The 144,179-nt window shown below is 44.5% G+C and overlaps 1 protein-coding gene across 1 annotated transcript; it reads left to right on the top strand.

The window, feature by feature from the left end:
- The first annotated feature begins 6,007 nt into the window (after positions 1-6,007).
- On the top strand, positions 6,008-96,315 carry TNR (tenascin R). The gene is made up of 21 exons (XM_055418808.2): positions 6,008-6,506; positions 8,981-9,457; positions 15,990-16,253; positions 19,745-19,860; positions 22,123-22,273; positions 28,092-28,361; positions 34,614-34,799; positions 51,650-51,739; positions 52,777-53,040; positions 53,891-54,160; positions 55,322-55,441; positions 56,343-56,489; positions 59,207-59,326; positions 62,207-62,350; positions 63,007-63,137; positions 64,009-64,141; positions 83,719-83,870; positions 85,337-85,433; positions 90,651-90,812; positions 95,063-95,226; positions 96,196-96,315. The coding sequence occupies exons 1-21, from the start codon at positions 6,008-6,010 to the stop codon at positions 96,313-96,315; spliced, it is 4,077 nt and encodes a 1,358-aa protein (XP_055274783.2).
- Positions 96,316-144,179: the final 47,864 nt, after the last annotated feature.

Consider the following 144,179-nt stretch of genomic DNA (forward strand, 5'->3'; position numbering starts at 1 on the left):
TCATGGGTAGACTCCTCAAAGGATACATAAGACCATGAATTCATAAAACATCAGGAAACAGAAGTCTTTAACGTTCATTTTAGTCCAATCTCTCGTGTGATGCTTGAAAGCTCATCTTCAGCATTCTCACTGAGCAGTCTTGGGGCTTGTATTTGAACACCTCCAGTGACCAGGGACTCACTCCCTCTTCTGACAACCCAATAGCTCCAAGAATTAGAAAAATTGTTCTTTACATGGAGTCCAAATCTGTTTCCTTGTAGATTCTCCCATCTGGGGGAAATTACCTCCCTTGGACCTTTTGCTTTGTAAAAGCCCAATGCTGACGTTTTTAACAGCCCTTCAAATATTTGCGTTCCTTGAATAAGGCATATTTGTGCACATATCACTTTCAGCAAATGTCATTTCTTTTGTCTATAATGAATTTCTGTCTTCCCTACCTAAAGAGTCAGCTATTTAATTCCAGTTCCATATTATCATCTGATAGACCAAGTTATGCTGTAGGGAAAAGTCACACCAAAATCTGTGCTTCAAAAACCAAAGGTTTATTTCACTCTTGTGCACTGAACATCCACTGTACCCAGCCAGGACACCCTTTATCATAGTCATTCAGACTGAGAAAGCAGTCACCATCTTGAACATTGCCAGTCCCCATCAATGCAAAGAAGAAAGCTCTAGAGGGTAATGCTCAGTCACTAAATCATGTCCAACTCGTTGCGATGATCCCATGGACTATAGCTGATCTGGCTCCTCTGTTCATGTGATTTCCCAGGCAAGAATACTGGAGGGGGTTGTCATTTCCTTCTCCAGGGGATCTTCATGACCCAGGGATTGAACCCAAGCTTCTTGTGTCTCCTGCACTGACAGGTGGATTCTTTACCACAGAGCCACCTGGGAAGCCACCGGTCAGCGATTAATGACCCCCTGCCAAAGAAGTGATCCCCATGAGTTCCTCTCACAACCAGTACTAGTGACATGGCCTCACCTTGCCAACAGCGGGTGGGAAAACACAGTCCTGGAAGGTGTAGTCCTACCACGTGTCTGGAAAGGCAGCCCAGAAATACTTGGCAACTGTCACTGCCTGTTACCCACCACCCTCTGCTCAGCTTCCCCCTGTGCCCCAGGCAAAGTTGCTGTGTCACCTCCAGCCTTCTCAGGGGCATTTTGTGTGTTTGTTGGTCATGATAATGATCACACTGCCTTGGCATTATATTTTCTTCTCTTTCCATCTGTTTCATGAGGCCAGTTATTTCTCAAAGATAGGGACTAGGTCATCAGAAACACTTGGTAAGCAGATGCATTTGACAGCAACAACCACATATATGCCCACAGTAAGAGCCCAGGTGCTCACGATGGTTCACAAGGCCTTCTCTGATCTGGCCCCCAATCCTTCTCTGACCTCACCCCCACAGCTGCACCTTCATTCACTGGCCTCCAGTTTGGCTGTCACTCAAACTCACCAGGCCGGCTCCTGCATCAGAGCCCTCCTCCTTGATGTTCCCTGTGCCTGGAACGCTCTTCCTCAGCCGTCTGGTAAGTTCGTTACTCACTTCCTTCAGGTCTCTGCTGAGCGGTCACCTCCTGGGACCAGCCTTCCCTGGCCAGGCTCTATGAGATATCCATGTGACTCTATCTCCCTGGTACCTCCTCTGCTCCCTTCTCCCTTCTTTTCCTCCACTGCAGTTAGCACTTGCTGACACAGCACACACGAATGAATGTTACATCATCACGTATTAAAATCTATAATATGTGCTATATCATATATTACACATGAAATACAATATAATTGTGGGTATTTACGTGTTGTTTGCCCTCCCCCTGCCACCCACTCCCCCTACACACACACTTAAATATAACTTCTGTGAATAAAGAACCAGTGCAACAGTAGGTACTCAATAAATATCTGTCAAAGGAATAAATGATAAAATAACGGTATCTCCAGAGCAATCACTTCCCTGGACAAGAATGCTAAAGTCCTCCCTCTCCTATGACAGGAATTTGAGTACCTTCAGCAACCTCACCACCCAGAAGTCATCAACAGTGAGTACAGGACAGAGCAGAGCAGCCCCCTGCTCGGCCTAGTCTGGGCTTCCCAGGAGGCTAAGTAGTAAAGAATCTACCTGCCAAGCAGGAGATGCAAGCTCGATCCCTGGGTTGGTAAGATCCCCTGGAGAAGGAAATGGCAACCCACTCCAGTATTCTTACCTGGAAAATCCCATGAACAAAGGACCCTGGCAGGCTACAGTCCATAGAGTGGCGAAGGAGTCAGACACAACTTAGTGACTAAACAGCAACAACAGCCTAGTCTATCTGTGCTCAGTCACTGAGTCACATTGGACTCTTTGCAACCCTTTGGACTGCAGCCTGCCAGGCTCCTCTGTCCTTGGGATTTTTCAGGCAAGAATACCAGAGTGGGTTGCCATTTTCCTCCTCCAGGGGATCTTCCCGACCCAGGGATAGAATCCTGTTCTCGTGTCTCCTGTGTCTCCTGCACTGCAAGCGAATTCTTTACCCACTTAGGTATCAAGGAAGTCCCATAGTCTGTATTGCAGTTAATGAAGCCTGACTCTGTAAATCAACTATACCTCACTAAATAAGTAAGTAAATATATACACAAGTAAATAAATAAATAAAGCCTGAGTCTAAATAAGGTTTTGGAAGTAACCGAAAATCACACTGTTGACTAATTCATAGTCTGCTTATTGACGAAAGTCTTGTGTTTTTCACAGTTAAAGCTATACTTTTCTCTCTACGTATAATTTTGTAGTTGTTGCTTTAGACTTAGGTGTGACACCTCACGTTTTTCCCTTTTAATTTTCCTGTCACCAATCTTCCTTTTCATTTCTTTCACTTACTTATTGCATGTCTGCTCTGTGCAAAAAGCTATGTTAAGTGCTATGGGTGTTACATGATAATCTTACAATTCCTAAGAAAAAAAGCTGTTCAGCAATATCAACATGGATCAGACAGTCCAACTCTAGTTTAGCAAATGAGGTAGCTAAGACTCTTATCCTTAAGTGTAAATGTAAGTGTAAATTACTTGTATCAGAAGCTTTCAATGATATAAGGGCAGAGGCCACTCCAAGGATGCAATGCCTAGAGCATCTGAAAATGGGAAGCCGAGTAACGCCTCACATAGAAGTGCTTGGAAAGAGCTTTGAGTCATGAGGGCAGTTTGGTTCAGACATGTCACTCCATCTATCCTTTAGGTTAACTCACCTCATCTGATATAGCCAGGGGATAGCCACCTCTGCCATCATTCCAGGAACCTCACACTTCTTTGAACCAGGGCATGGTAAGGTTGGACTTTTTGCTGTCAAATGATGGAGGGGACTTTTCACATGTTCCAGTGATCTCAAGGGAGTCCTTGGATAGGGGAAGAACCAGGCAGTCTGGATATAGAGTCTGGAATTGTAATAGCTCTACTCTGCTCTGCTTCCTCTTCATATTGGAAATGACAATTTTAGTCTAATACGTAACATAGAAAATGTAATACTGGAAATGGTTTTCATAATAGTCACTAATACAGATTACTCTTAATAAAATCAACCCTCAGAAATTGTCCAGTTGAACTGAAATTGAAGAGAATAGTGAATAAAAGACGCTTACTCCTTGGAAGGAAAGTTATGACCAACCTAGAGAGCATATTCAAAAGCAGAGACATTACTTTGCCAACAAAGGTCCATCTAGTCAAAGCTATAGTTTTTCCAGTGGTCATGTATGGATGTGAGAGTTGGACTGTGAAGAAAGCTGATCGCTGAAGAATTGATGCTTTTGAACTGTGGTGTTGGAGAAGACTCTTGAGAGTCCCTTGGACTGCAAGGAGATCCAACCAGTCCATTCTAAAGGAGATCAGTCCTGGGTGTTCATTGGAAGGACTGATGCTAAAGCTGAAACTCCAATACTTTGGCCACCTCATGCGACGAGTTGACTTACTGGAAAAGACTAGGAAGGATTGGGGGCAGGAGGAGAAGGGGACAACAGAGAATGAGATGACTGGATGGTATTACCGACTTGATGGACATGAGTTTTAGTGAACTCCAGGAGTTGGTGATGGACAGGGAGGCCTGGCGTACTGTGATTCATGGGGTCACAAAGAGTCGGCTGAGCAACTGAACTGAACTGAATGCAAAGATATCAAATGAGTTGGAGAATGATTCAGCCTTTTGCTCACCGGGCGTTTACTCACTAATTCACCTGTTTATCCATCCTTCCATGTATCCACCCACTTATTCATTCAACAACCCTGGCATTAAGCACTTTTTCTGTCCTACACACATATTAAATACTGTGGATAAAATGTGCGTTGCGTGCTCACTCAGTCATGTGACCCCATGGACTGCAGCCTGCCAGGCTCCTCTGTCCATGGGCTTCTCCAGGCAAGAGTACTGGAGTGGATTGCCATTTCCTTCTCCAGGGGATCTTCCTGACCCAGGGATCAAATCACGTCTCCTGTGTCTCCTGCACTGGCAGATGGATTGTTTGTCCACTGAGTCACCTGGGAAGCCTGTGGATAAGATGTGATCTGACTTAAATTGACTCAGTAGTTTGGGTCCAGTGGGGGGACGTAGGAGGTGGGGGTAGCAGGGGCAGAAGCAAAGGAAACTCATGGTCTAGTGTGGCAAATGCTCTCAGAGAGGGTTTATAAGGAGTCGGGGATGAACTTAGCCAGTGCTGGGGATGCTCCTTAGCCTCCTGAGGGAACAGGAATAAAAAGGTGAGAGCAGAATGCTTCGTGGAGGAAGAAACACTGGCTCTAGTCCTAGCAAAACTTTCTAATCTCAATATTCTCAGGAAGATCCCAGAACTAACACAATTTCCGTCAGAGACTAGAGAAAACTGAACATTCTTTTCAGGAAAAGCACTGGAGCATAGCCATTAAGAACACAGGTTTTGGAGTCAGATCTGCATTCAAATCTTAAGATTTCTAGGCAGAATTCACTCCATTACAAGATGGGGATGATTATAACATTCAATCATAAGATTGTTCTGAGGGTCAAGTAAGATCCCATGTGAGGTGCACAGCGCAGCCTGTATGCAGTACACGTTCAGTTGATGTTAGCTGTCATTCATTGTCTTCTTCCGAAACTCATATATATACTTTCACTCTGCTCCTCTGTCCTTAATCTTCTTAGCTCTAACGTTACCTTTAGAACCAAAGTCTGTAAGCCTCTTTTCTCTGTTACACAGGGAGTACAAAAGAAATATAATTTCTGTAAAACTGATTTGCATCATAGTAAATTTATCATGCTTCCTGGTTCTTGGTGACTAGGTAACCAGCAGAGGAGCTAATTCATTATTTTAACAATTCAAACAGGACCTCGGAAGAAAGGCACCCTGCGGTCACAAAGTACTGGGACTGTACTAATGAGAAGATTAAAAGAAAGTTCAGCTTACACAGTTCCAGATAATCACAAATGTACCCAAGGATTATTAACAACCACAATTACCTGGAACTATATTATCTGCCTGCTTGGTTATTCTAAAGTCAACTTGTATTTGAGTTTATAAGTTATTTTGAAGTGGCTGGCGGGGCCCCATCCTAATACACATCTGGGGAAATATGAAGCTATGCCTAAGTCTTCACGGTACCCAGCATCCTAATTCTCACCCAGAAGTGAAATGAAGCTCTGAGTTCTCCTATCCACAGAGCCCCTGTCCTGAGTCCTTGCGGGTCCTCTTTGTTGGAACCAGCTGCCCGATGAGGGGCCAGACTCATGCATTCTAGATAAACATTTTGGAAAATCAAAATGCCTTTCTGCAGAAGCAGTGTCCATTCTCAGGGATTTCACTAGAGGACAAAAAGCCCTGGGCTTTCATGACTCTGGTAGTCACTTCCCAAATATCCCCTTAAAAATCTTCACTGCTATCCTTTAGTTTTGTAGGACTATACACTGCACTGTGCCCAGGTGCAGGTCTCAGAGGCCATCTCGTTCATCCCCTGGTTTCTCTTGCATATTCCATGCTTTCTGCTGCAGGCTAGTCTTGAACCCGGAGCTCTACTGAGAGGATGGGGGCAGACGGGGAGACAGTGATCTTGAAGAACGTGCTCATTGGCGTCAACCTGATCCTTCTGGGCTCCTTGCTCAAGCCCTCAGAGTGTCAGCTGGAGGTCACCATGGAAAGGGTCCAGAGACCAGCGGTGGAGGAAGAAGGAGGCACTGCCAGCTACAATGCATCCGGCAAGGAGCAGCCGGTGGTCTTCAACCATGTGTATAACATCAACGTGCCCCTGGACAGCCTCTGTTCCTCAGGGCTGGAGGCCTCAGCCGAGCATGAGGTGAGCCCCGAAGACGAGGTGCTGACAGAGTACACGGGCCAGACCTCGGATCACGAGAGCCAGGTCACCTTCACGCACAGGATCAACCTCCCCAAGAAGGCCTGCCCGTGTGCCAGCTCGGCCCAGGTGCTACAGGAGCTGCTGAGCCGGATTGAGATGCTGGAGAGGGAGGTGTCAGTGCTGCGGGACCAATGCACCAGCAACTGCTGCCCAGAGAGTGCAGCCACAGGTAGAGTTCTGGAGCTTACAGCCAGTCTCCGGAGGAGAGGGAGGGTGCTGAGCAGATGGGGAGCGGGAATCTGGGTGATGACACCAGTGCCTGAGAAATCTGGCACTTCTTCACACAGAGGGGGAAAAAAGTGCCCTCGTCTGTAGCTCTCTGTTAATACGCCTCTAAGTGTGGTCCTTTCCCAGGGGTTTTGGCACTGGGACTCTACAGCGCTTAGCCAGTCTGAAATACATTAACCTAATTTGGGGGGGATGAGTCAGGGAATGGTACATCGGTTCAGCACAGCAACTGCTGTGGCGAGCAGGGAATTTGATGTCTGTCTTCATTCATCTTTGGTTTTCACAGGCTGTTGAATTGATATCTATCCGTGTTAACCAGAGGTACTAGAGAATGCAGGCGCTCTGTTCACTCCATCTCAGCCTTTCTCCCGTCTGAGAAAATTACAGTCATTAAAGCCTCAGAGGACCTGGCCCCATCTTCTCTGGCAAGCTGGAAGTTTCAGCCCCTGCCCCCCCAACCAAAACACGTGGCTGTGCATACATATGCGTGCACACCCACCCACAGAGCTTATTACAACCCTCTCCCAACCAAAGGCTGAGTATCCGGAACTGGGATATCTAGCCTCACCCACATCCTAACTACTAACACTTATGAATGACTCTTTTGACCTCTCTGGGAGGAGTCAGCTCATCTTCAGGGCCAGACTTCCTGACTTCATGTCCTGTCTCTGCTATTTGCTAGCCTGTGACTTGAACAGGTTGCTTAACCCATGCGTTCCTTTCCCCCTCGACAGACTAGAAACAACAAGGAGTTATTAAATATAAAAACCTCTACTCAGATGAAAGCCCGGCCTCTAGTAGGCACTTCACACTCAGTAGCTATTATCAGCAGATCCCCAGTGAGCAGAAAGTGTGTCCCCTTTGTGTCCAGCTTCTCTCACCCAAAACAGTACCTTCTACCCATTTGATTCCGTCTGTAATGAGAAAAGGACTGTGTCTTACTATCTTGGGTTCAAGCTTTTACCTCTCTAGGGTCTAAAATCTCAAGCCTTGCCCAAGGATGAAAGAGGTGTCAGGAATGGCATTTTAACAGGGAGAAATGGCCCACATGTCCAGAGAGATGTCCAACACATTCATTCTGAGACACCAAGACTGGGGTTAGTCTTTAAGAACAGAAATATCTCTTGGGTTTTCTCACCTCTTCCTCCTTATAACCAAAACTATAAACAATCTGAAACCGAGAGGAAAAAGTCCAGGTGTTCAGACTCTCAGTGAGTTCACCTTTTCAGTAGAGTTGGGAAATACAGGGAAAATGCAGATGTCCATGGACATGGGTTTTTGATGCCTGGGAAGCTGGTAGCTTCTATAAGTGGGATTTTTTTTGTTTTTTAAACCAGCTTCCCACTGGGTTCCCTGGAAGATGTGAAACGATCTATAAGGAAGATTTATATTAACCAATGTCAGTATGGTATCCTTTCGGGCCATGGGAGGAGGGGGTGAATGAAGTGGCAAAATTAAACAAGGACATAACTTACTTGACTTCCTATCCCCAAGGCCAAGTGTCGAAAAGGATGCCAAGCAGGTACTGCTATGGTGCTCATTTAATAAGTTTGTCTGATTCATGCTGGACAGATAAATTAACCACTCCAGCTATTGCATGATAAAGGCTGGGGCAGGAGATACGCATAGAATCCTAAAAAGATCACAGCAAACAGTCACAGATGAGACAGGTTCTGGGAAACCTTTGAAGTGACCCTGGAGCCGAGCGGTGAAGGACGAGCAGTTAGTTAGATGGCGGGAAGGAGAGGGATAGGATGCATCTGCAACACATGTGGCCTTGACCTGCCTCACAGGCCTGATACTCAGCCTCCATCCCCTTGGCCCCCTTCAGTCCCCTTCAGTCCCCAGCGCCAGCACCTGGGTGTGTTGGTCAGGGACTGCCCCCAGGCTCTGAGGACCTCTTTGACCTGCCCCAGGTAGAGGACAGACGAGCCTGAGAATTGACACCCTCCAGGGACAACCTTCATCCCAGTTGAGGTGTGGCTTGCCCTGTGGCCAGAAGATCCCCTGCAGGACTGAACCCAAGTCACCCTCCCTGGGACTTTGCCTGATAATATGCTTGGTTTGGGCTCCTCCCTCCCTGGTCTCCCCTTCTCTCCAACCAGTATTTTCCTGGGAGCACCTCCCAATTAGTCACTAGGGAACCCAAGTCAAGACACACTGCAGGTGAGCTCCTAAAGGACAAGGAACCCAATCTCACTCGTCCTCACCCTCAACACTATGCCAGACACACACAAACCACATTAGGTAAAAGATTCATGAAGCTGTTGACGTGCCAAGCTAGCTTGAGCTTCCCTCTCAGACACACAAATCTGGTCAGTGAGCAAGCCGAGGTCTCAGCCTGTCCCCCCTCCCCGTACCCCACTGCCAGGAAGTTCCACAGCTGCCCTTTGACCTTCTCCTTGGCCATTCCAGGACAACTGGACTATATCCCTCACTGCAGTGGCCATGGCAACTTTAGCCTCGAGTCCTGTGGCTGCGTCTGCGATCAAGGCTGGTTTGGCAAGAACTGCTCGGAGCCCTACTGCCCCCTGGGCTGCTCCAGTCGGGGTGTGTGTGTGGACGGCCAGTGCATCTGTGACAGCGAGTACAGCGGGGATGACTGCTCGGAGCTCCGGTGCCCGATGGACTGCAGCTCCCGGGGGCTGTGCGTGGACGGGGAGTGCGTCTGCGAAGAGGCCTACACGGGCGAGGACTGCAGCGAGCTGCGGTGCCCCGGGGACTGTTCGGGGAAGGGGACCTGTGCCAACGGCACCTGCCTGTGCCAGGAGGGCTACGTCGGTGAGGACTGCGGCCAGCGGCGGTGTCCGAACGCCTGCAGCGGCCGAGGACACTGCCAGGAGGGGCTGTGCCTCTGTGAAGAGGGCTACCAGGGCCCTGACTGCTCGGCAGGTAGGGAGGCGGGCTCCGCGGGGCCGTTGGCAAGGGCGGTCCAGCCAGCTAACCAGAGGTGGGAAGAGAGATGGGAGGGAAAATGAATTTAGGCCAAAGAATTTTCAAATGGGTCCTGCTCCTCTGCTTTCCGAGAGAGGTGATGTCTTGAGTCGATCACAATTGACAACACGGGTTTAAGGGGAGAAGAGTGGAAACCAGAAAAGGTCAAGTTTGGGATGAAAGTTGAATCTTACCCCAAGGCTGGAACAAAGTCAATGGTAATAATGGAGACAGCATTTCACTGTCCTTGAGATGGAAGAAAGCAGAGAGTCAAGGGACCCCTTAGGCAAGGGACCCCTCTCTAACTCAGCGGACTTCCCAGAGCCCCACCCGCTCTGAAATATTCCCCTTTCCTGTTGCCATATTCTGAGGACACTCCTTTCACAATGCTAGGGCATGAGATGGGGCATTGTCTGTGATAATCAGATTCACTGGGCACTCTGCTTGTTTTGGGAGCTTCCATATGGCAAAGTGTTATTAATTTATGAAATGATCTAGAATCCACATGGATAAAAGTATTTATAGGCAAGGAATTACATGTAAAACAGAAATAAATTACTAAAGACCTCCATTAAGCAAGAACTCACAGTCTAACTAAAAGGCTATGACTCAGTTTGTTCCAGAGGACATGTGGAATCAACCCCACATGTGTCTACATCATGAAAACCAACACAAGGGTGATGTCCCGAAAGGAGGCCCCGAGTCAATCAGTGAGAACATACCAATATCTCCTTGGAGATCATTTTCTTTTGCCTAAAATCAGATTATTTTCATTATCTCATTGTGACTGCTCATCATCTTCTAAATGAGGGACTGTCACTGATAAATTTGTATTTTAAACAACACAGATTGAGTGATTGATCTTCACCCCTCTCATTCATAATATAATCTGTAACAGTCGGCTCAGAGGGCTCATTGGGAAGATTTAAAATAAAAACTAACAAGAAACAGACATTATTAAATCTTCTGATGAGTTGATTCTAGGAATTTTTCTGATCAGATTTCTGACCTCAGTTTAAGGGGGAGATTCTGGGAGGCCAGACTTTTATTCTTGAGCATCAGCAGTGATTCCCACCTACATACCAGAGCAGTCAGACAAGTCTTCTGCACCTGCAACTTAAATTTCTTCTGAAAGACGAATGCAACAAGGTAAAGAAAAAACAACAGTTCACTGCTTAGGAAAAAAATGTTTCTCCATATTTTCCATAGTCAGTGCTTTCATGTAGCCTCCTACTTTTGTTTACTGAATATCTTTCTGAAAATATAGTCATTATACCAATTGTTCAGAAGGAAAATTCAAGCAGAAACTAAGCTGCATCATTTACAAACCCAAGGTCACTAAGTAATTGCTGCAAAGGGGAAGTTGAAGCATGATCCCAGTTCTCACTCACAGGACAAGGCTCTATGAGGCCCCATCAGAGGATGCTAAGGGTTCTTTTGGGCCCTTCTCTATGTGTGGCTACTGTATAGTTCACATTCTTCTTAATAAAATTGATCACTGTTGGGTTGTGCATACCTGTCATGTTCTTCCTGACCCCCCTTTTCCACAGGGTGGGTTCATTTACAAATAGAACCTTAATCTGATCCAGGGTACAAACGGAGCTGGAGATGACCCTTCTGGTCATGTGGGGAAGACTCAGCAGCTGCTAGAGTAACTACAACTAGGCTGAACTCAATGCATGAGCCACATATTACCTCCAACATGTTACCTCTGTGCTGTTTGATTGAGGAAGACTTTTGGACAACCAGATAAATTACTTTATAGGCTCCCAAAGCACGTGAGGAGGGACAGTTGCATAATTTCCATCTGTTTCCATAGCAACCATAGAGCGACCACTCATTGCTGGAGGTGCTGCTCTCAATGCTTGTCTTTTAAACCAAATGCCATGGGTCTCTTCCAGAGAAGTATCTAGGTCATTACCTAAAGTGCTACTTCGCCTGCTCTTGGCGAGAAGGCTCCAGGAGAGGGGCTGTTTACCCACTGTTTGACATTTCTGGCCAGATGCACACACTCCAGCATTACTATTCGTCTCACCAACAGCAGGAAGGAGAGGAGAGAGGAGAGTGGGGAAGGTGAAACCGAGGAGAGCCACAACACACACCCTGACTTTCCTTTCTCGCTGTCAAGGGCATGGAGAATGGAGGCCCATTCTGTGGATTTCATTCTGAGGTCCCTTAGGCTGCTAGAGCTTGAATGCAATTGAATAGAGTTGACAAGACCACTCTATCTGACTCCCAGCCTTGATCTTTCTCACAGTGGGCCATGAGACCAGATCTCAACCTTTCTGCCTCTATTCTCTGGCCGGATAAAGACAATAGAACAATAACAACAAAAAGAATATGAACACTTAAACCAGGCCTTAGAAAGAAGCTACTCGGGGCTTCTCATTTTACAAACTGAAAAAGCAGCAGCCCTGGGAGACAGGAAGATTTTTCCAGAGCCAGACAGCTAATTAATGGCAGAACAAGAATAAGAACCCTGGTCTCCTACCAACTTCTAGCACTCTTTAATCCTCCCTAGGACGCTAACTAGAGTGGAATTAGAAAATAAAAATGGTAAAAGCCACAAGCATAAAGAAATAGTCTTTTGATATGAAAGCTGAGCTCTGTCAGGTGATAAAAAAATATTAAGTGTTGGAGACAGGATAGGGGTGCTCGTTCAACCATTTGTCCACATGTGCCCCCAGTGAAGGAGGTTAGTGTGGGAGGTGGCCAGTGAACTGGTCACAAGTCCCTGTGAAGAAGCAGGGTGAAAGAACCATCGGAGTTGGGGCTTGAAACAATCCAGAAAGCCATTCCTTGGACTTCGGTCAGACGAGCAGAGATTCATCACCATCAGCCTCTATGTCGGCCAGCACTGCAGCCAGTCCGAACTTTGGCACTCGACCTCACTCGCTCCTCTGAGCAAGACACTTCATGGAACTAATTCCAACTGCTCTCATTGCATATATGCAAAATTGATGCCAGATCTAAAAACTAAACAGCATGGCATCTTTGCAGATAAGCAACTCCAGTTCCTCAAGCTACAGTTAATTCTTTTTAACTGCCTGCTCATCCACAAGTTTCCAAGATGGAGCCCCAAAGAAAGCAAGACTAAGAATGCTTTGTGTGGTTTCCCTTGTGGTCCAGTGGTTAAGAATCTGCTTGCCAATGCAGGGGATACGGGTGTGATCCCTGTTCTGGGAAGATTCCATATGCCGTGGGGCAACTAAGCCAGTGTGCCACAATTACTGAAGCCCATGTGCCTAGAGCCCGTGCTCTGCAACAAGGGAGGCCATCGCAATGAGAAGCCTGCACACTGCAACAAAGAGTAGCGCCCGTTCACAGCAACTAGAGAAAGCCTTCATGCAGCAAAGAAGACCGAATGCAGCCAAAAATAAATAAATAAAAGAATACTTTGCATCAGCCCCACTAAATTCCTTGAATCAAGGCATACGGCTCTTTTATAGTTTGCTTTCTAGTTCAATATCATTTAATTTTATAAGAATTATTGACACCCAGTGTATACAGCGTCTGCTAAATTATAGGGTGAGTGGTCTCTTCTGCTGAGACACTGCTCTCAAGAATGCTTCTTCCACCGTGGACATTATTGCTTCTTTCTCATCAGACATGAAAGTTGTTTTTCCCACCACCCAGGCTCAGGTCTCAAGATAAAAAATTTGCCAAGCTAAGTTGTCAAGATGAGAAAATCCTTCTGCAGTCTTTTTAACTTTAAAATCCCCAAATTGCTGTTTGGATCATTCTCTATTGTCATAATTAGTTTTATTTTCTGGAGAAAGGAACAAAAAATGAATTCACCAACTTGTTCCGAAGGCCCTAAGAATTGTTGGTGATGAAATTTGGAATGGCCATTTCTGTCACCATGACAGGAGGAGTCCCACACTGGAAACTTGGATTTAATGTGTTGAATCACAAAAGGCAGGCACTGGAGAATCCTTCTTAAAAGAAGTTTCTGACCACGAGGATAAGCACCAGTCTGAAATTTCCATCCTAAAAGACAGTCTGAATTATTTGCTGATGTACTTTATTTTTGAGGCTCTGTACAAATGAAAGCAAGCATCTGGCATAATCCATAACCCATCCTACAAATTGTAGGGGGAAGAACATCCAGGGTAAAAGAGTGTAGACCAAGTGTAGAAGACCTCCGCTTGATGATCGGTTCAGCTATGACCCAACTCCCTTACTTTTGGCAAGTCCTTCTGCCCGGGTCTGTTTCTCCATTTGTAAAGTTGGAATAATTATATCTTCCCAATATGCCTCATAGAGCTGCTATTAAATAATTTTTTTTAATTCTAGTTAGATGGTGTTTTATAGACCGAGATGCTGTGCAAATGTAAGTTGTATCGCACACTGGCTTAGAATTTCTAAAATCATCACACCTGGGTTCAAATCCTAGCTTCTGTATTCGCTGATTGTGTGACCCAGTTTTCTTCTCTGTAAAACAGGGGTAAAAATAATACTGATCCCATAGTGTTGGTGAGAGGATGAGATGAGAAAATCCATGTCAGAATGTTTAGCCTAGTGCTTGGCGCATCATGAGTAATTAATATAATCATGCAAAATACTGTTGGTTCTATATATCAACTGTTCCTTCTTTGGTCCAAGAGTCATTCGGAATGCATTATACAGACTAACCCAAAGATCTTAGTGGAATTCAAAGCTCTAATCATGTCAGGAGAAGGGTACGACAGAGAATGAGATGGCTGGATGGCATCACCGACTTGATGGACATGAGTTTGAGTGAACTCCAGGAGTTGGTGATGGACAGGGAGGCCTGGCGTGCTGTGATTCATGGGGATGCAAAGAGTCGGACACGACTGAGTGACTGAACTGAACTGAATCATGTCAGAGTTAGAAACGATACAAGCTTACAAGTTATTTGAAGCTTTATTTAAATTTCATTTACATAAATCTAGCTATATAAATTGTTAATTTTGTTTGTTTGTTTTGGTCAACATATGACTTCTTTAATCACAAGAAGTTCTGCTATCTAGACTGTTTCAAACCATGAATAGTTCCTGAAGCAAATGCCCAATACTGCAAATATATGCTCCTAATGCCCATCATATGAGTCTTCATTTCTGCCTCTGATGAGGATTTGAGGTTGAGTACCATAGAGAGAGCAGGCACTTCCCACTACATGGCCCCATGACTAGCAGTCCTCAGTCCTCTGCTCATGTAAAGGGGAAAGAATGAGAATTCTCAGAAAACTCAACACCAGTGACAACACTTAAGCTAACCAAAGCCTCCACTACACATAAATTTATAAGTTAATTATGACTATTTAAATACTGGCCTGATCTTTGATTTCATCTACGCGCAGGTCCAATTACAGGCACACTGGTATTAACTTCCTAATTGGTCTTAAAGTTTCAATTATTTAATACCCCCACTACCACTGAATCTTCACTTCCCAAGGGACCCATACATGAAAGGCTACTGAATACTCTGAGAAGTAGAACAGGAATGCTCCTTTGTCATCATCCCCTATATCAAGGTTAATAAAAATTTGTGTAACACAAGTTACATTTCCAGAGTAATCTGATAACAATAATTTATTAAACCACCAAAAATATTAGCCAACGTATGCTGTTAAATATCTAACAACTAGCTTTCTGAGGGAAAAAGTAACAAGCCCCACTTTGTAGCATTTGCCAGCTCCCATGGTATAAATACTCCCTCTATGGCTAGTTTCAAACTACCAGCGTGAAGTCACTAAACATTGAGTTGGAAACAGCTATGCACTAGAACACAATCAAATAGTACTGGGTTGGCCAAAAAAATTCATTTGGGTTTTCCATCCATTTTATGGAAAACCCGAACAAACTTTGTGGCCAAATATTTCTTCCCCAGTGGCTCAGTGGTAAAGAACCCGCCTGTAATGCAGGAGACATGGGTTCAATCCCTGGGTTAGGAAGATCTCTTGGAGGAGGAAATAGCAACCTGCTCCAGTACTGTTGCCTGGAAGTCCCATGGGCAGAGGAGCCTGCTTGGCTACAGTCTGTGGGATCGCAAAGAGTTGGACACAACTTAGCATCTGAGCATGCATGCACTATTTCTACCAAAGAGATACAACACAGGTAAATTGCCTTAAGGGCACAGATAATAGCAAAATGTAGTGAAATCATTTGCCAGTGATGAGTCTGGAGTATTTATTACTTTTGTTCTTAAGATAATTATCTAAGTTTAGAGAATTTAATCTTTCACAATGACTATTTTAAAATGTCTTGCAAAATTTGACAACTAACTTTTCCAAGCCAGTAGGAGCAGGATCCAGCCCACCGCTAACTCAGGGCCCTCTAGAGATGAGAGTACTGAGCACAGAAAAGACAAGAACCTGCCTGCCAAGGGACTTACCGATCACTCCAAGTCAGTGAGCTGAGAACGTACAGACAGGGCATGTGGGGTGAGAGGTGAGGAAGGAAGTTGAGTCCAGCGTGGGGAAGGCAGACCTCTGAGCTCATGCTATCTGTGTATTGCCTCCTGGTAGTTGCCCCTCCAGAGGACTTGCGAGTGGCTGGTATCAGCGACAGGTCCATTGAACTGGAATGGGACGGGCCGATGGCAGTGACGGAATATGTGATCTCTTACCAGCCGATGGCCCTGGGGGGCCTCCAGCTCCAGCAGCGGGTGCCTGGAGATTGGAGTGGCGTCACCATCTCAGAGCTGGAGCCAGGTCTCACCTACAACATCAGCGTCTATGCTGTCATTAGCAACATCCTCAGCCTTCCCATCACTGCCAAGGTGGCCACCCGTACGTACCATTTTCCCCTCCTGCTTCATCTTTCTTTTCCCCTACATGAGATCATGGGCATTCATGATGGTAGTATCTTTTCTTAATTCTTCAGGGATGCCTGCAGTTATCATTGCTCTCAAGGGGAAGGGCTTCTGATGTGACCCACTTAGGAAAGGGCACATCATTAAAAAGACACTTCCAAAAGAGCAGAGTTTCCACATCCCAGACAGCCCCTATCTATTATAGAGCCAAAAGGACAAAAAGTACTTTAATTGTTGAGTTTTGACTTGTTATAAGCTTGAGTCTGATTAGAAGTCAAGGAAAGTATAAGACTTACACAGACTTTGAATCTAGTTAGAGATTCAAAACCAGCAGATATGAAATAGGACATATAATAAGCAAGTGCTAAATGGTATATCACAGATGGCAAGTGTATAGCACAGTGGGAAAAAAATCTTATTTAAAACCACAACTGAAAACACCCACTTCTCCTCAGAGAGAGGTGGCATTATGTCTTCGTAATCTTTTGTTTAGTAAAATACCCTGATGGTCCATTTCGATTATAAACACTGAATCTCTAAAGCATCATTTAGGAAGATTCAGCGGGCAAAAGAGAAACAGAGAGTATGCTAAACCCTTTTCTATGAGAAATGGAAGTTTCTCTTTTTTATTTATAACAGAGAAACTACTATAGGTATGTATCTATACTTTGTATGCCTGTTTAAGAACAGAAGCATTTTAAAAGATTGCATACCAACTATTAACATTAATTACATCAAAGAGCAGAATAAGAAAGAGATGGGGAGGGGCTGTTATTTAGTTTTCTTTATATACCTCGGAATTCTTCAACTGTCTTTCCAACCCCACTTCTCCAGCTCTCAAGTGCCAGCTGGGCATTGTACAATTCAATTGAACTCAGTATCTATCCACCTGGAGTTAGCATCAGATTTGACAAGCTAAAAACCTCAGTCTCTCAGAGCTGCTTCCACATCGGTTTTCAGCCACAAGTCCCAGTTTGTCACGGGTCTTCTCAATAGGCAACTCTACATTTAAGGGGTTCCCACAACCCCTCCTTAATTTTGGTGATTCCTTAGAACTCACAGAGCTCAAGAAAGCACTTTGCTCTTTATAACCACTTTCTTAGAAAGGATGCAAGTCAAGAACAGCCAAATGGAAGATACACATAGGGCAAAGTATGTTGTGTAGGGTTTCCATGTACTCTCTGCACAGTAACTCTCAGTAACTCCATGTGTTCACCAACCCAGAAGCTCTCGGAACCCCATTGCTTAGGGCCTTTATAGAGGTTTCATTATGCAGGCATGATTGGTAAAACCCCTAGCCATTGGTTATTAACTCAAGTCAGCCCTTTCCCCTCACTGGAGGTTGGGGGCAGGAGTTCCAACCCTCTCTCTAAGTCACTCCTGGGTTTTTCTTCAAACCAGCTATCTAGGAGGCCCAGGCTACCAGTTATCTCATAATCACACAAACGATACTCTTTTCCCTCTGGGGATTCCTAGGGTTTTAGGAGCTGTTGTGTCAGGACAAAGACCAGATACTTACTTTTTTTTTATTGCATCACACAGAGATTTTAGTAGTGGCGGGAAACCAGAACAAAATGTGACCGTGAAATATCAGCCCCTGGGTTGGTAAATGAGACTTATCACCAAATATGGGATGAGCAATCCAAGCCCATTTGGTGTAAGTCTCAAATGACAAGATGGTATTTGGGTAACAAATGCCAAGAAAGTTCAGAATAAGAAGAGGTTGAAGTAGGAAGGTTGTGCTGATGGTTAAGAACTCACCTATCAATGCAGGAGACATAAGAGATGGGGGCTGGAACCCTGGGTCAGGAAGATCCCCTGGAGGAGCTCATGGCAACCCACTCCAGTATTCTTGCCTGGAAAATTCCATGGAGGGCTACAGTCCATAGGATCAAAGAGTCAGACACAACTGAAGCAACTGAGCACAACGCACAAAGTAGAAAGTTGGCTTGGAAGGCTTTGTGGAGGCCAAGGTCTTGAGTTGTGCTGCAAGCATAGGGCAAGCAGAGGGGAAAGGATTTAAGAAGTCATTTTGTTCCCTTGCTTCTCAGGTGACAAAGATCCTATTAGAATATTGGACTCCCACCTCTGAATGCTGACTTTTTTTTAATATGCCTATAATTATCTCTGTTTATATCTGACCTTTTTTTTTCTTTCTTCAATTCCTCTGGTGCCTGAGAACCAGTTTAAAATATCTGCAGTGATCGCGTAGAGAGGCAGGTCACCATCTGCTGCTTTCCCCACCTTGCTCTGGGATGAGTCACCACAGCGAGAGCCTGGCCGGACTCCCAGGCCTCTCTGCTCTGATCCACGTGCATCACGCACCGTGGTGAGGTTTCCATCTCCCGTGGCGTTTATTCTGCCAATTCAGGGCATCCCCTCAGGCAAGCTCCCAGGTGACAAGGACAGAATCATGTAAACTCACCTGACACACCTTCAAATGGGTCCAGGAGCCGCCCTGCCTTTCACCAAGAAGCCTGAGGAAGCTTCCCAACAGGAAGGATGAGAATCTGTCAGTCTTCCAATGGGAAAGTCCCAGGAGAGGCGCAGCTAAAATGGGATCAGGCTCCCTGGAGAAGTGAGAAAAGTCGTGCTGTCGTATTTCAGGGCTGGTAATTGGAACTCCATTAGGACCAGCCTACTTCCACCTGTGTGTGCATGTGTGTGTTTGGGGGCGGGAGGGCTGGAAGGGTGTGGGGAGTGGAAAACCAGGGAATTCGGAGAGGAACTAAAAACGAGATTGAGGTGAAGGTGAGTGAGGGAGAGAGGGAAGAGAGAACCAAGCAACAGCTGGAGAAAGAAAAGCAGGAACTCGTGGAGTGAAAGCAGAAACCCCAGTATCTGTTACCGTCCCTTATTTACACCCTTGCTTGGCTTGGCTACACATTTTGCGATACAAAATGGAAATTTCAGGCCATCCTAGAGGTGGTGATTTGAGCTAAACAAGATATTCTTAGTGCACATCACATGATGGAGAAAAGCGTTCCAGTGTCTATTCTGAAGTCGGCTTGCTCCACGCCTTTCACTAATTCTGTCTGCACCCCCTTCTCCTGGGTGTGAGAAGGAACAGTGACATTAACCTTCACACCACCTCTCGGAAACTCAAAGCCTCCAAAGACGGCGTTTGGTTTCTCTGAAAAAGGCATTATGTTAAATGCCAAGACTCAACACCTTAGTAAGGAAAGGGAAATGTGACTTTTGGATGTTAACATCAACCTATCATGGAATAGAAAGCATAAAAAGTATTCATTAGGTGTTCGTTAGGTTTACTCCTCTATTTGCTCACACTGAACGCCAACACCACAGTGGCCTGGGACTACCCCTTGCCTGGAACCCAGCGCGTCTGTAATGAGGTTGGGATAGCCCATCACACGCCACGGCACCCATGGCATGGAGGGAGCCCGGGTAATGCTCTCTTCCCCTGCCAGGGCTAGCCATGACACCGTCACCCACATTGCTGTGTTCCAGATCTCTCCACGCCTCAAGGGCTCCGATTCAAGACGGTCACAGAGACCACCGTGGAGGTGCAGTGGGAGCCCTTCTCATTCTCCTTCGATGGGTGGGAGATCAGCTTCATTCCAAAGGTAACCCCCACCTGTCAGATGGCCAAACAGCCTGATGTGGCATACCCACACCCTCGACTTAGGATTGGGGCAGCAAAAATCCAACCCCCCACACACAATCTCTGTCTCTCTCCATGCCATTAAGGACACAAAGGGGCACTTGGCTGGCTACAGAACATTTCTTTCACAAAGGTGTGGTAATGACTGATTAACAAGAATGGCCCCAAGCCTGGTACCCAGGCCTTGGATGACAGGAGCATGAGGGAGCAGCCATGGCCCAACTCTCTGCTCAAAATCTTTAGGTTTTAGCAAGCTGCAACTTCAGTGAGTCTGAAAACCTAGACTTCCAAAAAGCTGGGGCTTCTCCTTAGGACACAAGAAAAGCTAAAGCCAATCAGTCCCATAGTCAATCCACAGCTTCATTCTGTGCAGGCAGAGGCCCCAAAAGTCGGCCTATGTGGTTTCAGCCTCTCAAAGTCAGAGATGTAACACAAAAATACCATGCATAATCTACCCCTTGAGAAAATTTTCCTTAAACATTTTGAGCTGAAAGGGATCTTAAGATTTCTTTCCATTCATCAAAGTGGTATTTTATTTTATTAATCCGAAAATTAACTTTTCCAAGTTGCCAGAGGTGCCTGACTAGTTCTAATTTTCTAGGAGTTATTAATGCCACTGATCCCTAACTATATCACTCATGAGGGCACATATATATACATACATACATATACATAAAACGTTTAATCACATTCCTTTCCTTTGTCTTCATCTTTCAATACCAAAGAGCGTTTTTTCAAATCATTCATCAGACTTAATGACAGATGACACATCCTTGGCTAATAAGACTATGATTTTACCATTCTTTTTACTTCAAAATTCTTAGAGGCATGGGTTGTTGGAACTACAAAAGACTTTCAGATTCACAGAGAATGACCCTTCATTTTACATCTAGTTTGTTTAGTTTATAGAGAATAAGACTCAGTGAACTTAAACGATATCAGACAGCTGGTTGGTGGCAGGCTTAAAACAAGAACCTGGTCTCCACTTCTTATTCCAGAGCTCTGTCCCCTGAACTGGACAGGATACCTCCTTCTCTTGTGGGGATATAGTCATGACATGCCAAGCTAACTACATCTAAGTAGATATTCTATATATGCAGTTTCTTATATGTTTTATCTGCATTAAAATGGTCAAAGAAGTATGGTGGGAGATTGGATTCATAATAGAGCAGAGAGAATCATGCCACTTTGCTGCTCAGACAAGACAAAACAATGCCAGGATTGCCTGTTTTACATCCAATATGTAAATTCCAAATGAGAGTGGGACTAGCCAGGGCGTAGCTAGGTCAAATATACAGCCACATACAATAACTGTATGATCTGCAGGTTAAGGCTAGTGGGAGGCACTTGTCACATTGATTTATAAGAGTATGGAAATGAAATACATCCTATAGGTCACTCCAGGTGACATGAACAGAGACCAAAGATTATAAAAAAAGGACTGTGCCACAAAAAATAGCCCTCTTGTCACCTCCACTTCCAGAGACACAAAGAGAAAATGTATAAGAATAGGCCAACAGACAGACAGGTGGGCAGAGAGACACTAAACCCTGGACCCAACGTCATGTTGATCTTTTTCACTTCCTGTTTCACCAGTGTGTCTCTTTCTTCTCTCCTTAGTATTATTCTTTGTTCCACCCTTTTCCTCTTCTTTGTACTCCATGGTTGTGTCACTGGATAAAAGGGAAACAAGACAATGACAGACTTGCAGCCAGTGTAACACTATGAGAAACTCCAGACACAGCAAAATAATAGCTCCAGCTCATTAAAAAACTGGGAACATCTTAGTTTGAAATATGTTGTCATGTACATAAAAATGTTTACACACATACACACAACTAGACTCTTCTAAATAGCCGAAGGCATGCTCACCATGATAAATGCCAAAAAAAATATCTGATAGATGGTAAGCATCAAACATTTCATTTTTGGCAAAAATGTCTACATCACCTCATGACTAATTTTTATTGGCAAACTCAGTAGAAGCATGGGAAGCCAAAGAAATGTTCTTGAAAATTGGTTTTCCCTTTGCCAAATCCTCATAGAGTGGTGGCATTCTTCTCGAGCCTGCTGGGAGCCATTCCTGGCCCCAGACACTTAGCTGTCAGCCTGGAGGGCAGAGAAGCGTTCCTCATCTTTAACTCACAATCAGGGTCCCATTCTTTCCCCTCCTATTGATTTCCTCTTCTGGTTTCTCTGCTTCTTCCTTCCTTCCACCCACCAGAACAATGAAGGAGGGGTGATTGCCCAGCTCCCCAGTGATGTCACATCCTTCAACCAGACGGGACTAAAGCCTGGGGAGGAATACATTGTCAATGTGGTGGCTTTGAAAGAGCAAGCCCGGAGCCCCCCTACCTCGGCCAGCGTCTCCACTGGTGAGTGCCTCCAACCTTTCTCCCTCTGACTACCCAAGGTTCACTTAGGAAGAACTGCAGACTCAATCAAGAGAGACAAAGGGGTGCTAGGACTTCTCCCACAGCTGAAATTAATTTTGGTGCCTGGAGATGGAGCTTACTCCACCAGATGCTTAGGTGAACATCTTCCTTATTCTTGCAAACCCAGAAACCCAGGAGAGTATTCTATGAAAAATTCTTTGGTCAGATCTCCAGTGTGTCTGTATTCTGATCTTACTCATTAAGAGACTTCATTTGTCAGCCCCTAATATCTTGAGCTTTGGAACCAGCAAGAGCTAATACACTCTTGCTTATTGTGAGGCGTGCAGAAAGTCCTAAGACCCTTCCCAAACCTCGATCCATTTGACAAGGATGAACGATAATACCTTCTTCAAAGAAATGACATGAGGATTAAATCAGATAAAGCACACAAAGTGATTAGCACTGAGTTGATGACAGTGTGTATACATACACTCAGAGAACACCTTTCAAAGTGACAGAGCAGGAGGAAACACATCATTCCAAACCAGTAAGTGTGGGTTGGGTCACTGTTCAAGGTGACAACTTAAGTAGATTATTATTTCATCTCCACAATTCCTCTCATGCAAGATCATTATATTTCTATGTTTGAGTCATTAACTGTATCACATTTTGCTTTATTGTTTCCTTAGCTAACAAAGGATGTTCAACCTCAAAGCTGTAAATTAACAAATATAATGCGAGTGTGCGCCCTCAACCAAGGATTTCTCAAAAGTTATAAATAGTTTCTGGTATCACTTTTGGTTCTCATTATATTGATGGAGGAGCTGAGACTCAAAGGTTAAGCAACACTCCCTGTAACAGAGGCTGAGTTAGACGAATATTGGGAGAGCTTTATTTTTTTATAAACAGAAGCTGACACCTAAGAAAACCAGTCATGAGTCCAGGGCGAAGGCCAGGTTGGCCAGAAAAGGGAACCACAACACTATATAATGAGCCCATGTTTATGGATTAGTGATTCATACTTTGTTAACTGGATCCAAACTAAACAGCCTCAGGTGCTGAGGTTTGTGCTCAGTCAAGAAAACATTGGTTTAAAACTATTGTGGCACCAGATTATGCTTCATTAGAGCCCCAGGGTTCCATGACAGCTCCTCAAGGCAAGGAGGAAGTAGAGATCCCGGCCTCTTATTACTCCCACTCCCATGTCCCTCCCACCTTCCCACCAAGGCAGTTCCACTTTCATCTGTTTTATATTTTGCACAATCTTGTAAGATTTTCTTCTTTTATAAAAAGAATATGACCCCCCCTCCTCCCAAAAAGGCTTTAAAACCACTGTACTAATCCAAATATGTTTTAGAAGGAACTATGCCATAATGCTAAACATGCTCTGTAGGAATCTCTCCAGTGGCCAGAGTTTTTCCCCAGTTTTGCTTCCCAAGGCTATGCTAGACCCTGAAGAGTTGGTTAGGTAATTGTTCATTCTCCTCTTCCGATTTGGAATGTTTCAGGGTCCCTAAATCACTTCTGAGATTTGATACCAAGAAAATATTAGCAGAAAACAAAAAGCTAGAAGATGATGGTACATAAGAGTATAGAGAAGAACATTACAGATGTATGGTGCTTTTCTTCCAAAACACTGACACGCTTAGAAAAGACAGACTCTGCTTTAGGCTTCTACTTACACCACATTTTGACAAAATTGGCAGTATTTTTTTAAAATTTGGAATTTTCTGAAGATTAAAATGAAAAGCTCCTGATCTTGTCATCTGTGGTAAAGCCAGGCCAAAATTTTTTTAAAACTAGGAAAAAATGTCCTAGTTCATATTTTGGGATTGTGTACAGAATCACAAAGAAATGGAAAGAAAAATATTTATTCCAGTTTACCTTTTGAGGAGGATGTGTGTTTGTTTAAAAATTAGGGCCTAAATTGAAAGCAAGCTGATACCTCCTTGACTGGAATGGGACACGGCTACCCAGTGGCCAACTGAAGGGCTGAATCCAAGGGTGGCTGCAGAAAAGATGGTTGGCTCCCAGCCCCGTCTGCTGTTTTTAAGAAACCATTGTTTAATTATTTCCTTCTGCTAATATCTGATCCACACCAACCCTCTCCTGCAAAGCTCTGAGTCCTTGTCAGGCATGCAAGCTGGCTTATTACAGTCGGGCCATTTTGGGAATTCAAATTACAAGACCTCCTGCAGCCAGAGGCCTTGGTGCTTCACAATGACACTCTAATATGAGCAATCATTATGACTAGGATTGGGGGGTTTAAAGAGCTGATGGAAAAAGCCTGACATGGTCATTAGAGTTTTTGTGACATTTTTTATTTTTTTCAAGAAGCTCCAGTTCATTGAAATGCTTCCTTCTCTTTCTTATGACTGTTGAGAACCATCTCTTTATTTCATTTACTCAGCACCCATGTACTGAGAGTCTACTATGTTCCAGGTATTATGCTTATTCAGCTGCTCAGAGAACATCTCCCACATCTCCTTATTAAATTAAATGAAATAGAAAAGCCAAAGTTATCTAAAACCATGAAATACAGCGTGCAAGAAAAAAAACATCTGGATGTGTTCTTTTAGATCTCATTATTACTCCAAATATGAAAAACAGAACATTTTAACTCCAAACCAGGTGGCACCAAAACCAAATAGTCTGGTAATTTTTATTTTGGCTGGTGCCAGACCCCAAATCCCAAGCTGTTTAATAGAGAGCAGGACTGCGCTAGACCCACAAAGAGGGTGGGGTGCCCAGGGAAAGGCCCAACTCAGAAAGACTGAGAGGCTGAGACAGTCCTGAGGGGGACACTCCATCCTGGAGACAATCGAGATTGTGATCTGGTGCGGATTGTTTAAAACAAAAAAGTCTTAGTCAAGACACTCTGGTAATATGGAAGAAAAATGGTCATAAAGTAGCTGAAGCAAAAAAGAGAATTTACTGGAAGGACACAGAGTGTCATGGAACCCCAGGGCCTGAAATGCATCTGAGTCTCACAGAAGACTTGAACCAGGAAATGGAAAGTCAAGAATCAAGTTATTCTCTATATCTTTCTAGAAGTGCCACACGGTCACTCATTTCTGCTTCTCTCTCACGTTTGCTCCTAAAATTCTGCACCCAGTTCCAGAGTGTGTGTGTTTGGGGGAGGGGTCTCCCACACCAAGCAATTCTCTGTTTACCAGCTATGTATCCTACCATTCAACTCAGTTCTGACAGCATCTACCATCTGAGAGCATCAGACTCCACAGGTTGAAGGCTCAGTCCTTTATGACCATCCTCCACGTCAGATGCCAATCACAAACCCAGGTGTTGTCACCTGTCCTTCTGACTGACCGGCTACAGATTAGAGGTTCTACAACCCCCTCTCTGGGTTTCATCAGTTTGCTGGAGCAGCTCACTGAACTCAGGAAACCCATGTTCTCACCAAATTACTGGTTTATCACAAAGGATATTTAGGGACACAAATCAACAGCCATATGAAGAGATACACAGGAGAGGTCCTGAACAAAGGAGCTTTTGCCCCCAAGGAATTGTGGGGTCCTGTCACAGCGGCACATGGAAGCATTCTGGTTCCCTAAACTGGGAGCTCTCCAAAGCCAATCCTTTTGGGGTTTTATGGAAGCTTCATTACTTGAGCACGATTGATGGACTGACCAGACGTCAGGAGTGAGACTGAAAGTTCCAACCCTCTAATCACCTAGATGGGTCCCTTGACAACATGCTTCCAACCTCGATTCATTAACATAACAAGAGACAGACAACTTTTTTTTTTAACAGACAGGAAAAGGAAATTGTTTTTGTTTTTTTTTTTTAATGGGGAAAGCTTGATCATGTTTCTTTTTTTTTAATTGGAGGATAATTGCTTTATAATGTAGTGCTGGTTTCTGCCATACAAAAATGGGAATCAGTCATAACTATATATATATATGCCCTCCCTCTTGAGCCTCCCTCCTAGCTCCTTTAGGCCATCACAGAGCACCAGCCTGGGTTCCCTGTGTGACACAGCAGCTTCCCACCAGCTCTCTGTTTTACACATGGCAGTGTATATGTGTCAACGCTACTCTCTCAATTCGTCCCACCCTCTCATCCCCCGCTGTGTCCACAAGCCCATTCAACAAGAGACAAGTTTACCAGTTTGATCACTTAGAAAATATCAAGGGTTTTAGGAGCTCTGTGCCAAGAAGGGCAGAGAAGGCAATGGCACCCCACTCCAGTACTCTTGCCTGGAGAATCCCATGGATGGAGGAGCCTGGTGGGCTGCAGTCCATGGGGTCGCGAAGAGTCGGACACGACTGAGCGCCTTCACTTTCACTTTTCACTCTCATGCATTGGAGAAGGAAATGGCAACCCACTCCCGTGTTCTTGCCTGGAGAATCCCAGGGACGGGGGAGTCTGGTGGGCTTCCGTCTATGGGGTCACACAGAGTCGGACACGACTGAAGCGACTTAGCAGCAGCAGCCAAGAAGGGAAGACCAAATATGTATTTACCATAAATCACATGTTCCCCTTTGCCCTCTTCCCTCCCGCTTCCTCTCTGTCTCTCCTTCCCTCCCTTTCCCCTTTTTCTGTCTCTCTCTTTCCCTCTCTCTCCCTCCCTGCTCCATCCAGATCAGATGTTTTTTATTTATGTGTGAGGATGGTAGAGAATGGCCACACTAGTCCTGGCTCACCAACTAATCAGAGAGCCAGAGCCTGTGATTCCAGTTCCTAATCCTTGAAGAATATTAATATTAACATTAATCAGCCCCAGCTAGAATGGTGTCATCCGTAATAAAACATGGGAGCCTAGTCAGCTCTTTCTAGAAGATAATGAGTAATTAAAAGAGGGCATATTAGCCATGTAGACAAGCCATGAGGAATTGAGAACACCATTTTCTACTCTACTCACTAAGCCCTTTCTAGTTCCCTTCTACATTCTCTCACCTTGCCCCACCTCCACCATCATTTAATTCAATATGAACAGAACCCTAAGTGATATCAGAACCATGGATGGTGGGCCCCCTAGGAAATCAACCAGTTTTTTCTAGATAAGGCCATCGCACAGTGGTTTCCCCTGGCTGCTCAGTGCTGGGGCCAGGACTCGTGAGGGACATGTGCTGAATATCTGGAAGGACTAGGTGTGATGCAGCACTCTCTGGCTCAGGAATATGCAAGAACCAGTGGGGAAAAAATAGCCCACAAGAGGCTGTTCCAAGATTGATATCTTTTTTTGTTTAACAGAAAAGCAAGTTTCCCCAGAAGGCATAATTCATACACACAAATATAAATGTCTGTTGGGTTTTTGAGCATCTTAGCAACTGGTTGACTGAGCTGCTGGTATGGTTGAGCAGGGACATCTTTTGGATATTCATGATGCCCTCACTGGCAACCAAGTTGGAAGTCTCAGATGTTTAGACAGGACTGCTAATTCATAGATCTTTCCTTGGAGTTTAAAGAAGGTGAAGGCTGGATAGCTGGGCACACACAAGAAGCTCGGTTCACTGTCCTTTGTGCCATAAACTCCTGACAGAGCAGGGCTGGCCCTCTCAAGCCAGTAAGTGCCCTTCCTCCACCCAAACTGGGATGTGCCAGCCCTGAAAATAATCACAGGCTCAGGGGACCTGAGATCCAGTGTCCATTCACCCATTGCCAAATCATGTGTCCTCAGGAAAGAGATTCCATCTCACTGTCTCATTATCCCCATCTGTAAAATGGGATAACAATACCCATCCTCTCTCTAACAGACCAGGCTAATGTAAGGAGGAAAGGAAAGGAAAGAGCTTACTAAAGTCAAAGGCTCACTCCTCAACCTTTTTTTTTTTTCTATCGGCTCTTCCTCATTTAGTCATTGATGGGCCCACGCATATCCTAGTTCGAGATGTCTCCGACACCGTGGCCTTCGTGGAGTGGACCCCACCTCGAGCCAAAGTCGATTTCATTCTGTTGAAGTACGGCCTGGTGGGCGGGGAAGGTGGAAAGACCACCTTCCGGCTGCAGCCACCCCTGAGCCAGTACTCGGTGCAGGCCCTCCGGCCGGGCTCCCGATATGAGGTGTGGGTCAGCGCAGTCCGCGGAGCCAACGAGAGCGAGGCCGCTACCACCCAATTCACAACCGGTGAGGCTACGAGTGGGGCGGAGCCTGGGGCGGGGAGAGGGCGCTGCGCCAGCGGGTATCGTTGGGGCAGGGGGGCGTCCAGGAAGGGAGATGATGTGTGCGCCTGCATCCACATATATCACGTGCACTGCAAAGAGGGAAGCTAGAGGTTTCCGGGCATCCCACGAAGGTTGCATCAGAGGACGGAGGCCGCCGGCCACCTGTGGATGGGAGAGCTGGGTTCCCGTCTTGTTCTGCTACCAGCCAGGTCTGTGACCTGACATAACTCTTCCCCTCGGGTCTCACGTCTCTCCTTTATAAAATGAAACGTTTGTCCTGAAGTCACTGACGCATCCCCATTGCTAACCCAAAGGGCAGTTTTGTGAGAGTTCAGTGACCCTTCCTGGCGACACTTTACTGCTATTTGCTGGGAACAGTAGTAATGATTCCATAGATCCACAGTGACTACGCCAGCACCATGGCGCACCTTGGAGTTGTGCAAAGCCCATCCGTGCCGAAGCAGGCCTTCTGCCTAAGAATGTTTTACTCATCCTTGTGAGCGCTCGCATGAGGGCTAGCGTAGACCTGGCTCCCGCAGAGGGCAGGCTGAGTGAAGCCCATGTCAGTGCCTCCTGCCCAGCTGGGATGACCGGCCACCCACTTCCCAAGGCTGTCAGGACGTTTAAAGAGCCTTGGGAAAGGCCAGACCTCATGACCTGCTCCCTGGCTCTCTTGGAGCCCATCCGGCCGGCCAACTAGTGGACAAGTAGGTCAGGCACATGCAGATGCAGGCTCGCCAGTGCTCTCCCTGGGTCAGCGGGGGCTGAGATCCAAGAGTGAGTCACTCCATGTCTCGGCCTATCTGCCCTCAGGAGGTCACAGGTCAAGGAATGTCTCTGCCAGCTCCCAAGGTGGCACAGCGATCAAAGGGAACTGCAGGCATCTGTAAAATCTAAGAACCAGCATCTTCTGAAAGAATGAAGTAGGAGAATCACTAATTCAAGCATTCCACATTAAGTGGTGGCCTAAGAGCCTATTGCAGGATGAGGCAAGTCAGCCAAGGGGCATCAGGGAGGCTCCATTACCCTCTGCTTGTGTTTAAAATTGACTGATAAATACAGCAAAGAGTAAGACAGATGGAGGCCAAAATATCCCCTAGATTAGAACAGGTAGCTTAGTGTTAGAGTCAAATGGGCTTGCCAACTGATGGCCCCTGTGAGTCTGGGCAAGACCCCCATGTGGCAGAAGTTGGGGGCTACTGAGGTTAGGGCTTACAGCACAGAGGAGCAGCAGAGGCTGATCCCTGTGGGCAGAGGGCTCCCTTGAGAGGGGAACCGGAAGGGTCTTGCCCAGTCTCACTACAAAACTCACCACTGAGGCGAGTCCATCTTCCCCATGGAAGAAAAAGGCTGGGAATCTCGTAGCAGCTTTCCCTCCACCCCACAGGAAACACCGGGTTAGGGAGAAGATTTCCCTATTGAAGAGACCAAGTGTGGACACTGAGGAAACGGAGAAGACAGTTAATTCTGAAAGAGACCCTTTTAGGCTTTCTCTCCCGCCCCTGTGCTGGACTCCACCCCAGCCAGGGGTCCCTGGCCCGATTTTCTACTGAACACATGTTGGGTTCCCCAGTGATGTGTATTTTTAGAACAAAGGAACTACATTCTGCCCATTTCTCTTGCCTTCTTTTCCCTCACTCAGCCAAAGCTGCTCGGAGGCTCACACAATGTCCCTTCCTGGTGAATTCAAGGTCAGTCCTGCCCACCCCCAACCTTAGCACCCCCACAGCAAGGCCTACTCAGGTGGTGGGACCTCCTGAGAGCCACAAGTCCTGCATTCTTTTTCAATTTCAAGATAGTTTTTGTGTGAAAAGTGGTTTCTTTGTGGCTGTGCTCAGATAAGGAGTTTGAAGAGGCTGAAAAGGAGACGAGAGCTTTCAGGCGGAAGCACGAAAAGGGAATTCTTGATGTTTAGGTTGACGAGATGGAAGCAGGACTGGCTGGTGGCCCAGGAAAATTTCAATCAAGACAATTACATTCTGCCTCCTAGAAGCCCCCACTCCCCACCATGAGTTTCCGTTCTTGGCGTGATTCTCTGTTTCTGGTTGCTTGGTGGATGGGCAGCTGTTAGGTGCCTGCTTTCTGCACTCAGCAGCAGCCTATACCTGCAACCTGCCCTGCTCTGCTCGAGGGGGTGGGGGGTGAGGGGGCCATGGGGGCGGGGAGCTGTGGACAGGTTTGCTCACCAGCTCTCAAGGCCCGGAGTTGACAGGTGCTGTGTTGAATGATGAAAGGGTGCCTGGACCCTCACAGCAGGGCCCTCAGTCATTTTAGAACGCCGCTTAAATTCAAATTAGCCAAAGTGCTTTTCCAGGTGATGGCTTCGACACTAGGAGCGCACTAATTGCACAGGCAATTAAAACAGAGATTTGCTTCCCGAGTGGTGAGCAGGGTATCTGCCTGGGTCTTATTGCCGCTCGGAAAAAGGAAGGCACTGATGGAAGCCCACCAAAGCCAGTGGTTAGAGAGAAGGGGTCCAGGGAGACCCGGAGGCCAGTCTCACGAACTTCCCCACTCTCCGTACGTAGCTCTGGTGGCAGTTGCCCTCACAGGACTCTCCTGGTGAATTTTTTTTTTAAGTGAACCATTTTAAAATTTTTATTGAATTCCCAGATGGCTCAGCGGATAAAGGATCTGCCTGCAACACAAGAGACACAGATTTGATCCCTGGGTCAGGAAGATCCCCTGGAGAAGGAAATGGCAACCCACTCCAGTATTCTTGCCTGGGAAACCCCATGGGCAGAGGAGGCTGGCAGGCTACAGTCCAAAGGGTCTTAAAGAGTCAGACACGACTAAGTAAGAAGGCGCATTACAATATTGCTTCTGTTTTGGTGTTTTGGCCATAAGACATGTACTTAGCTTCCAGATCAGGGATCGAACCCCACACCCCCTGTATTGGAAGGGGAAGTCTTAACCCCTGGACCACCAGGGAAGCTCCTCTTCTGGTGGATTCTTCCTCACAGCTCTCAGATTCTCCCTCACAGCCCTCAGAAGGTAGCCAGCACCTTGATCTCACACTTCCAGTTTGTGAGACAATATGTTTCTGTTGTGTAAGCCCAACCAGTCTGTGGCCCTTGGTTGCAGCAGTCCTGGAAACTCCTTCAAAGGCCCCACAACAGTTGGAGCTCCCACCTGCTGGGCAGGGAGTATGCTCTGGGATTCCCCAGGAAATGCCTCCGCAAGTTCAACCCTGATGGTGCTTGTCAACCAGCCAGGACCAGCTGCCCTCAGTCAAAGCTGTTGTTCTTCCTGCACCCCCTCACCCCGAGCATCCTCACAGTCCCCAGCCAGAATATTTAACCAGACTTTCTCAATGGTTTTGAAGGATCAGACAAGACAGAGAATGGACAGTATTTGTTTCACATGTGTTTAAAGAACACGAAGGAGTTGGTGGTGGACAGGGAGGCCTGGCGTGCTGTGATTCATGGGGTCGCGGAGAGTCGGACACGACTGAGCGACTGAACTGAACTGAACTGACTGAGAGGTGCCAAGCACTGTCCTAGGCAGTAAGACTGCAGAATAAACAAGATAGACAAGATCCCAGTTCATGTGAGTTATATTCCAGCAAGGGGAACTGGACAAGGAAACAAAAAAGGAACATATGAATATATGGGATCGTCTCAATTACGAGGACCATGCTAAAAAATGAAATTAATGATACAGAGGGAGTAGTCAGAAAGGTCTTTCTGGGGGGCTGGGGTTTGAATCAAGACCTAAGTGACCTCATGGGGGCTTCCCAGGTGGCTCGGTGGTAAAGAATCTGCCTGACAATGCAGGTTTAATCCCCTGGAGGAGGAAATGGCAACCCACTCCAGCATTCTTGCCTGGGCAACCCCATGGACAGAGGAGCCTGGTGGGTTACAGTCCATGGGGTTGCCAAAGAGTGAGACACAAGTTAGTGACTAAACACCAGCAGCAAAGTGGCCTCAGCCATGAGAGGGTCTGGGAAGAGCATCTCTGCAAAGGAATCAGTCAGTGCAGAGCCCAGAGGTGAGAATAAGCTTGAATGAGTCAGGAGTAGGAGAAAGGCAGTGCAGCTGGAGCACAACGAATAAGGGAAGAATGCCCCAAGGTGCCACCTGAGAAGCAGGCAGGGCCAGACCACGCCGAGCCCTGTGGGCCACCTTGAAGTTCAGTTCAGTCACTCAGTCATGTCCAACTCTTTGCGACCCCACAGACTGCATCTTGCCAGGCGTCCCTGTCCATCACCAACTAATGGTGGGCCACCATTAGGAGCTTGTAATAGGAAGCAATGGAAAATTTTCAGCCAACGTGCTTGATCTAATTTATGTTTCAAATTGAGAGTCCATAGTCCCAGCCCCTCCCCAGGGCCTCCACTGGGCATCTGATTTTGCCTTACCCCTGGCTTGCTGGTGTGTTATAGAGACCAGCCCAGCTCCCACTTGCCAGGGGGCCCTTCAGCTGGCCCTCCTGGAGGTCAGGCTCCAAGACCTGGGGGAGCAAACCATTTCACTCCACCCTAGTCCTAAGACACCCCCCTTCTCCAGTTCTCATTCCCAGGATTGATCTCTTTGGGGATCACTGACATTAGAAACGTCCAGTCCCTTCAGAAGAAACACTGCTGCCTATACACAGGGCATAGACCCTAAGGCCCCAAAATGCAGAAAGGAAAACCATAGTTTACCATTTCCAAAAAACTGTAGTCTACCATTTCCAAGGTCTTTAGTTGTGAAGAGCAGTAGGTAAATACGAGACTCAACTTGGACCCTAAGTGAATTTTTTTTGCTCCAGTTCCATTCAGACCACACGCCCAAGCCCCACCCAGTCCTTTGCCAGCCTCTCTTCCCCCACACCCCTCCCCACCTCCAGAAAGATTGAGGGATGTGAGATTTAGGGACCTGCAGTCCAGAGCATTCCTCCCACGTGCCCCTCTACTCAAGCGCCTCTCTCCGTACAATTGCTAGAGAAATTACACACACAGCACGTGCAGAATGCACGGTTTCCCGCATGCTAAACCCACACTGAGTAAGGAAACATTTCTCAGAAAAATAAGCTGCAGAGGCATAAATCTGCTAAGAGATTCACCCAATTTACATCCCTAAACAGAATACTTCTCACTCTGCAGCAGCTGCGCTCAGACTGATTCACAACGTCCCATCTTCCGAAAGAACAATCGGTGGAGACTTGCCTGGCATTTACAAAGTAGAACAGTCCACTTGAGGTTTTCCCAGAACAAATGGCTGGTCCACTCCAAAGTTAAATTCAAGTCTCAAAGTCAAGCCCTATTTAGAACTTTTTAAGTGGCAGTTTGTCAAGACAGCACCTTCTTACCCTGTAAGTTGTTTTATGTTGTTTCTGCCCAAATAAGCCTGCCAGAATGACCAGTCCTGGGAGAACCAGCCCCCCACAGCTGAGGGAGAGACCCCAATACCAGAGGTCTTTTCATTACTGTGGAGTTCTTGGAACTCCAGGGAGCAGGCATGGGGATGCCAGGTTGTTAGAACTCAGGGAGAATTGCGGAAGCACCAGTAAGTCAGCCCAGGGCTTGGACACCTAATTTTGTACCAGTCCCCAAACTGCACACTTCCACATGCATTGTCTCATCTTTACAACTAGAAAAGCAGTATTGTTAGCCCATCTTACAGATGTGACCATCAAGGCCCAGCCAGATGAAGACTTACCTATGGTCCCATTACATTTAGAATTAGAAGTGGAGATCAAACTGAGACCTGACTCCAAAGCGGACTAATTTCTACTATATCACATCCCCTCTCTCTGTGCAAACCTTTCAGCATGTCTATGCAAGTAAATCCAAGGGAAGACATCTTATACTCCAAAACCTTGCAACCAATCCTCTGTTTTGTTGCTTGGTGATCAAATTTGAAATTACACTCTTTCATCTCAGTTGGGTGTCATCTCTGATTTCCTCCTTCCAGGAATTCCCTTAGCCTCAGGGAATGATACTAACTAGTTCATTTTTCAATTTCTCGAACACCACTAGAACTCTTGAATGGGAATGGAGGATGTGTAAAGTGTATTGATGTCTAACTACCAAATAAAACTCTCCAGCCTGCCCATGGAATCTGCCATGGCCAACCTGGCAGACCAAAAGCTACGGGGCAACCCCTGTGGTTCACTCAAACAAAAGGCAGAGGGTGAAATGTGGGCTCTAACTGCAGAGCCTATTCAAGTTCAAGATGCATGGTAAGTGCACATTATCCTGTGTGATGTCGGTGATGTCTTTTTTTTTAAGAGATTGATGCCCCCAAGAACCTGCGGGTTGGTTCCCGCACAGCAACCAGCCTTGACCTCGAGTGGGACAACAGTGAAGCAGAGGTTCAGGAGTACAAGGTTGAGTACAGCACCTTGGCGGGCGAGCAGTACCATGAGCTACTGGTCCCCAAAAGCATTGGACCAACCAGCAGAGCCATGCTCACCGGTGAGTAAGCCCTGGCCCCTGGGGACATGGCAGTTCCTGAGCTCCTCCCAGCCCTCTCCCCAGCCCTGCAAGCCCACATCCAACCATTGCCAAGTCCTCTGACATAATCCACCAAGTACCTGTAGCATGTATCCACTGTTCTCCATTGCACTGCCATCCCCTGGTCTAAGCTGCTATCACATCCTGTCTCCACCACTGAAATAACGCCCCATTCTCTCCTGGCCCCTCCACTGTCCCCTTCACTCCATCAGTGATCTTTTCAAAGTACATTTCTAACTATGCCATCCTACTGTGTATCCATTTCAAGGACTTCAATTGCTTTTGTGATAAACTCCAAACCCTCCCATGGCCTTGGTTTCCCTACCATCTTCTCCATCTCCCATATCTCCTGGTGCTCCCGGTGTTCCAGGCCCACAGGCCTACATTTTTTAGTTCCTCAAACACCAGGGCTTGGCACATGCCATTCCTTCTGCTTATCAGGCTCTCTCCCCAAACAACTCTCTTCACCTCATGATGGCAGCTTCCCTTCCAGCTCTCAGTTCACGTGTCACTTCTCTGGAACCCTAGCTGGTTCCCAGGTGAGGTCAGGTCATCCTGCCTGGCAGTGTCATCTTGCTGGTGACCCCTCACCTCACAGCACTTCTCAAGTTATCCTTGTGCGCTTGTGGGTATGATTATTGGGTTGTTAATCTCCAGCTTGGACTGAAGCTCTGTGAAAAGGGGACCATGTCTGGTTTTGATCACCATGATTCCCCAGCATCTAGCACAACATCTAGCACTTACTAGGTCCTGGATAAGTGGTGAATGAATGGATAAATGCTTGCATGCATGAATGAGAGCAACTGCACACAGGCTACAAGAAGCCAGTGAGTGATAAGCTGATAAATTAAGAGCCTGGTCATGCCTTCTGCACCCTGTAAAGAGTGTGAGTGAGGAGTTATTGAAAGGTCTTAAATAGGTGATGCAATGCAGATTTGTACAGCTACAGTGGAGAACAGACAGGAGGAGGGCAAGGTCAGGGGCAGACAGTGGTCAGGAGGCTGTTTGGAGTCAAAGGGAGAGATAATGGTGGTGTGAACTAACACGATGCCCCAGGTCACCATGATGCTTGGCTGGGGAGCATTCCGTGTCCCCATGGGGATGTGGAGCCCAACTAGTGCTCTTCCTGGGCCTTAGGCACACCCATCCAGGAAAACCTATCTGCTAGGCTTTGCTGAAAGGTAGATGGCTGGAAATGGGGGCACCGTTTTTAGATGGAGACTGTGCAAAACAGTCATGGACCAGAGGCCAGTGGTGTGCTCACAGAGACTTTGTTTATCCTGTCTTGGCTTCTTGCAAAAGCATTTGTCATCTCGGTAGACCAGGGATTCACAGCAAAGAGTGCGTAGAGTAAACAAGGGCAGGATAATCAAAGCTGTTTTCCTCCTGAACTGAAATCCCATGCCTTGCCAAATGAGGCTAGTTAAAGTAAATATAATAAATGCTTTTTCCAGACAGACGCACTCCTGAAAACACAGAAAGGAGATGGAAAGATATGCTGACCAAGCAGGTTAATGGAGGTGAATTAAACATAGCAGAAACAGACCAGCTGGCATAGGGCCTTTCCAGAGAGCTGGAGACATTCACAAAAATTAAGTTAAACAAAAAAACCTGCAATGATACAAGAGGGAACTGGTTCTAGGCACAGCGTATCCCTGCCCAGAGCCGCAGGCTGCTTTGGCAATTAGCAGCTTTACAAAGATGATGGCATGATGTTCGGATGGAGGATACACTATAAAATCAAGGGATATAGAGAAGAACTCACTCACATCCTAGTTATTATTTCCCATTACCAGATAAAAAGAAGATTCTACATTCGTTAGTCATCTGTTATTCCAGGGACCTTCACATAGTTTTAGCTTATTTCATCTTCACAACAACAAGACACATGAGAGACATGAGAACGAAAATATTGCCTGCCATATCAGTCAACTAAGGTGCCACAGACATCAGCCATCACATTACAGCCACCCCAGTCATCATCCCCATTTTACAGATAAGGAAACTGAGGCTCAGAGAGTTTGGAAACTTGCCCGTGTTCCCAAAACTAGCCAAGGGAACCATGAAAGGCAGTTGTGAAGCCTAGTCAAAAGCTCCCATCTATTTGCACAGCTGTTTTTACTAAAGAAACAACAGCGAAGGAAGGGTCAAAATTTAAATGTTGCAGACTTCCAAGGAATGGGAAGATTATTATCGAGGAGTGAGCTCAGAGATGTTGGTTTTTTTATTTGAGTTGGGCTTATGAAATAAAACTATAAATATATATTACATATAATTATCCCAGGGAGCTCACTGCTGGGAAGATTTATAAAGGCAAATAGCCTTATGTGATTTAAAAAGGGATTATAGGCATGCAAGGAAATCAAGTATGTCTGTACTTGCTGAGATGCCGATTACAAGGATCACTGGCGCTCTTACTGTGGTGTCTAGGGGAAGAGAAGGAAGGACCCTGCTGGAGGCAAGGCAAAAAGAGAGAGAAGTTTGATCCCAGCTCTTAATAGTTGCGTTTTCTCCCTCACTGTCCTACCTGGATGCTAAAAAGGAGAGTTTTTCAGCTCCAAAGACTTGTTTTGGGATTTTTTGTTGTTGGTGTTGTTCAATTTGTTTGTTTTTGGTTCCCAGCAAGTTATTTGCTTGTATATATAAAACAGGACTCTAGGCTCATTGGGAAGGACAATTCCAGGCTCATCTGAAGCAATTCCTCCCTGGCCAGAAAGTGCAGGAAGGACTAGACTTCAGCTCTGCCTATCCCCACCCTCCCTATCCCTTAGTCAAAAACAGCTGCAACCATAACAGGAGGTACCATCTCTCCTGCCCCATTTTATTTGAATGCTCAGTTCCGTGGGACACATTAAGAGCCGAGACTCTAAACTCTGTGCGTGTGTTAGTTGCACAGTCGTCTCCAACTCTTTGTGACCCCATGGACTGTAGCCCGTCAGGCTCCTCTGTCCATGGGATTCTCCAGCCGAGAATATTGGAGTGGGTAGCCATTCCCTTCTCCAGGGGATCTTCCCAACCCAGGGATTGAATCCAGGTCTCCTACATTGCAGGCAGATTCTTTACCATCTAAGCCACCAGGGAATTCCTAAGACCCTATGTTTAGGCTCAACTACATCCTGTGTGGTTTGGAGCCATTGACCTGAGCTTTCTAAGCCTCTGTTTCATCATATGTAAAAGGGGAATGTTGCCACCTGCATCACAGCATTTGATGGGGCTTTAATGAGATCATGAACTTAATGAGTTTAAGGCCATTCTTCTAACATAGCAAAGTACTCAATACTCAGATGATGATAATGATGATGATGAATATGGAGGCAGAGGAGGAGGTCTATGAGCTAAGAGATGGTTTGGACTGACACCCTATTAAAGTATGGCACAGAGCAGCTTCCCAGCTTCTCAAAGTGGGGTGTGTGGGGAGACCTGTGGCAATGGCATCACCTTGGGAGATGTCAGAGCCCTCTCCACCTCGATCTATAGAATCAGAGTCTGCGTTTTAAAAGCTCCTTTTGGATCTGTGTGCACATTAATGGGCAAGAAGCACCCAGTTTGAGCATGGCTTCTTTTTTAGATTACCAAGTTTTCATCATTGCCTTTTTATGTTTTATTAATTTTTATTGGAGTATAGTTGCTTTACAATGTTGTGTTAGTTTCTACTGTATAGCAAAGTTAACCAGCTTTATGTAAAGGAATGGATAAAGAACGTGTGGTGCATATAACAATGGACTATTACTCAGCCATAAAAAGGAATACCTAGAGTGTGGCTTTTGAAATCTCCCACTTAGGCTTGAGACCAACTTCACTGATGTGTGTCTTTGGCAGATTGCTTCAATTTCCATGTTTCTGCTTCCTGGCCCAAAGGACATCAGGTCTACCTCACAGGTTGTTTTGGGGATTCAATGAAATCATATTTATTTATGTATCTGAGCACTGGCACATAACAAACATTCAGTAGCCATTCAACCTTTTATCGTTTTTAATCCCTCCAAAGCTCAGCCTGGGTCCCTTGCAACCTGGCCTCTCCCAGGCACAAGTTCACACGCCCTTTATTCTCAGAGTTAGGTGACTCCAAGTCCCTCAAGTTCTGTGGCATCTGTACTGGATATTCTTTGCAGAAGCCCTTGTCTCTGCAGCCACCGCTTACCCCTTTACTGTGGAACATAGGCCCTTCCTGACTCCTCAGAGTCACACAGAGAGCTCACAGCACCTCCCCACCCCACCTCCCCCATCATAAACCTCCCCCTTCGCAATGCAGAGGCCAGGCTGGGGCACAGAATACCAAACCTTTCTTCTCCATTTTTCTCTCTAGGCAATACCCAGCAAATTCCCTCTGGAGTATGGATTTGTTTCCCAACAACAGACTCCATGTCTACAATGATTTTTCTCTCTGCTCTGGTAGCTTCTATGTCTGTAATGATAAGTCTTTTTTGTAGGCTCAGCCTCTCAGCCTGGGGGGCTTTCCAGGTGGCACTAGAGATAAAGAACCCGCCTACCAATGCAGGAGACATAAGAAATGGGGGTTCGATCCCTGGGTTGGGAAGATCCTCTGGAGGAGGGCATGGCAATCCACTCTAGTATTCTTGCCTAGAGAATCCCATGGACAGAGAAGCCTGGCAGGCTACAGTCCATGGGGTCGCAAAGAGTCGAACACAACTGAGGCTACTTAGCACTCACGCACTCAGCCTGGACCATGTCTGCTTGGCCTGTGTTCCATACCTGGAGTCCCAAAGGGGTCCCCAAGTGTTATATTACAGGCTCACCACTCACTGACTTCCCTCTAGGTTAGAACTGGCAGCACGTACCAGGAACTGGCACCACCACTGTTTTCTGAATAGCAGTGACAAACCATAAACCATACAGAAAACCCCTAGTGGAGGGAGAGTAGGAGGAAGCGAGGAGGTAGGGTGGGGGAGGGAAGGAGATCCTCATTGTTTGACTGGACTTTGGTTAAAAAAACTAAACCGCAACAATAAAACCCTGCCTGAGATTGATGCAGATTATAAACACTGCTCTGGCCTGTGTCTGAGGGGACTCTGCCCTCTGAAGAGCCTGTGGCTGCAGTGTTCTGTGAACAGGGGAAGGGGGTGTCTTCAGCCATGAAGTGTTTTGCCTGGTCCCCCTTCAGGACCAGGAGCCCACATTTGAGGACCCCTGTGGTCAGAAGGGCAAAAGGAGCTGGCCTGTAGGGCCATGTGAGCCCTAGGCTGTAACCCAACTCCGGGGCCCTGGCTATCACCTCATCTCCATGGGGCAGCCCCTGAATACCTCTTGATGACACCTCCTCACCAGCTGCCTCTGCATGGCGACCACCTGGATCTCCAGTCCACAAGCTGCTAATCAGAAAAATCATCCACAGGGTTAGGAAACCCAGGGGCTTGGAGATTCCTACAGACCTCATGGTGTAACACGGGTCCGCAAGAAAACAAAGACCTGCAGCCAGCCACACACGACATCCACACACACTCACACACACACACAAACACGCTAGTACAAGGCTGATGTCTGCAAGGATGCCCCAGTCAGGCCCTGCGAGTTGCCGCCCTCCAGGCTTCTGGTTGCTGGGGAAAGGAAAACGAGGCCTCGGCCAAAGCCCGCTTTGTTTCCTTGGGGTCCCAATGGAGGTCTCGTGGTGAGAAGAGGGGCTCCTAGAGGTGCTTGTCCACAGGAGGACTTTCCACGGAGAAACCCGAGACCCCCTTAAAGGAGTCCAGCTGGCAAATCGGTGCCAATGGAGGCACCTGATGTTCACTTCATCCTGTCGGCACTCCCTGACATGCCAGGGCACAAGCCCCAGACCCAGCGCCAGACCTTCAACACCCTGCAGGCTCTTCTGAGGAGGAGGAGCCGGGCAATGGGCCTGGGGCCTGGGCCAGATGGTGCTCAACCTGCTTTGGGCGAAGTCACAGTGACCCCAAGTGGTCACTTTGGTAAGGCACCCTCTGGGCATGGCACCACCTCCCAGGGGCTGCAGAGACCCAGAGAGAAGAAAGGACAGAAAGAGCAGAGGCTTCCACACCATCCTCCTCACAGCTGGCACCTACGGGCCTCTGCTCCCTAATTTGCACTAAAGGACTGATACAAGGGAACCATAAGTCAATCCAGGTGGGAATTTTTCTGTTTCTGCTTTGACTTCTTCAACAGGGAATGCTTCTTTACAGTAAAGACCCACAGGTGGGAGGTTCCTGTAGGACAGAGGGTGATGACCCATGTTCCTCATTAATCCCACTGGCAACAAAAAAGCTGTATATGAGAACAGTCCTTGGTAATGATTTTCTGTTTTAAACATAAGTTTGTAGGACCAGTCCCTTCCTTAAAGTCAGCATGGTGGAGTATTCTCTTGATGTTTGAACATCATCCACACCCTTATATCAGGGAGGTATCCTCCAAAGCCTTTCTCATTCAGGGAAACCTGGAGAAGCATCTACCATTCCCCTCAACAAGATCAGAAGGGGGAAGCCTGAGAGGTTAGACCCAGAACAGCAAAAAGTAGATTGTTGCCTACCTGGCATGATTTCAGGGGTTCCCACAAGCTCCTCTGTCTCCAAATATCCCCCCATCCATGAAACCATCACCATCTATGAAATTCCCTGCTGGAGATTTCCCTGTGAGAAGCCCTATATTGGGTCCCTGGTTTTCATGAATTCTTTTACCAGATACACATTTGCCTATGTTATTCCCTCAGCCTGCAATGCCCTTTCCCCAACCAAATATCCCCTGATCATTCAAACTCAGCTCAGATATTCTCTCATAGAAGTCTTCCCACCATCACCATTGCCCCTGCCATGCTGCTTCTATGCATTATACATTTTTTTCACTATACTATATACTGAATTAAAATATAAAAAAAATCAAGTCGCTTAACCCAAAGACCTAAGGATATAGTGAGGAGACCAAGAGAACTAACAATAACAACATAAATAGCACGGTTGCTAGGAAAACTAAGAGAGTAACTGCAAACTCCCTGGGGACAGGGTCCCTGGTTTGCCCCTCCCTTTAAAGGCAGACATCTTTCTTTTCCTTTAAAGTTTTTGATTTTTAACATTTATTTATTTTTTACTGTACTGAGTCTTTGTTGCTGTGTGCGGGCTTTCTCTCGTTGCAGTGAGGGGGGCTGCTCTCTAGTTGCAGAGCGCAGGCTTCCCACTGTGGTGGCTTCTCTTGTTGCGGAGCACTGGCTCGAGATGCGTGGGCTTCAGTAGTTGTGGTACCTGGGGCATGTTGGATCTTCCTGGGTCAGGGATCAAACCCACATCCCCTGTATTGGCAGGTGGATTCCTAACCACTGGACCACCAGGAAAGTCCAAAGGCAGACATCTTTTAAGTGCACTCAGTTCAGTCCCTCAGTCAGGTCAGACTCTTTGTGACCTCATGGACTACAGCATACCAGGCTACCCTGTCCATCACCAACTCCGAGAGCTTACTCCGACTCATGTCTGTCCATAGAGTCTGTGATGCCATCCAACCATCTCATCCTTTGTCGTCCCCTTCTCCTGACTTCAATCTTTCCCAGCATCAGGGTCTTTTCAAATAAGTCAGTTCTTCACATCAAGTGGCCAAAGTATTGCAGTTTCAACTTCAGCATCAGTCCTTCCAATGAATATTCAGGACTGATTTCCTTTAAGATGGATTGGTTGGATCTCCTTGCAGTGCAAAGGCGCTCAAGAGTCTTCTCCAACACCACAGTTCAAAAGCATCAATTCTTAGGCACTCAGCTTCCTTTGTAGTCCAACTCTCACATCCATACATGACTACTGGAAAAACCATAGCTTTGACTAGACAGGCCTTTGTTGGCAAAGTAATGTCTCTGCTTTTGAATATGCTGTCTAGGTTGGTGATAGCTTTTCCTCCAAGGAGCAAGCATCTTTTAATTTCATGGTTGCAGTCACCATCTGCAGTGATTTTGGAGCCCCCCCAAAATAAAGTTTCTCACTCTTTCCATTGTTTCCCCATCTATTTGCCATGAACTCATGGGACCAGATGCCATGATCTTAGTTTTCTGAATGTTGAATTTTAAGCCAAGTTTTTCACTCTCCTCTTTCACTTTCATCAAGAGGCTCTTTAGTTCTTCACTTTCTGCCATAAAGGGTGGTATGCATCTGCATATCTGAGGTTATTGATATTTCTCCTGGCAATCTTGATTCCAGCTTGTGCTTCATCCAGCCCAGCATTTCTCATGATGTACTCTGCATATAAATTAAATAAGCAGAGTGACAATATACAGCCTTGATGTACTCCTTTCCCGATTTGGAACCAGTCTGTTGTTTCATGTCCAGTTCTAACTGTTGCTTCTTGACCTACATACAGATTTCTCAGGAGGCAGGTCAGGTGGTCTAGTATTCCCATCTCTTTAAGAATTTTCCATAATTTGTTGTGACCCACACAGTCAAAGGCTTTAGTATAGTCAATAAAGCAGAAATAGATGTTTTTCTGGAATTCTCTTGCTTTTTCGATGATCCAACTGATGTTGGCAATTTGATCTTTGGTTCCTCTGCCTTTTCTAAATCCAGTTTAAACATCTGGAAGTTCACAGTTCATGTACTGTTGAAGCCTGGCTTGGAGAATATTGAGCATTACTTTGCTAGCGTGTGAGATGAGTGCAATTGTGAGGTAGTTTGAACATTCTTTGGTGTCGCCTTTCTTTAGGATTGGAATGAAAACTGACCTTTTCTAGTCCTGTGGCCACTGCTGAGTTTTCCAAATTTGCTGGCATATTGAGTGCAGTACTTTCACAGCATCATCTTTTAGGATTTGAAATAGCTCAACTGGAATTCCATCACCTCCACTAGCTTTGTTTGTAGTGATGCTTCAGCGAACCAAATCCCCAACCCCAGTTTGGTAGGCTTGAACTTCACAGATATTCTGGAGATGAACCCAGGGCTTTAGAGATGGAAAGGTTCCATATTTCTGAATGCCCATGTGAACCTAACCAAGCCTACAGATCCCAGGTGTCTTATTCATGCTTTTGCTGGCAAGACACAGCCTTCTCAGTTTCTCGGGCCTCCTTCTCCCACTACTTTCCTGCCAGCAGCAGGAAGCATGAAGAAGAGGCCTCCTAGACAGAGGGAAGTGAGTCATCTTGCCTTTATCACCCACCCACGGTCCTTGCAGTGCAGGTGAGAATCTGCTCATTGAGCTAGTTGGGCTCATTGAGCTCATAGAGCTCATAATTAGAGTTAGTTGCTCTCTAGCTCTGATTGATCTCTTCCTGTTCACCATGCCCTATCCTGCCCACTGGAGAATTCCATATCTCCGCCCCTCAACCTTTCCTAATCTTGGCTAGCTTTCAAGGTTCAATTCGAGTTCCTTCTCTAGAAAGTCTTCTCTGGCTACTCCAGCCCAGCCCATGCTGATTTCATCCCCACTCTGAAATCGTTCTTAGTTAGCTTCCCATGGAGTGGTACAAAATCACCTTCAAATTCCAGTTTGCATACTCTATTTCTCTCTCCTAGCCTATCAGACTCGTAGGGACCATGCTGTGACGTATCAGAAAGAACAATGAACCTGGATTCCAAACCCTGTTTCCTTGTGTACTAGCACTGTGACCTTGCTTTGAGAAATGGACTTTTCCAGTCCTCTGTTTACCCATAAGTAATGCCCTCCCGGCATAGTGGAAAACAAGATAACATGTATGAATCTCTAAGAAATTATTCAATCAGCAATGGACCTCTTGGCCACCAGGCACTCAAAGTTCTCTTCTGATTTTTATCCCTCTTTTATTCCCTCTCTTTCATTTTTATTATTCTTGTAGATTACCCAGTGCCTGCAGCTCAGTGCTTGGTATATTCTTGTTATTCAGTCACTAAGTCATATCTGACTCTTTGAGACCCCATGGACTGCAGTGCACCAGGCTTCTATGTCCTTCACTATCTCCCGGAATTTGCTTAAACTCGTGTCTATTGAGTCAGTGATGCCATCCAACCATCTCATCCTCTGTCCTCCCCTTCTCCTCTCCTTCAACCTTTCCCAGCATCAGGGTCTTTTCCAATGAGTCAGCTCTTTGCATCAGGTGGCCAAAGTATTGGAGCTTCAGCTTCAGCATCAGTCCTTCCAGTGAATATTCAAGGTATATATGGGTGCTCAATAAGTAATGCATTTCCTTTTCAGTACAGATTTCTTTTTATCACTTTAAGGACAAGGATGATTCCATTCAGCTCACCCTTGTATCAAGGACACAACCCTGTGCCCAGCACAAAGGAAACCTTCAGTCATGTTTGTTGAGGGCATGAACTGTGTGCTTAGAGTGTTCAAAGAAGAATGGATATGCAGGGAAAGAGTTGAGAGAAGTGTCATCCTCTGAGTTGAACCAATGAAGTTCTATAAGGAATGGAGTGTGGTGGTTTCCCATGGGATGAATTTCCTGAAAGGGTAGTCACTCAGTCGTGTCTGACTCTTTGCGACCCTATGGACTGTGTAGCCCACCAGGCTCCTCTGTCCATGGGATTCTCCAGGCCTGAATACTAGAGTGGGTTGCCATTTCCTTCTCCAGCATTACAGGCAGATGCTTTACCCTCTGAGCCACCAGGGAAGCTAAATAGCAGAGCCATTCATATGCTACTACTTGCAGGAGTTGGACAGAAAGATAAAGGGAGCATTGATAGAGAGCAATAGGGTCTTTAAAGAGTGAGAAATCCCTAGGAGTCTTCCAAGTGCTGATATATAAGTGTACCCGCTATGCCTTGGGTACGCATTTCCTTTTCCAGCAGAAAGTGTATTTTACCTGCTGGCAAAGAGCAACAATTCACTTGTAGCACAGGAAGAAAGCTGCTGAAAATCAAAGAAAAGCAGCAGGCAGGAACCTATAAGCGAGTCCCACTTCCCCATCCCCTAGACAGAAAGCTTGGAAAGAGAGCACTTTAAATTCTACTCTGCACTTTTCTGGGAGAAGATGATTCCGTTGTAAATTATTGAACATTTCATTTAAGCTTCATAAATAAGAAACTCAGATGAAAATGGTACATGCTGGATCCGTTTGGCAACATATAATTTCTGTCTTCCTCCCTCAATCTGTCACCCTTCATCTACGTCGGAAAATTTCTACTTCATTATAGGCAATTGAAGGTCTCAATCAGTTGTCTGAGAGTAGTTTATGTCCCAAAGGTAATCTAATTTCTCCAGTCAAGTATGTACCTGGGACTTGCCGAACATACTGGTGGAGATAAATATGTGCTTTGAATGGATCTGGGGGTGTTGCAATAGCCCAGCTCAATCCAGTGACAGATACCAGCCCAGCCAGGGGCCAGCTTCTTGCTGACACCTGGACTCCCTATATCCCTGGTTTCATCAGAGTCAGTGGGCTAAGCTTCAGCAAACTGACAACAGGTGTGCCGAGGACCAACCTGTACCTGTCTGGGGCTCACCAAAAAATGACTCAAAATTCTGGAACAGTTCTCTGAGCAAGGTAATAATGCTATGGGCTACTCTTACAATGGGTCAGGTACTGTTCTTGCTCTACATTGGCTCATTTAATCCCCAGGACCCTCTGAGATAGACACTATTACTCTTATCATTCTACAGACAATAAAGCTCAAAGATGTGAAGAAATCAGAGTTACACAAGTATGTTTGGTCGGTGCAAAAATATTGAGGTTTTGCATTGTTGGACTTTGCCATTCAACATTGGAATACGTTCTTAAATAAATGTGGTTATGTTATACATCATTTTAATGCATATTTCTCACTTTAGGTTTTTTGCTAATGACATTACTTGCTGTGTATTTTATGTTTTTTTCTTTTTTAAATTTTATTTATTTATTTCTTTTAATTGGAGGCTAATTACTTTACAATATTGTATTGGTTTGGCCATATGTTGACATGAATCTGCCCTGGGTGTACACGTGTTCCCCATCCTGAACCCCCCTCCCACCTCCCTCCCCATCCCATCCCTCTGGGTCATCCCAGTGCACCAGCCCTGAGCATCCTGTATCATGCATCGAACCTGGACTGGCAATTCACTTCACATATGATAATATACATGTTTCAATGCCATTCTCCCAAATATTCCCACCTTCTCCCTCTCCCACAGAGTCCAAAAGACTGTTCTATACATCTGTGTCTCTTTTGCTGTCTTGCATACAGGGTTATTGTTACCATCTTTCTAAATTCCATATATATGCATTAGTATACTGTATTGGTGTTTTTCTTTCTGGCTTACTTCACTCTGTATAATAGGCTCCAGTTTCATCCACCTCATTAGAACTGATTCAAATGTATTCTTTTTCATGGCTGAGTAATACTCCATTATGTATATGTATTTTAGACTATGGAAGTGATATTAGACAAAAATCAAATTTGAGTAATTTTCTTATTTGAGTTCAAAACGGGTTGTAAAGCAGCAGAGATAACTTCCAACATCAACAACCCATTTGGCTCACGAACTGCTAATTAATGTACAGTGCACTGGTGGTTCAAGAAGTTTTGCAAAGAGGATGAGAGCCTTGAAGATGAGGAGCACAGTGGCTGGCCATCAGAAGTTGACAACAATTGAGAGCAATCATCAAAGCTGACCCTCTTACAACTACATGAGAAGTTGCCGGAGAACTCAACGTCGACCATTCTATGGTCGTTCAGCATTTGAAACAAATTGAAAAGGTGAAAAAGTTCAATAAGTGGATGCCTCATGAGCTAACCAAAAAAAAAAAAAAATGTCATTTGGAAGTGTCATCTTCTCTTATTCTGTGCAACAAGGTACCATTACTTGATCGGATTGTGATGTATGATGAAAAGTGGATTTTATATGACAACTGACAATGACCAACTCAGTGGTTGGACTAAGCAGTTCTAAAGCACTTCTCAGAGCAAAACTTGCACCAATAAAAGGTCATGGTCACTGTTTGGCAGTCTACTGCCCGTTTGATCCACTTCAACTTTCTGAATCCTAGTAAGACCATTACATCTGAGAAGTTTGCTCAGCACATCGATGAGGTGCACTGAAAACTGCAACACCTGCAGCTGGCATTGGTCAACAGAAAGGGCCCAGTTCTTCTCCACAACAACGCCCAACCACAGGTCACACAACCAATGCTTCAAAAGTTGAACGAATTGGGCCACAAAGTTTTGCCTCATCCACCATATTCACATCACCACTCGCCCACCAACTACCACTTCTTCAAGCATCTGGACAACTTTTTTCAGGGAAAGCACTTCCACAACCACCAGGAGACAGAAAATGCTTTCCAAGAATTTGTTAAATCCTGAAGCCTGGATTTTTACACTATAGGAATAAACAAGCTTATTTCTCATTGGCAAAATTGTGTTAATTGTAATGGTTCCTATTTTGATTAATAAAGATGTGTTTGAAATGAGTTACAGTGATTTAAAATTCAGTCCCAAACCACCACAATTACATTTGAACCAACCTAATAGAAAGTGGCAGAACCTGAATATTAATGTCCAGCAGACCTCAAAGTTCACCTCCACCAGTGTTGACACTTTATTTTTTTAAATATTTGCTTATTTTTTGTTTATGTTTGACTGTGCCAGGTCTTACTTGTAGCATGCAGGATCCCTGCTGCTTCACGTGGCATCTTCTGTTGGCGGTGCACAGGCTTCTGCCTAGCTGTGGTGCCCGGGCTCTGGAGTGCGTGGGCTCAGCAGTTGTGACTCTCAGGCTTAGCTCCCCATTGGCATGTGGGATCTTAGTTCCCCAACCAGGATTCGAACCCACATCCCCTCCATTGGAAGGCAATTTTTAACCAATGGACCACTAAGGAAGTCCCAATGTTGACACTATAGAGAAAGAAAAACTAAAGGTAAGGAACTGACTGGAGCCGGCTTAAGAAGAGGAAAAAAGGGCTGATTCTAACACATTCTGACCTGAGAGCCTGGTCAGTAAGGCCTGGCAGGTTCTGCCTTACCCGGGCATGGGGGGCTCACTGCACAGGCTGTTCTAAAACCACACTGAGGCGGGAGTGCAGAACCCTCTGGCTCCCACACCACATTCGCCTGCCTGAAACCAAACCCTTAAGGAAGGGTTGCTCAATGCATTTTCTGTTAAAATCGTCTCTCTTCCTTCAAGGCTGCTGGGAGGTCACAACTGCTCTGGGGAGGGGAGGAACTGAAGGGAAGGGTAAGGCATTCAGTCCTAAAAGCCCTGACCCCTGGGGCCAGAAGCCAAGGGTCATCTCCAGCTGGTCACAGACTTACTCTTTGCCTTGTGTGTGTGCTTAGTTGTGTCCGACTCTTTTGTGACCCTATGGACTGTAGCCCGCCAGGCTCCTCTGACCATGGGGATTCTCCAGCCAAGAAGACTGGAGTGAGTTGCTATGGCCTCTTCCAGGGGATCTTCCCAACCCAGGGATTGACCCCAGGTCTTCCACATTGCAGGCAGATTCTTTCCCCCCTGAGCCACCAGGGAAGTCTGAAATGTTTGTGTCCCCCCCACAATTCATCTATTGTAATCCTCATTCCAGTGTGATGGTTCAGAAGATGGAGCCTTTGAGAGATGACTAGGTCATGAGGGTAGAGTCCTCATGAATGGGACTAGTGATCTCATAAAAGAGACCTCAGAGAGTTTTCTTGCTTTTTTTCTGTATGAGAACACAGCGAGAAGATGGTCTATGAACCAGGAAGCAGGAGCTCACCAGACATCAAATCTGCTGGTGCTTTGATCTTCTTAGCCTCCAGAACTGTGAGAAACACATGTTTATTGTTTAAGTCACCAGCCCATAGCAGCCTAAACAGACAAAGACACCATGGGCCAGCAGAGGTGGAAACTGGAGTCATGCAGCTGGAAGCCAAGGCATACCACCAAAGATTCCCAGCAGCTACTGGAAGCTAGGAAGAGCCAAGAATATTCCCTGTTTAAAGCCTTTGGAAGGAGCATGGGTCTACCAACCCTTGATTTTGGCCCTCTAGACACCAGAACTGGGAGAGAATACATTTCTGTTGTTTTAAGCCACCAAGTTTGTGATCCTTTGTCATGGCAGCCACCCAGGTTTCCCACATTGCAGGTGGATTCTTTACTGACTGAGCCACCAGGGAAGCCCAAAATTTTTGTGTCCCTCCAAAATTCATCTATTGTAATCCTCATTCCAGTGTGATGATATTAGGAGATGGAGCCTTTGAGAGATGACTAGGTCATGAGGGAAACTCACATTCCTCATAAAGCTGTGGTAATGGTCAAAACACAGTCAGATCACCAGAGCACTGAGGAACCTAAGTGGGAAGGAAATCCAAAAAAGATGGAATATATGTATATGTATACATAAAGCTGATTCACTTTGCTGTACACAGAAACTAACACAACACTAAAGCAACTGTATTCCTATAAAAAATTTTTTTCAAAAAACAGGTAGTTTGAAAAGAACAAGTGTTATTATATAAATGCAGAACAGCATGATCGTCAATCTTGGTTCTAGTTGAGCCTACACAAAGAGATACCCAAAAGGATTCAGACTGACAGCAAGGGACCCACAGATGATGATTTGATCTTGTTGTATTTTTTTTTTTTACAATTTCAGTCTTAATAAATGAGGGTGAGTTTGATGCTAGTTTGGTGCTAGAATAAAGGCCCCCAAAGATGTCCACATTGTAATCCCTGGAATGTGTGACTATGTCATCTTACACTGAAGAAAGGAAGTTATAGATGTAATTAGGTTAACGATCTTAAGATGGGGAGACTATCCCGTGCTAATCAAGACCAGTGTAATCTCAAGGATCATTTTTAAAAGGATGCAGAGAGATCAGAGTAGAAGATGGAATCATGGAAGAAGAGCTCAGAGAAAAAAACAGATTTGAAAAAATGTTATACCTCTGACTTTCAAGATGGATTATGAGACCACAAGCCAAGGGATGCAGGAAATTCTTTCCTAGAGTCTCCAGAAAGAATACTGCCCTGCCAAACTCCTGAACTGTAAAATAATAGATGTATTGTTTTGAACCACTAGACTGTGGTAATTTGCTGCAACATAAATAGGAAATTAATATATCCATCAAACTGGTTATACTGAAAATGAATGTGGGTAAGAGAATAGGGAGATACCCCAGATAATTCTAGATATTCTGGGAAATCCCCAGTGAGTCTTTGTATGGAACCCTAAAGAATTTCCCTCTGTAGTTGGGAAGTTTTTTTTCCATTTTCTCCAGCTCCCTAGGGTCCCCCAGAAGTCATCCTCACATTGAAGTACCCTTGGTACCTACTACAGGGCACTACATGCCCTTACATTAAAGACCCAACAGCCTTGTGCTCAGCAAGACAGTCCATCTACAGTTGCTCCCCAGAAAGGATGCAGACATCCCCATATGGCCTCAGTCCCTGTCTATAATAGCTGCAGCTTGTTCTTCATCCACAACATTCAACAAATGCTTTACAAGCTTATGTCCATACAGTCCTCAATTACACACTCCCCCAATTCAGTGTAAGCAAGAAATCCTCTCACCAGTTGTAGCCAACCTGAGACTCTAAATGCCTCGAGACGACTTCTACAGCAGAGCACAGTTCTGAAGGTCACTGACCAGGACAGCCCCACTGCCTCCCAAGGAGACCGGCAGCAAAAAGGAAGTTCTGCACTGACCAGTTCATCCCCTTGACTTGGTGTGGATTTCCTACGTGGTGAAATTAGAATTTCCTAATAGATAAAATGAGGAAATGGTAACCCACTCCAGTATTCTTGCCTGGAAAATCGCATGGACAGAGGATCCTGGCAAGCTAAGTCCATGGGGTCACAAGGAGTCAGACATGACTGTGTATACAAGCAATGCAAATGGATAAAATTAGGAGGGAATTAAACACAAGATCTGAACAGGAGCCTAAGGTCATTTGCTCCACCCCATCCCTGACATACATGGGATAACATCTGTTTCTGCATCTACCAACAGATCTGGTGCCTGGCACTGAGTATGGAATTGGAATATCCGCCATCATGAACTCACAGCAAAGCGTACCAGCCACCATGAATGCCAGGACTGGTGAGTAGGAAGACTGGTATGGAAAGAGACCAGGACACTCTGTGACCTGAGGGCCATCGAGGACTGATCAGATGGCAATTCCCCCTAGCGAACAGGTCCCTGGTGAGGATTATTGGCCTTGGAACACCATCTACCTGTAGCTATTTGATTCCCTGTGCCTATCCTCTGACATCTGACATGCAGGATGGAGTCCCACCCTCTCCTCACACTTGGTACCCAATGGTCTGAAGGGCTGCCCACTGCTGTGCAGAGCAGAGGTGTAAAACCCCACAAAAGCCAGTGTTGCAACAAGTCATATTTCCTTCTAGATCATCTCAGAGCAGAAAGAATGTGGTACTTCTCACCCCATAGGACAGAACCTTCAGAAAGGTCACAGGCTGAAGGTCTAGACTTGGAAACAACCCATTTGAGCTTGGAGAATGAAGTCCACTGAGACTCTTGCTATTCTGGATCCAACAATTTTGGTTTCAAATCCCAGGCAAATTCCAAAGTCACTTTAGTAACTGGAAGTGGGCTGGGCTGGGAATTCTGAACCAATCTGTGCCCCAAGGTTGTCGAGCATAGACAACCTCTCTAGAGAACCTCAAGACATGGGTACCCAGGAGTCCTCAGATCTTGTTGCCTACACACCTGTGGCCAGGTCAGTCAGAATGGCACCAGGAACAGAGGTAGTTATGGTTGCCAGGAACAGCATATCCGTACTTGATGGTGGCACCTGTTTTGCCCTGATTGGCTTACTGAGAAAGGCTGGGAGAAAATGGAGAGCTTAAAAATTAGCAGCCAGTTTTGTCCCACAGGTGGGTGTCTTGAGTTACTAATGCCTTCCTGCAGATTATTCATCTATATGCCAAGCCCCTGGCCATCTTTCAAAGGGAAGGTGCTTAACAAAGTGTGAGATTAGTGTCAGCAATGACAAGCCAATCTTCATGGTCAGCAGACCCGCTGATAGCTTAGAAATCCACCAGGGGCCTAATTCCAATAAATACTGGCCCTCATGTGGAATTTACATAAAATAGGCTGCTTATTTTGATCCACAGAACTCGACAGTCCTCGAGACCTCATGGTGACAGCCTCCTCGGAAACCTCCATCTCCCTCATCTGGACCAAGGCCAGTGGCCCCATTGACCACTACCGAATCACCTTTACCCCATCTTCTGGGATCGCTTCTGAAGTCACTGTGCCCAAGGACAGGTCCTCGTATACACTGACAGATCTAGAGCCCGGGGCAGAGTACATCATTTCAATCATAGCTGAGAGGGGCCGGCAGCAGAGCCTGGAGTCCACTGTGGATGCCTTCACAGGTACCCGGGCAGCAGAAATCTCAGCTGGGTTCAGGGATCAGTGGATCTTAGCATGAGAAGATCATCTAGGCAACCCACTCTTCCAACACCCCATTGCCTCTAGAGAAAGGAAGAATTCTAGGGAAAAGTAGAAAAAGAAGAGATAGAGAAGAAATTAATAAATACCTCAAGAAAGAATGTGTATGTGTGTGCTCAGTCACTCAGTTGTGTCTGACTCTTTACAACCCCATGAACTGTAGCCCAGCAGGCTCCTCTCTTCATGAAATTTTACAGGCAAGAATACTGAAGTTGGTCGCCATTTCCTACCCTAGGGGATCTTTCCAACCCAGGGACTGAACCTGTATCTCCTGTGTGTCTCCTGCATTGGAAGGCAGACTCTTTACCACTGAGTCATCTGGGAAGCCTAAGAGAGAATGGCTGGAGGTGAAGGGGAGAGATGAACAAGGCTACCTGCATGCCTGAAATTATGTCTGGTTTCCTATAGGCTGGTCAGGGTAGTTAATTCTGTTCATTTTCTGCCTGCAGTAAGTCAGTGGGCATACAGAGGATCCATGGGATCGTGTTCAATTCCTTCCAGGATAGAAGTTTTAAATCCTCCATCAGTATTATGAACAATTCACAGAGGTGATGCTGTTTTTATACTGCTGAGGGCATTCATTTTTCAGTGTCTGGCTTGGAGAAAGGAGAGTGGATGAGATAGGAGAGTGAGGATGTGGACGCTCTGGTTACAAGTGCAGGTATAGTCCTTATCAGCAGGGAAAGCAGACCTCTTTGGTCAGATATCTCCTCTACCCCAGTGGCCCCACCACTCTACGTGGATTTCAGAACTATTCATTTCCTCTGTTTTCAGGCTTCCGCCCCATCTCCCATTTGCACTTTTCTCACGTGACCTCCTCCAGCGTGAACATCACCTGGAGTGACCCATCCCCTCCGGCAGACAGACTCATTCTCAACTACAGCCCCCGGGATGAAGAGGAAGAAATGATGGAGGTCTCCCTGGATGCCACCAAGAGGCATGCTGTCCTGATGGGCCTGCAGCCAGCTACCGAGTACATTGTGAATCTGGTGGCAGTCCATGGCACAGTGACCTCTGAGCCCATCGTGGGCTCCATCACCACAGGTGGGGCTGGAGGACTTGACAGCAGGTGATAACAGGGATTCCCATGGTAACCTTTATGAAATTTACAAAGAGAAACACCCAAGGAGTAGGGGACCACCTTGTTTATCCAGAGAGGGTCTATGCGTTGTTAACAGTCACCTCTTCCAGGGCTGCACAAAATGTATAAGATGGGAAGCTTCCACTTAGAAGATAGGATGGACTTAATGTCTTAAGGAGGCCAGGGCTTTAATGCATTGATCCAGAGGTCCTCCTTCTATCAACTTAGAAGAAAACTCTGGAGAGAGCTTGTCTCCAAGAGGACAGCCTTCTACAGGGAGGAGACATCTGTTCCTCTTCTGGAGAGCCATCTCTTGATTGCCCAGTCAGTTCAATTTGTGAGTGATGTTTCCCCAGAATCATATGAGTCTAGCATGCAACCATATAGGGACCTGGTACTCTGAGAATGGGGTTGATCTGCATGTTGTCTGAAAAACACAGGTCCTCTGAGATGCACTGAATCCCTTGCATCTCATCCTTCTTACATACAGTCACAAATATGAGTGTGATGTGGGTGAGGACATGTGTGTTTGGGTGATTTCTTATATACTTACAAGAATTGAACAAGTGGATTAAACACTCAGATGGTTTTGGCCCTGTAACCTGCCAGTAGTAAAAACAAACAAACAAAACAAAACAAAAAAACCAGAGCATACAGTATAAATAAAAAAACAGTTTAGGAAAGTGGATTTGTTCTGGACTTGTACTCTGAAATCCCTGTACAGTCAATAGCAATTTTTCCAAATTGACCAAAGGTGGTTGATACAAAAAAAAAGAGAGAGAGTTGGGTTTGTTCAAAAGAAGCTGCCCCAAAGAAAATGACCATTACTCCTAGTTCAAAACAAAGCAACAAACTTGAAGGATATTTTCCAGTTGGCCTTCAGATAGGTAAGAGTCACTACAGAGGCATAGACCTTGACAGCTTGATTTCATGTTGTTAAAATACTCTCTAGGTGCATGGCTCTGGCCGTATCTATGAGGTTTCAAGTGAGACTTCAGCCTGAAGTAAGGTATTGTCTGCCTCTGGGACACCATTAGTCTTGGTCCACATAAAACCCAAAATAGGAAGTTGTTTCTCATATTATGCTTTCTGTCTTTCCCCCACGACCACCTGGATCCTTGTAGGAATTGATCCTCCCAAAGACATCACAATTAGCAATGTGACCAAGGACTCAGTTACGGTCTCCTGGAGCCCTCCTGTTGCATCTTTTGATTACTACCGAGTATCCTATCGGCCAACACAAGGTAATAAAGTTACTTGATTTCTCAAAGATGAATAGAATTTGGAACTGGATGAAGACTATTATGGTAGAACTAGCATATCCCAGGGGATATCACCCCCCTGCCTGTCATTTCCCCCTCTCTGTAGCACGCTCCATCAGAATGTCAGTGGGTAATGAGGAATAGCCAAGGAACCCAGAACATACCAGCTCCTCTCACAAAAGGCTTGATTATATTCACACAGGAAGCAGGCCCTTTACAGGTAGAGTGAACCATGGTAATCAGTCACCACTATCCAGACAGTGTAGTGAGAAACAAAGAACTCTAAAAGAATCTGCCAAGAGCCAGGGTCACATGCACTTTTCCGAGAGAATTAAAGTCCCAGACTAAAACCCCTGGGGGATGCCTGAAGATACCACAGTCATATGGAGGGAACTACAGCGATGGTGGTTCTGTTAATGCTGCTCCATCCAAGTTATGAGTCAGAAGAAACAGGGCCAGACCTCGCTTGTATCCTGCCAGTGCTTGCTGGTGCATGTGGAATTATTAAGGAAGTAGAGGGTACACTCACTTCCAGTGAGTTGGGGGCATAATTTTCCAGACTGCCAGATCTCTGGGCTTCATGGGCCAGTCTGCAGCCATGCTTTCTATACTACTTGAAGACCAACTCGTTAGAAAACCACCTAATAAATAGTTCCCCGCCCCCACCTTTGTTCTTGGGATCCTATACAATATGGGGGTGGGATCAGCATGCAAGTTATCTTCAAAGTCCAACATTCCCAGCCCCCTCTCTCCCAACTGGGTGCTGACCTTTGTGCTCATCTATCGGGGCTGTGTGACAAAGTTTCCCTGGGAGATCCTGTATCATGAGCTGCATTGATGTGAGATCCATGGAACTTGACCTGTGGCTTCTGCTCTTTCTTAGTGGGACGACTGGACAGCTCAGTGGTGCCCAACACAGTGACAGAATTCAGCATCACCAAGCTGTACCCAGCTACGGAATACGAAATCAGCCTCAACAGCGTGCGGGGCAGGGAGGAGAGTGAGCGGATCTGCACTCTTGTGCACACAGGTGGGCACGTCTTCCCGTGGGGGGCCAAGGTGGAACCCCAGCTGAGAACCTGGGACCAACAGAAGTTATCCTGGCTAACACAGAGGACACTGGTTCTGGGTTGGGGATGGGAGGTTGCCCTCCAGGGTGTTCCTTGGGCTCACATTGTTATGTGAAGCAATTTGCAAAGTTCCTCCCTTGGAGCTCCGCTGTAACACTGGGAGTTTAGAGAGTCACCCTTTAAGAGTCTTACTGGTTTAGGTCAGACATTTTCATGGCATTTCCAATATGAAAAGTAACCCTCCAAAGACTCATGACAGAAGTGAATTCCAGAACAGACTTGTGATTCATCCCATCTAATTTTTTAAAAGACTCTGACAGGGAAACTTTGCCTTACAGAAGAAACAAAAGGGGTCTTTTATTCCAGTAACAACACTTGGAATCATGAAACCCCTCATTCTCCATGACCAGAACCACCAAGTAACTGCTTTATCATCCAGGGAGGAGGAAAAAAAGATGGGCTTAAGAACAGGGCTTGGACAGCCCCTACCCTGCCCTTCTTTTCCGACTTCTCAACCAGCTCATCATGCAGAACTAGGACAGGTTTTCCACAGAAAACATGAGAAGGAACAGTGCAAGTTTTCATTTCCAACCCCAGACACAACTCTCAGTGATGATATAGTTCCTGTATATTGAAGCATATATTCAGTAGTGCACTGACCCAGCACATAGGAAGACATCCAGCTTGCCTCATTAAGAGAACACCTGGATGTCCTGAGGCTGTTTACTTCCCTCAGGGAATGAATGAGAACAACTTGGAATTCCTCACTGCTCCTGTCGATAGGCTCACTAGCCCAGAAGGAGCATCTCTAAGGCCATGGCCAAAGAAATATTCTTTCAGAAACTCAAAAATTTATTCACCTGAAGACATCACAGGATGTTCTCATCTTCCCTACTGTCCTTCCATGCCTGTGACTACATATAGCACAGCCATGTTTTTGGTTCAGTCTTATCCTTCCTATCAAGATATCTATGACCATTAAAGTATCGACACATGTTGACCTGAAGGGATGCCCAGTGAGTATAAAGAAGCCCTCCTCGTCCACTCCTCTAAGTCTCAGAAATTCACATTAAAGAAATTAGGGTTTTTCTCAGTGAGGAAAATAAAATGGACTTCACGAGGCTCCAAACCCAAAAGTATAAGAGAACTTAGGTCAAAAACTCACTCCTTGGGTTCTTGGTCATAAGCAAGTATCTCTAAAGCATATATTCAATAGTGCACGGACCCAGTTTCCCTCCTTCAAGTTCAGGCAGAGCTATTTTGGCAACTCCCAACAACTAGATTACTTACAGAAATGTTTTATTTTGTTCTTTTGCTATTGCTTTAGTGTGAGGTCTATGATTTTATAACTTTTGGCAATGATTACTCCTCAAGGTCTCGTGGTAGGTCTCAGAGAGGTCAAGCTAAATGTAGTCTCTTAAGATTTTTCTTCTTTGTTTCTTTTTGGAAGGTTGCATTTAAAGACCTTGTTCAAGGCATAGATTATGGACAAAATTCAGATGTTAAGTTTTTAAATGGTTGTTTCTTTGAAATAAAGGACATAGACAAGCAATAAGAACCTTCAGTTAGAGAAGAGGGAGAGATCAATAGTAAATCTGGGTCCCCAAAATTAAATTACATGACACATAGGTTGAGCTGATACCTAAACTACTGTAATAACCTGCATTTCTAAGATAAATCCCAACTCTATGAAAGAGAGGTGCAGTAAGGAAATGAGGCAGGGAACAGGAGCAGTAAAGAATCCCCCTGCAATGTAGGAGATGAGGGTTCAATCCCTGGGTCGGAAAGGTCCCTTGGAGAAGGAAATGGCCACCCATTCCAGTATTCTTGCCTGGAGAATCCCATGGACAGAGGAGTCTGGTGGGCTACAGTCCATAGTGTCACAAAGAATCAGACATGACTGAAGCAACTAAACCACATGTGCAAGTGGGAATAAGAATATGGTGCTATGATGAACAAACTGTTCCTCAACAGGCATTCCTGGCTTTAAGCCTGGACCAAGTCCCTTGACCCTCTATACCACAAAAAGAGTCCAGGACTCAGTTCAGAGTCAGCCTTGTGAGTAGCAAAGCAAGAATTCAATGAGCAGATATGACTTTAAAGGCAACCTGAGTCCCATTCTTCATTCCACAAGTATTTACTGAACAACATCTAAGTTCTAGGTGCTGGGGTTACTCCCTGACTTCATGGAACTCCCACCACACTTCCTGCAGTTCATCAACAGAGACTGTTTCACATAGCATGCTCCTTCTATCAATATTTATGCAAGTAAAAAGAGCTTGGGAAGCATATTAGCTCATCAGCTATAAAAATATAACAGTTTTGATATGTTCTTAGTTTCTCTATGTTTAAATGTCTGAAGCACAAGAGTCATACCTTGAACTCCCCCATAACACCCGACTGCTCTGCACATAAGAAGTTAATGAATCAATTAAAAAAAAAGATCTGAGAGTAATTAAGGGAGTGCTGGGTGCTTGAGAAGAAGAAGAAATGGGAGAAGGGGAAGGGGCTGATGGAATCAGAAGGGAAGAAAGGAAACAGGTCTTCACTCACTTCATTATTTTGTGTCACACAGCAGCAGACATGCATTCTAGGTGAAACTACAGGAGACAGTTCTCTCTTCTTCCATCCTGCATTTCCTCTTATTTCTACCTGATATTTTCCTATGTTGTTTCAGCCATGGACAATCCTGTGGATCTGACTGCTACCAACATCACCCCAACTGAAGCCCTGCTGCAGTGGAAGGCCCCCGTGAGTGACGTAGAAAGCTACATCATTGTTCTCACACACTTGGCAGGTGGGTGTCTGTGGGTCAATGCAGGTGGGAATGGTGGGGATTGGGGCTGAAGACCAGTATGAAGATTTTTCTTTAATCTTTTTAATCTGAAAGAAAATTGGAAATTTCCCTGCTTTAATTTCACCATAAAGCCCTCAAGATAGCCCCCAAACTCTGTGATCTGTATCAGCTATGGGAATTGAGAAAGTTAAATCTAAAAAGTACAAAAAGGGCATGTAACCAATATAGAAACAGAAGTAGCACTTGAACTCAGAACTTGCCCCAGAATGCTATGGGCAAGAAAGCTGACTTTTCTAGATATTTTACGGAGTGAGGAAAACACTAAAGGACCATCCATGATAACAGGTGACACAGGATTCAGAACTACTAAATTCTTCTGTCGCTTTGATCTTCTCTACCCATATCCAACCCCAAAGGTTGAGCCAACGTGAGATCTTGAGTTTTCATGTCTTCTTTGCCATCCTTACTCACGTTAACGCTATTTGAAGTTGAATAGAGAAGCCCAAAGCAGAATGCTATTGAGTAGTTCAAGTGTCTAGGCCTGGGAAATTATTTCTCTGCCTAAATTATACATGTGCTCACAGAATATTGTGGGTTATAGGCAGGAATCCAGAGAACAAAGATACCAGAAGACAGAAGGCAGGCAGATGTCTTGATTTTCAAAAATGACAGATTAAGTCAATTCTGTAAACTGCAAAGTAAACTGATTGTCAAAGCTTGGGAAAATAGAAACCAAAACAGACTATTAAATAAGTTGGGAAGGAATTAATGATTACTACATACCAGTACAAGTTTGCAAAGCATGAGTTTTGCCCAAACCAATGTTTGTCCGCCTTTTTTTCACGGGCAAATCCACTAGCACATCAGTATCTAAGCAAGGCATTAGAAAGGCCCACCTCCCATTTAGATGGAAAACTACGTGGTGGATCACATTTGGAGTTATGTAGCTGATTGAATGACTGACTCTCCCCAGAGAATGAACATCATTACTGTGGATACATCCTAACCCTGCTGTGTGCATGCACAAGCCACGTCAACCCTACCACCCCTCCCTGCACATTATGACCCTGCATTTTTAAATGCTCACCTGCCTTCTCAAGCCAGCATGCATTTGCACATGTTCTTTCCTCTACCAGGAAACTCTTTCCCCACTTATCTACCTACTAAACTCATCCTGTAAGTCTCAGTTCCAACACAATCTCCTAGATCAAAGCTCTCATTATTCCCTTAAGGCAGTCAGATGCACCTGCTCACAGATATGAAGCACAGAGTTCCATCATAGCAATTTCCATTCATTCAACAACTGTTTTTGCTTTTCCTTCAAAGTGCCATGCACTCTCTGAGACTACAGTGATTCAAAGCAAAACATGAGTTCTTATCTTCGAAGAATTCACTTCTAGTAAGGATGCAGACAGTAAAGAGTTACAACCCAGTGTGGGCAGTGTCATGAGGTGGGCAAGTACAAAACACCAGTCTGCCACACCTTATGGGCCACTATGATTTGGAGTGAGGGTGTGGAGGGGAAGAAAGAAGGCAGATCTTAGATCTGAGAAAAAGAAAAAGAGAATAGGAGAAAGATGTGAATTCCAAGAAAAAGAGCAGCCTGTGGTGCATTTAGAGAGAAAGGTCGGAGAGTCTCAGGAACTAACATAGTTGATGTGGCTGGAGCACTGACTGTTGGCACCATGTTGCAAAGGAGGATATTAAAAAGATAGAGCCATTATATGAGCTCTTTCAAAGGGCTTGTTTAGATTTTAACTTGTTTGCATGCTTTTCTATGTCATTAGACCACAAAAAATTGAAACTTCAGTCCTGCCATTGTTTGGAGAAGTGCCCAGTAAACTCTATTAAATGCTGAATGACTCAGAAGTATTCTCAAGACACAATAAGAGGCTTGGCCTTGATCTAATGAACAGTTTTATCAACAGCTTGAATGAATATAGAAAAGATATGAATATGAAATTTATGTTTCATACAAAACTGTGATCGTTAGAATCCAAATTCAGATATATTTTAGTAAACTGAAATGGTAGCCACATATTCAGTCAACAGGAAAAATGCAGTAGAAATGAATGCAAATCCCTTCCCATGGATGCAAAAAATCAACTATACAAGGTAAGGTTGGGAGGGGGTTATAAACATGATCTTTGATGATTTTTAATCTCAGCCTATGATAACAATATCCTAGGACCAGGATTAATATACATACTTGGCACAAATAAAAGCAGAGTCTTAACCTGTTTCTTTCGTTGTCAGCTCATCTCAATTATTATTCTCAATTCTCTTCTGAGTTTTGCATTTCAGCAGGGACACTAATAAACAGTTCCTTGTTTAGAGAAAGGTGGCCAGGAATGTGACAGTTTTAGAATCATCTCATAAGATCTTCTGGAGAAGGAAATGGCAACCGACTCTAGTATTCTTGCCTGGAAAATCCCATGGATGAAGGAGCCTAGCAGGCTACAGTCATGGGGTTGCAAAGAGTCAGACATGACCAAGTGACTTCACTTTATTTCATGTTCATACATGTAATGGTGTTTGAACTGAATGCTGTTAGTCTAGGGGAGAGAAAACCTGATTAGGAAAAGTGAAGGGCAAGAAGGGGTCATGAAACAAGAGATTTGGTTTATTCTAACTCCAGAGACCCAAGCAGATGTTATATGAAAGACTATTTGGCCTCCAAATAATTTCTCAATTATGATGAAAAACAAGATGAGAGGGGAGCTTTGTATGGAATATAATGCCAAGGTAAATAACTTCTAAAGGATTTTTTTCCAAAATACTCTAATAGTGCATTTTTTTAAGGAGTATCTTTGGATTGGATAAGTCTTTCCTAAGTTGAATAGTCTTATTCAATCCTTATCCGTATCCATCTGATTTTAGTTGCTGGAGAGACCATCCTGGTTGATGGAGACAGTGAGGAATTCCAGCTTGTTGATCTGCTTCCTCGGACCCACTACACTGTCACCATGTATGCCACCAGTGGGCCTCTCACCAGTGGTACTGTCAGTACCAACTTCTCTACCCGTGAGTACTCCAGTGGTCAGCTCCATGTCAATGTCCCGCGAGGCCTTTATGGATCCTGAAAATGATCGGTTTCCAAGGGCTAGACTAGATTAGAGTCTATAGGTTTTGGACAATGCAGTTATGAGGCATTCTTATTTTAGTTAACTGCAGCCCAAATGCCAGTGGAAGTGGGCTGCAACTCTCTTCCTGAGTCTGGCTGAGAGCAGTAGAACCAGGTCAAGAGAGGCCAGTATTGGGAATGCATCTGGCCCATAAAAGTCTGATGGAGACTAAGGGGCTTAATATCTGGGAGAGAATTGCCAGGTGCAGCCATGGCCAGGAGAACAGTAGGCAAAAGTATACCTGTGGGAATGATGTAAATTCAAGAGTGAACTCACAGACATGCAAGTTTAACAAGGTCATGATTTCAGACTGGACGATGTCACATCCAGGCCCAGAGGACCAGGTGAGGGAAAGGGGAATAGCTTCAGGAATGATCATGACACTGAATGATTACCTTCTGCCCAAGAGTGTCCTTTATGCTCCTGTCCAAGCTGGAACTGGGGTCACCATGTGAGCAGCCCAGAGTTCACATAGGTGGATTGGTCCACATGCCTGGCATCAAAGAGAGGGGAGCAGGAGGGGTGCCCACTCCTCACATTTTCTCTTCTTTGCAGTCCTGGATGCTCCTGCAAATCTGACAGCTAGTGAAGTCACCAGACAAAGCGCCCTGATCTCCTGGCAGCCTCCCAGAGCAGAGATTGAAAACTACGTCTTGACCTACAAATCCACTGATGGAAGCCGCAAGGTGAGTTGTTTCTGGAAGCAACCCACAGGGAGTAAGCTGGGGTTGCCATTACGGATACACAGCAGGCTGCTGAGTCAAGAGCACACATCTGCAAGCCAGACAGGTGAGTGCTAGTCTTGCCTCTGCTCTTCCTCTGTGTGCAGGTTGAGGCAAAGCACTCAAGCCCTCTGAGCCTCAGTCTCTGCTCTAGGTAATGGGGCGTCTCCCGGCCACTTCAATCAGCTGTGGTTGATGCCGCCAACACCAGCTTCCAAGCCAGGGAATAAGTACATGGTATGGGAATGAACTTTCAGTAACGGGGCCATGCAAACATGAGCTGGATACCAAATTCGACAGTCTCACGTGCCTCTTGGTCAGCACGATAAAGGCTCCATCTATACAGCCCACAGTAAAGACATCACAAATTTCTGTTTTAGGTGGTCAGTTGAAACAGGCCACCTGTAGTACTGGTTGTCAAATGTTTGTTAATGGTGGAATCCTTTTTTTTTTTTTATATAAGTGAAATCATATTCAGAAACCAAATATACAGAATAGGTTTCAGTAGAGCTAGTCTGCGGGTGTGGAAGAGGGAGGCCTAGGTTCCTCCTTCCTCACACCTCCAGGAGACCCCGTGTGATCTGAAAACCACAGGGTTCCATAACCCACAGATAAGCTTGTCCAATGTGCATCCATGGGAGGGGAGCTGGCCTCAGTCCCACATAGGACATGTTCTCTCTGCTTATTGGGACATCTCCTTACGTGATGTGGGACGAGAGAATAAAAATGGCCACTATAATCCTGACCACGGGGTCTGGACTTCCCTTCCCTGCTCCTCTCCATGGTGAGCCCTCTGCTCACCACCTTCACCTCTCTCCCCGGGTTCATCCGGCAGGAGCTGATTGTGGATGCGGAGGACACGTGGATCCGGCTGGAGGGCCTGTCCGAGAGCACAGACTACACGGTGCTCCTGCAGGCGGCCCAGGACACTGAGCGGAGCAGCATCACCTCCACCGCCTTCACCACAGGTGAGAAGGGTACCTCCACCCTGCCGTCTCCTCCTCCCCTGCGTGGCACTTGGCTCCTCAGCAGCCTCTGCTAAGACTTGGCCAGGGAGGAGCCCATCAGAGAAACTCAACTGCCTCTTCCCGCAAAGGGAAGTCATTATTTTCCCCTACTCCTGCCTTCCCCCATTTCCATGGCCCTGCCAGGAACCTGTCACTTCCGGGGCAACCATAGCAACCAGCAGCACAAATCCCTGGTCCTGCACCAACTCAGTGCACCAAGTAAGAGAGCAGGCTCCTGTGCAGATTGTCTGCAAGGGTTTTTCCAGCAGAGTTTGTCCTTCCCTCCGTCCTGCCCCTGCTGCCTGTCCTCAGATTCACCCGGCAAAAGTCACACAAGTAAAGCCCCAGTATGAAGTCTACAGTTCTCCATCCACAAAGCGCTTCTGCATTTCTATGGTCTCAACCCATTCTTTTACAACAACTGGTGAGAAGGGTCTTATTTTCCCCATTCATCTCAGATGATGAAACTTAGGTGCCTGGAAATCAAATGACTTACATGGTAGTAAGTGCTGGGTCAGAACTTGAACCAAGGTCTCCCACTTCTAAATCCAGCGTTCCTTCTGCCTTCCTTCATCTAAGTATTGGATTGGTCATAAAGTTTCTTCAGGTTTTTCCATCTCATTGTACAGAAAAACCCAAATGAACTTTTTGGCTAACCCAATATCAGCAGAAGATACTGGAAATACCCTTAAAGGGTGAAAAGTGAAGTTAAATTGTTAGTCACTCAGTCATGTCTGACTCTTTGCGACCCCATGGACTGCAGCCTACACACTTCTCTGTCCGTGGAATTCTCCAGGCAGGAAGACTGGGGTGGGTTGCCATTCCCTTCTCCAGGGGGTCTTCCTGATCCAGGGACAGAACCCGAGTCTCCTGCATTGCAGACAGAATTGTTACTGTCTGAGTCACAGGGAAGCCCACCTTAAGGGGTAAGGTTGGTCTAACGTGTACAACAGGAGATAAACTAACACTTGATATTTGAGGGCTGTTTGACAGGCACTGTGGTAACAGTATTATGTATTCTAACTTAATCCTCATGACAGTCTATGAGGTATGTTCTAGTATCCTTATTTACAGATATGGAAACTGAGCCAAAGAGAGATGAGATAACTCACCCAAGATCCCATAGCTCTCAGGTGGGACAGCTGGGATTGACCCCAGGTGTGCTAGCTCTGCGATCTGTGTTGTTAACAACCCTTCCTGCCTCTTTCCACGGTGCCTCTCTGCAGTCTATAGCGTGGTGCTGCCCTGTCCAGACTGTATCCTCTCCCCACCCCGTATTTAGAGGAGGGTGACTGTACACCACGTGGGGCAAGTGTACTGTTACTTGCTCAGTCGTGTCCAACTCTTTGCAGCCCCATGGACTGTAGCCCACCAGGCTCCTCTGTCCATGGGATTCTCCAGGCAAGAATACTGGAGTGGGTTGCCATTTCCTTCTCCAGGGGATCTTGCTGACCCAGGGATCAAAACCACAGCTCTTTCAGCTCCTGCATCGGCAGACTGATTCTTTACCATCTGAGCCAGCAGGGGCAAGTGAAGGCATGTTCATTATTGCAGACACACTTCTGTTGTCATCTCAGAGTACCAGGTGACTGGATTCCTGTCCACCCCCAGCGCCCATCCTCCCATCACGAGAAAGGTGACAGAAAGTCGCCCATCTACCCAGGTGCCTCCCCCACTGCTGCTGCTGCTGCTAAGTCGCCTCAGTCATGTCCGACTGTGTGCAACCCCATAGATGTCAGCCCACCAGGCTCCCCCATCCCTGGGATTCTCCAGGCAAGAACACTGGAGTGGGTTGCCATTTCCTTCTCCAATGCATGAAAGTGAAAATGAAGCTGCTCAGTTGTGTCAGACTCCTAGCGACCCCATGGACTGCAGCCTACCAGGCTCCTCCCATGGGATTTTCCAGGCACAAGTACTGGAGTGGGTTGCTATTGCCTTCTCCGCCTCTCCTACTAGACTTGTGCTAAAAGACAAACAGGGCACTGGCTCAAATACACCCAAATGTCACTAATGATTCTGTAGGGTATTAAAATTATGAGTCCCCCTTTTCCTTCCTTTTTATACTTTTCAATATCTTGCAAAGCATTGACAATGAGCTCGAGAATCAGAAAAACAATTTTTAATTAAAACCTAAAAATAAACCTTGGTCACTCAATGAAGACATGAATCCAAGACGAGTCTTTGACAAGCAGAATTTGGAGGACACTTGATCTCTTTTATGGGGCTGAAGTCAAGTAAGCTCAAGCTCCATGACTTTCTAGGGGTGGCTTACCTCAGAACCAAGGAGTCACCATCTTGCTCAAGCCCTTCCCTGCACATTCACAGGTTAATTAAGGGTCCTCCAGGGTTTCCCTTCTCAAGCCACCACCCCAAGACCCAGGGATTGGAGCTTTTCACTGAATTAAAATTTTCCTTCCCCTAAAAAGGACACAGATGACAGAAACATAAACAAAGCCCCTGATCTGCATATTTATTAGGTCTAACCTACTCATTTCATTCCCAAAATGCACAAGTTTCACTGCTTGCTCAGTGTAGTATGAGCTTTCAATTCCCATCCTAGTAACACCACAGCTAGTGGTTGTGAGCAGGATGACAATATGCCTGGGGTTTCTGCAGTATCTTGCAGCTGTGCCTTGCTCCATATCCGCCTGGACTGTAATAGCATGCCAGATTCTGTGCCCTCTGCTGGCCTCTGTTAAATGAAGTCACCCCCAAAGGATATGCAATAGTTTGAGTCTAGAATCCCAAATCCAGCTGGGGGCCCAGTAAGATCCAGTAAATAGAGGGTTGACAATTTGTGGAAATCTGGGACAGAGCCCAGGGTAGTGGCTTTGTTCTGTGGACAGCACAGGGGGATCATCAAGATGTATTTAGGTATTTGTTCTTTTTATGAGACTTCAGTTGACACTGAGCCCCTGCAGCATGACCAGTAGCCCCCCTGGAAAGGAGAGCACTGAAGAGCCCACTTGCCTGTAACATCAGTGTAATTACTACCCAAGTTGTTCCATGCAGTTTGGGGAACCAGAGAAGGACTTACCACTACAACTACAGTGATACATGGCAAAGAGGGTCTGTGTCTAGAAGTTTTCACAGAGTTTCCCTGGAAAGCTCAAATTTAAATCTCAATCACTGATGCATCCCAACCCCACTGAAATGACCAGTGGCATAGAGACAATCCAGGGACAGAAGCAATGCACAAGACATCACCTCACACAAAGCTGGGTACATAGCAGACATAATAAATGGTGGTTGAGAGGAACAGTTAAATCCTAGGCTCAGGGCCCGGGAAGAGGGTTTCTGATGAAAAAGCTGTAGGAGGAGAAGATTTTCAGTACCCCTTACAGGGACAGCCCATGCAAAGAGGGACTGCATACAGAGTATGATGCACGTGTCTCTCTGATTGCAGGCTCTTTCTGCCACCTCACATGCAGATTTTCTCGAATGAATTACACAGAGCTTACAGAGTTATTTGCACGTCAATACTTTTTTCAAGATTCAAAGCAACTGAGACAGTAAATTTTATTGTTTACATAATGACAGGCTCTGGACAAAATGAAGACACAATGGACACAGTGACCATAAAGCTTTGATAATAATTTTAATTAATTTTTAGTGGAGTGCAATTGATTTACAATGTTGTGTTACTTTCCGCTGTACAGCAAAGCAAATCATTTATACATATATATATATATATCCACTCTTAGATTCTTTTCGCATAGAGGTCACTACAGAATATTGAATAGAGTTCCCTGTGCTATACAGTAGGTTCTTTTTAGTTATCAAATGGCAACCCACTCCAGCATTTTAACCCACTCCAGTATTCTTGCCTGGGAAATCCCATGGACAGAGGAGCCTGGTGGGCCACAGTCCATAGGATTGCAAAGAGTCAGACACAACTGAGTGACTAACACACATAGTATGTATATGTCAATCCCATTTCCAAATTCATCCCTCCCCTTCTCTCCCCCTTGGTAACCATAAGTTTGTTTTCTATATCTGTGACTCTGTTTCTGTTTTGTAAATATGTCATTGGTACCATTGTTTTGGATTCCACATATAAGCAATATCATGATATTTGTCTTTGACTTACTTTACTCAACATGACAACCTAGCCCATCCATATCACTGCAAATGGCACGATTTTGTTCTTTTTTATGGCTTAATAATATTCTATTAGAGGTAGATATATGTCTCCCACAGTTTCTTTCTCCATTCCTCCATTGATGGACATTTAGGTTGCTTCCATGCCTGGCTATTGTAAATAGTGCTGCAATGGACGTTGGGGTACATGAAATGGGACCTAATTAAACTTAAAGTCTTTTGCATAGAAAAAGAAACCATAAATAAAATGAAAAGACAACCCACAAAATGGGAGAAAATATTTGCAAATGAAGCAACCAACAAGGGATTAATCTCCAAAATATGCAAACAGCTCATGCAGCATATTATATTTTAAAAAATTCCAATCAAGAAATGGGCAGAAGATCTAAATAGACATTTCTCCAAAGAAGACATACAGATGACCAAAAGGCACATAAAAAGATGCTCAACATCACTCCTTATCAGAGAAATGCAAATCAAATAAAAACTACAATGAGGTACCACCTCACATGGTCAGAAAGGCAGTCATCAAAAAGTACAAGCAATAAATGCCAAAGAGGGTGTTGGGGAAAGGGAACCTTTCCTCCTAGAGAAAACTATAATTTGAAAATATGCATGTCAGTATTAATGAGTCCTCATTGCCTGTGCCATGCCCTCCCCCTTCTAAATGCCTCACCAAAAAAGCAAATTTTCTTAGAGATGAAGAGAATACAAGTGTATGACCTTCCTAAGTGTAGGGGTGGAGATGTTATCAAGAAAAGAAGGACTGGAGTTTACTTGACAGGTGACATGAGCTAGACTCCTTGAGGAAGAGTCTGGGGGCGGGGGAAGAGGCCTCTAAAGATCCCCTGGAGAAGGCAATAGCTAACCACTCCAGTATTCTGGCCTGGAGAATTCCATGGACTGTATAGTCCATGGGGTCGCAAAGAGTCAGACATGACTGAGCAACTTTCACTTTCACTGGGCACCTGGGCATCCAGGTGTTTCTCATCCTAGAAGTCCCCTGTCTGCCCTGACAGGGGCAGACATATCTCCTGACATCCCCTGAGAGTGGGCTTCCTCTGGGAAAAGTGGTTGGAGCAGCAGTGCCTCGGGCCTGATTCTGCAATTCTCTGAGTTCCCTACCCTCTGCCGACACTCAGCACATTCTAACTCATCCTTTCCCTGCCCATCCATCAGGACCAGAGCATACTCCCATCACACCCTTGAAGCCACATACAGCACCCTGCAAGCTCCATCTGCAGCATCCTTTAAAAAGAGAGAAAGAGAGAGGAGAGAAAAAAACAAAAACAAAGAACAGAGTTATCTTCACTTACTCGAAAGATTGAAGGGCTGCCCTCCTGAACCCCATGAATCACTCCTGCTGAGCAAGAGATCTGAGGAACACCAGGGACGATGGATTTAGAGGCTAATTTCATTCTAGTAACCGACACCCTTTCTGACTTCACTAATAGTACCTGAACTTCCACTTAGCAGTATCCTATTCTTAGACTGATCTCAGCTGATTGTTCTAAGTGTTTTTTATGTCATGTCTTAGGGAACAAAAGAGTCTAAGGCTGGACCCCAGAGTGGCCTCCATCCACTGACAAACCCTCATCTTATCCTGGGTGGGCCAAGCAAAGAGAACTCATTACATGCAGATACCAATTTAAGTGGTTTAGGGAAAAATTGAGATGTTAAAAAAATAATATAAGAGAGGAAAAAAGAAAAGAACTGGCTCCCACAAAACCTCAAAAAATTCCTTTGATCAAGATGTCTCTTCTCATTGCCTTCCTGCCATATAATATAAGCCCATTTCATTGTTTCCATCATGTTAATAGCTTCCTGTCCTCTTGTCTCTGGTGTTTGCACAAGACTCTGGGGGGAATTAAATACAAGTAGTATGGAAGAGAAAAAAAATATGGATACATTATTTATAATTTACTGTCGCCTGAAATTTCATCCAAGGTCTACTTGTCTTTTAGAGACATGAATATAAATGAGGAAACAAATATTCCCCACAGAGCAACAGGGACTTGGTGAAATGATCCTCCAAGAAGCAGATTTCATTGTCTATTTTAATACTATAAGAAGCAAACAAGGCGCTCACTAAAGCTTGTCCTCAGAGACAGTGAACACTATAAAATAGGTTGTCTTGACCTTGAGGTTAAGCGAAGACAATCATTTTCGGAGGCACCCAGAGATGGGTAATGAGAAGTTTTCTTTATTGCCTTCGCTCCGTCCCTGCTCTCCCAGCAGCCAGACTGATCTGCTCTCTGGGGCTTTTCAAGAAAACTCCTAGAGTGTGATCTAACATGAGCTTCATTTTCTGAGGTTGTGAAAATTAATGAAGGTGGGCCAACTCTGGGTTCTGGGACAGCAGACGGTGGGTCATGCAAGTCCACTTCGTTATCAGTGGGGAAGGAGAGCATGATCACTATTCATTGCAATGTATTCCTATCGATGCCATACTTCCCCACACCTAAGCAGGGCACTCGGGGGGCTTCTCTCCTCTCCACGACTTAGAAACAGCTTGACTTCTCGCTGTTGAAATGAGCAGACCCCGAAAAGGAGAGGCCCACATTCTCCTTTCTTTGGGACCTGGATTTGAGGAAGGTGGTAGGGCTCTAAACATCCCATCTGAACAAACCATTCCCATGCATGCCCACCATGGGTAGACGGATGGGTGTCAGATGAGAGGTCTGAGTTTATCATACCCCTCAGTTTATCACGTATGACCAGCGTCAGTCTCCAACAAGGTCCCTCTCTGTTTACTCATTTATTTCTGTTTACCTCCCATCTTTTCTTCCACCTTCCATATGCAGCCATTTTGATGTGCTAAATTTGTAAACTTTTGTTGTGTTTTTTTAAATGCATTTTTGAAAAGTTGCCTTAAGTATATTTTAAATATATGTAAATGTTATTAGATTGCATAACTCATTCCCTATTCTATTTTTTGCTCAGCACCATTTTTAAGATCCATCCACGTTATTATAATAGCTTCCCTGGTGGCTCAGACATCTGGTAAAGAATCTGCCTGCAATGCAGGAGACCCCAGTTCAATCCCTGGGTCGGGAAGATCCCCTGGAGAAGGAAATGGCAACCCACTCCAGTACTCTTGCCTGGAGAATTCCATGGACAGAGGAGCCTGCCGGGCTACAGTCCATGGGGTCACAGAGAGTTGGACATGACTAACCCTGGTCTTGCACACACTATTATACATATATAAAATCATTTGCTTCCAACCACTGCAAAAGATTGCATGGTGTGCACACATCACATTTTACCTCTTCATTTTCCTGAAGATGAACATCACATTGTCTCCAGTCTCCCTCCACCATAAATGGTATTATAGTAAATGCCTCATCAGTTCAGTTCAGTTGCTCAGTCATGTCCGACTCTTTGCAGCCCCATGAACCGCAGCACAACAGGCCTCCCTGTCCATCACCAACTCCTGGAGTTTACCCAGACTCATGTCCATTGAGTCGGTGATGCCATCCAACCATCTCATCCTCTGTCATCCCTTTCTCCTCCTGCCCTCAATCTTTCCCAGCATCAGGGTCTTTTCAGATGAGTCAGCTCTTTGCATCAGGTGGCCAAAGTATTACAGTTTCAGCTTCAACATCAGTCCTTCCAACAAACACCCAGGACTGATCTTTATGATGGACTGGTTGGATCTCCTTGCAGTCCAAGGGACTCTCAAGAGTCTTCTCCAACACCACAGTTCAAAAGCATCAGTTCTTCGGCGCTCAGCTTTCTTTATAGTCCAACTCATATCCATACATGACTACTGGGAAAACCATAGCCTTGACTAGACAGACCTTTGTTGACAAAGTAATGTCTCTGCTTTTTAATATACTGTCTACGTTGGTCATAACTTTCCTTCCAAGGAGTAAGCGTCTTTTAATTTCATGGCTGCAATTACCATCTGCAGTGATTTTGGAGCCCCAAAACATAAAGTCAGCCACTGTTTCCACTGTTTCTCCATCTATTTGCCATGAAGTGATGGGACTGGATGCCATGATCTTTGTTTTCTGAATGTTGAGCTTCAAGCCAACCTTTTCACTCTCCTCTTTCACTTTCATCAAGAGGTTCTTTAGTTTTTCACTTTCTGCCATAAGGATGGTATCATCTGGATATCTGAGGTTATTGATATTTCTCCTGGCAATCTTGTTTCCAGCTTGTGCTTCTTCCAGCCCAGTGTTTCTCATGATGTACTCTGCATATAAGTTAAATAAGCAGGATGACAATATATAGCCTTGACGTACTCCTTTTCCTATTTGGAACCAGTCTATTGTTCCATGTCCAGTTCTAACTGTTGCTTCCTGACCTGCATACCGGTTTCTCAAGAGGCAGGTCAGGTGGTCTGGGATTCCCGTCTCTTTCAGAATTTTCCGCAGTTTATTGTGATCCACACAGTCAAAGGCTTTGGCATAGTCAATAAGGCAGAAATAGATGTTTTAATTGCCCACATAAAAATCACCGAGGCAATACCTTCGGGATATATGTATCCAGAAGAGAACTGTTGGATCTTAGGATACGTGTTTATATGGTTTAACTAAGTACTGCTCTCCTGAATGGTTGTACTGGTCTACAGTGCCTCCAACAGCACACAAAGTATCCTATTTCCTAATGATATACATCATTCCTAATGACTTGACATGATCCAGCTTTGTAATTCTTGACAGTCTTATAGGTGTGATTGATATCTCACTGTTCTAGTTGAATTTCATTAAATAATGTTTGTTTTTTTAAACATCTCTTCAAATGCTTGTTAGACTTTTGAGTTTCGTTTTTTCATAAATTACCTGTTCATATAGTTTGTCCATCTTTCCATCAGGGTTCCTGTGTTAGTTAAGTATTAGCTATAATTATCTGAACTTTGGAAGTCTTTCTTTAAAAAATCTCACCCTGCCTGTAGGATACAAATATATTTTTCTACATGTTCTTCTATTAATTTTCTGGATGTATTGTTACATCTAGTCTTAATTTTATTTACAGTATAAGGTAGGGATGGGTTTCCCAGGTGGCTCAGTGGTAAAGAATCTACCTGCCAATGCAGAAGATGCAAGTTCAATCCCTGTGTTGGGAAGATTTCCTGGAGAAGGAAATGGCAACCCACTCCAGCATTCTAGCCTGGGAAATCGTATGGACAGAGGAGCTTGGGGAGCTACAGTCCATGCAGTTGCAAAAAAGTCGGACACAACTGAGCGACTAAACAATAACAACAAATTAGGTAGGGACACAGTGAGCCAATTTCCCCAGCATCTTTTACTAAATAGCCCTTCTTTTACTCAATAACCAATTGATTCGTGGTACTGTATTGTATATTAAGTCCCATATATACATGGATTTGTCTCTGAACTCTGAACTCCCTATTCTATTCCATGCTTTATTGATCTGTTCTTTTGCAAACACTACATTGTGTGTTTTTAACCACCCCCGCCACCATATTTAATGATTTTGACATCATAGTTTACATCTTTCTGCTTTGTGTATCCCTTAACTACTTATTGTGGATATAGGTGATTTTACTGCTGTTGTCTTTTAAACTCCCTACTAGCTTTATAATCGGTTGATCTATTATCTTTACTGCACATTTACCTTTACCAATGAGAGTTTTCCTTTTGTAATTTTCATGTTTCTAATAATAGTCTTTCTTTTCTGCTTGAAGAAGTCTCTTTAACATTTCCTGTAATGCCAGTTTAGTGGTGCTGAACTCTTTTAGCTTCTTTTGTGTGTAAAATTCTTTATCTCTCCTTCAAACTGGAAAGGTAGCCTTGCTGGGTAGAGTATGGTTGTAGGTTCTTTCCTTTTATCACTTTGAATATATCAAGCTATTCCCTCTGGCCTGCAAAGCTTCTGCTGAAAAGTCAGTGAAAAGTCTTATGAGAGTCCCCTTGTATGAAACTAGTTGCTTTTTTCTTGCTGCTTTTAAGATTCTTTTTTAATTAATTTATTTATTTAATTTTGGCTGTGCTGGGTCTTTTTGCTGTGTGCAGGCTTTCTCTAGTTGCAGTGGGCAGGAGCTACTTTATGTTACGCTGTGTGGGGCTTCTCATAGCAGTGGCGTCTCTTGTTATGGAGCTTGGGTTCTAGGCACTCAGACTTTAGCATGTGTTTCGTTGCCCCTCAGTTCAGTTCAGTCACTCAATCGTGTCCGAATCTTTGTGACCCCATGGACTGCATCACGCCAGGCCTCCCTGTCCATCACCAACTCTCACAGCTTGCTCAAACTCAGGTCCATCGAGTCAGTGATGCCATCCAACCATCTCATCCTCTGTTGTCCCCTTCTCCTCCCGCCTTCAATCTTTCCCAGCATCAGGGTCTTTTCAAATGAGTCAGTTCTTTGCATCAGGTGGCCAAAGTACTGGAGCTTCAGCTTCAGCATCAGTCCTTCCAATGAATATTCAGGACTGATATCCTTTAGGATGGACTGGTTTGATCTCCTTGCTGTCCAAGGGACTCTCAAGAGTCTTCTCTACCTATTACACAGGGCGAAGTAAGTCAGAAAGGAAAATACCAATACAGTATATTAACACATATATATAGAATTTAGAAAGATGGTAACGATGACCCTATATGCGAGATAGCAAAAGAGACACAGATGTAAAGAACAGAATTTTGGACTCTGTGGGAGAAGGGAAGAGTGGATGATTTGAGAGGATAGCATTGAAACATGTATATTATCATATGTGAAATAGATCACCAGTCCAGGTTCGATGCATGAGACAGGGTGCTCAGGGCTGGTGCATTGGGATGACCCTGAGGGATGGGATGGGGAGGGAGGTGGAAGGGAGGGTCAGGATGGGGAACACATGAACACCCATGGCTGATTCATGTGAATGTATGGCAAAAACCACTACAATATTGTAAAGTAATTAGCCTCCAATTAAAATGAAAGTTAAAAAAAAAGAAAAAAAGTCTTCTCCAACACCACAGTTCAAAAGCATCCATTTTTCGGCACTCAGCTTTCTTTATCTTCCTGGACCAGGGATTGAACCCATGTCCCCTGCAATGGCAGGTGGATTCTTAACCACTGGACCGCCAGGGAAGTCCTTTAAGACTCTTTACCTTTAATTTTTGCCACTTTAATCACAAAGCATCTTGACGCAGACTTCTGGATGCATCTTGTTTGGGACTCTGCTTCCTGGACTTGGATGTCTGTTTCCTTTCCCAGGTTACGGAAGTTTTCAACTATTATTTCTTCAAACGAGTTCTTTGCCCTCTTTTCTCTCTCTTCTCCTTCTGGGACCCCAATAATGAGAATGCTAGTACATTTGATGTTGTCCAAGAGGTCTCTTAAACTATCCTCAAGTTTTAAGTCTTTTTTTTTTCTTTTTTCTGTTCAGTTTGGGTAATTTCCAGTCTGTCTTCCAGTTCTCTGATCTATTCCTCTGTATCATCTAATCCACTGTTGACTTCTCTTAGTGTAGTTTTTTTTTTTTAACTTAAGTTATTGTTTTCTTTAGCTCCGTTTGGTTCTTCTTTGTATTTTCTAACTCTTTGCTAAACTCCTCTCTGTGTTCATTCATTCTTCTCCTGAGTTCTTCAAGCATCCTTATGACTGTTACCTTGAACTCTATTGGATAGATTGCTTATCTCCACTTTGTTTAGTTCTTTTGAAGTTTTGTCTTATTCCTTCATTGGGACATATTCCTACATCTTCTCATTCTGTCTCATTCTCTGTTTTTATTTCTGTGTATTAAGTAGGTCAGTTTTGTTTCCTGATCTCAGATTAGTAGCCTTATGTAGGAACATCCTATGGAGCCCAGCAGCACACTTGCCTCTGGTCACAGAGTTATATACTCTAGGAGTGTTCCCTGTGTGGGCTCTGTGGGTCCTTCTATTGTAGGGGGACTGACACTTGTGAGTATGCTGGCAGGTGGCACTGGCCCCTGGCCTGGTTGCCTGCCAGGCTCTGAGCCAAGTGGCAGCTGCTGGCCCATGGTGGGCAGTGCTGGATTCTGGCAAGGCTAGCTGTGTGGTCCAGGGGGCCTGAGGCTGATGCTGGATGAGTGGGTAAACCCTTTGTGCTAATAGGATAGAGAAAGGATTTCAAAAGAGCACTTGCCAGTACCAGTGTCCTTGTGGTAGGACAGACTCCAAAACTCACTGTCATCAGCATCTGTGTCCCCAGGGGGCATCCCAGTTGCCTTCTGACTCTTTGAGAGGCTCTCCAAGATAAGCAAGTGGATCTGACCCAGGCTTCTTTCAAATTATCTCCTCTGCACTGGAACTCACTTGCCACTATTTCCCACATCCCAGACTCTGGCCTCAACAAGGGTGGTCAGGAAAGACCTCTCTTTGAGCTGAGCCATTTGAGCCAGGACTTGAATGATGAGAATGAATATTCGACAGATTAAAAGAAAGCCAATGGAAAGAGGAGGAGTACGAGGCAGAGGCAGAGCATGCAGGAATTTATAGGATGTGTTAAGGATTTTAATTTTATTCTAATTGTAAGAAGCCATTACAATCAGAGCCACTGATTGGAGAAGCTATTGGAGGGTCTCAGCAAGTGAGAGAAAGGATGAGATAGTATCACTTTTACATTATAAAAATATTACCCTGGTTAAAATATAGAGAACAGATGCAAGTGGGGCCAGGATGGCAGGAAGAGACAAGGTAGGATGCATTACAATGACCCCACCCTTTCCTTGCGATATTAAATCAAGAGCCACAGAGACGGGCCAGGCTGGAAGCTGCCAGTCTATGATCAATTAATCTGCCATAGAATTGGATCTCCTCATATTAGTAAATCTAAGGAATAGTAAATTATGTCAGAACATTTCTTTGCTGTTAGGGTGCCTTTAGCTGATCTTCAAAGTGAAGATTTAGAAGCCTGTTGTGTTAGCCCTTGGTAGGTAGAAGGCAAGAGGTCTTAAGAGCTTAAAGACCTTCCTCAGAAACTCTGCTTAAGATAAAGCCATCCAAGCTGTTGACTGCACAGGTAATTCTATGTTCCCATTGGCTCCTTGCAGGCTATTGTTACCTCTCCACCTTGATTCCTACTGCCACCTCCTGAATGAGGTCTTACCTCCACTCTCACCCCCATCTAATTCATTCTCCACACTACAGGGAAAATGCTATTTTAAAAACTTGAGCTTAAAGTCCATTGATGGGCTTTTCATCTTATTTCCTTCAGGAGAAGGTCCAACTCCTTAAATGTCATGATCCAGTCCCTCTTATTTCCCCAAGGCTTTCTTTCACCCACTCAGTCCAGCTCTTTCTCTTGTTTCCTGGCTGAAACCTGCAGTTTCCCAGATAGACCACGTTTTGCACAGACCTAGAATATCCCTCTTCCATCAATTTGTGACTAATTTCTACCTTGGTTCCTAAAATAAGAAGCGCTTTCTGATTAGCACTTGCTAACGCCTGCCCCATACTCCACTACTCACCTTACCCTCACCAGCCACAGAATTCACTATATGTGCACTTCCATGTTTTGATAGCCCCTTGTTCAGTTCAGTTCAGTCATTCAGTCGTGTTCAACTCCTTGTGACCCCGATGGACTACAGAATGCCAGGCGTCCCTGTCCATCACCAACTCCCAGAGCCTAATCAAACTCATGTCTGTTGAGTCGGTGATGCCATCCAACCAACTCATCTTCTGTCGCCCCCTTCTCCTCCTGCCTTCAATCTTTCCCAGCATCAGAGTCTTTCCCAATGAGTCAGTTCTTTGCAACAGGTGGCCAAAGTACTGGAGCTTCAGCTTCAGCATCAGTCCTTCCAATGAATTTTCAGGACTGATTTCCTTTAGGATGGACTGGTTTGATCTTCTTGCAGTCCAAGGGACTCTCAAGAGTCTTCTCCAACACCACAGTTCAAAAGCATCAATTCTTTGGTGCCCAGCTTTCTTTATGGTCCAACTCTCACACCCATACATGACTACTGGAAAAACCATAGCTTTGACTAGATGGACCTCTGTCAGCAAAGTCATGTCTTTGCTTTTTAATACACTGTCTAGGTTTTTCATAGGTTTTCTTCCAAGGAGCAAGCATCTTTTAATTTCATGGCTACAGTCATCATCTGCAGTGATTTTGGATCCCAAGAAAATAAAGTCTGTCACTGTTTCCATTATTTCCCCATCTATTTGCCATGAAGTGATGGGACCGGATGCCATGATCTTAGTTTTCTGAATGTTGAGTTTTAAGCCAGCTTTTACACTCTCCTCTTTCATTTTCATCACTTTCCTCTTTGCTTTCTGCCGTAAGAGTGGTGTCATCTGCATATCTGAGGTTGTTATTTCTCCCAGTAATCTTGATTCCAGCTTGTGCTTCATCCAGTCTGGCATTTCACGTGATGTACTCTGCATATAAGTTAAATAAACAAGGTGACAGTATACAGCCTTAACATACTCCTGTTTATCTCTTCTCCAGAGTACTCAGAACTTGGGATTATATTTGTTTGTTTCTCCCACCAGAGTGTAAGCACCCTGAAAAATCAGACTGTATCTTTTTCTTCCCTATATTTCAATCTGTTATCCCAATATTTAGAACCCAATAGACACTTCCTATATGTTTGCTGAGTGAATACACAAAAGAATAAACACAAAAATCAATTGGAAGATACTGTGAAGGAGGCCAAGGTGGTAGGTTTGACAACCCATGTGGGCTAAACAGATATCTTTTCCCTGTCCACAGCCTCAGACTGGTTCCCCAAACTTTGCTACCCACAAACCACTTCTGAGAAAAAAGTGTAAGGGTGGGTGGCCAGAGGTGGTCTCCCCTGTGCTAATATGAAACGGCACCTTTTGTCTGCAGTTGCAGAGACTGGCTGAGGTTGTTCTCAGAGGTAAATACTGATATCATAGTTCAGTTCTGATGCTAAGGCCGTTAGATTGGGCAGACACCCTCCAAAGCCATTAACTCTGACCATTTTAAAGACTGCATTCAATAACACAAAGCAAGTAAGGAACAGAGCAGGGACAGAGTCTCTCCTCTCACTCTCAGCTGACTGGAGGCTCTCTGTTTGCCCTGTTTATCACATAGTTCACTTCCCTCTACTCAGCATTCAGCCTCCAGATGCCCAACAAAAACCAATTTCTGAGCCATTCTTCCAGTGAATGCCCCAACCCTGTTGATCTCCCAATTACATCTAGAAACACTTAGCTGTAAGACATTTCAGTGTACCGATCGCTTGGCATTGCTTCCCTCTTAACTTGGTAATCACCACAGCCTGTGCTTTATTAAAAAAAAAAAAAAAAGAAAGAAAGAAAGAAAAAGGAAAAAAAAAAAAGCCTCTTTGTCGGGCCAGGTCCTAGTAATTGTATCAAAGGGGAAGAGAAGGAAAGCCTTCCAGTTTTGGTCTTCATCCTAAAATTTCGCCTTGGAAAAACTACTGGGATGATCTACGTTAGGATTAAAGGTGAGTTTTGGTATTTTAGATGTATAACATCCAGAGAGCTAGGGATGCCCCCAAAATGCCCTGACCATCTCCTAAAAACTTATGAAGCCACAGTGTACATGCAATGAACAAAGCACATTGGGAACGAGTGTATTATATATTATTAACTAAACCAGAGCCCAATAACCCCACAGGAGAATTTAATGGTTAAAAACTGGGACACAAGGCTTAAACTCAAGGATAATTAGAGTCTTTTATCCCCTCTCGCTCAATCTACACATCTTGGGACCAGCCTACTCAAGACATGCCTACTGGGAAAGAGAGAGAGAAGGAAAGGGAAAATGGGAAAGAAAAGAAGGAAAGAGGGGAGTTAGGGCGAGAGAGAGACAGACAGTCTGTTTATCCACTCTGCCATGTGGATCTCAGCAGAGAAAGCGGATCATTGCACCCCTTAGAGCACAGTCTAGCTAACCAGTTCCACCTCTGGATTCTTCAAGAAGAGGAAAACATACTGGAGGAACTGTGGAGTTCAAATCCAGCTGGTCTTCAGGCTCATCTGAAGAGCTTTAGTTAAATACTGATTCCTGACACCCCGCCCCCACATTCTGACTAAGCAGATCTGCTGCAGAACCCAGGGGACTCAATTTTAATAGTCTCTGGTTTGGGAACAATTAATGAGTCTGCTTCCTCTCAACAGGTGAAAAGGAATAATAATTTGATCATGGACTGGTGGTGGGAGGTAAAACTTTGACAGTCTTGAGAGCTGGAGAAGGGTGGAGAGGAGTGCTGCTGCTGTGAAGTCGCTTCAGTCGTGTCCGACTCTGTGCGACCCCATGGACGGCAGCCTACCAGGCTCCTTCATCCATGGGATTTTCTAGGCAAGAGTACTGGAGTGGCTTGCCATTGCCTTCTCCGGAGAGGAGTGGTTTCATAGCAAATGTCTCCTTCAAGTTCCCAAGATGTGAATATTGCTGCCCCAGATAGTCTATATAAGCAAAATGCTTTTGATTCTTTCCATTAATGCTATAGACTAAATTATAGTAAGTGGAATCTCTAAGCCACAAGGTGGACTTGCCATTTGTCAAAGGTAAGGCAAGTGCCTCCAGCAACTATGCATCAGCCCTGCACACGTTTGGTGGCGCCTCCACTAACCAGTCCAATGTGGGGGCCCAGACGGAAGAGAACATGCCTTCCTCTCCCAGGGTGCGGTCTGGAACCTTCAGCCCATCCAAACTTATACACTCCTTGAAAGTAAAAGTGAAAGTCATTCAGTCGTGTCTGATTCTTTGCGATCCCATGGACTAAACAGTCAATGGAATTTTCCAGGCCAGAATACTGGAGTGGGTAGCCTTTCCTTTCTCTAGGGGATCTTATCGAACCCAGGTCTCCCACATTACAGGCGGATTCCTTACCACAAGGGAAGCCCAAGAATATTGGAGTGGGTAGCCTATCCCTTCTCCAGGGGATCTTCCCAACCCAGGACACTCCTTAGTTCCACTTTTTTCTTAATTTGATTTTATCCCTGTTTTCTGACTTTATAAAAATGCATCCCTTTTTTATATGACAGCCTTTTCGATATCTCCTCTTCTCTCCTCCAGAACAAGTTATCTCATTGTCCTGTATTTGTTTTTGGTAGTTCTACCTTTAAAACAACTAATATCTTTGAGCCTTTTGAAAGGATCTATAACAGAAATATTAAATAATCAACACTATCAACGTGAAGGAGCCTATATAAGATAATTTATTTGTCTGTTCTAAAGTTTGGCCTGGTGTTATATGTATACTGGGAAGAAATGTGGGGTTCTGGCCCCTTTAAGGAACTGAGGCAGATTCAGAGGAAAGGTCTAATAGTGCATAAGGCAGAAGTGAGCTGAAGACAAACATGTTTTATGTTGATCTAAAATGAGAAACTCAAGTAGTGAGAAAAGAAAGGAAGGCAGACAAGCCAGTTGCTCTAAAGACCAGCTAGAGAATATCCTGGAAGCCAGGAAATAATTACTCTGCTCCCAAGGTGGCAAGGAAGCTCACTCACACCTGTCCCTGAAATGTAACTGGACCCTCTAGGAACAGGTGGGATCAGGTACTCTAACGAGCTCTTGGACAGGCTGGAGATGCAAGTTGAGAGCTTTTCTATAGCTACTGAGGAAATACATTTTGGAGGGTTAAGATACTTAATGTGAACAAAGAACTTCGAGGTAACTTTAATCTTTGGGGCCTTATATGCTTATAAGATAAATATTTGTTGTTTAGTTTCTAAGTCATGTCCGACTCTTGCGACCCCATAGACTGTAGTCCACCAGGTTCTTCTGTCCATGGGATTTCCCAGACAAGGATACTGGAGTGGGTCGCCATTCCCTTTCTCCAAGGGATCTTCCCCACCCAGGGATTGAACCTGAGTCTCCTGCTTGGCAGTCAGATTCTTTGCCACTGTGCCACCTGGGAGGCCCATATGATGTCCGTTAATCATTTGCTGTCTGAATAGATGTAGATCCAGCTAACTGTATCATAGGTTATAGTCCCCATTTTAGTGTAAGGAGCACTTGACCTGGAGTCTGAAAACCTAAGTTCAGGTGAACAGAGGAAGTCACGTGATCTCTCTGAGCTAGTTTCCCTCTCTGTAAAATAAGTCTTCAATCTATAACAATGTCTTCCTCTCACATTTCTCACAGGAATTACATGGAAATAAATGCACACTTGGTAAAGTACTAGTTCTGTAGGACTATTAGGTATTCCCTGGCGGAGCATGCCTGAAGCAGGTTGTTCTACACTACCTTAAATGGAAGGGAACCTAATCCATGGTGTGGCAGCACGCTGGACAGTCCTTATGCAGGAGGAGTTAACACAGCTCCAAGAGGGGTCTTGCATAAAGCCTAACAAACCACCAGAAGCTCTTACTAATGCAGATGCTTCCTTGAGGTTGCTATGTTACCTCCCTTGCGTGGCACTGTGCTGCTGCTTGCTCCGGCCCACTAGGTGACTCTCCAAGTGGCCCTCTGTTATACCTGCTGTGCATGGAAACTGCCACTAGGGGGCGCTATAGGTTCCCATGAGGTCCCTCCCCACCTCTCCTCATGATTCTGCTACAGTTTGCAGGATGCAGAACCACAGCAGCACACCACCCTTTCCATTGACCCAGAGTTCATATACTTACAGGGCACCCAAGCCACTTTTCCTCCCGCGGCAAGCTCTGCCTTTAACTAGCTCCATCAGCTCCTGCAGTCCAGTAAAGCTCCTCCCATGGGACCTCTGCTTTCTGGCTTGCCTGTTGAGCAGTAAAATCTGCCCTGAAGCCAAGCTCTTCAAGACACATGATTTAAGCTTCTCTTTCAGCTAATTAGATATTGTTCTACAAATTGGGCTGTTCTCTCTGAAAGATGAGCAGCAATTTATTTCCTCTGCCCTCTCCTTAAACTTAAACTGAACTGTAAAACATGGCCATTTGATTGTTTAGTCCAATCAGGAGATTATTTTGCAGAAGAAATAGATATCCATCTTCTTGCTAATACTAAGCCTGTTTGGGGCTTTCCTTACGGGCGGCTGTGAAGATGGCGGACGGCTGTGCTTAAATCCCTCTCATTCTTTTGAGATGTGGGCTCTGCGGTGATTTATTGTGGCCCATGTATCTGAAATCATCGCTAAGTAACCCATCGCTCTCTGTATTAACACACTTTCACCCTTGCTGAAGGAATATTTTTATTATCCTCATCTTTCTGATGAGAAGACGGATGCCAGGAAGTCAGGCTATTTGCCTAAGCTAAACAAATCGGGGAGTGAGGGAGTAACACAGTGAACCCCGCTCTTTGGTCTTCAGATCCCATAAAGCTGTTTCTGTTCTGTTCTGTTCTGTTCCGTCGCTCAGTTGTGTTCGACTCTTTGCGACCCCATGGACTGTAGCCTACCAGGCTTCTCCGTCCATGGGATTCTCCAGGCAAGAATACTGGAGTGGGTATACTGTCTGATAAACCCAACATCAGTTGAAGATTCAGTGAGGATTCCTTACTGCTCTTGACGAAGCACTGTCAGACTCTCTAAAACGTTTTACAGTCTATGGGGCTCTCATGCATAGTGGGAGGTCCCTACCCCACTATGGAAACTGCCTCTTTTCCTGTGCAGGGGGCCGGGTCTTCCCTCATCCTCAAGACTGTGCCCAGCATTTGATGAACGGAGACACTCTGAGCGGGATTTACACCATCTTCCTCAACGGAGAGCTAAGCCAGAAGTTACAGGTGTACTGCGACATGACCACCGATGGGGGTGGTTGGATTGTAAGTACCTATGGCTGTTCTCCGGGCACGCCAGCAACCTTGATGCCTCCGTCCACCTGGTTCGGCACCCATCCATCCACACTTCACCATCCTTTGGCCATTTTTTTCATCCACTCTCCCTGCCCCACCCCCACCCCACAGGTCTACTCTGGAACTCTGCAGCATCCTCAGGGGCCTTGTTCAGCAGCCCTATCACAGGTCTGACCAGGCAGAGGAAGGAATAAGAATATGAGGCCGCAGTGGTCCAGCCAAGAAAGGCGGACCCAGGAAAACGGCTCCTTCTGGGGAGACAGTTCATGCAGGAGGGTGCCAGGAAAAGGGAGAAGTAGCTCAGAGAGGCCCAGGGGTCTTTCCTGCTGAAAACTGCAGCTATGGTAAAGGAACAGAGGAGGTGAGCTCCTCGCAGGAAGAGGGGAGTCTCTATTGGGAGGTGCTCAGTATCTTTCTGCTGGAGAATCACATATGGAGGAGCAGTTAAGGGGCAGAAAGTGGATCGCCACCTCTATTTACAAAGGCCACCCCTGTCTCCATCCTTTCCTGGCCTCTCTGGTTCTACCCCATAGTCTTCAGGGAGCAGAGTGGTGGGGAAAAGAGAGACTCCATTTCCTATCACCCACCTTCCATGTCCAATAGGGCAGTACAGAGAGAAGAGAATGGGCAGCCTGGCGAATGGCCTCACACATCACTGCAGGCCACTCTGCAGGTGAGGGAGTTCTGGCAGCCTGGCCCAAAAGCAGCCCAACATTCGCTGAGTCAGTGCAGATGGAAACCCAACCCCTTCACCCCCCTTCCTCCTGAGGATCCCGCCTCCAGCACCGACACATCATGCTGGATTTTTCACAGTGCCAAATGGATAGTTGTTGAATGGAGTCAAATGGTGGCTGGGCTCAAAACAGTCACTCTTGGGAGATGTTTTCTTTTATGTTTCTGACATATTTGTGCCTTCTTCTTAAAGCATAATCGGAAGTTGAAGTCGAGGTTGATGTATTGGAGGTTAAATGAAATTAGCACTTAAACAGCTCGGAAAGTGAATGATACACACTTGCTTTGCCTGAAACAAGATGATGACATTACTGGCTGATCTGAAATCGGTCTCGTTCTTCTGCTGAAAAATGCTTTCTGCTGCATGCCACAGTGTGAAAAGATGAATTTGAGAGCCTAGCCTATTTCCCTTGACTACTGGGGTTTTGATATGTATCCTGAATCCTTCTACATTGCAGGGGTGCAAATTAGTGTCAACATCACACCCCAGCCTATTCATCAAGGGCCCCTGTGCTTCAGAGAAGGGCTCCGAGCATCTCCTGCCATGACCGCTGTGCAAATACTGAGCTCTACTGCAGCAGTCCTTACCTGAGTGTCTCTGTCACTGCAGATACAAAACTCAGTTACAGCAGTTTTACTCATTAGAGTTTGTTTTCCTTAGCTTTTTTTTTTTCTTTTTCATTTGTCCCCCTCTCTCTTCACAGGTATTCCAGAGGCGGCAGAATGGCCAAACTGATTTTTTCCGGAAATGGGCTGAGTACCGTGTTGGCTTTGGGAACCTGGAGGATGAGTTTTGGCTGGGTAACGCCTCCTTTTTGTTTCCCTTGGAATGCTACTCTAGCTTTTTGTCCATCTCTCTCCTTTCTGTGTCCATCTGGGATTATCAGAAACCCTGGGTCTGTTGAGAAGTTGACAGCTCATGAATTGCTTTCAGTACCTCTTGCTCTGTTTGGCTCCACTATTGATCTGTTTTTATCTTGTTGTGGTGATTTTCTCTTTGTTCTGTCTCTTCCCATCCTCATTAACGGTCTCTTATGCTGATGGGTCTTGACGTGAGGCCACTTTTACAAAAGGAGTGAGCTGCCTGGTGGGGGAAGGGGGCAGGGGGAGCAATAGGCTGGCTGGTCATCTCTCAGAAGCCAGGCATCAGCCAGCCAGCCTGCAGGCCAGGAGAAAAATGAGACAGTCACTCAGACCTTGTTCCTTGGAGGAATAGTGTTACCTGACTTGGGATGGAAAAGGAAAAATTGAAAATGACATTAGAGGTGACCGGCAATTTCCTAGAGGTCTGACACAAGCGGGAAGTGTAGATTGAGAACAGAACCGGTGTGAGAAGGTAAACACACACCCGACCTGCGCAGATGGCAGAGGAACCAGTTCCAGAAAGCAGTGCATTTATTATTCCCTGCATCTCCCTGTTAGATTTTCACGGTGATCATGAAGGGAGGCCAAGGAAAGGCGATAATTGTCTTCTACATCTGTGGTCTCCTCTCTATCTCCCGCTCAGCTTCACCATCTTTCTCTTGGATGCTCCTATAAGAACCCCGTAACTGGCCTTCCTGCCTCCTGGATCAACCATTGCCTACATAGCCACTAGAACCATCTCCCTCATGGCAAAATCTGAGCAATGGCTAGCCCCATCTGTAGAACTTTTAAATGAGTTCCCGTCATCAGCACCTTAGCTATGGTACAAGGCCTTTCTCTTGGGCCTGCTCCCTATCACCAAGAGCCCCATTCCCCTTCCCTGCACCCTCCAACCGACACCAAACTCCAAACAGTTTCTTATTGAAGTATAGTTGATTGGCAGTGTTTCCAGGTACAGCAAAATGATGCAGTTATACATACACACATAAACACATATGTCTATTCTTTTTCAGATTCTTTTCCATTATCAGTTATTATAAGATATTGAATATAGTTCCCTGTGCTATATACAGTAGGTCCTATTGTTTATCTATTGGGTTGGTCAAAAAGTTTGTTTGGATTTTTCTGCAGGGTAGTAGGGAAAAACCCAAACTTTTTAGCCAATACAATATTTGTATAGTGTAATGTATATCTGTTAACTCCCAATGCCCAATTCATCCCTCCCTTTCCCCAGACTCCAAAGCCTTAGAATCACTAATGTTTCCTTTGCAAGGAACCTCTGCCTATCAACTCTCCCCCACCCCCATACACCCTGCTGTGCTTCTCTGCATATTCAAAGCCTCAGCTCACCTCCTCTTCCCCAGTAGGAGCTATCCTATCCATTTTTCTCTAACTTTGCCTGCAGGAGCAGTCTCTCTGTTCTGTGGCCCCAATCAGGGTCTGTTTTCCTTTCTGTCTCTCTTGACTATACTTTGTAAACTTCTTTCAGGACTGGGACCTAACCATATTCATTTTCAACTTCATTACCTGTCACAGTGGCTGAGGATAGTAGGTACCTAAAGTGTAGATACCAATCAATCACTCAATTGATAAGAATTTATTGAATGCCTATTAGATGCCCAGATCTTTGTTTGCTGATGAATGTAATAAAAACAGAAGGTAAAAATCACATTAAAAAAGGAAAGAGAAGTGAATAGGAAGATATCCTTGCCTTCTAAGAGTTTGCAAACAGCTTGGGAGGTAAGTGTAAAGCATAGAAATCGATGTGCCCACAGCAGACAGTGCTTATGCTTTCCCAGCCTCAGCCACTGGACACCACAGTCAGTTCAGGGAAACATCTGAACTGTCACACACCTGAATTTTCTATATATCACTTAAAAAAATTATTTATTTGGCTGTGCTGGGTCCTCAGTTGTAGCATGTGGGATCCAGTTTCCTGACCAGGGACCCAACCCTGGCCCCTTGCATTGGAAGCTTGGGGTCTGGACCACTGGACCACCAGGGAAGTCCCTATGTATCATTTTTTAAAAATGAAATCACAGCATTGCCAAAAACAGAAAGCTAGTCATCATGTGCCATAAATAAAAGGGAATCTTAAAAATAAATGCAATGAAAACAGCAAAAATATTAAATGCCAGTTGTTGCTGGTGCTGGTGGTTTTGAAAATGGAGATTAGAAAGTGTTGAGTGTTAAACCACAAAGGTTTTGTTGTTGTTGCTGTTCAGTCGCTAAGTCATGTTTGACTCTTTGCAACTTCATGAACTACAGCATGCCAGGCTCCCCTGTCCTTCACTATCTCCCGGAGCCTGCTCAGATCCATGTCATCGAGTTGATGATGGCATCCAACCATCTCATCCTCTGTCGTCCCCGTCTCCTCCTGTCTTCAATCTTTCCCAGCATCGGGGTCTTTTCCAATGAGTCAGCTCTTCGCATCAGGTGGCCAAAGTTTTGTTTGGAGCTTCAGCTTCAACATCAGACCTTCCAGTGAATATGCACAAAGTACTAGATCCAGACTGAAAGGAACAGTTAGAATCAGGGTTAAGGTTTCCCCTCCATCTATGGAGAAAGAGACAGAATTTGGAAATACCTTTCTCCCTACACGTTTAAAGTTATTTAGTCCTTACTCCAAAAATGGCTTCCCGGGTGGTTCAGTGGTAAAGAATCCACCTGCCAATGCAGGAGATTCAGGAGATGAGGATTTGATCCCTAGATCAGGCAGATCCCCTGGAGGAGGAAATGGCAACCCACTCCAGTATTCTTGCCAGGAATATCCCATAGACAGAGGAACCTTGTGGGCTACAGTCCGTGGGGTCGCAAAGAGTCGGACACAACTAAGCACATTCCCCAACTACTTCATATCATCAGAGATGCCCTCTCACACTCAGAAACACTGTAATCATCTATGAGCTAGGCCACAGATATTCAGAGAAGGAAGAGTCAGCTTCCTGCAGAAGGCATTGAGAGGTGAGTACGAAGGATGAAGGAAGGGACAAGAAGAGAGGGAAGGCAGGGATCCTGTTGACATGAGCACGCGGGAAAATGAAAAACCATCCAACCAGAGCAAAGATGCAGCTCAGGGAAAGAAGAAAATGAGGTAAGGTGGGTTGAACGAAGGCGTGTTACAGTCCCTAAAGTGGGGGAGGGAAGTTTTGAATCAACACCATATGTAATAGGGAGCCAGGGAAGGCTCTTAAGTAGAAGCACAGCCTGGTGATGTATATATAGTGTGGTGGCACTACTCAGGTAAGGGGTAACACTCTGACCACGGTTTATGTTGTAAGCTGGGTTCCCTAGAAGCAAAGTCTGACACTGGGATTCTTGTTCAAGCCATTTATTGGGCGAGTGCTCTCAGAAGTGGGTGGGGGAAATAGGATAGAGCAGGGAGGAGTTTAACAATGTGATCTTGGTGGGAGATTAGCATCAGTCTGATCCTCAGGGAAGCTCTAGAGCATGAACTGTTCCTCAGAGTTGGTCCCCAGTGGGGCAAGGGGACTGGGATTTGGTAGCCCCCTCCCACATCAGGCATTGACGGGGATCTGCCCCAAGGCATTGGGGAGAGAGAGGGTAACTTCCAGAGGGAAGCAACTCCTGTTTGGGCAATAATCCAAGGAGGCAACTGTGAGCTGTTAGCAGCTGGGGGTTATGTCCACTGAGCAGTTAAAGGGCATCTAGGCCGGGCACCACCAGGACCCACTACATCACAAGCCAAGTGTAGGGTACCAGTAACCCGGCAAACAGTTATATAACATATAATATGTAATTAACATAAAGCTTTCACTCTCAAACAGGACAGGGAAACAGAAATATCCAGGTGACCCTCCATCAGCCATGTCACCTCTCTAGACTTCAGCCACATTTTTAACAAAACAAAGAGACTAGCCTAAGTAATCTCTAAATTCTCTTCCATCTGCAATTTTTTCAATTCTAAATCATGGTGTACTCTGATAGATATCAAATGTAACAGCAAAGCAAGAGGACCCCAGTTTAGTAAGCGGGTGGAAATCAGGAGGACTCCAAGATCACCAGCAATGTGGGGGTGGGGCAGTTCAAAGTCTGGGCAGGGAGGTCAGAATCAGAAAGATCCAGAGCACAGCCAGCCAGAGCAAAAAGACAAGAGAATACACATGGGAAAATATCACCAAGAAGGATCTGTACTCTGCCTAACTCTGGACTCCTGGGGCTTGCACCTATTAGATCAAAGGCTAGGAAGCATAGAGACCAAGGAGACAGTGGTGGGAGGGCCAGGGGTTGGGGCGGGGGGTGTGTGACTGACCAGACAGACGAGTGCAGAGATGGCAGTGCAAAGATATAACAGGTAGATCTGAGAGACAGGAACTGGCATCAGGAGACAGGGGACAATATTCTCTGACCCAGTTATGGGAGCCTCAGGAGGGCTGAGGCAGAGAACAGGAAAGGCAGTGTAATTAAAGGTGGACGGAACCCCCTCCAGGCTACTGGGTAGGATGTCCAGATCCTCTGGACCCTGAGGGTCCACTCTGAGTCCCCCTGATCAATGCTCCTACCTCCTGCTTCCTATCACTCACACCAGAGGAGTCACACCCCCATGATGCTGCTCATCATTTTCAACCCACACTGTGGTTTGGAGTGGGAGGTGGAGGGGGGCGGGGGGCAGGCCTAGGCCAGGAATCCTATGGCTCAGGACTTGTCAGTTACTGGGTCAGTACTTGATGGCAGGACCCCTGAACTGACCTGCAGTGGGAACTCACCAGCAGAACTGGGTGGCTTTTTTGCAGGAGGAAATTTGGGGTCTGGTAAGGTCTGATTGGGCTTCCCTGGTGGCTCAGTGGTAAGGAGTGGCCAGTGCAGGAGACGCAGGTTCAATCTTGGGATCGGGACGATCCCCTGGAGTAGGAAATAGCAACCCATTCCAGTATTCTTGCCTGGGAAATCCCATGGACAGAAGAGCCTGGTAGGCTACAGTCCATGGGGTCACAGAGTCAGACATGACCTAGCGACTCAACACCACCACCAAGGGTCTGTTTGATAACCAACTGGGAAGGGCTAAAAGCGAAAGCAATCCCAGTACTCCTCCTCTTTCCCAGAACATCTGTTTTGAGACCACAGTCGCATTCTGCCACCTGTGTCCAAAGCCACTGCAGCTAGGCTCACTGCATTCTTGGCTCTTCTCCACAGGGCTGGACAACATACACAGGATCACGTCCCAGGGCCGCTACGAGCTGCGCGTGGACATGCGTGATGGGCAGGAGGCCGCCTTTGCCTCCTATGACAGGTTCTCTGTTGAGGACAGCAGAAGCCTGTACAAACTCCGCCTCGGAGGTTACAACGGCACCGCAGGTACCCTGGCCCCAGAGCAGCCCCCGAGGGTAGTGGACATGTAGTAGGGCCCCATCTCTAGGCCTGAGCGGCACTGGGCAGTTACAGCAGTGAAGTCCCTGCTGGCCAAGGAGGAGGGTGGAGGGCTGGAAGCGCTGGCTCTGGACCAGGCTGCCCCCCACCTAGGTTGAAACAATCCCCTGGAGGAGGGCATGACAACGCACTCCAGTATTCATGCCTGGAGAACCCCATGGACAGAGGAACCTGGCGGGTTCCAGTCCATAAGGTTGCTAAGAGTCAGACACGACTGAAGGGATTCACACGCACGCAAGCTCCTCACCACTCAGGTGACCTGCAATCAATTTCTCAAGGACTTCAGTTTCCTCATCTGGAAAATCTTAGTAATGATGCCTGCCCTAGTTCACAGAGCGGACAGAAAAAATAATGTGATAAATAGAGTGAAAGTGCTTTTTGAAGTTAAAAAAAGTACCATGTGAGGGTGAAGGATTATTTTTCTTGTCTAGATTAGTCAATATGGGCTCTCATCCAGTGAAAGCATAATCATCTATTGTCTGGATAGAAATCTCCCCTGCAATGACAGCTAGGAAAATCATCTTTGAACTAATGAAAATAAGACAGATGCCCCCATTCTGAGCTGTCTCCTCCTCTATCAGCAGTCTTCATCACACCTCCATTAGGGAACAAACAACAGCTCTACATGTCCCCCCACAGGCCACATGTCTTTTCAGTCCTCCACAAGAACCCATACATGGTCACGTTTTCTGTAGATTTTATGACACTTCCACTAAGTACGGCAACCATCTCTATAAGCTCTGTTGCATTAAGAGTTTTATCACACATCATATCCCAGTCTGATTCTTAGGCTCTGCCAATCTATTTCCTAGGTCCCCTATCCTGAAACCTGTTTTGCCAAATATTCCACTATTTGGTACATGGAGTTATTGGTCCTTTCATTAACTCCAATTATATGACTAAATGCTAGGGTATAAATTTAGCAACATGTTTAAGACTCTTAGAGTTAAGAAGATCATCAGAGTGTTGCCTCTCCAATGACTGCATCTGCTCAGTTGTGTCTCTGCTCAGCTGGTGTCATTACTCCAAAGAGAAGACGTGCTTTCCCTTGCTGCTGTTCACATGAGAGGTCATTCCCCATGGCAATCAGACCTGCCCAAAGTGCCCCAATAAAAGATCCAATTTACCCACGCTTTGGATGTAAAATAGTCATTTGAAATGGAGTGTATTACACAAAATGTCAGACCAGATCATTTCAGAAATAACCTGATACCAACCACTCCCTCAGATTAGAATCATGCCTGCAGAAATCCGTTCTTGTTTCTCCCACAGAAAGACAAGCAAGTCCTCCCGCTTCCTCCCGTGGCCAAGCACCCTCCCTCCTCCTGGGCGGCCCCAGGCTGTGCTCTTACATGTCGAATTCGGGCCCAACTTCAGGAGTCTCTGTGTAGCTCTGTCTCACTGCTGGGCCCCGTGGAGGTCACAGCGGTTGGACTGTGCTCTCTCTTGTTTCAGAGGCAAGTCCCACCAACAGTTTGGCCAATCATCAAATGAATTGCAGTCTGACCTCTTAGGTCAAATATTCAGTTCATCTTCTTCAAACGATGAGAAGCTAGGCTTATGTAGGCCCCTTCTCTGGACAACTTCACACAATGGTGGTTCTTTCCAGACTGGAAGGTCTCCAGGGAGGAGGAGCCATCCTCTCTCTGGCATTTACTATTGCCCAAGCCCCCTGGCCTTTATCTTGCATGTTGTTCATCTTTATTGGCCCCACTAGAACAGTGGCCTCTGTGGCCTTCAATGCCAAGTTCAGTCCCTTCTCCCATCTCCATTGTTCTCAAGTCTGCAAAAATCCAAGTCTCTAACCAGGACTCTTAATTGAATTGGAGCTGAACATTACAAGTCAAATTATGGCTAAAAGGTTATTGAGCAACCTCTAAAAGTTCATCGTGCAAATTGTGAGGACTCATAAGGAGCATAAGGCATGACCTCTGCAAGAACTAAACTTCTATCTGAAAAAGAAACAGTTTGGAAGCAACTCACCACAAAATGAATGGTACTCACTTCCAGTTTAACGTGCATTTGGAGTAGGGGAGTCTTGGAGGTTGAAGACTTCATGAAAGCAGCAGCATTTGGCTGGGACCCCAAGGGGAAAGGAAACATTCCAGGGAAAGAAAATCCTGGGGGAGAAGTCACAGAAGGAGCAGTTAGTGTGGAGGGAGGGCAAGTGCGGAGGACCTGGCTGCCCAGGACAAGGTGTGAGTTCAGAAAGGATAGAAAGGAAGCAGGTGGAGTAGGGTGGAGTGAGACCCTTAAGGGCCTTAAAGCCAAGGGGACAGAGGAGTTCTGTCTTAATACGGTGGGCAGTGGGGGGCCATGGTGGGTCCTGAGTGACATAGTGGACGTGGAGTTTTAGGAAGATCCAAGTGTCAGCCATAAATAGGACAAAGTAATCCTCAGCGAAGAACAGAGACCATCTGGGGCTGCTGCATTAATCTTGGTAGGAGATCACAAGAGCCTTGACTGATCTTAGGAGTTAAGAGAAAAGCATAAATCTGAACAGCAGTTTGAGAGAGAAAAACCGAGACTTAGATAATAGATGGACTGAACGTCTGAGGTGGATTCATGAAATGGGAATGGGAAGGGGGCCAGACCTGGGGAGGAGACCAAGACCAACATCAGGATCATGTCTGAGACAGCAGCAGGCAACATCCCAAGTGGAAGCAGGAGAGAATCGTTCCCAGAGAGTGAGGAGGGAATAGTTCCCAGGGAGGGCAGCTTCTAGGTTAGAGAGATGAGCAGGAGATGAGAATATAGAAATGTGGGTAGAGACAACATAGTCAGGGGACTGATGGTAAAGTAGGATTAAGTCAGGATTTTTTAAGACACAGGGATTGAGTTAGGGTGAGAAGAGATGAAAATGCTAAAATATCAATATATATCTATCTCTATCTGTATCTATATGAAAAAAGGAAAGAAAGTAAGAACTCTTTTCTGCCTTCTCCAGGACCTGGAAGAGATGAGAAAGAATGAGTTGTAGGTCAGTGGGATTAGCTCTGGAAGGAGATAAAGCCTGGTTTGTTTAGAGACTGAGAGAGGGAGATAAAAAGGATGGGATAGAAATAATAACATATGGACTTAGGGACCCAGCTGGCCTGAATGGACCAGGCTTCCCTATAAAAGAAAGACCATCCCCCTGAGAATTAAATTGTGACCAGAAGCACTTGGAGGCTTTGAGTGGCCAATGTGAGTGTGGACTCAGGAAGCCACAGGATCAGAGCCATGAGTTCCCCTGGCTTAAAGTGACCTCAGAAGCATCTTAGACAACACTCATTCAATAATAGCATGAGCCCCTTCACAACACCTCTAACCAAAAATTCTGCCAGAGGTTTGGCCAATAGTAATAAATTAATTTTACAGTTTGATACCTCACTTAAATACTCAGTTCATATGCACAACATCCCAACAAGAAAATCCCCAGCTTCTAAAAATAGAGATCTCCCCATATTTCCAAGTAGACAATCCCATTTATCAACAGCTCTAACTTCAGAGTCTCTACCTACTGGTCCTCATACTTCTCCAAAGAGTGTTTGTTTGGTGGAGTTCTGTTTGTTTACTAAATAACCCATCAAATATTTGGAGTTGGTGATCTAGAACCTTGTCTCCCCTTACAAATCTGCTTTTCCCCAAGAAACAGCCCTGGTTTGCCCAATCACTTCTCCTCTAATATGGTTAGGATTTTCTTATCATCTTGCTTCCTACGGACAGAAACTCTAGTTAGCCAGTGTCCCTCTTCACATGTGGAAATGAACTTCACAAGTTCTGAACAAGCGGATATTAGACATGACCAAGGCCTGATGAGCCATGGGGAAAGCCAGGCTGCACAGCGGTGACCCAGATTATCCAGGGCAGCATGACTCATCACTGACTCCTCTGAGACACAAGGAGCCATCCATGCCTGTGTCCCAGTGCTGGCCTGGAGGAAACAGGCAGGGCTGGCGAGGTGGAGCTGAGTGCACACAGTTCTGATGAGGAACTGAGTTGGAGGGAGCAGCACAGATGTCGCGGACCCAGGAGTACGTGGAGAGGGAGCTCAGTATAGCCGGGCTGAATAGACACAGGTAAGTGGGAGGTCTCTTAAGCAGAAGCCAGGTTTGTTGGGCCTGGGTCAAATGTCCAGAACGCTGTGACAAAGGAATGACAGATTAGACAGCTTCACGCATGTGTTTTTTCCCCAGGGGACTCTCTCAGCTACCACCAGGGCCGCCCCTTCTCCACGGAGGACAGAGACAATGACATAGCAGTTACCAACTGTGCCAGGTCATACAAGGGGGCTTGGTGGTATAAGAACTGCCACCGGACCAACCTCAATGGGAAGTACGGCGAGTCCAGGCACAGTCAGGTGGGTGAAACTCTGCCGCGCATACAGGAGCCAGAGCCGTGCAGCCCACGCGCCTTAGCTTCAAGTTCTCAGTGCACAGGTGGACCTTGCATTTCCTTTTTAAAAAGATACACTCAGAGTGTTGAGAACGGACTGTTATAAAGAGAAAAATAATGCAGACCCTGAGATAAGAACAGGGCAGAATCAAAGCCAGAGGAAGAAAAGGGGAACACACCTGGACCCGGGAGCTAGAACTCACCCAGAGAAACCTTGATGACCAGTCAAGTCCCATTTCATTTCCTCCTCTGGGATATCCCGTGAAGAGCTTATCAAGTTCAGGGACAGCGTCATGCAAAGAAGGTTCAGCTCGACTTCATCCAAAGAAGTATCCTAGGAAGGGAGACAGCAGAAATAGCAGCGTAAAAGAGACCATGTCTCCCCACTGGAGACTACACATCCATCGCTGGGCTGGGCGATAGGGTGACCAACTGGGACCTCTGTGGTTTTAGCACAGGAAAGGCCAGCAGCCAGGGGCACCCCTTAGTCCTGGGCAAACCAGGATGGTTGGTCACCTGATAGATGGAAACCACTTAATGCTCCCATCCGGAGTGAGCAGTCAAACACAGTTATGCTCTTCAAAATGCTTCTATACTGTTGGGAATCTGAAATTCAAATTTACTGGTGCATGCAAATCCTGAAAGCCCAAACCAGAAAGCCAGTGATAAGGAAAGACCTGCTACACATTCCTATTATAGGCCCAGACCACAAGAATGCCTGAAGAGAAAAGCTAGGGGAAAAAAAAAAAAAGTCTCTGGTTTTTTTTGCCCTTTTTGTTGGGGGAGGGAACTCAGCCACAAAGCTTCATGTTAATGGAAAAGGGCTAAATGTTCATCTTGGATTCCCCGCTCTCAGAAACCTCTTTCTTTTCAGGCTGGGAGTTCGCTTGAGTGGGGAAAGGTGATCTGACATGCTCATCTTTCTCCTTCCCAGGGGATCAACTGGTACCACTGGAAAGGCCACGAGTTCTCTATCCCCTTTGTGGAGATGAAGACACGCCCATACAGCCACCGTCTCATGGCAGGGAGAAAACGGCGGTCCTTGCAGTTCTAAGCAGTGGGCGGCTGCGAGCCAACTGACCTTTTCTGTCATTTGTTTGTACTTTATAATATGAAACAAGGGGTGGGGGACATAGTAATGTGCTTTGCAACATGTTAAGAGTGTTTGAAGGAAGCGGGATGTAGCAGGAATCAGTTGCGAATCAGCAGCTCATGGTTTCTGCTGCCCCCGGGCCTGCCCCCTCAGTCTCCATGCTCCCTCCTACCCAGCCATCCCTAACCATCCCCTCTTTTCCACCAAGGAGGAACAGTGAGACATTTTCTTACCAACTCAAAACCAGATCGTGGAGTCAGATTGGTGACAGGCACGTGCCTTCTTTCCTGCCCTCCTTCTGAGATACCCTTAACTTCCAGGAACCGAGCTCTGGTCACTGCCTTCGGTGGTCAGATTCTCACACCAGCCCCGAGAAGAAGCCCCAGCAAGAGAGCTTTGCCAACAAGTCCCCTTAAAAGGAAATGGATTAACCTCACCCTGTCCCAACAACCCAAGTCCTTTGTAATGGGCCAAAGATTCTCATCAAACATTCTTAGTCTTACCAACCAAGTGTCCTCTGTCACCTTTCAAGAGGAGGGGCCTATTTTCCAGCCAATCCATCCTTTGCCCACTTGCATCCTACCTTAAGATCCCCTGTGGCCTCACAAGCCCAGCCGCTGTTTTAGATTCTAGTTCCCAAGGTGTTGCTTGCACCTGGCCTGGGCTGCACAGCGGCCATGTGCCTGAAGGTCATAAGTCCCTGTCCCCTCCCTCAGGTCAACTTTCTTTGAAGCTGGGAAGGGGAGAGAGTTATGGTTCATAGAACTTTGGGGTCAGGCACAGATCTGGGTTCCCCTCGGAACCTGTCATTGAGATCACAGGTTCCATGGGGAACATAGATCCCACCTGGCTCCATTTTCTCTATTTCTGGTCCTATTTGTCATGGATTCTTTTCCTCTAAATTGCAAACTAAAGGCTCAATTCTGAGGCTCTCATTTCAGCCAGGCTCTCCTTAGGGCAAGTGGCTTAATAAGAGTCAGGAGAAGTTATATGACCAGCCAGCCATTCCCCTGACTGATAATCTCTGGGAAGAGGTGGAATTTCAGGGTTTGGGTTTCAGTTTTCTCCTCTTTCTTTCGGTCCAGTGAGAAACAGGAATGACCTCCTTAATGAGGTGAGCTCACGAGAAGCCTTTCTCCATCTTCTTTTATTATTCTGCCTTTGAGAGGAAAAATGAAAAGTGCCAGAGGAAATCACATCTAGAAATCCAAAGGTGAATAGGGGAGAAGTATGGGCCTACCTCCCGTTTTATGAGACGTGCTCTCTTTGCTAGCATGATTTGATTTTTACACCCAAGAGAGCTGGAGGCTCTAAAGCCATGACCCTTCAACTTCTCCAACCAAATGTCAGCTACAAGCACTCCTGTGGTGTCTGCCAAAATTCATGCCCAGTCTCCCCAGCCACTTGTTTCCTCCTCTCTCTTTTTCCTTAAGGCTTCAGGTTTGGGTGTTTTTTTTTTTTTTGTAGTATCCACCTTTAGTCAAACTGAGGCATCCTGGGCCTTTCCTAGCCAATCACTGCATGAGCCTGAGAGTTAGCAATTTTCTAATGGAAACATGCACAATGTAACTGAGCTCTATTAAGCAGGGAAGGACAGTCTCTCAGGCTGACAACCACGTTTCTGATGTCACGAGGATGGAGTCAGCTGCCCCTTGCCCTCTCCCTTTAGTAGATCTTCAAGGTCTCGTTCACTGCCCACTGCCATGGTGTGGGTGTGACTGTCAGACCAGTGGCGGAAATGGAGGTGACATTCCCATTTTTCAGTTCACCATGGGCTTCAAAAAACTAGGGGGAAGGAAGAAGAAACAGAAACAATCCTTTCAAGAAACCCATTGATTAAGATTTAGCTAGAGAGTGGGAGCCCAATGAACAGCAGGAAGCTTGTTGAATGAGGAACCTGGGGTCTCAGGTGTGGGCCCAGCTCTGCCGTGTTTTGGCGCTATGACTTCGGGAAGGTTGTTTCACCTCTTGGGGCTTCAGTTTCCTCATCTGGTCGGATGAGACTAGAATGGCTTCTAACTTCCCTTTCAGTTCTGACGGTCAGTAAGGCTAGTCTCTGATCTGAACATGGAAATTGGCATTGGTGAGCGAGCACAACTAAGTAAGGAAAATTCACTAGGAGCCCTGCTTTGTGAAAGAGACAGAGAGAAAAAGAAAAGCTGATTCAGAAGTCATCAGTAAAACATATATACATGTACACAGACACACACACACACACATATGAAAACTTAGCAGACAAGACTATGCCAAGGAAGTGGCTGGACTCATTTTTTCATAAAAGCAGAACCCTGGGGTCCCGGGTGGTACAAATACAGCCCACCTCATCGAGGGAACTGAGACAGGAAAAGATGATGGGTCCTCATGTTGTCAGTTCAGGTGAAAGCCAAGAAACATGAATGGGAACCAAAATCTGTCTTCTACTGGAGCCATTTTACCCTATGGAACATTTTTATAAATAGTATCAGCAACATTGCCTGGATTCCTATTAAAGAATTTCAAAGCAAAGAAAGGAACTTCAAAGACTAGCTCACCTAACTTTCTATAAAAAGGATTTATAGATTCCTATTATTAGGTAGAGTGATTTTCTCACACGTTTTCACCATTTTTAAGAGACACTGTACCTCAATGTCTCCCCAAGGCCCATGGTCAACTGGACTCAAAGCTTCATAACAAGACTCATGTATTCCTGCTTATCCTGTTCCTCCAAGCACCTGTGGTCTTCCCAAAGATGGATCCAGGAAACAATAGTCACAAAGAGCTCACCCTCACACACCACAGTTTCATTCAAGGGACTCAGAAGGAATAGAGGTGGACTCTGCTCAGAAGCAGTTTAACGGCAGACACATCAGGATATGTGCTTATAAAAAAAGAAAAGAAAACACCCTACCAATGACCTCAATAGGCTCACCACCGAGACCCGAGACCCAGTTTCTTCTTATTGCATCTCCCCATCAGATAATTTCAAATGCAGTAAACACTTTCTCCAGGTTTATTTCTGGAAGGTGAAGGGGCAGAGGTAGGGAAGAGATGACAAATTTGTGGAAAACTCCTGCTGGCCTATAGACTCCCTTGTGGCTCAGCTGGTAAAGAATCCACCTGCAATGCAGGAGACCTGGGTTCGATCCCTGGGTTGGGAAGATCCCCTGGAGAAGGCAAAGGCTCCCCACTCCAGTATTCTGGCCTGGAGAATTCCACGGACTGTATAGTAAGTACTGCTGCTGCTGCTGCTAAGTCACTCCAGTCATGTCCAACTCTGTGCAATCCCATAGACGGCAGCCTACCAGGCGCCCCCATCCCTGGGATTCTCCAGGCAAGAACACTGGAGTGGGTTGCCATTTCCTTCTCCAATGCGTGAAAGTGAAGTCGCTCAGTCATGTCCGACTCTTAGCTACCCCATGGACTGCAGCCTACCAGGCTCCTCCTGGGATTTTCCAGGCAAGAGTACATGGGGTCGCTAAAAGTCAGACACAAGTGAGCAACTTTCACTTTCAACTGGAGGAGGGAAACTTGCTAAGCATGACCACAAGGTGGCGTTGACATATCCCAGTCACCTTCTGATGATGGGGTTGAGGACAGAATGCCTCCAGGTTTTCAGAACTCATACCAAACCAGGACCCAGGAAAACTAGCTGACTGATCTGTACAAGAAACAACAAAAATGCTAGCAAGAAAATGCAAAGCAAAATTCCAGAAATAGTTTAATCCACCCTACCCTTCATCTACCAGATCCCCACTCCACTACTCATGGAGTGTTTACGACACCCAACACTTACGCTCTCCCACCTGGGAAGCCAGCAGCTCTCTGCACAGTGAAGCTGTTATTTCAAAGACAAATGTGAAGAACCAATGTTGCCAATGAGTTCAGTGCCAAACCAAGCAATCTTTAATCACATTTATACTTTCAAAATCCAGTCCCAGAACAGAGCTATAGATTAAGGGGCAACAGGTCATAATGGAAGCTTCTCAAAGAACCCTTTTAAAAGCATCATTTGAGAGTGGGTTTATGACTTCCTCTCTGTCCTCTCTTCTGGAGGATAAATGGGATCTGTGAGAACAGCGGGTGCAACAAGCTGAGGGGGTTGAAATAGCCTAGCTAGTGGCCTGGATTTGCAAATACTCCTGGGGCATGAAAACATTTTTCTTTTTCTTTTTTACCCTCCACTCAGAATTTCAGGAAAGGTGGAACCACTTACTCAGGATATGTGCTTTTCTATGGTTTGCTTTCTTATCACCAGACTCCTATTCAATCTAATCCCTTACTTCCATTTCTTTCCCTCCAAAGTGGACACTAGGGCATCCCAGGTGGCTCAGTGGTAAGGAATCTGCCTGCCAGTGCAGGAGATGTGGGTTTGACCCCTGGGTTGGGAAGATCCACTGGAGGAGGAAATGGCAACCCACTCCAGTATTGTTGCCTGGGAAATTCCATGGACAGAGGAGCCTAGTGGTCTTCTGGGAAGAGCCAACTCATTGGAAAAGACCCTGATGCTGGAAAAGATTGAGGGCAGGAGGAGATGGGGGAGACAGAGGATGAGCTGGTTGGATGGCATCATTGACTCAATGGACATGAGTCTGAGCAAACTCTGGGAGATAGTGAAGCCTGGCTTGCTGTAGTCCATGGGGCTGCAAACAGTCGGGCATGGCTGAGTGATTGAACAACAACAAAAGGGGGAACTGAATTTGCATCTCACTGTCCATTCTTAAAACTTTGGTAAGCATCCTCAGAAAAATTCACACTTCAGTTCCAATAATCCCAAGAGGGTGGGGTCATCTGCTTTCCCTTGTCTCAAACTTGCCACAACTGCAAAAGGGCCGTGGGACCCCAGAGGCCTGTAGAGAATCTGGGAAGTTTAGGAGTCTTGTTTCTTGCACAGATCTGCAGATGCCAACAGCTGCTGATTTAGCCTTCCTGGGTGGTGTGCTTTCCTCTCAGAAACAACGACAGAGAGGTTCTTTGCTCTAAGGACGAGTCGTGGGGCTGCTGCTGCACTGTGCCTATAGCCTTTCTCCGGTTCTACCTCAGGGCCAAGACCCTGAAGATCTTTGACTAAATGCGTCCCTCACTCAACCCCACACAGATGGGACAAAGTTTTCCTCAGCAATTCTGGAGCATTCTGTCACTCCCAGGCCAAATGAGCACCCACAGGCTAAAGGAAAACTCCTAAAAACAAGGAAAAAACTCCAGGAAAATGGGTGTGTTGGCATAGGTCCAATATAAAAGAATGGCTTGAGTTCATCCTAATTGTATCCAGGCTGGATTTACTGATCTATTCTGGGCTCATCAAGCTTTGAGAAACAACTGGGAAGAAAAAAATTAAATGCAAAACACAAAATAACATAAAAAAGAAGCTGATGGGTCATTGGAGACTAAAAGCAAGCTTTTTACAGATGGCCCCACGGTAAAAATAGCAAATAAACAAACAAACAAAACAAGACCAGGCGTGAGGAGCCCTGGAAAAGGGACCAGCATTAGTCTTTTGAGTTCTGGCCCCCACCAGAGCTCCTGTCAGTCCACCCACTTCACACGAGGAGGAGCAAAGTCACCAGAGGTCTTCACGCCACAGAAACGAGAAGCAAAGGGACTTTCTTTGCTTGCTCCACCTGTCTGCCTGGACCTCGCTTTTTCTTCACAGCAGCCACAAACCTGATTTGCCATCTCCAGCATTTCTGGTTAATTTTTCAAGGTCACCCCTCGCCTGAAGCATGACTTCATTGCACCTGCATCGCCTCATTGTCCAAATGTCCTTGGCAAACCTTGCCATCTTTAGACAGAGTTGCACTTCCTCCCCACCCGGAAATTCTCCCTCCTTCCCCAAGCTTAATAAGGCTACAGCAGAGCATCCAAAGAACACAGCTTCTGTTCCTCAGAAAAACACCTATCTGCTGTTAACTTCCTGAAACAGCTCCTCATTGTTGGCAGTGAGGCTGGGCTGGTGCTAAATTTCCAATTCATTTAACCCTTCTGGTCTCACGGGTTCCACTCTCCCAGGTACTTGCGTTGGCTCATTGCCACCAGCGGTTCATGGGAGGCAGTGCAGACATCCCAGGAGGAAGCCTTGAGAGAGGGTTTGGGTCCAGATGCATGGCCAGGAGGCGAATGCGTGGGTGATCACATTGTTTTCTATTGTTTTCTTCCCATCACTGGTTTGGCAGCCCCCAGGAAGACCCTGTGTTGTTCATTAATGTACTCAACACAGCTTCCAAACAGCAAGTGTTGGGAACCTTCAGAGCTGGAAGGGCCTCTGAAGCTCATCTAAGCCATCCCTCTCATTTCATTCTCCAGGAAACTGAGGCCCAGAGAGGTTAGGCAACTTGCCCAAGTTCACACAGCTAATTAGTAACAGAGGTGAGATTAGATCTGGCATAGGCTCTTAAACTTTTCTCTCCCCAAGTGAAGACTAAGAGAAATGGTATTGATTATGTACCTTTTATTTTCCAGATACTGTGTTAGAAGCTTGACATCTATTACTTTGTTAAATCTTCACCACATCTTGACCCAAGTTTAATCATCTTACAGATGAGTGAATAGAAGAACAGGAAGATTAAGTAACACACCCAAAGTCACACAGCTGCTAAGTAGAACCGTAACGGGAAGCTCTCTAATTCTAAAGTCCATAGTTTCATTGCTTCATGAGGCTGCTGCCCTTTATATTTATTTAGCCAAGTGGCCACCATCTTGGATTTGCTAATATCCTCACAAAGGGGCCACTTCCTCTTTCCTCTCTGTCTTTTAAGAAAAGGGAATTCTTGCATTGTTTTTGCCACATACTCCAGAGGACCTTCAACCTCACCATCAGAAGAAGTAAGAAACATCCTGGTGACTTTTTCCTTTTCCTTTTTTTTTAAATTTGGGAAATGAAGGAGAGGGTCACAGTGGATTGGGAGGAGAAGATAAGGACCAGAACACAAACACTATTTCCCCCACCCCACTCCTTGGAGACTATGAAGCCTCTGTCTCAGCCAACATTAGAAGAGTGGGCAATTCCAGGGTCATTCTTCTCAAACTAAGGCAGGAGACGTGGCCAAGATTAAGAAGGGGGATACCCCAGAATAAGCATGGCACGTGCTCCTAGAGTGTCAGTTTTACTCTTGAATTTGGAAGAGGAAGGATTATATTATTCATGTATTCTAACCAAAGCAGTTGGTATCAAATGCAGAAATGCTGAAAATGTTCAGGCTAAAGCCTGTAAGTTAAAGACTGATTTGGGCTCCCTCCTTCCAAACTCTCAGGGTTACTAGGACCTTCATGGTTCCTTGCAGGGACAAATCCGTGGAAATTTTTGAGGAATGAGGCTAGAAAAAGGCAGGAGACAAGTTAATTTTGTTTATTCCCTGATTTCTTTACCCGTCTCCCTACCTGCTTTCCCCTCCCAGTGGGCAGAGGGGCTCAGAGGACTGTGGCTATAATCTCAGCTCTCTTTGCTACTTTGGGGGATTTACAGGGAAATCAGTACTTGTATTTTTCACTGCCTGGCCCGAACTCCAGACATGAACTCCTTTCTCTTATTTGAACAACATTTATATATAAGGAATAGATCTCCTGGGCGAGATCTCGGCATCATGGTCCTCTCCCATGTTGGGGCTTCTTGGGTAGCAGTGACATCTCTGTGTTAGATGCAGCAGACATCATGGCTTACAAAAAAGTCAGCAAGGGAAGTGATGCCCTGCCAACCCTCTGTCCCCACCCATGCCCTCTCTGTTGCCTGAACTCACACCATGGCCACACAGAGCAAGGTTCAGAATCCACATGAGCTACTGTTAACACACAGACTCCCCCTTCCTATCATTTCAACCTCAAAGACATTCCAGGCCCTAGGAATTCCCAGGTACCCTAAGCAAGTCATCGTGACCTTGAAGGAGCTGTTACCTGGGGCTCGGCAGCTGGTACCCACCCCAGTGGTCTCTAGACTGTTGTTCTGAGAAATCACAAACACCAAATCCTCCAATCCCTCCAAATTTGAGTTTGTTGTTTTAACCTTTAACAGCCTTTTCAGGTAAAAAATAACAAAGATCGATTTACTCACTTTGTAGCTACACTGTGCCTGGAAAAGCATTTACTTAAAGACTAGAAAGACTAGATGGCAGAAAGGAAAAAAACAAGAACACATGGAGTACATACTCCTCAGGCGTTAAGAGAGCTAAGATAAAAATAAAAACAGAGGAAGGGAGAGGACAAACCAACTTCCCCTACCCTTCCACGGCACTGTAGCTCAAAGACTGGAGTCTCCGCTTGTTAACCATTGTTAACTAGTATTTTTAGTCCTGGTTGCTTTTAGCCTCTGTATAGTTCCTTTTTTAAAACACATTTTCTATACGTTAATAAAAGATCCTGAAGGAATGATGTGCTTTTGTGGAGTCCTGTTGGGAATCCTGGAGATGCACCTTTCTTCCTGGGAGGATGGCTTTGCCTCTGCCCAGACCCCTCCCCCACCCCTTAGGTTCACCCATCACTTTCACCAAAGTATCTTCCCAGAATCACCATTTTGGGTGGTGGAAGGGTTGCTAGACCCAATTCCATTGTGTGTGGGTTGCGGGGGGGCTCCCCCACACCAACAAATGATTCTCAAATACTGTGAGTACAGGTGCCTTCCCTAGTGGTCCAGTGGTTAGGATGTTAGGCTTCCACTGCCAGGCTCTAAGGTTCGATCCCTGGTCAGGGAACTAAGATCCTGCAGATTGCTTGGTGTGGAAAAAAAAATAGAATCAGGTAAAGGGCTCAGTCTCACAGGACCACCCTTCACTTCAGATCCCAGTCACAAGCCCAGATTGCTACCTCTGCTTCTGACCAATGGGCTACAAACTGGAGGTTCCGGTGACTAATTTGCCAGTGTAACTCACAGAATTCAGAGAAACATTTTCCTCAGTGGATCACTGGTCTGTTATAACAGGATATATCTCAGGAACAGCTCCACCTGTTCATCAACCTGGAAGCTCTCTGAACCCTGTCCTTTTCGGCTTTTATTACATAGGCATTATGTAAATTATTGGCCATTTGGTAATTGTTCCAACCTCCAGTCTCTCTCTCTTCCCTCCCTGGAGGTAAGGGGGTGGGGCTAAAAGTTCCAACCCTCTAATCAGGTGGTTGGTTCTCCTGGCAACTAGCCCCCATCCTTAGATGTTTCCAAAAGTCACCTCATTCACCTAACCAGACACCTTTATCACTTCTCAACTTTTAGGAAATCCCAAGGGTTTGGGGGACGGTAAGCAGGAAAGATGGATGAAGACAAATTACATCTATTATAAATCACAGGAACATGGCCAGGCTGACCTCACGCTCAGTGTCTTGCTTCTCCATCAGTGTCCCTGGCCTCCTGCTTTCCCATTCTCTCATCATATCCTCGCTATTTCTATCCTCTCCTTCTTCTCCTCCTCTCTTTCTTCATCTTTCTCTCTCTTCCTTCTGCATCTCCCACTCTCTCTGAATTCTCCATCTCACCTTTTGTGTTTACCATCAGGAAAGGTCACTGCTGGGTGACAGCCTCTGCTGGATGCCCCAGCATCACCCAGACTGGTCCTGTCTATGATTTTGAGCCCTTGATCAGCCACAAAGACTGACTCATTGTCCAGTTCCTTCAAGCCTGGAGTGCCCAGTGGTAGCCAGATCGCCAAGGCTCTAGTGCCATCTATGGGCACCAATGGAGAATGTCTAACAGGCGCAGCCTGCTAAGCTGCCTACCTTAGGCTCAGTCAGTCTCCAGCTCCTTCTTCTCAAACTTGTCACCTAGGATAACATTTTCCCTTTCTCTCCCTTGAGAACAGACCCAGCGCCCAGGGTCAGATCAACTCTGATCTCCAGGTAACATTAGGTGAGACCCAGCAGAGTTACAGGGCTTCCCCTGGTGGCTCAGTGGTAAAGAATCCTCCTGCCAATGTAGCAGACGTGGGTTTGATCCCTGGGTGGGGAAGATCCCCTGAAGAAGGAAATGGCAACCCACTCTAGTATTCTTGCCTGGGAAATCACATAGACAGACTGGGGGTCTATGGGGTCGCAAAAGAGTTGGACGCGACTTAGCAACTGAACCACAACAAGACAGGTAATAGCCCCAGGAGGAGGGTCATGAGGAAAACTTCCATCCAGCTCAGTTCTGCAGGCATGCAGAGCCAGGAAGTACAGAGAGGGCTGTGACAGTGCATTAGCTGCCATAAACCCAGACAGGTTCCTCCCCAGATGGACAGGGAAGGGGCATAGAGGGAACTGCCCCAGGGAGATCTACCTGGAGGACTGGGTCTCAGGACAACAGGAATTCGCCAAAGGAAAGACAAGGAGGGAGCAGTTAGAAGGAGAGTCTGAGGGCATGAAACAGTGTAACCTGTGTGAACAGGACCAAGAGTGGTGAGTATTCACGTTGGCCTGGCTCCCTGAGGCTCTGGGCAGGGGTGTGACAACAGAGTTGCTCACAGGACAGACAGAGCACTGTGAGATTCCAAGACCAACAGGCAGCCTTTTCTCCACATCTCCATATTAAAAGGGAGACACAGAGTGTACTTTAAAAGGGGGACAGATTCCCAGCCTTGGAAATAATAATAATATATATTTTTTAATGTTTATTTCTCCTAGCCTTTTCCAGGTACCAGCAGGCCTGTCCTCAACCCTGGGGCCATGTGAGAAACAGGGAGAAAATCCCAGCTTCCAGTCACATGACAATTTCCCCTGGATGGTGGCAACCCACTCCAGTATTGTTGCCTGGGAAATTCCACTGGCAGAAGAGTCTGGTGGGTTACCGTCCAAGGGGTCCCAAAGAGTTGGGCACGACTGAGCATGGATGCAGGAAGGCAGACGCCCTACACAAAGAGGGCAGAGCACTTTTCTTAGCCTTTCCCTGTGCCTCATTTCCTAAAAAGCAGACTTCTACAATATCAGACAAGAGAGGCCCCTTTTTAAATAAGCCACATTTCTGGGTCTTATTTTAAATAAACCACCCCCAAAATCCATATGTCAGAATTATGTTACCAGAGGAGGGATCTTTATAGTATTTGGATAAAACCCATCCCTGAAATCTCATTCTGCATGTTATCTGGGAAAAGGAGACTAAAGAGATATAGGGATAAAGGGATACAGTGGAACTCAAAGGCATTTCAAGAATTTGTATTTATTAGAAGTGGATGAATGCAAAGCTATGTTCTAGCTTAAATGAGCATAATTCACTCATTGCTTAAGACCTCCGGGTACATTGACAACCATCTGAACACAGATTTAATCACTGCTGTGTTGTGGGAATGAAGAACTGCCATGGGTGAAATTTAAAAGTGGGTTATTATGCAAGAGAAATGTTAGCAACATTAGTAATCGGTGCAATTACCAAAAACATGACCTAAACCCAGTAGCATCTTCTCCCCGCTAATGATCCCAGCAGAGATCTCTTTGCCAGGCAGCAGTAAGGCACATCAGGGCGGAGTTAAGAGCCCAAGGAGTCCGTATCTCACCTCTTGTGTGAAATGTACAAGAGTCTCCATTGCCCAGGATTTCATTTCAGTTCAGTTTAGTTCATTTCAGTCGCTCAGTCGTGTCTGACTCTTTGCGACCTCATGAACTGCAGCATCCCAGACCTCCCTGTCCATCACCAACTCCCAGAGTCCACCCAAACTCATGTCCATTGAGTTGCTAAAGCCATTTAACCATCTCATCCTCTGTCATCCCCTTCTCCACCTGCCTTCAATCTTTCCCAACATCAGGGACCTTTCAAATGAGTCAGCTCTTTGCATCAGGTGGCCAAAATATAGGAGTTTCAGCTTCAACATCAGTCCTTCCAATGAACACCTGGGACTGATTTCCTTTAGGATGGATTGGTTTGATCTTGCAGTCCAGGGACTCTCAAGAGTCTTCTCCAACACCACAGTTCAAAAACATCAATTCTTTTGCGCTCAGCTTTCTTTATAGTCCAACTCTCACATCCATACATGACCACGGGAAAAACCATAGCCTTGACTAGACGGACCTTTGTTGGCAAAGTAATGTCTCTGCTTTTTAATATACTATCAAGGTTGGTCATAAATTTCCTTCCAAGTAGTAAGCGTCTTTTAATTTCACGGCTGCAATCAGCATCTGCAGTGATTTTGGAGCACAAAAAAATAAAGTCTGACACTGTTTCCACTGTTGCCCCATCTATTTCCCATGAAATGATGGGACCAGATGCCATGATCTTAGTTTTCTGAATGTTGAGCTTCAAGCCAACCTTTTCACTCTCCTCTTTCACTTTCATCAAGAGGCTTTTTAGTTCCTCTTCACTTTCTGCCATAAGGGTGGTGTCATCTGCATATCTGAGGTTATTAATATTTCTCCCGGCAATCTTGATTCCAGCTTGTGCTTCCTCCAGCCCAGTGTTTCTCATGATGTACTCTGCATATAAGTTAAATAAGCAGGGTGACAATATGCAGCCTTGACGTATTCCTGTTCCTATTTGGAAGCAGTCTGTTGTTCCATGTACAGTTCTAACTATTGCTTCCTGACCTGCATACAGGTTTCTCAAGAGGCAGGTCAGGTAGTCTGGTATTCCTATCTCTTTCAGAATTTTCCACAGTTTATTGTGATCCACACAGTCAAAGGCTTTGGCATAGTCAATGAAGCAAAAATAGATGTTTTTCTGGAACTCTCTTGTTTTTTCGATGATCCAGTGAATGTTGACAATTTGATCTCTGGTCCCTCTGCCTTTTATAAATCCAGCTTGAACATCTGAAAGTTCACAGTTCACGTATTGCTGAAGTCTGGCTTGAAGAATTTTGAGCATTACTTTACTGTCGTGTGAGATGAGTGCAATTGTGCGGTCGTTTGAGCATTCTTTGGCATTGCCTTTCTTTGGGACTGGAATGAAAACTGACCTTTTCCAGCCCTGTGGCCACTGCTGTTTTCCAAATTTGCTGACATATTAATCCAGGATTTCAAGGAACATGCATTGGACTCATAAATCCACACATAACTCCATCTCATACTCCTCTTCCCTCATCTCACCATCTGCGTTCAGTGAGCACCTGCTATGGACCAGACCCGGTGGCAATGGCCTTGGATGTGCAGGAATTAAAGGGCTGCCTCCCACTGGAAGAATTTTAGCTTCTTTTTGTCTATTTCTGTTTCCATCCACTGGTACCAAACTCCCTATTCCCCAATTAATATTCCAAACATATGTGAGTAAAGAGCCTCGCTTTAAAGCTTTTAAAATAAAATAGAGCAAGTTTTCCAAATTTATGTTTATGTGTTCATGAGGAACTGGAAAGAGATATACAGTAAAAGAATTCAATCAGCTAGGATGATGGTTGTCCTTTCAATATCGACAATTGGTTTTTTTGGTCTGCTTTTTTAACTGAGACACATTTCAAACACTTCAAGCACTAAGAAATGTGGCAATCAGGGAAATACTTGAATCCAAAAAGCTAACAGAACCTTCTCAGATGACTGATTCCTATACAATCTCTCTTGAGAGGTGGGAGAGGGAAAATGGCATTGGAAGATGTTCTGGTACTTTCGGATGTGGATGGCCTTTAATGCCTTACATAAGAATTGCTATGCTCAGAGATGACTACTAAGCACACATTCATAGCTTGTGTAAAAGCTTTGGGTCTGCTCTTCCTGACAAACAATAAGCCCTTTATAGGTTTCTGGGAAATGAGTATAAATTACAAGAAATGCAGTGGCAATTATGAAAATTCAATATGCTAGCTGTACAGGAAATTTAAAGATCCAAGGAAAACAGAGAATTCTGAGGGAATGCATAAATTACGTCTGGGTACAAGCAATACCTGGTGTGATTTTGTGACCCACACTCACTTTTTATGACTTTTCTGCCCCACAAAAATAAAACCCACAGAGTAATAACCAAAACTCGTATTTACAACCAAAGTTACCCTGAAACAATGAGCAGCAATGACAGCCTGGATTGCGGACACGACTGAGCGACTTCACTTTCACTTTTCACTTTCACACATTGGAGAAGGAAATGGCAACCCACTCCAGTGTTCTTGCCTGGAGAATCCCAGGGATGGCGGAGCCTGGTGGGCTGCCGTCTATGGGGTCGCACAGAGTCGGACACGACTGAAGTGACTTAGCAGCAGCAGCTGCAGCAGCAGCTGACTTACTGACTTAGATGAGAGAGGGATCACCAAGAAGGTCAAGGTGCAACCACCTGCCCTCCCCCTCCCCCAACCCTACGTTGTGCCCTTTAGAGACTCTGAGAGACATTTACATAAATCTACTTTTCACCATTTCTGTCCCCTACCCAAGAAATGATTGGATTTTAACTGAGTTTGAATTACCATGCTTGCTAGAGGGCAGGGTTTCAATATAGCAGTACGGTAGACATTTTGGTAAGACAATTCTTTGTTGCAGGAAACTGTCTTACACATTGTAAAATATTTAGCAGTGTCACTGGTCTCTACTCAAACTCCAGATGGATTACCACCCCCACTGGTCAAAAATACCTGCAGACATTGCCAAATGCCCCCTCGGGAGCAAAATAACAACCACTGTCTAAGGAGACTTATCACAAAAGAAGACAACTTCAATACCAACCTCACTGAAGCACCCTTTTCAGAAGCTTCAGCCGGTCCTTGTCAGTCCAAAAGACAAAGGAGTCGCCCAAACTGAACACTGCTGTAGTTTTTCTATTGAATTTCCTTTTATATAATTTATAAAAGTTTGAAAAGCATATATCTGTGCTTTTTTTAGTTTCATTTTGTTGGAATTACTGTGGGTACTTTTGCGATATAAGATTAGATTCCAAGGCAGAAAGTAGAATTTATCAGATGGTGCTTACTGAAAATGAGAGTTTGACTTACAAATGGTTCCATTTGTCGTGGCTCTCCAGGAATCAATTAAGTTTCAAATATAGGGTCACGGGAAAATTAGACCTTTGGCTCTGTTGCTTCATCTGATGGACAATAATAAATGGGATCGATTGTCTAAGATCCCTAGATACTGCACGATTTCATATGTCCTGAAGGTTGCTTAAGAAAAGAGAAATCAAGGGAGAGTTGGGTAACAACGACAGGAGCCAGAAAACTCTACTTAGGTCCAATAAGCAAGGAGGACCAACATGAATGCCTGTGTTCCCCAGGAGAATGTGTACATCCAAGTTACTTGCCTAAGAGGGTCCTCTGTGATGTTGGTGAAAGCAACAGGCTAACCAGACCCCCAACCAGGGAGAACTTTTTAACTGGGTCACAAAAATAAAAATGGAGCAAAACGGGAAAATAGATAGTTGTCCATGAAAGAAACCTACCGCAACACGTGACAGAGAAGCACACCTACCATTAAGCCCCTTTCCCCAGCTCACCCTCCCAGACAAGCTCTTCCACAACAGGAAGGGGGATGCAGGGAGAGATGCCATTTTTCAGAGGAGTCACCAGGCTGATTTTTCTTTCCTAGTGTCCCAGACATGCCTGTGGGGCCACTTGGCCTAGTTTTGTGCTTAGAAAAAAACTGTTACCATAGTAGATCATCTGTAAAGTTCTGTTACCTGTAAAGGTCATTTGGGATCAGGAGAGGATCCACATGCCAGTGTGACTGACGGCTCTCATGGTCAGATGGGACAGGTGTGGTTTAGTCTCTCAAAAACTTATGATGAGATCCCCTTCCTGTAGGGATGTGAGAGCCACAGAGCTCACAGCAAGGGAGGAAAATGTGGGATTCATAACTTGGTGCCATAAGAGATGTGCTGGTCTCCATCATGGTCCTTTCCACCACAGAATTTTCTTCCAGATCAATGAGAGCAGACCCTCTCTGATTGGGGTCTGGCTTTATCAGATTTCTAGACCATTTGTTTCTCTTCCAAGACCAAACCACTCAGAAGAGTCAGTCCTCCAGTTTGGTAGAGTAGAGAGCATATTTTATTTCCAAAGGCTTGGAGGGGATTGGGAAAGTACCAGAGAGAAGAGTATTCCCCTCATCTGTGAGTTTCTTGGGGGACAAGGCTGGGTTTTCCATTTCTATTCCTAAAATTCCACCCAGCATTCTATATGGACTCAATACTGAATTGATGTAAACTGAATCAAATTAATCCTATCTCATGTCTACAAAAGAGATTCAGTGAACAACTTTAATTATGCTAAAGTTCAAATAGAGCTCTAAAATAGCACACTCTGAGACTTATTTGAGGAACAGCGGAAAGAATCCTGGATATTAGGTCAGAGGTATATGTGATGGAACCATTTCTACCACTTACTGGTAACACTTCCCAGGGTAAGTCCTTTTGCCTCTCTGAAGCTTAACATCTTCATCTCTAAAATGGGAACAAGAATAGCCATACTTCTTACTTCACAGACTACCATGAGAGGCAGACATTAAAAAGCGCAGCAAATGCTTTCAAGTAAGTGCTCTCACTACTGGAAATGTGCTAACTTGGTAAAGGTATAAAAATGTTGAAAATCATGCTTAAACCGCAACTACCTTCCCAGTAGTGTTATGAGCTAAAATTTCACCAACGTAGTTCCCTAAAGCAACTATTGCCTTAAAAAATGCCCTGGGCAAAGTAAGAGCCTTAGCTTGCTATCATGGGTCAGCCAGTGGCTCTGAAAACAGGAGGGGGCAAAAAGATGAGAAGCCAGAGAACAAGGAACAGAGGACACAGAGGGAAACAAAGCAGGCACAGCAGAGGTCTGCCCACCAGTGACTCTTTTGGTGAAGAGAGGTAAAGAGGAACAGGCAGTGCTGAAAGCCAACCCAGTATGGTCGAGAGCCACTGTCTAAGGACAGCCTGGTTCCAGCTCATCCCCCAACCAGACCCTTCCCTGGGACACTGAATCAGGACCATAGAGACCCTAAAAGCCACCATAGACTCTTAATTGCACTCTTCAGATTCGTGGGTGAGATCCTCCCTTAGAACTGTATTTATCGAAACTCCTCACAGGAGACCACAGGTTGTGGTTGAAGTCTGCTGGGCTCAGGCGTTAGGCCCCCAGAGAGCATGCTTCACCAGCACAGATGACAACTTCTACTGTGAGGGCACCCATCTGGCGTCTGAGGAATTGTGGACTTCAGTTTTGTTAAGTGGGGTATCTGGGGCTACAGCCCAGATGCTCAAGGGACAGAGAGCCCAAACACTGCCATCAGCCCTCTTATATCCTCCTGATATGAGGCTCAGATCCTTACCCTCACTTCTACATGAATATGAAACACGTTTGAAGAAAATTCATTTGAAAGGGCCATTGTTCTGGATGCCCATGTCTCAGCCCAGGCTTGCCTCCAACTTTGCTAAGCCCCACATAAGAAAGAGTGTACATGCTCAGTCGCTCAGTTGTGTCTGACTCTGCGACTCCACGGACTGTAGCCCGCCAGGCTCCTTTGTGTGTGGGATTCTCCAGGGAAGAATGCTGGAGTGGTTGCCATTCCCTTCTCCAGGGGATCTTCCTGACCCAGCAATGGAATCTGTGTCTCTTGCATTAGCAGGCAGATTCTTTACCACTGAGCCACCTGGGAAGCCCTTCTGCTCCTCAGAATGGACCCCAAACTTCCTACTGACAGAAGCTTGGTCTCTCAGAGAAGGCCTTGTCCCCACTCCAGGGCTGACCACTCATCTGTCCCCCTCCAGCTATGACATTGGGACTACAGCTTGTCACAATCTAGCTCTGATTATGGCTGGTGCTACAGGGGACAAAAGGCTCATAGCCACCTTCAGAGCCATTCATCTGTCCCAGGTCCTGACCTAAGAAAAGAAGAGGAACAGAAATTACCACCTTCACATGGGTTCTCAGCTCCCACTTACACCCAGGGGCGTAGACAAATTTGCAGTTCATCAAGCCAGTGTTTTCACTCTGGTGGTGTCACATGGACTGGACAGATGTGCTGGGCACTAGAGCCCCTCTGCTGCTATTTTCCCCATCTAGGCATGGTGAAGTGTGACATGAAAGTGTTAATCATTCAGTCATGTCCAACTCTTTGCAACCCCATGGACTGCAGCCTGCCAGGCTCTTCTGTCCATGGGATTCTCCAGGCAAGAATACTGGAGTGGGTTGCCTTTCCCTTCTCCAGGGGATCTTCCTGACCCAGGGATCAAACCCAGGTTTCCAACATTGCAGGCAGATTCTTTACCATCTGAGCCAGCAGGGAAGCCTCATCAAGGCATACTACTGCATACTGAAAGCAAGAGCATTTCTCCCCACACAGAGAGCCCACTGCCAAAAAGGCCCCACAGGGCAGGGAGGAAGACATGTCCTTCAATATAGCTACTCATCTGAGCCCCCCAAGTATTCCTGACCTAGAGAATCCATTCACTCATTTTTCATTTGTTTGTATATTCATTAATTCACTCACTCAACCAAGAGTCACTGAACACCCCCTGTCTGTCCTCACTGTTCAAAGGACTGATAGAAAACCAGGGCCACTGGAGCACAGATGGATGGTGAGTGGGTAATACAGAAGCAGCAGTGAAGGAGGGCGGGACCTCATCAGACAGGGCCTTGCTAGACACATGTGAATTCTGATCCATTTTAAGAGTAGTGGGAAGCCACAAGATGAGTGAGCAGATTCTAAAAAGGAGGGAGATGATCATAAATGCAATTAAAAGGGTTGACTCTGGCTCCATACAAATGACTAGGGGATGCACAAGATGTGGCAGGAGGCGGGGTGTGTGGCAAGTCAGGAGTGGTTCAGATGAGAAATCAAGATAGCTTGGGCTCAAATGGTTTTAGCAGAGTTGGGGAGATAGGCATAGTCAAGAGGTGTTTAGGGCGTTAATCAACAGAACTCGAACACGTGGATGAGCAACACTGAGGTCACAAGATGGCCTGTAAGATTCTCGGTGCATGACTGCATGGACAGTGGCCGTGCAGGAAGTCGCAGGCACTAGGTAAGAACCAAAGGCAGAAAACTCCATTTCACATGTCAGATAGAGGCACTCTGAGATATCCAAGTAAGAGGGCAGCTGCATGCAGAGGTCTGAAGTTAAAGGAAGGGCATGAGTCAGAGACATCTGGGGATCACGTACAGGGCAAGCTTCATGGACATGTGACCTACGCAGTCACACAAGGCCCCACACTTAGAAGAGCCCCACTCTTGGTCTAATGTTCTGAGTCATCATCTTGAAATACTGAACAAAGTGATCCACATTTTCATTTTTCAGAAAGTCTAGTAAGTTGTAGAGCTGGTCCTGAACACACATCATGATATCAAGAAGGATACTGAGAATAACTGAAGCTGCAGACATGGATTCATTTTGTTCATTGCACAGATATATGGAGAACTCAGTGTGTTTCGGGCATTGGTCTATGCACTGGGGATACAGCAGAGAACAAAAAAGACAAAAATATCTGCCCTCGTGGACTTTATATCATGGTGAAAATGAAAGTGTTAGTCATTCAGTCGTGTCCGACTCTTTGCCACCCCATGGATTGTAGCCTGCCAGGCTCCTCTGTCTGTTGGGTTTCTCCAGGTAAGAATACTGGAGTGGGTTGCCATATCCTCCTCCAGGGGATCTTCCTGACCCAGGGATGAAACCCATGTCTCTTATGCCTCCTGCATTGGCAGATGGGTTCTTTACCACTAGCACCACCTGGGAAGACCAGCCCTGGCCTCTACCCACTAGATACCAGCTGCACACACACCCGAGTTTTGACAAACAAAACTGTCCCCTGGGGGCAAAATCATGCCCTGCCCCTTGAAAACCACCCCTCTGAGGATAGGGCACAGTGGTTCAGGCCTAAGTCAAGCAAGAAAATCCTATCCCAGCCCACAGTTAGTGGTTCAAGGTGAACAAAGTCCCAAATTAGTTCCAGAAGCTTGAGACAAACATTTTTTAGCAGGTTCCAGGAATAAAACTCCCACTGCCTCTAAATTTTGGGGTTTATGGGTGAAACACTGAGGATCAGTGTATCCTTTTTCTTTTCATGAAAAATGTCAGGCTCAAAATGAACCTAACACCACATGAGGCTAAACAGAGATGCTGAAAGAAACTGGTTCTGATTACATAGTTAAGCTTCGAATCCAGTCTGACCTAGATTTGTGAAAACATCCTCTTTTCTGTTTCAGACAGTTTCAGTTGGGTTTTCTATTATTTGATACTAAAAGAATCTTAACCTATAAAATACAGTAAGTAGGTTCATGATATGTAGGCTCCAGGAAATTTCTGACTCAGTCTAAGGAATACCTACCAATAACTTCCAGTTTTGAAAAAAAAAATTAAGAGAAGTTGAAATTGCCTCTCTCCAACTTTGACCTTCACCACAACCATCCTCAAAGTCATGTTGGTTGCATACTTAAATGGATAATGTCAAAAGAGTTCCACCAGATAGCCCCCATCAATGTGTCCTTGATTCCTAGCTCATCCAGAATGGTCCCAAGAGACCCTATATATATAGAAGAAAGGAAAAGTTAACCAGAAAATTAAATTCTAGATGTTTGTTGTTATTTAGTAGCCCAGTCATCTCCAACTAATTGTTACCCCATGGATTGAAGCATGCCATGCTTCCCTATATCTTCTGGAGTTTGCTCAAACTCAAGTCCATTGAGTCGGTGATACCATTCAACCATCTCATCCTCTACCACCCCTTCTCCTTTTGCCTTCAATCTTTCCCACAATCAGGGTTTTTTCCAATGAGTCGGTTCTTTGCATCAGGTATTGGAGTACTGGAGCTTCATCATCAGTCCTTCCAATGAATATTCAGGGTTGATTTCTTTTAGGATTGACTGGTTTAATCTCCTTGCTGTCCAAGGGACTCTCAAGAGTCTTCTCCAGCACCACAGCTCGTAAGGATTAACTCTTTGGCCATCAGCCTTCTCTGTGGTCCAACTCTCACATCTACACATGACTACTGAAAAAACCATAGCTTTGACTATATGAACCTTTGTAGGCAAAGTGATGTATCAGCTTTTTAATGTACTATCTAGGCATTTATATTATTGCTTTGTGATGACATTGGGAAATTAACCCAGCTAGCACAACTATTGTCAAAAACTGTAGTCCACAGGGTCCATTTTCAGGGGACCCTAAAAATCCAAACTCCTTTACAAGAATAAAAAGATAAAATTTACCTTTTTCATTACATTGACGTTTGCATCAATCATGGTAAAACTGCAGGCACCTCAGGACAAATCAAGGCAATGGCAACTAACTATACTCATAGCAGTATTTCTAACTAGCACTAAAAAAAAAAAAAGTCATTTTCCCATAAGAATGTCCTTGATGAAAAAATAAAAATTATTAATTTTATTGCATCTTGATCCTCAGTGCATGTCTTTTTAATTCTGTGTGACTAAATGGGGAGAATTCTTAAAGCACTTTCATGGCATACCCAAGTATAATAATTATCTCAAAGAAAAGAACTTATGCAATTGTTTGAGACACCAGCTGAACTACTTGGGTTTTTTTATTTTCAGGGAATGCCATTTTTACTTGAAAGAACAACTGACAGACCAACTACAGATTTTCAGACTTTGGCAGAACTTTTCTTAAAAATGAGCCAAGTGAGCCTGTCATTTTGAGGAAAACAATTGACAGTATTTGCAGCTAGTGATAAAAAATTGAGCTCTCAAGAGAAAATTAGAATTTTGAAAAACTTGTATCCACTATGCTAAGCTTGACAGCTTCAAGATACTTAAGAAAATTGCTGATGAGATAGGTGGTGATGTTTAAAGATGTGATTGTTTGATTTTGTGTAATAAAATACATCAAATTTGAAATATTTACATAACTCATTGAATGGTTTTTCTATTATATTTATGTTTTCTACTATGTCATTTTCCTATTGATCTTAGAAGTTATTTTTATATATTCTAGGTAGAGAGCATTTGTCAGTTATGTGTGTACTTCAAATATCTTTTTTTACCCAGTTGCTTGTTTTTCCGCTCTTTTACACGACTGAAGCGATGCAGCAGCAGCAGCAGCAGCATGGTGTCTTTGATAAAGAGAGTTTCTGATTCCAATGTAATTGGGTTTATCAGTCTTTCCCTTAATGGTCAAGGTTTGTTGGTCTTGTTTTTTGAGACATGAATATATTCTCTTGTGGTATTTGTGGTTTTATCTTTTACATTTAGCTTTTTAACCTACCTAGAATATTTTATTAGGTAGAATTATATGAAGTTGCCTTTTTTGACTGTTTTGGGCCTACAAGATAATAGTTTTCTATAGCTCAACACAATGTATGATGTGGGCAGGGATATAGTTTCATTTTTTTCCATATGAATAAAAATCTTCCCAGTACTATGTATTTAAAAGTCTGTCCTTGCCCACTGATCTTCAATGCAACCTTTCTTTTTTACTATCCCAGACCCAATACCACATCATCTCAATTATTATGGCTTTAAAATAACTTGATATCTGTAGAGCAAGACCTCTTACCTTATTCCTCTTCTTTGATAGAGTTTGACTATTCTTGTCTTTTTGAACTTCCAAATAAACTATAGAATCAGTTTGTTAATTTCCACCAAAAATTTTGGTATTTTTCTTGACATTATATTGATCGTACACATTAATTTGGAAAAATAGGCCTCTTCACAGGTTGAGTCATCTAGTCAGTGGACACAGAATATCTCTCAACTTACCGTGTCTTCTTTAATGTCTCTCAGTAAAGCATTATAATTTTCTTCTAAGAGGTCTTACACATCTGTCACTAAATTTCCTGCCAGCTACTTTTTGGCTCTGAGATTTGATTTCACTGTATTTACAAGCTAATGTTGGCCTATTATTGTTTCACAAATGCTGGCAGAATACAGGAGACTCCTGCAGAAAAAAAAATTCTTATTACTCCCAATAAGAAGCGTGTGCATTGGTTTTTCTTGATTCTAGTCCCACGAAGGAGCCCAGATGGAATCTGTCCATGTAGTGGGTTTGCTTTATGGTTAAGGATCACTGAGCATGAGGAACTCATTATTTTATTGTGAGCAATCAGCAAGCTTGCTCTTTGTTCCAGAGGAAGACATTATTTCATCCCTCATGAACTCTCAGTGCCAAAACAACCTTACGATCAGAGTCATGTAAGAGTTGTCAGGACCATGAGTTCTTGACATATCCAACAAAACATGCAGGCATATGAAAGACTCCTGGAGGAGGATCTCCCAACAGTATTTCCCAGAACCTTGTAAAAATATCAAGTTTTTGTGTCTGTTGCTGACACAGAGAAATATCACTGAATTTTTCACACTAATTTACTATCTAATAACCTTGGCGGTTTAGTTGCGAAGTCGTGTCCAACTCTTGTGCCCTCATGGACTGGAGCCCACCAGACTCCTCTGTCCACAGGATTCTCCAAGCAAGAATACTGGAGTGGGTTGCCATTTCCTTCTTAAGAGGATCATCCAACCCAGGAATCAAACCTGGATCTCCTGCATTGCAGGCAGATTCTTTACCAACTGAGCTACAAGGGAAGCCCTCTAATAATCTTCAGTTCAGTTCAGTTCAGTTCAATCGCTCAGTCGTGTCTCACTCTTCGCGACCCCATGAATCACAGCACGCCAGGCCTCCCTGTCCATCACCAACTCCCGGAGTACACTCAAACTCATGTCCACAGAGTCGGTGATGCCATCCAGCCATCTCATTCTCCGTCGTCCCCTTCTCCTCCAGCCCCCAACCTTTCCCAGCATCAGAGTCTTTTCCAGTGAGTCAACTCGTCGCATGAGGTGGCCAAAGTATTGCAGTTTCAGCTTTAGCATCAGCCCCTCCAATGAACATCCAGGATTGATCTCCTTTAGAATGGACTGGTTGGATCTCCTTGCAGTATAAGGGCCTCTCAAGAGTCTTCTCCAACACCACAGTTCAAAAGCATCGATTCTTCGGCGATTAGCCTTCTTCACAGTCCAACTCTCACATCCATACATGACCATGGGAAAAACCATTGCCTTGACTAGACGGACCTTTGTTGGCAAAGTAATGTCTCTGCTTTTTAATATGCTATCAAGGTTAGTCATAACTTTCCTTCCAAGGAGCCTTTTAATTTCATGGCTGCAATCAGCATCCGCAGTGATTTTGGAGCCCAAAAAAATAAAGTCTGACACTGTTTCCACTGTTTTTCCATCTATTTCCCATGAAGTGATGGGACCAGATGCCATGATCTTTGTTTTCTGAATGTTGAGCTTCAACTAAATTCATTAATTCTAATAATTTCTCCTTGGATGTTATAGGATTTTTATAAATAAAATGATAGTTTTGAATAATGAAATGTTTCTTTTGATTCAAACTTTGTATCTTTTATTTTTTTTTCCTGCTTTATTTCACTGGCTAAAATACTTCACTGGCTAAGTAATATTGAGACAACTGATGACAGTACTCTTATTCTTTAGCTCAAAGACAAAGCTTTTGATGTTTCACCATTATAGATAATGTTTTCTCTAGTCCTCTTCCCCTACTTCTGCCAAAATCCTTTATTAAATTAAATAATTCCTTTCTATTTCCAAGTTTCTGAGCAATTATAATAAATGGACAACATTTTTCTGTGTCTATTAAAATTATTGCATGATTTCCCTCCATTCATCTAGTAATATTAAAACAAATTTAATTTTCTAATGTTAAAACCTTGCTTTATTGAGATAAACTTGATTTTGTCATTTTTATACACTGTTAAATTTGATTAGCCTTTCTTTATGCTTATGTTGGCATTTGAAGGATAAACTCTCAAAGTACTGCTTCAACTTCATTGCACACATTTTGATTGGCAGTATTTTTTATTATCATTCTATTTAAAGTAATCTGTAATTTCTCTAAGCATTTCTTCTTTGAACCAATTATTTAGCAGTGTGTATTCCAATTCTAAACACAATTTTTAAGTTACCATTTTATCATTGATTCCTTCCTAATTGGATTGAGCTGAGAATACCCAATCTATGTTATTCAGCCTTTTAAAATTTGTTAGGTTTTGCTTTATGGCTCAGCATACAGACAAATTTTTGTAAATATTCTGTGAATTTTGAAAAAAAAATACATTTCCCAGTCAAGTCAATTATACATATCCATTAAATCAAGTTTTTTTCCATCATGTTGTTCAAATATTCTATATTCCTATTGATGTTTTTTATCTACTTGTTCAATAATTACTGAGAAAAGAGTATTAAAATGACCCACTATGATTGTATATTTTCTTTTCTCCTTGTAGTTATCATTACTTGGTTAGAGATTTTGAAGTTTTGTTACTAAGGTACACAGGATATTAAATTATATCTTTTTGGAGAATTAAACTTTTTATTGAAGTGGTCCTCCTTATCACTAGAAAGAATTTGGCCTTAAAGTCTATATTTTCTGATCTTAAAATAATTGCACCTGGGGACTTCCCTGGTGGTCCAGTGGTTAAGAACCCACCTTCCAATGCAGATGGTGAGGGTTTGATCCCTGGTCGGGGAACTAAGATCCCACATGCCACAGAGCAACTAAGCCTGCATGCTCTAGAGCCCACATACGTACCACAACTGAAGAGCCTGCACACTGCAACTACGGAGTCCACTTGCTCCAGAGCCTGTGCTCTGCAACTAGAGAAAGCCTATGCACCACTCTGAAGACCAAGCACAGCCAGAAATGAATAAATTTGGGGAAAAAATAATTGCACCAGCTTCCTTGTGGTTAGAGTCTGTCTGATACACCTTTTTTCATTTTTTTTTCTGTTCACTCTTTCTACATCTTTTTTATGTGTTTCTTTTATTAATAGCACATAGTCAATTTTGTATTTCACCAAATCAGATCATCTTTATTTCTCTTAACTGTGGCATTTATTCCTTCTTGATACTGATAGACCTTATTTTTAAGAACAGTTTTAGATTTATAGAAAAATTGCAAAGATTCTTCAGAGAGTTTTCATATTTCCCACATCCAATTTCCCTTACTGTTAAGGTTTTTACATTCATATAGTACACTTGCTCTACTTGATGAACCAATATTGATACATCATTATTAACTGACATGTTTTGGAGAGGAATACCACAGAGGTAAAGCGGCATTTTCATCACGTCATTCAAGTGCACATGCTCTCAACATGTATTATCACTGTTGATATTGACCTTGATCACTTAACTGAGATCATTTTTATCATGTTTCTCTATTGTAAAGTTAGTCTTCCTCACTCCCACCCCCCTTACTGTAGTCTTTGGAAGGAAGTTACTATGCGCCACCCATGCTTAAGGAGTAGAAACTCATGTGTCACCTCCTTGAGGGCAGACTATGTATGTAATATACTTGAAACATTTCTGCAGAGGAGAAATCTCTCTTTCTACCCCATTTATTTATTTATATCAATACAGACTCATGGATATTTGTTTCTAGTTTGGCACATAAACCAATATTACTTTATTTCTCATTCAAATTGCTCCAGTTTTGGCCATTGGGGGTTCTTTGGGTTGACTCAATGGCCCCTTTGATCTACCTACATCAGTATGAGGTGTCTGTTTGCTTGTCCACTTATTTTTTGCATTTCCTTTCTTTATGGCACTGTAAGATGCCCATGACTGATCTTGTATGTTTCATGCCCCAGCCATTTCTCCAAGGGGTCTGGTTCCTTTTATCAGATTAACAGCATTACAAACCAAATCTGGGCACTAGGTATGCTCACTACTACTGAGGTGTCATTTCTTTTAAGCCCTTTAAGCCGATAAAACAAAGAAATGCACTAAATATAGGTATATATCAACCAATATAAATGGTATGTCACCATTTGATTTTATATTAGGTTAGAAATAAGTTCTTTTTCATGTCTCCAACTCATTACCAAGTAAATGATTCTAGCCTCCTCCCTAAGCTTACTGGTAAATTCCCATTCCAACAGTGAGAAATTAGGCTCCTACCATCTGCTGTCATTTACTTAATTCTTCAATTCCAGCATGCACATAGAGCAGTATCAGGATTTCTAATATGTATCTCCATGGGAAGCAACTTTATCAACTAAAATACAATGCTTATGTTCAGTTGCTTTTGCCTTACAGATTCCACTCATTTCCAAAGTGACTTAGGTCAGCATATTTTCCACTGTCTTGTTTGTGCGTGCTAAGTTACTTCTGACTCTTTGCAACCCTATGGACTGTAACCTGCCAGTCTCCCCTGTCCTTGGAATTCTCTGGGCAAGAATACTGGAGTGGGTTGCCATTTCCTCCTCCAAGGGATCTTCCCAACCCAAGAACTGATCCCAGGTTTCCCACACTGTGAGCAGATTCTTTACCATCTGAGCCACCAGGGAAGCCCTCTATCCTGTTCAATGAAATCATTTTAAATACCCCTGTGATATAGATTCTGTTGCCATAGAATAGAATGCAGTGATTTTGGAGCCCCAAAAAATAAAGTTAGCCACTGCTGCTGCTGCTAAGTCACTTCAGTCGTGACCGACTCTGTGAGACCCACCCCATAGTCGTGTCCAACTCTGGCAGCCCACCAGGCTCCTCTGTCCCTGGGATTCTTCAGGAAAGAATACTGGAGTGGTTGCCATTTCCTTCTCCAATGCATGCATGCATGCTAAGTCACTTCAGTTGTGTTCAACTCTGTGCGACCCTATAGACAGCAGCCCACCAGGCTCCTCTGTCCACAGGATTCTCCAGGCAAGAATACTGGAGTGGTTGCCATTTCGTTCTCCAAAAGTTAGCCACTGTTTCCACTGTTTCCCCATCTATTTGCCATGAAGTGATAGGACTAGATGCCATGATCTTAGTTTTCTGCATGTTGAGTTTTAAGCCAAATTTTTCACTCTCCTCTTTACTTTAATCAAGAGGCTCTTTAGTTCTTCTTCACTTTCTAACATAAGGGTGATGTCATCTGCATATCTGAGGTTATTGATATTTCTCCCGGCAATCTTGATTGCAGCTTGTGCTTCATCCAGCCCAGCGTTCCTCATGATGTACTCTGCATATAAGTTAAATAAGCAGGCGTCATATACTTAGAATCATATAGTATGTAGCCTTTTAAGACTGAGTACTTTTATGTAGCAATGTGCATTTAGAGTTTTCTGTCTTTTGTGGCTTGATATCTCATTTATTTTTATTACTAAATATTCAGTTCAGTTCAGTTCAGTCGCTCAGTCGTGTCCGATTCTTTGCGACCCCATGAATCACAGCACGCCAGGCCTCCCTGTCCATCACCAACTCCCGGAGTTCACTCAGACTCATGTCCATCGAGTTGGTGATGCCATCCAGCCATCTAATTCTCTGTCGTCCCCGTCTCCTCCCACCCCCAATCACTCCCAGCATGTTTATACATTCATCTATTGAGGCACTTTCCCGTTGCTTTCACTGTTGGGTAATAGACAAAAGTTTTCAACTCAGTTGGTGAATACATAAGAATGTGATTGCTAAAATATGGTAAATATTTAGCTTCTTTAGAAACTGCCCAACTGTCTTCTAAATTGGTTGTACCATTTTCATTCCCAGCAATTAAAGAGAGCTTCTGTTCCTCTGCATCTTAGCTAGTATTTGATATTGTCAGTTTCTTTGGATTTTGGTCATTTTCATTGGTATATGGTTGTATCTCAGTTCAGTTCAGTCACTCAGTCATGTCTGACTCTCCGCGACCCCATGAATCACAGCACGCCAGGCCTCCCTGTCCATCACAAACTCCCGGAGTTCATTCAAACTCATGTCCACAGAGTCGGTGATGCCATCCAACCATCTCATTCTTTGTCGTCCCCTTCTCCTCCCGCCCCCAACCCTTCCCAGCATCAGAGTCTTTTCCAGTGAGTCAACTCGTCGCATGAGGTGGCCAAAGTATTGCAGTTTCAGCTTTAGCATCAGTCCTTCCAATGAACACCCAGGATCGATCTCCCTTAGAATGGACTGGTTGGATCTCCTTGCGGTACAAGGGACTCTCAAGAGTCTTCTCCAACACCACAGTTCAAAAGCATCAATTCTTCGGCGATCAGCTTTCTTCACAGTCCAACTCTCACATCCATACATGACCACCAGAAAAACCATAGCCTTGACTAGACGGACCTTGGTTGGCAAAGTAATGTCTCTGCTTTTTAAAATATTATCAAGGTTGATCATAACTTTCCTTCCAAGGAGTAAGCGTCTTTTAATTTCATGGCTGCAATCAGCATCTGCAGTGATTTTGGAGCCCAAAAAAATAAAGTCTGACACTGTTTCCACTGTTTTTCCATCTATTTCCCATGAAGTGATGGGACCAGATGCCATGATCTTAGTTTTCTGAATGTTGAGCTTCAAGCCAACCTTTTCACTCTCCTCTTTCACTTTCATCAAGAGGCTTTTGAGTTCCTTTTCACTTTCTGCCATATCTCACACGTTAGTAAAGTCATGCTCAACATTCTCCAAGCCAGGCTTCAGCAATATGTGAACTGTGAACTCCCAGATGTTCAAGCAGGTTTTAGAAAAGGCAGAGGCACCAGAGATCAAATTGCCAACATCTGCTGGATCATGGAGAAAGCAAGAGAGTTCCAGAAAAACATCTATTTCTGCTTCATTGACTGTGCCAAAGCCTTTGACTGTGTGGATCACAATAAACTGTGGAACATTCTGAAAGAGATGGGAATACCAGACCACCTGACCTGCCTCTTGAGAAACCGGTATGCAGGTCAGGAAGCAACAGTCAGAACTGTACATGGAACAACAGACTGGCTCCAAATAGGAAAAGGAGTGTGTCAAGGCTGTATATTGTCACCTTGCTTATTTAACTTATATGCTGAGTACATCATGAGGAACGCTGGACTGGAAGAAGCACAAGCTGTAATCAAGATTGCTGGGAGAAATATCAATAATCTCAGATATGCAGATGACACTACCCTTATGGCAGAAAGTGAAGAGGTTGTATCTCATGGTTGCTCTAATTTGAAATTCCCATAGAGGAGATCAATCCTGGGTGTTCATTGGAAGGACTGATGCTAAAGCTGAAACTCCAATACTTTGGCCACCTCATGCGAAGAGTTGACTCACTGGAAAAGACTCTGATGCTGGGAGGGATTGAGGGCGGGAGGAGACAGGGATGACAGAGAATGAGATGGCTGGATGGCATCACCGACTCGATGGACATGAGTCTGAGTGAACTCCGGGAGTTGGTGATGGACAGGGAGGCCTGGCGTGCTGTGATTCATGGGGTCGCAAGGAGTCGGACACGACTGAGCAACTGAACTGAACTTAACTGAACTGAATGAGAAAATATTGAGGATCTTTTTCATATGCTTATTTGCCATCTAAATTCTTTGATGAGGTATCCATTCAGATCTTTTGCCCATTTTTAATTGATTTGTTTTTCTTATCATTGAATTGTAAGTGTTCTTTGTATATTTTCACTTATTCCTTTTACATTTAATGAGATTACTGATATATTTCTGTATGTACTCCACTTTATTTTGTGCTTTCTACATGTTATATTATGTTTCTCCCCCAATCCTCATCAAAGTCTAAATTTAAACACTATCTTTACTCTTCATCTAGACAATACAAATATTTTATAACACCTAGGGAGGGATTGGGGGCGGGAGGAGACGGGGACGACAGAGAATGAGATGGCTGGATGGCATCACCGACTCTGTGGACATGAGTTTGAGTGAACTCCAGGAGTTAGTGATGGACAGGGAGGCCTGGCGTTTTGTGACTCATGGGGTCGCAAAGAGTCGGACACGACTGAGCAACTGAACTGAACTGAACTGAATACCATTTATCATCCTCTAGACTTACCGTTTCAATTAAAGTAGTTTACTTTCATCACATTTAACAAAGTAAAACCCCACACAAGATGTTATCGGTATTGTTTACGAGGATTTAAATTTACCCATGTATTTACCATCCTCTCACTCTTCATTTCTTCTTCGACTGTAAGCCTTCCATCTGGGATTGCTTTCCTTTTGCATGCAGTTCATCCTTCAGAATTTCCTTTTGAGAGGTTCCCCTGGCAGCAAGTTTTCTTGGTTTTGGGGTTTTTTTTTAATTTTATTCTTATCCTTGAAATATATTTTCTCTGGGTACAGAATTCCAGGTTAGTGCTTTGCTTTTTTTTTCTCTCAGCACCCTGAAGATCCGATTCTGGGTTTCTATTATTTCTATTGAAAAACTCAACTTTCTATTGTTCTTTAAAGGTGATATATATTTTACCTTCTGGTAAATGTGCCCTCTTCAGATTTCTCTTTGTTGCTCATGTCCTGAAGTTTCACTGTGATGTGCCCAGATGCACATTTATTTTTACTCTTCCTAGGATTTGTGAGAATTGTTGAATCTGTGTATTTTAGCCTTTAACCATTATCAAAAATTCCCAGCTCCTCTCTCTGAACACTTCCCTGTCCCATCCTCACCACTCCTCTGAACGTCAATTAACATTTTTTTTAGATCTTTACACTTTGTGTTCTAAGTCTCTGGAGATCTCTGGCATGTTTTCCATCTTGTGAGTCTGTATGCTACATTCTAAATAACGTATCTGACCTATCTTCTAGTTCACCCATTCTCTCTTCACCTCCATCTAATTTTATGTTAAACTCATTCATTGGTTTTCAATTTGTATTATTATAATTTTCATTTCAATAAATCATACCTGGTTTTTCTTCAAATCTGCATTAAATTAATTACACAAGGAGTTCATGACACTGAGGTGGCTCTAATGACATGGCAGCTTATGGAATCAAACCAAAATCGAAACCTGTAAAAAGCCTCAAGGTTCTGAAATCAAAACACTGAGAACAACCTGTCACAAACAGCCAGTTAGGCTTTAAGTTGTAGTCAATAAAATAATTTCTTTTCTTTTTTCCCACTTTCTTTGTATAAGTCTTTCTCCTGCTCCTCTTGGCAGAACGCTGCTAACCATTTCCAGGTTGGCACTGTCTGACTTGAGTAGATTTTCGCTCAAATAAACCACTTAAATTCGTAATATGCCTCAATTTAGATTTTAACATCTGCTTAGACCCTCATTAGTTTTGTGTTTTCTACAGACATTTTAAACTTGTCTTTTAATTCATAAGTAAAATAATCGTTTATTTTGGATCATGAAATTGATAATTGCAGTATCTGATGTCTATGCAATCTCAAAAACGACAGAATGATCTCTGTTCGTTTCCAAGGCAAACCAGTCAATATCACAGTAATCCCAGTCTATGCCCCAACCAGTAATGCTGAAGAAGCTGAAGTTGAACGGTTCTATGAAGACCTACAAGACCTTCTAGAACTAACACCCAAAAAAATGTCCTCTTCATTATAGGGGACTGGAATGTAAAAGTAGGAAGTCAAGCGCTACCTGGAGTAACAGGCAAATTTGGCCTTGAAGTACAAAACGAAGCAGGTCAAAGGCTAATAGAGTTTTGCCAAGAGAACGCACTGGTCGTAGCAAATAGCCTCTTCCAACAACACAAGAGAAGACTCTACATGAGGACATCACCAGATGGTCAATACTGAAATCAGATTGATTATATTCTTTGCAGCCAAAGATGGAGAAGCTCTATATAGGCAGCAAAAACAAGAATGGGAGCTGATTGTGGCTCAGTTCATGAACTCCTTATTGCCAAATTCAGACTGAAATTGAAGAAAGTGGGGAAGACCACTAGACCATTCAGGTATGACCTAAAGCAAATCCCTTAAGATTATACAGTAGAAGTGGGAAATAGATTCAAGGGATTAGATCTGATAGACACAGTGCCCGAAGAACCATGGAGGAAGGTTCCTGACATTGTACAGGAGGTAGTGATCAAGACCATCCCAAGAAAAAGAAATTTATAAGGCCTCACCAGAAGCCTTACAAATAGCTGTGAAAATAAGAGAAGCTAAAAGCAAAGGAGAAAAGTAAAGATATACCCATTTGAATGCAGAGTTCCAAAGAATAGCAAGGAGAGATAAGAAAGCCTTCCTCAGTGATCAATGCAAAGAAATAAAGGAAAACAATAGAATGGGAAAGACTAGAGGTCTCTTCAAGAAAATTAGAGATACCAAGGGAAGTTTATGCAAAGATGAGCAAATAAAGAACAGAAATTTTATGGGACCTAACAGAAGCAGAAGATATTAAGAAGAGGTGGCAAGAATACACAGAAAAACTATACAAAACAGAGCTTCATGACCCAGATAAACACGATGGTGTGATCACTCACCTAGACTCAGACATCCTGGAATCTGAAGTCAAGTGGGCCTTAGGAAGCATCACTAAGAACAAAGCTAGTAGAGGTGATGGAATTCCAGTTGAGCTATTTCAAATCCTAAAAGATGATGTGGTGAAAGTGCTGCACTAAATATGCCAGCAAATCTGGAAAACTCAGTAGTGGCCACAGGACTGGAAAAGGTCAGTTTTCATTCCAATCCCAAAGAAAGGCAATGCCAAAGAATGTTCAAACTACTGCACAATTGCACTCATGTCACATGCTAGCAAATTCATGCTCAAAATTCCCCAAACCAGGCTTCAACAGTATGTGAACCGTGAACTTCCAGGTGTTCAAGCTAGTTTTAGAAAAGGCAGAGGAACCAGAGATTAAATTGCCAACATCTGCTGCTGCTGCTGCTGCTGCTAAGTCACTTCAGTCGTGTCCGACTCTGTGCGACCCCATAGACAACAGCCCACCAGCCTCCCCCGTCCCTGGGATTCTCCAGGCAAGAACACTGGAGTGGGTTGCCATTTCCTTCTCCAATGCATGAAAGTGAAAAGTGAAAGAGAAGTCACTCAGTCATGCCCAACCCTCAGCGACCTCATGGACTGCAGCCTTCCAGGCTCCTCCGTCCATGGGATTTTCCAGGCAAGAGTACTGGAGTGGGGTGCCATTGCCTTCTCCGACCAACATCTGTTGGATCATCGAAAAAGCAAGAGAGTCCCAGAAAAAAACATCTACTTTTGCTTTATTGACTACGTCAAAGCCTTTGACTGTGTAGATCACAACAAACTGTGGAAAATTCTTAAAGAGATGGGAATACCAGACCGCCTGACCTGCCTCCTGAGAAATATGTTTGCAGGTCAAGAAGCAACAGTTAGAACTGGACATGGTACAACGGACTGGTTCCAGATCGGGAAAGGAGTACGTCAAGGCTGTATATTGTCACCCTGCTTATTTAACTTATATGCAGAGTACATCATGTGAAATACTGGGCTGGAAGAAGTATAAGCTGCAATCAAGATTTCCAGGAGAAATATCAGTAACCACAGATATGCTGATAACTCCACCCTTATGGCAGAAAGTGAAGAACTAAAGATGCTCTTGATGAAAGTGAAAGAGGAGAGTGAAAGAGTTGGCTTAAAACTCAACATTCAGAAAACTAAGATCATGGCATCTAGTCCCATCACTTCATGGCAAATAGATGGGGGAAACAATGGAAACAGTGACAGACTTTATTTTGGAGGGCTCCAAAATCACTGCAGATGGTGACTGCGGCCATGAAATTAAAAGATGCTTGCTCCTTGCAAGAAAAGCTATGACCAACCTAGACAGTATATTCAAAAACAGAGACATTACTTTGCCAACAAAGGTCCATCTAGTCAAAGCAATGGTTTTTCCAGTAGTCATGTATGGATGTGAGAGTTGGACTACAAAGGAAACTGAGCACCGAAGAATTGATGCTTTTGAACTGTGGTGTTGGAGAAGACTCTTGAGAGTCCCTTGGACTGCAAGGAGATCCAACCAGTCCATCCTAAAGGAAATCAGTCCTGAATATTCATTGGAAGGACTGATGCTGAAGCTGAAACTCCAATACTTTGGTCACCTGATTTGAAGAACTGAGTCATTGGAAAAGACACTGATACTGGGAAAGATTGAAGGCGGGAGAAGGTGACGACAGCAGATGAGATGGTTGGATGGCATCACCGACTTGATGGACATGAGTTTGAGCAAACTCCTGTTGATGATGGACAGGGAAGCCTGGCATGTTGAAGTTTCTGGGGTGGCAAAGAGTTGGACATGACTGAGTGACTGAACTGACTGACTAATGCCTATACAGATCTATTTCTTCTGTTGACATATTTAGTAATTATTCATTGTTAGCTGCTCCTTTTCCTTTGTGGAGGGAGGAGAATTCTTGAGGCCTTGGATGGAAGCGGTTTCCCTCAGAGAGGCTTTGTGCTTATTTTCACCAGATGGTTGGGGCACTGCCATTCTGGAAATACCTTAAAATCTGACGTGAAGTTTTTCTTACCACCTGGGTCACATGAATTTGATTTACATGTCCTCAAAAATGTCAGCTTAAATTTTTAATCATCGGGAAGAATTGTTTATTATTATTACTACTATGAGGGCTTCCTGGGTGGCTCAGCGGTAAAGAATCTGCTTGCAATACAGGAGACACAGGTTCGATCCCTGGGTTGGGAAGCTCCCCTGGAGGAGGAAATGGCAACCAGCTCCAATATTTTGCCTGGGAAATCCCATGGACAGAGAAGACTGGTGGGCTATAGTCCATAGGCCATGGAGTTGCAAGAGTCAAACATGACTTAGAAACTAAACCACCATTGTTCCACCACCATTACTACTATTACCTGCTTTGTCTGATGCTTAGGCATCTTGCCTTGAAATTTCCTGTGTGTGGAAGGAGCACAGCTGGGTTTCATTCTGACTCACACTGACACTTAGCATGTGACCCACTGGGGTTCCAGGATTGGGAACAGTCACTGGAAATTGCTTTCTCCCTGCTCCATACTCTCTCTCTCTCTCTCTTTCTCTCTCTCTCTCACACACACACACATGCATACCAGGCACTTGTTCTAAAAAACTGAAAACTGAAGCACAATTTCATCAGGTTCAGCTATAGCCCTTGGCGTAAAAACTTTGCTTACTTCTCTAGCTTCCTGCCTTCCCTTAGATGTTGGATGGATAAATCCTTGCTGCTATATTTTACCAGTTCTTCAATGCTTTTAAGAAGATTTTTAAAATATACATTAACCAACATTTTTCATAGTTATTAGCAGGAAGATTGTTCCAGATACCTAGCCATTATATTACCAGAAGCAGAGCTATGTATTTTCTAAATGTGCAGGTTTGTAGCAAGGAAATAATTCAGAGTGAATTCCTACTAAACAGGACAATGTAGAGATCTGTACCTTGACAATTTTTCAAAGGGAACTTAGAGAAATATGATGATAATTGCCTTCTTTAATAATACATACCAAACTAGATGTTTCAGGCTAGTGGGGATTAGTGGTTCAACCTCTGTCTGTGGATCTAGCAAAACTAGCTTTTCTATAAGGAGACAGATTTCATTAATTCTACAAATATTTATAGTGCAACTAATCTACATCCTGAGGATACAGAAGTGAAAAAACCAAGTCTCCATCCTCATTGAATATAAATTCAAATGGAGATTCATGCCTGTGCCTTTCTCAGCACCATGTTTTAACCAGCAGAGTTATATAGCACAGTTGAGAAAGAGCTATCAGTGAGTGTCATATTTCCTGGGGCCAACTCAGCAGGTGTAAAAAAATAATAAAGTGAAAAGAGGTTTATTTTCCTTTTTTCTTAAACAGCCAGTGCTGCATGGATGAGCCATTATTTTTCTTTCCTCTGAGTTCAGTTTTCTTAAATCTCAGCCCTTTCCACAGTGAGCATAATTGGGGGCAACAAGGATACACTGAGTCATTTGCATGACAAACCCTGCTGCAGTCAGTCGGTTGCACTTGGAGTTTCTTCCTTTGAGGAAAATCACATTTTCTTTTGTCCTTTGTAGTCTATATCAAGTCACTCCGCCAGGTCTCACCCTTAGGTCTGGGGAGTGAATGGGAAGTTGGATATGCAGTTTAGTGAGTTGGAAATGCCCAAATAAATCCAGTTTATTTCAGGATTAGAAGGTCTTCACCCTAATTTCAAGTGCTGACAACCTGATTCTACCCGAATACACATGAGCAGACACTAAGTTGCAAGATACGGTCTGCAAGCTAGAGGAGGCGGTTTCCATCTTTTAATCTGCTGCGTGATCTCAGGTTCATACTTAAGAGACCCCAGAGACAAAAGGAGAGAAGCTTCTTCCATGCAAAGTCTTGCCATCTAAGCCCTTATGATACAATTTAGAAGAAAACAGGGCACAAAATTGCCCTGTGACTACCTCTGTGTGTCACTTGCATGTGCGGAAAGAACACAGGGCAGCATTTTGCAGCGTATATTCCTCGAGACCCTTGCAGTGTTACAGGGAGTGGGCAATATACGTGTCTGTCTCTTTCTTGAGTCATCTGTAACTGTACCTACATATTCTGAGAAGTCACACACTGAAGTAAAGAGAATTGTATTATCCCAAACATATTCCAAATTTCCAAAATCACTTGATGAAAACTTTTTTTTTTTTCTGCCTATGTAGTGTTCCATGGAAACATTTTGGGAAAGTGTCTCAAAGAAAACTTAGTTATCATCATGGTTGTGTTAAAGTGACAGGATTATGGGTACCTTTTCTTTGTCTTTTCAAATCTTCTGTCCTCTAACTTTTGTTTTGTTTTTAAAAAAAGAGCCTCAAACTAAACAGTAAAAAAATTCTGATCAACTGTTCACTACAGCTGAAGTGTTACTTTGTCAAAATATTTATTCCTTTGTGTGACATGCTAGATTTCCATGGCATTACTGATGCAATGGACTTGAGTTTGAGCAGGCTCCAGGGGTTGGTGATGGACAGGGAAGTCTGGTGTGTTGCAGTCCATGGGGTCACAAAGAGTCAGATGACTGAGTGACTGAACTGAACTGAGCTAATCATTTCTACTGTAAATATTACCTAACTTAACATAAAATATATCATAATAAATTATTTTTTGCCTCAAAAAAAATAAATTTTTTTTGTTTGCTTGTTTGGGTGTCAAGGTTCATAGCTGCAAGCTGGATGATTGAAGCAGAAAGGGAATAATGATACTGAAAAATTACTGAATTCACCTGAAACTATCATAGCATTGTTAATCAGCTATACCCAAATACAAAATAAAATGTTCAAAAACAAAAAAGACATTGAGTTGCCCATGAAGGCTCCAGGAGGATCAGAATCAGACTTAAATGTCATCCAATCCAGAAAAGCACCCAAAATTCTCTTGTAGAACTGATCCTGTGAAGACTTAATTGTTGCTTCTCCTGGACACGGACCAATTGCTTCTTCCACTGAAAACCTTGATCCTGGACACTGGTGTCTGTGCTAAAACTGTTACCATCATGGACTCTGGAAACTGGATCTAGCTTCCACTGGCACCATTAGCCTTGCCAAGATGGTGTCTGCACAGCCAAGGGTCTTTTGAATTCATAGCTTCCAAGTCAAAGTCCACCCTGGGTGAATCAGATTCATGAATCGTTAGTCATATGCCCATGGTCTGCTGTTGCTGCTGCTAAGTCACGTCAGTCGTGTCTGATTCTGTGCGACCCCATAGACAGCAGCCTACCAGGCTCCCCCATCCCTGGGATTCTCCAGGCAAGAACACTGGAGTGGGTTGCCATTTCCTTCTCCAATGCATGAAAGTGAAAAGTGAAAGTGAAGTCGCTCAGTCGTGTCCAACTCATAGCGACCCCATGGACTGCAGCCCACCAGGCTCCTCCATCCATGGGATTTTCCAGGCAAGAGTACTGGAGTGGGGAGCCATTGCCTTCTCCAGCATATGGTCTAGCTGTAAGGAAAGCTGGAATGGTGAGTACCTGGCTTCTACAGAGTGGAAGACTTTGTGCTCTGCCCAGGTAGAGAATGTCTCAAAGCTAAAGTGGGGAGGGAGGGTGGGTAGGAAGCCAAAATTAATGACAAACAGCCTCTCCTCCCGAGTGGTTCCATCCCCTACACCTCTCTTGCTTCACATTCAATCATACTTCATCCTCCCATCTTCTTACAATCTACACTTACCATCCCCTCTACCTATTACAAATTTTACAGCAAGATGAAGAGTATCAGAGACTTATCCACAAATAGCTGAGACTGCAGCAAGCTATAAGAGCGTGTTATTTAAAGAGCCAAACTCATTCACACCTATGGAGCTGCTGGCAATGACTCTGGTTTTAATCTTCCAACCAAAACCTCACATGTATTTTTGCATGTCCACCTCATCACCCCAACTCCAAGTAGCCCTTCAACACTTCTCTGTATAGCTTGTATTTTAAAAGAAAATTCTATTAGTTTCCACAATACTGAAATGAAAATGTATCCCTTCTCCTACCCTTCCCCTAACTGGGAAATGCACACAGCTGGTCCGGTCAGTGTGGTGAAGTTAAGCTATGTCTTCCCTAAGAAGTTCTTGGGAGACCTGAGCATGTTTAAGGAAATTTTCAACTGCCAGGAAATATTCAATGACCCTAAAACAGCTGCCCAAGAACAGCCCTGGTATTCTGGGAGTGCAACAGTAAAACAAAGGGAAAACGGTTAGTGGTGGAATGAGCCTGGGATTTGGAAAAGCAAAATATGATATGAAACCTGACAGCAGGCAGAAGCCAAACCCCTCCTAGATGAACTGTCCACTCAGGGTAAACACGGCTGTGGGGCAAAGAAAGACAGTATCACTGAGGTTCAATAGCTCTGCTGTCCAAAACTCTTCTGAAAGAGCTAGTCAGAAGAGAAAGAGCATCTCCAAGCTGAGCAGAGGGAGAAGAGTTCCAGAGGCCAATAGGCCTTCTGGCTGTATACACAACACCAAATCAGTCAATCCTAAGGGAAATCAGTCCTGAATATTCATTGGAAGAACTGACGCTTAAGCTGAAGCTCCAATACTTTGGCCACCTGATGCAAAGAACTGACTCATTTGAAAAGACCCTGATGCTGGGAAAGACTGAAGGTGGGAGGAGAAGGGACGACAGAGGATGAGATGATGGATGGCATCACCAACTCGATGGACATGAGTTTGAGTAACCTCTGGGAGTTGGTGATGGACAGGGAAGCCTGGCGTGCTGTAGTCCATGGGGTCGTAGAGAGTCAGACATGACTGAGTGACTGAACTGATCTTGTACCAGTCCTATTTGGGCACACAAATCATTTCTTTGCTGCTATTGTAATCTTAAGAGCACAATCCATATCCACTCTCTGGTTTTATCTCTGTAACTCCAAGGATAATGATAAATATTGGTAGGGAGGGAAAGAGGGAGAGAAGAGAGAGGAAGGGAGGGAGGCTGAGAGGGAGGAAAGCAGGAAGTAAGGAAGAGAGAGAGGGAGGGAGGATATTTGGAGCAGAAATGCTGTACCACCAGCGATTTCAGAGACACACTGACAAACCCATTCATATTACAGGAAAATTTTTACTTTTCCAGTTGAGTTCTTGGCTCATGCTGGGAAATTACTTGAAGGACAAGGTAATTCAACACACTCTTCCCCTGGTCAGTTTCAGCACATCATCCCACTTAAGGTTTCACATTTTAAAAACATAAAAATAACTAATCTAAAGAGTGCAGTAACAGGATTGGCCAGGGCCCGTGAATCCCTAGAAATATTCTCACAAAGTCATTGTAGAAACCCAATGTTGTGTGTCTAAGTGGTCTCCAGGGTGAACACATAGCTCCCTCCTAGGGGATATGACTTGGAGCATGAATGGAGTTTTAACTTGGGTTAGAGATGGGCATTAAGAAATATCTAGTTTCCACTGACTGACCCCTAGGCTCCAAGTACACTGCAATCTGGCTTCTGAATACCACCTACTCCAATAAAACTGCTCCAACTAAGGTCACTGACAACTTCCTTATGGGTAAAATCAATAGCCCCCTCATAACCCTTATTTTACTTAATCTTTCCACAATTTTTATCACCTCCCATGTACCTGTTTCTTCAAATCTCTTTATTTTTAGTTTCTAAATTTTTTTATTTCCATTCTAGTTCCTCTTTCTTAGTTTACTAGCAGCCATCTCTTGCCCTGTCCATCCCAAACCTGTCAATGTCCTCTAGTGGTGATCTTGGTCCTTTGCCAATTTAATCTACTCCTCTAGCAAGGACTCCAAACTCTCATTTCCCACCATACCACCCAGCCCTTCTCAGTCGACTTCTATAAGGGCATGAGGCTCTAGTGCATCCACTGTATAAAATTAATTAACTTCTATGTATCTAGAAAGGGAGTAGGTAGCAACCATCCTGGATGAGAACTGAGAAAACAGTTACTTAAATCCTATCCTGTCAGGCTTAATTCTCTCCAAGAATCTTTACTGAAGTTGGATAGCATTGGCCCCCTAGAGCCAGCTGCTTAGGAGACAGCTCCACTTGGCTGTTTCACAGACACCACATGTCAATAACAAATCTGTTGCTTTCTCCCATAATTCCTCTTCTCCTGTGTTTCTTAGTTTGATGAAGACAGTCACTATATTACTGCTTCCTGATTTTTCTATCTTTAGACAAAATCCATTAATTACTATGGAAGATAAAGATGGAATCTTCTCTCTCACACACACTCCTGTTCCCAACATACAATTTCCATCCATCTTATTTACAATTTAGAATTTTTGTAGGATATTCCATTTATATTATTATAACTATGTAAACACATTTAATAACTGAGCCGTATAATATACTCTAATGACCTTTCCTTTCCTGAACAACTTTCTGTTTTCCCTAGAAATAATTGTGGTCTTTTGTTTGTTTATTCACTTAGATTTCTGTAAACAAAACCTTAATTCTTTTTTTCATGTAATCATCACTAACTCAGCTCCAAACTCTTGTCCATTTATGCAAACATCCTTGGTGTATTAGGCCTCTTATCAATTTTACTTCCTTAAAGAAACTGCCTATAGATAAACTTCATGATTGATATCTCACCAGGCTCCCTGCGGAAGCCTTTATGTCAGTATCTTTAGATCATTTTTCTTGGGTTAGTCATATTTCCAGAGAAGGCTCTTTTCATCTCTTTCTTAAAGGATAAAGATGTGGTTGTCAAAATTCTGAGAGCCTGGTAAAAGCTGAAGACTGAGGATGTCTCAATCTCAGTATGTCAGCTTTTACTAACTCACTGTATTTTCAGTATGATATTCCCATACTTCAATGTGGTGTCCATTTTATTCTTTAAAGAGAACAACTCTAGTCTTCTGTCAGAGTGGAAGTGGGAAGTCATTTTCTTATATAGACAGGGAGATGATTTGGGGGGTCCATCCAACTCTTCAAAGCAAATTGAACCACTTCTCATTTTATATCCTCCTTTATTTTACTTCTACTTCCAGGGTGTCTGTTACCTTTGATTCCTGAGACTTTGGGGGACAATCTCTGATTCAGATCAGCTTCCTCTTTATTAGTAGTTGTCCCCACTGCTTACTTAACACTAGGGTTCCACTTTCTCCAATATGCTGATCAATTACCACTCTTTCATCTATTATCTAGCTTCTAAAGTTTTATTACACTTGTGTTTTCCCAGTTTGTTCTTATGCTTTATATATTTATAAAAACCCCATTGTCATCTTTTCATTTTGGCAGGGAGAAATATAATGTATCTGTTCAATTAACCTTCCTTAAATAAAAGCCCCTAGCCTTTTAATTATATCTCTCGCTGCTCTTCCAAAGCCACTCTACCTGTAGTTCTTCAAATGTGCTTTTTCTCTCACACATACACATACATGCATTTTCATGTTACTCTCCCTGCTAGAATAGCTTTCTGACTCCCCCTTCCCCCACCTCTGCCGAGGAACTCCTGTTCATCCTTCACTAGGAGCTCACACCCCCACCAGGACACTTCTCAGACACTTTCCTGTGACCCTATAGCTCCCTGGATATCTGCTCACCACAGTACTTATCTTCCTGGATAATATCTGCTTATTTACTTTTCTGTTCTTACCCACTGGACTTTAAAGACATACTGATGGGTCTCTCACAAGGCCTTCTTCCTCCAGAGAGACCTCTGGCAAAAGAACATTTCTTTTAACTAAGTGGAAAATGAGAGACTAGATAAGATGCTTCCCTAAGGCAGGGTTCCAGACCGGGAGTTTCAGTGCAAACCATGAAAAATATTATTATTATTATTATAAAAGTCTCTCTCCTAGATTAGTTCTCAAAGTTAGACAAGAAATTAACTGCCCTCAAAATTATGCATACTGCTTTTTAGTCAAAGCATTTCAGCATTCATCAATTAATTATAGTAATTTACTATCATTAGCTAGCTAATTAAATTTGAAACTGAACCTCCAGAGGAGAAAGACCAATTTGGAAATACCACTCCAGGCAGATGTTCATAGGTTTAACTCCTAATTTCTTGACCTTCCATGAAAAATAGTGGGTTCTGGGCTGAAACTGGGCCAAGCAACCATCCCATGGGTTACTCCTCCTCATTACAAGCATCCAAGCCTACTTCCTTTCCTCTCCAGAGTTTCAATAACAAACATTTCTGAAAGTGTTCCCCCAGGTGACATACTCATCAGAATCACATTACTATTTTCAAACAGAAACAAAAGGTCATTTCCAACATAAATACACACAAAATGCAAAGCTTCTCTGGCCCTTACTCTTGCAAAAAAAAAAAAAAAAAGAGAGAGAGAGAATAAAATGACTAGAGCTATAAACCAAGCCACTCTTTCAGTGTTTGAGGACTGCTTAAAAAGTGGTTTTGTTGGTATGCTGATAAAATGGACAACCTAGAAGAAATGGACAGATTCTGAGAAAGGTACAATCTCCCAAGACTGAACTAGGAAGAAACAGAAAATATGAACAGAAAAATTACCAAAAATGAAATTAAACCAGTAATTTTAAAACTCCCAACAAACAAAAGTCCAGGACCAGGTGGTTTCACAGGTAGGTTCTACCAAACATTTAGAGATGAGTTAACACCTCCTTCTGAAACTATTCAAAAAGATTGCAGAGGAAGGAAAACTTCCAAACTCATTCTACAAGGCCACCATGACTCTGATACCAAAACCAGACAAAGATATCACACAAAAAAGAAAATTACAGGCCAGTATCACCAATGATATCAACAATATCACCAATGGGTTCCCCTAGTGGCTCAATGGTAAAGAATCCACCTGTCAACATTTGTCAGTAACAAATGCCAATGAGGATGTGGAGAAAAAGGAATCCTAGTATACCGTTAGTGGGAATGTAAACTGGTACAGCTTCTGTTGAAAACAATATGAAAGTTTCTCAAAAAATTAAAAACAGAACTACCATATGACCCAGCAATTCCACAGCTGGGTATATATCTGAAGAAAACCAAAAACACTAATTCTAGAAGATACACATACCCCAGTGTTCATAGCAGCATTACTTACAATATATATACACACACACACACACTCAGTGGAATCCTACTCAGCCATAAAAAGAAAAAAGGTTTGCCATTCGTAGCAACATAGATGGACTTGGAGGACATTAAGCTAAGTAAGATAAGTCATTCAGAGAAAGTCAAATACCATATGATATCACTTATATTTGGAATCTAAAACCCACAACAAACTAGTAAATACAATGTAAAAGATGTAATACAATGTAAAAGACAAACTAGTGGTTACCCCTGGGGAGAGGGAAGAGAGGAGAGGCAAAAAAGGGGCAGAGGAGTAAGAGGCACAAACCATTAGGTACAAAATAAACTATAAGGATATATTGCATAACACTGGGAATATAGTCAATATTTTACAATAACTATAAATAAACTATAACTTTCCACATCGTGAATCATCATATTGTGAAACTTATAATACTGTACAGCAACTAATATTAAATTAAAATAAACATAGTAAATCACCAAAAAAGTGATTTTGTTGGGGCAGATATTGGGGGAGGATGGAAACAATGGAATGGAAGAAGGCAAACTTCTACTTGGGTAACTAGTATTCTCGTAATACAGAACAGACCCCTGGATTTATTTCTCTTCCATACATAAGAGACATGACCTTTCACTTGAAATTTGTGGCATTTTTCACTTCTTAATGAAAAGGAAAGTGAAGAGAGAAATTACCTGGTGTGTGTTGTAACCCCACACATGCACTGAAATCACTGGAAACATGCTCATGGAGCATTAGCCCCAAAACAGTCTGATAAGCATCCATTTGCTAACCCTGAGATGTAACCTCCTAATCCATTAAGGCCCTACCCCTAACAGTAACAGCCTGGTTTCTCCCCTTAGGAAAAAGGGAAGAAAAAGGAAGTACAAATATCTCAGGATGCAGTGATTTTTCTAAAATGAGCAAAACACTTCTACGCATTCTCATTGCAGATTGCTTATGATGGAATCTGATTATGATGCTGTTATTATTTATATCACATAATATTAATAAAAATAACTAATAATAACAGCAACAAGTTTCAGGTGCTTTCACAGTTTACATTACCGCTAGTGAAATACTTGAGAAATATTTTATTATCTCCATTTTTACATGGAATTAGGCTCTTGTAGAGAAAGTGATTGCCCATGGCCACAAAGCTAGTTGGTGACACAGCTGAAATTCCAACTCTGGTCAGTTCAGTTCAGTCACTCAGTCATGTCCAACTCTTTGTGACCCCATGGAATGCAGCATCCCAGGCTTCCCTGTCCATCACCAACTCCCGGAGTTTACCCAAACTCATGCCCATTGAGTCGGTGATGCCATCCAGCCATCTCATCCTCTGTCATCCCCTTCTCCTCCCACCTTCAATCTTTCCCAGGAACAGAGTCTTTTCCAATGAGCCAGTTCTTCACATCAGGTGGCCAAAGTATTGGCATTTCAGCTTCAGTATCAGTCCTTCCAATGAATATTCAGGACTGACTTCCTTTAGGATGAACTAGTTGGCTCTCCTTGCAGTCCAAGGGACTCTCAAGAGTCTTCTCCAACACCACAGTTCAAAAGCATCAATTCTTCGGCACTCAGCTTTCTTTATAGTCCAACTCTCACATCCATACATGACTACTGGTAAAACCATAGCTTTGACCAGACAAAGTGATTACTTTTGCTGGCAAAGTAATGTCTCTGCTTTTGAATATGCTGTCTAGGTTCGTCATAACTTTTCTTCCAAGGAGCAAGTGTCTTTTAATTTCATGGCTGCAGTCACCATCTGCAGTGATTTTGGAGCCCAAAAAAATGAAGTCTGTCACTGTTTCCATTGTCTTCCCATCTGGTCATTTGATGACAACTGTTACAGAGTTACTCCATTCTCTCCATATGCATTGAAGTGCTTATAGCTGAAAATAAAAGAAATCTCAGCTAAAAATCCAAAGAAATGGCAATTGATTCAGTGCTTCAGTGACATCAAGGACCCAGGTTTTTTCCATTTGTTTTCTTTACTACCTCTACTAGGTCAAATGTCTTCCCCTCATGGTTTTAAAATGCTACCACAATCCTAGGCATCACCCGTTTAGACAAAGTCCAGACACAGAAAAATTACTATCTGTATAACATGTCCCTTTTTAAAAAGCAGAGGCAACTCCCCTTCACACTTCATTGGTCACAATTTCATCATATGCTGTATCTCAACTTGCCTATCACTTGTCAAGTGGCACCAACTTGATTAGCTTACCGGTCAAGATTCTGTGCAGTAAGGTTAGGAAGGTGCCCAGTCTCTGCTGAACAAAATGGATTCTCAGAGAAAAGTAAATAAAATTTGTCAGCAAAGAAGAAAAGAGGAATGCTCTGGGATTGGGACCAGGTGTCACTCCATCAATATGGCAGACCATTTTCTAAAACATCCTGCTATCAAATATACTGAAACAAAACATCTGGTAATTTTGTAATTATAATTAATATATAAAGCTACCAGCATATGAGAGAAATGTCAAAGTCCAATATGATTAAATATGTGTGGTGCTAGACATACAACACTGTAGAGGGAACTCCACTAACTAGAAGTAAAGAGACCTGAGTTCTACGAACTAGTGGATGGTTGTAACCCTTCTAATCTTGACTTCTTTATCACACTAGTTAACAATGGGAGAAGGCAATGGCACCCCACTCTAGTACTCTTGCCTGAAAAATCCTACGGATGGAGGAGCCTGGTGGGCTACAGTCCATGGGGTCGCTAAGAGTTGGACATGACTGAGCAACTTCACTTTCACTTTTCACTTTCATGCATTGAAGAAGGAAACGGCAACCCACTCCAGTGTTCTTGCCTGGAGAATCCCAGGAATGGAGGAGCCTGGTGGGCTGACCTCTATGGGGTCGCACAGAGTCGGACACGACTGAAGCGACTTAGCAGCAGCAGCAGCAGTTAACAATACCTGCCTCTATCTACTTCTTGGAATTTTTCTTACTATAAATGGCTTACTAAATCATTATTGCCATTAAGCTGAAGTCATTTTCCAATGAATAAATACAACAGGGAAGATTTCTGGTTTTGAAGGCATGTTGAGTGTTCCTCCTGCTGGGTCCTCCTCATGATTTCCTTCTCCTCCCCAGGTCTCAAACAAACCTGAAACATATTTTGTGACTCCTCCACTCCTGGTGCCTGACCCTGAACCGCGGACCAGGATGTCTGTCAGTCAGCATCTGAGGGTATTTTCAGAACTCACTGTAACGTACACATTGAACCCACTGTTTTTCCATCTCAGTAAACCTATTTGATGAGGAAGTGGGTGTCAGGGATCGCAGTGATCCCAGTGAAGCTGAGGAGACTCAGAGGGAACTAACAGTGATTTGACCACTTTTGTTTCTTTGCAACATGAGAGATGTTTCATCAAGCACTTTCACCTCTCACACGATTCTTGGCTACCTCTCTCCATGGCTTTCTCTCTCTGGTCACATCTTTCAGACTGGGATTCTTTTTCTGATTATAACTTGGCTGTGTCTCTCTTTTCATACTGTTAATGGGGTTCTCAAGGCAAGTATACTGAAGTGGTTTGCCATTCCCTTCTCCAGTGGACCACATTCTGTCAGACCTCTCCACCATGACCCGTCCATCTTGGGTGGCCCCACACGGCATGGCTTAGTTTCATTGAGTTAGACAGGGCTGTGGTTCATGTGATCAGATCGGCTAGTTTTCTGTGATTATGATTTCAGTGTGTCTGCCCTCTGATGCCCCCTCGCAATACCTACCGTCTTATTTGGGTTTCTCTTACCTTGGTCGTGGACTATCTCTTCACAGCTGCTCCAGCAAAGCGCAGCCGCTGTACCTTACCTTGGACGTGGGGTAGCTCCTCTCGGCCATGCTTCTGCGCGTGGTCGGTTGAGCCCGCCGCCAGAGCCGGCGTCTCTCGCGTCTGCGCCACCGGAGCCGTCGTCTCTACGAATGAGGAACTCCCCAGGTCGGTAGGT

This window comes from Moschus berezovskii, chromosome 17 (genome assembly GCF_049115385.1).
Source record: "Moschus berezovskii isolate FMDL1 chromosome 17, NW_MosBer_1.0, whole genome shotgun sequence".
Taxonomy (NCBI): domain Eukaryota; kingdom Metazoa; phylum Chordata; class Mammalia; order Artiodactyla; family Moschidae; genus Moschus; species Moschus berezovskii.

Excerpts from the sequence above, each read along its gene's own strand:
- TNR (XM_055418808.2), top strand. The coding sequence starts at position 6,008 with ATGGGGGCAGACGGGGAGACAGTGATCTTGAAGAACGTGCTCATTGGC. Across the intron at positions 19,861-22,122 it reads AGATCAGCTTCATTCCAAAG|AACAATGAAGGAGGGGTGAT; the intron begins GTAACCCCCACC and ends TCCACCCACCAG. Across the intron at positions 63,138-64,008 it reads CCACTGATGGAAGCCGCAAG|GAGCTGATTGTGGATGCGGA; the intron begins GTGAGTTGTTTC and ends TTCATCCGGCAG.